We start from the raw sequence: 134,510 nt of genomic DNA on the forward strand, positions 1-134,510 counted from the left end.
CACACTATTGATCAGTGCAGACAGGGAAAGCTCTTGGGTGGCGAATCTCCTTTTTTGGGTTGCCAATCAGTATGAAAGGCATGTGGGTGGATGAAAGAATCCTGGCAATTGTTGGCCTCCCTGGGGCCATTGGGCCAAGACTTGGGAAACTCACTTCTGGGGTATCCTCCTTGTCTGTTCCCCACATACACGGGCCTCCTCGCAATCTGTGATGCCTACTAATAGAGGGGACTAGGATGCTCTCTGAGCTGTTCCCTTCATGCATCTGGTGAGGACCCTGCGAGCTCTGGAATGGAAGGGCTGCAGGCCCCTCCACCAGACTTATAAGGAAAGGAGACAGAGGCAGTGGGGGAAGGGCGGCTTTGATCAGTAGCCAAAAGAGTGGGGAGTGGGCAACACTTCTCCAGACAAGCTGTTCCTCACCAGCTGACTTTGGTAAAAAGAAATAAAAATCACTAACACCATCTGTTCCCAGAACGGGGCTGCTTTGGGGCCGGGGGGCTCCCCAGGCTCCTGTGGCCAGACCCAGTTTCAGAAGCTGAGACAGCTGCCCCTGGATTATTTTGGGAAGCGGCTCAACTCGGAGGCACCCCGGCCTTCGAGGCATTTCCCGTCACTCGTGAAGCTGTTTGCATGGCCGACCGGGGGCTGCCAGCTCCTTCTCCAGCTCCAGCTCTGAATGCCTTCCCATGCAGCCCCACTATAATTATCCTGCTTCTAACTTCATCTTCAACAGCAGTCGCAACTGGAGTCAGGAGGGGGGAGCAGCCGCTGGACAGTGGAGCAAGCATGAGAAGGGCTTTTATCCCCTTAGCCTCCGGTGGGACCACTTCCTCCATGCACCCCCCAAGTAGCCTCTCTCAAGCTCCGGGGACACCCTGCTCCTTCAGGGGATGATGTGTTTCTGTCTGGGTAGCGTGAGGCCACTTGAGCAGAAATGACATCAGGCTGGAGAGAGCCTGGGGAAGGCAGGCACTATGGAGCAAGCAAGGCAGGAGAGAGGCACAAGGGAGACTGGACTATGTGTCAGCAGCACACACACACACACACACACACACACACACACACACCACCCGTGCCCAGAGGCTAGACGACAGAGAGTTAGAGTAGCTTTCACAGAAGCCAGGATCCTGAAACAAGGTCACTGGGGCAGATGTAGGATTGAAGTTAGCAGAGATAAGGCAGAGAGACCAGTGACCCAGACTTCAGGGTGCAAGAAGAGAGAGTGTGGGATGAAGAGAAGAACGGGTTTTGGTGCCCAGGTTGGAAAGAACGGGTCACAGATCTCAAGTATGAGGGACCATGACATTAGGAGGGTAGATCAAAGAGAGCAAGGCAGGGAGGCTGGAGGCAGGGGGCAGGGACAGTAAGCCCTGACTTGGAGGTGAGGAATTTGAACAGCACCCCAACAGAAGCCAGGCTCTGGGGAGTGAAGACGAATTGAGTCAAGAGGAAGTAGCCTATTACCCAATAAGGATGGTTTCTATGTGGAAAGAATCTGGAGAGGGTGGCCATGGTCCTTCAGTGACATGAATGAACTCAGCACTGCTGAGTCACATAGTTAGAGATGGCCCAGCATGGAGACCAGAAGATGACCCACATGTTAAAGCCATGACCTCACAGGCATAAGAACCTGAGTTCAAACCAGCCTTACGTTTTCCATTGTTGTGGTAAAACACCGTGACCAAAAGCAACTTGAAGAGGAAAGGGTGTGTTTCAGCGTAGAGCTTATTATAGTCCATCCTTCAGGAAAGTCAAAGAACCCAAGAAGTGAAGCAGACACCATAGAGAATCACAGTTGACCTGCGTGTTGCCTGTGGCTTGCTCAGCCTGCTTTCTTATAGCACCCGGATATACCAGCCCAGAGGTGGCACTGCCCACAGTAGGTTGTGCCCCCCACATCAATCATCATTAAGAAAATGTTCCACGGGCTTGTCCATGGGCCACTCTGGTGGGTGTATTTTCTCAATGGTGGTTCCCTCTTCCTGGATGACTCTAGCTTGTGCCGAGCTGACAAAACTAACCAGCACAGAGCCCCAGGAATCTGCTTTCGAAGGCTGGTGTGGTGATGGGCATTTATAACACTGGCACTGAGGAGCAGAGGCAAGCATATCTCTAGGCTCACTGACCAGCCAGTGTAGCCTACCTGCTGAGACCTAGGCCAGTAAAAGACTGCCTAGCCATTGGTAATGGCGCATGCCTTCAATCCCAGCACTTGAGAGGCAGAAGCAGGTGGATCTCTGAGTTTGAGACCAACCTGGTCTACAGAGTGAGTTCCAGGACAGCCAGGGCTACACAGAGAAACCCTGTCTTGAAAGATAGACACACAAACAAAGGTAGCAATAATAACAAAAAAAGAGACTCTGTCTAAAAAAATAAAGTAAAAAGAAAAAAATAAAACAGCAACTGAAGAAAGGTACCCATGGATGTCCTTAGCCTCCATGTGCACAACACAGAGCTGAACTGGGTCGGTGGCCCTCGTAGGGGAGGGGTGGGAACTGTAGAAGACAGAGGACCCAACCAGCAACCCCTCCTCCAGGAAAGCAGAAGTGATGGAGTCTGCTGCAGGAGGTCAGGACCCAAATAGAGAAGTGGGGCTTAGAGATTGAAATCACCAAGTCCTCCCTATAACCTGTGCCTCCCCCCGCCCCCATAATCTGTGGGAACTGCAGGGAGAGGCCAAGGCCAGCAAACACTGCCCTTCACCACATGGGTCAGGGGAGAGATCTCCCTGGAGTGTTCAGCTGGGAAAAGAATGCAGGCAGAAACGGCCCAGCCTCAGAGCTCAGGCAAGGCTATTTATCACCCCACCCGCCTCCAACCACAGGGAGGGTGCTTGGGTCAGTGTTGCCTCAGTGGTGAGGCCAATGTGCTCTTGACCCATCAAACAGACTCCTAGTATGTTTCCAAAGACTAGATGAGGGAGGGGGAGGGTGTGACTCGATGGTGGGGTACTTCCCTGGCAAGTGCTGTGCTTGAGAGCAGCCCCCCACAGACCAGAGGCTGGCTGTCCACTGTGTTTTCTCACTGAGCCATCTCACAGGCCCCAAGAAATATTACAAAAGAAACTCAGTGCTCCGCGACATAAAATCCATGATGTACATTTTTGCTGGGCGTGCAATTTTGTTTGACAAGGCAGCCATAAATCATAATCAGAAGAATCAATCAAAGGGGAGAAGCCCAGAAACATCCCAGAGGACAGATCAGTAGATGGAAGTGTTTAAACACACGTATAAATAGGCCTCGGTGCATCGGAGGTAGAAGAAAGCGTGAGCGTGGTGAGAACCCGGGGATATTTTAAATGACCTAAATGGATTCCCAAGACGATAGAGCTCGACATCTCAGGTTGGATAAAAGTGGGGATAAAAGCAGTGGCGACTGCGCTGAGGAGCGATGGATCGATGGACTTGAAAACCGGAGACAGACTGAGACACAGCGAAGGCTGCATGGAGCCACAGCACAGATAAAGCACTGGCCCAGCGGTGTGTGCGAGCCCCTGCTTTTGATCCCCAGCACCGGAAGTAAAAGGAAAACCAAAAATACAGCATCCAACTGTGACAAAGATCCAAAGCCACTTGACCTGGCATTGAGAAAGAATCAGGGTGAAGGTGACAAAAAAAAAAAAAAAAAAAAAAAACACGGTTGTTTGCAGAAATCATGGCTAAAGCCCTCCCAGATTTTGTAAAAATCATATAACCCCACAGAACGAAAATTCTCCACAGACTCAAAACACAAGAGGAGTGTACAAACTCATGCCAAGACTCTTCAGGGCCACAGGGTCACATGACTAAAAAACAGGATAATTGAAAACCACAGAAAACAGGCAAATAGAAAAAGGCACAGCTGGCAAATCAGAGAGGAGGAATGGTCGCCTTCTCGCTGTGAAGTTTAAAAGTTGGAAGACACCATAAGAAAATCCCACAAAAGCAATTTAAAGAAAGAAAAGCAGCAAAGGATGATGAAGGGCAAAGAGGTGAAAATAAATACTAAACAAACGAACAAACAAACAAACAAACAAATGGAGAGACGCTCTTCTAGAGGGCCCAAGTTCTGTTCTCAGCATCTCCGTACGGCAGCTCACAACAGCCTGTGAATCCAGCTCCAGGGAGATCTGGCGCCCTCTTCTGGCTGCCACGGGCACTGCCCGCATGTGAACATACCCACACACAGACACACATAGCCATGGTTAAAAATAAAGCAAACCTTAAAAATAAATAAAAAGATAAAAAAGAAACACTGTCCATTTGGAATTTTACACCCAGCAATCTGTTTCTTTAAAGTGAATCCATTCCCAAAGGTACAGACTCCCTACAGCAGGCTGGCACTGTGATAAAGGCTGATAGCAGCTGCTCTGCTCTGGGCTGAGTTTGTCCCCGAAGCCAACAGACCAGAAACATAATCCACCCCCTCCCCATGCAGGCGTTGGAAGAGAAGCCTAAGAAGAAGCTTTAGGTCACTGGAGGTCCCCCCACCCCGAGTACATGCACCCCATTATAAAAGGGCTTGAGGCTGCCTCTTCAAGGTCCATCCCTCTCTTTACCCACCTGCCTTCCACCATGAGATAAGACCCAGGGGTGTAGACCCTTCATCCTGGATTCCCCAGCCTCCAGAACTCTAAGAAACAAACCTATGTTCTTGATAAATCTCACAACATCAAGTATTCTGTAATAGCAACAGAAAACTAACAGACACCACCACACTTGGCATTTTTATACAGGTCCTGGGAACTGAACTCAGGTCCTCGAAATTACAAAGCCTATACTTTATCAACTGTGTCATCTTCACATTTCCAAGTTAGGGAGTGTGACATGAAAGAGTTTCCGTGTGTTATAAATCCCATAGCAAGTGTTCTTATAGGAGACCCAAGAAGAGGGCCCAGAGAAAGAACTAGACGGTGAGAGTTGGGGGTATAAGCAGGCAGATCTCAGTGAGTTTGATGCCAGATTGGTCTATATTGTGAGTTCCACAACAGTCGGGACTAAATAGTGAGACTTGAGAGAGAGAGAGAGAGAGAGAGAGAGAGAGAAGCAGACAGGAAGCAAGAAGAAACAAATGGCTGTGGGCAGGTAGAAATGATGTGGCCACACACAAGCCTAGAGATGCAGGCAGCTACCAGGAGATGAAAAAGACAAGGGACAGATGTCTTCCCTGGTCACAGTCCTACTGGCACCTTAACTCCAGTCTTCCAGAACTTGGAACTGTGGGAGAGGGGAGTGGATTTACACCAGAGATGTCTCAAGATCAAGAAAGCTTCAAACTACCTATAGTTCCAGCTCCACAGGCTCGAACCCCTCAGCTGGACCTTGTGGGCACCTGCCCTCCCTCAGGCACTGTAAGGCGTGCACAGACTTAAAAATAAATCTTTTAAAAATGTAAATGGAGTAGACAGCACCATCAAAAGGCAGGGTGTTGAAATTCAGGCGTGATGGGGCACAGCCGTCATGCCAGCACACAGAGGTGGAATCAGGGCGATCAGCAATGCATGGTCTTTCTGGGCTACACGGTGAGGCCAGAGGCCAGCCTGGGATGCACACCATCTGTGGTGGATCTTTCCAGTTGTCAAATGGCTGGGCACTCCTGTGGAGGGAATTTTTTTTCTTAATTAAATCGTTTTAAGAGGGAAAACTTGGGCTGGCGAGATGGCTCAGTGGGTAAGAGCACCCGACTGCTCTTCCGAAGGTCCAGAGTTCAAATCCCAGCAACCACATGGTGGCTCACAACCATCCGTACTGAGATCTGACGCCCTCTTCTGGTGCATCTGAAGACAGCTACAGTGTACTTACATATAATAAATAAATAAAAAAAAAAAAAAAAAAAAAAAAAAAAAGAGGGAAAACTTGCTTCTAATTGGGATCTTTGAGGTGAGAAGTTATACCGTTAGTCCTGATCTATTGAGGCGAGAAGAGCCGCCTTGTAACCCAGACCACAGCTTCTGGGAGCGGCATATCCAGAGGATGCCGAAGAAGGAAGCTTTTGCTCTCTGCTTGCCTTTCCTTGCCCTTGTTCTCACTGGCAAGTTCATTCCTTGAGGCATTAGAACCTATTTCTTCAGGATTCCAGTATGTAATGAAGACCAGCTGAGCCATCCAGCCTTAGGGACCAAACAGCTACTGGGTTCTTAGGTGTTCCACGTGTAAGCAGCCATTGTTGGGTCTGGTTGGATCATGGCCTCTAAGCCATTCTAATAAATCCTCTTTATACACATACACATAGAGAGAGAGAGAGAGAGAGAGAGAGAGAGAGAGAGTAAAAGAGAGAGAGATAGACTACATACATATTTATGCATATGTAAATATATAGAGAGACTATATGTGTATATATACATATGTATGTATGTATGTATGGAGAGAGGGGGAGAGAGAGATTCATTTTATAGGTTCTGTTCCTCTAGAGAAGCCTGACTAATACAAGATCATGCCAGGAGGACATGAGAGTGCACGTGTTCATGGCCCACAAGGACCCGCCACCGTGATGTACATCCTTAATGCTAGGTCCGAGGACCTGATGAACACGCAGCACTGCAACCTTCTCTGCCTGCCCAAGAACCACCAGATGAAGTACTGTTTCTACCACGGCCTCTCTCAGATTTCTTACACTGCTGAGGATGAGAATGCCAAGATTGTGGGGTATGCCTTGGCCAAAAAAATGGAAGAGGACCCAGATGATGTGCCCCACGAACATATCACCTCACTGGCGCCTTGGTGTGCCTCAGATGCTGATGGACCCAGCCTCTCACGCTGCAATAGAGAACTTCAATGTCATATATGTCTCCCTGCATATCAGGAAGAGTCACTGGGCCACCCTGCATCCCTGTTCCAACACCCTCAATGTTCAGATCAGTGAAGAGGAGCCCAAATACTACAAATCTGGAAGATGCATACGCAATGAAGCGGGGCCTCACGCAGATGGCTGACGAGCCAGTCCCAGGGTCTGACTCCTCTTGTCTCCTGTCTGGACACTTGGGCCCTGTCTCTTTCTACCTGATTCCCTCTGGGCTCCCAGCAGGACCTGGAGCTGAAGGAAAAGGGCAGGCACACGGCACTGCAGCCATGGAGAACAAGAGCAACATGTGGCTAAGCTCAACTCTCCTGTCGTGAGAAGGGCCTGGCTGCTGAGGATAGTGGTGGGGACAGCAAAGACCTCAGTGAGGTCAGTGAGACCGTAGAGAGCTCACAGATGTCAAAGACAGCTCAGAGGCCCCTGACTCCGCCTCCTAGAACCTGCCCCATCTTGTCCCAGCCTCACCCCATGTGCTTTTATAATAAATGTCACCTAGTGACCTGGGAGGTGGGGAGCGGGGTGGACGGTGGACATTAAGTTGGAAGGTAAAGAGATAGTGGTGGATCTGGGAGGAGGTAAGGGAAGGAGTTGGGTGAACATGATCAAAATACATTGTATGAAATTCTCAAAGTATTAATAAAATATTTTAAATTACAATAGAAAAAAGGAAGAGGGAGTGAGACGAAGATGAAGAAGAGATGGAGGAAGAGTGGAGGGTGACAGGTGGGGGTGGAGAGGAGATGAAGGAGGAGTAGAGGATGACAGGTAGGGGAGGGGGGTCCCCAAGTTTGTAACCCAGATTCCCAGAGTTCTAAGCCATTGACTGATCCCCATTTGACTGAAAGGTCAGCACAACTCCAATCAAGATCTCAAAGGCTCTTTTAAAAGTACTGAGATCAAATGAATTCAAAGGGCTCTCGGGATCTAATGCTGCTTCTCAAAGAGCGAACAGGGCTGGGGATCCACCGCCTGGCTTCGTGACTTCCTGGACTCCCCAGTAGCAAGGACACTGGTGCTGGCACCGTGGTGCACACTGCACACAAGATGAGCACATCCCAGCCCTGGAGTGGAGGACGCGTGGCAAACTGATTTTGCACTGAAACACCGTGGAGATTTGGTGGGCAAAGTCTTTACAGCAGGTTGGGCTGAAAGGAGGAGGTACCACCAGGGAAAATTACAATTCAACCCTTGCCCTCTATGCAAAAATTAACTCAGAATGCATCCAACGCGACACATGAAGCTTAAAGTGCAATCATTTTTCTATACTAGGCGGTAAAAAAAGGCAAATGGGGCTGGGTAACTCTGTGGCTAAAAGTGCTTACTGCTCTTCCAGAGGGTCAGATTCCCCAGCAGCCCCAGGGGATCCAACGTGCAATTATTTTTTTTATGGCAAATTATTTAAACAGGCACTTCACCAAGGATGCTTGGGGGGTGAGAAAGAGAAGACACTGCCTGAGGTGCATGCCGTCCCTCCTCCACCCATGCTACGTAGAGGCAGGTTTACTGTGATTAAAGTCAGATGAAGCCATGAAAGTGGGCTCCCCAGAACAAGAAGGTGGGGCAATGGCAGAGCGGTGACCCCCCCTCCTCTCTCTTCTCTCTGACAGGCCCCACCCCACCCTACCCACACCCTCATGAAGACAGAAAGAGGAGCATCTCTGAGTCAGGAGAAGGATTCTTGCCATTCACCATAGGAGCACCTGCCAGCTCCTCCATCTCACAAGCCCCAGCCACCATAACTGTTGGACAGATTACCCATGATTTAAACCGCCTCCTCTGTTGGAATTTTGTTACGGTATCCAGAACTGACTAATAAGGATTCTCAAAAACATTAGTCACTAGAGGAATAACATTTAAAATCAAAACCACTGTGAGATACCACCACACCCTCTTGAATGGCTAACATTGAAAAGATAGATAACACCAAGTGCTCACAAGATGCAGAGTAACTGGAGCTCTTAAGGCAGTGTAGGTGGGACTGAAGACGGGATAGTTTACTTCTAAAAGCTGTTTTGTTTGGTTTCAGACCCTGGCACAGGGGGTCTAAGGTGCATAATTTACATACCAAAGCAGACCTGGCCTCTGGGTTCTCCCAGCATCTCTCAGTCCCTAACTGGCATATCCTGTCCCCAATCCTAAACTTTCCAGCCCAGAGGCTGGGTTGCCCTTCCCCCAGAGGCTCTTCCCTATATCATCTGGTCTCCCGCACACACACTCTCTCTCTCTCTCTCTCTCTCTCTCTCTCTCTCTCTCTCTCTCTCTCTCTCTCTCTCTCTCTTCTTCTTCTTCTTCTTCTTCTTCTCCTCCTCCTCCTCCTCCTCCTCCTCCTCCTCCTCCTCCTCCTCCTCCTTCTTCTTCTTCTTCTTCTTCTTCTTCTTCTTCTTCTCTTTTTTGCACACGCAATTTCTTTCTCTCTCTTCCCTGCTTCTCTCTTCCTTCCTATGGCGACTTCCTTGGCCCCTCCTTTGGGGGACCAGTGAACTTGCCTGCCTGAGAGCAACTTCTCAATAATAAACCTCTGTGTGTGTGTGTGTGTGTGTGTGTGTGTGTATGCGTATGCGCGCACGTGCACATGCGTGTATTGGCTCACTTCACCATTTCACCAGAGGAGAAAGAACTTACTATATTTCTCAGTATCTTACCAAATAAAACATACAATTACTGTATGAACCAGCCATGTCGGTCTTGTGCGTTCACCTAGGGAAAGTGATAGGAAGTGTTCACACAAAGACTTGAACATGCAAAGCGATCTGAGAAACATGAACAGCAATCCCTATAGACTACATAAAAACTAGAGAGCCCAGGAAGCCCTCAGGCTTTGGAGGCACCCACTGGGGGGGGGGTGGTGGCTGTCTTCAGCAAGCAGAGGGGTGGGCTGTAGGGTCACCATGGAGACAACAGAATTGCATCAGAGAAAGAAACCCCACACTGTTACTATAACTATTATTGGGGGGGGGTTCTACCCCACTTTAGATCACTCAATTCCCAAATAAAAGACATCAAACCTTTATATTTATAATAAGACTTAAAGCACTGGAGCTGGGCAAATATCAATCCTCTGTGCTGTTTTGTCTTCTCTCCAGTCAATAACCCTGATATAGTGTGTTCTCCTCAGCTGCTTCTACTCCAGCAGGTCAGCCCTCGCCATCATCTGCTCATGATCCACTTACCCCATGGCACCTTCTTCCTTCTTCCCTTCCCTCTCCTGGTTGTCTCTGCCTCAGACCCCCAGCCTGGGAACCAAAGGTCCACCGACCTCTCTTCTGCACCGCTACAGGCTGTGGGCATCTTTATTCAACCAATAGCTTAAAATTAAGGAGCAGAGTTTGCATAACAAAAGCTGAGAATTTCTTTGTCTTGAGGCAACTAGACTTGAGATACAGAACTTGGCATTACAATACTTACCAGTAGAGCAAACCTCTGCACCATGAGGAAGGCCTCTTGCTCTCTGATGCACTTTCTAAAAGATGCCCAAAAGAGCAGTAACAGAAAGTGGATCTCCCCCTATAAGGCCTGGGCTCTGCCAGGCAGGATATCAGGTGACCGGGCGTTTTAGGCCTTGAACCTTCTGTTTGGAGAGATGTGACTGCATCTGTTTGTTGGCTGTCATGTTTGTCGGCTGTCATTAAGTCATGCGTTTAAACTGGGAAATGTTATTTATTCCTCAATAAAGTTACAAAAAGTGATTCTCCTTATGATTCAAATCTCCTATGAGACAGGAGGTGAGGAGGTGGAGGTGAGGACATGGAGGGGCCAAGAGGGCAAGCAAGCAGGGAAGAAAGAGGGAGGGAGAGCCAAGAGCCTAGGAGGGGAGCGTGGACTCCGTCTTTGACCTGCCAAGCATCCAGTAAGGAGCAGAGAGGCTCAAGCTTGTATCATGGCTCAGGATGCTCCAGAGAGAAGAGATGGGGCACAGAGGAAGGTCTCTATGGAAGGATTACCTAAGCAGAAAGAGATAGCTGGACCCCAGCTACGATAAGGATGCCCCTGATACAGAAGAGGGACATGTCCCAGAGGTAACAGGACAGGAGATATCCCTCTAACACTTATGAGTGGCCTGCCTAGGGCCAAAAAGACAAGTGGAATGGAGCTGGGTAGAGAAAAGCCCCAGGCCTCCTCACATCAGACACCAGAGCCCCAGAACACATAGCTCCACCGACTGTGGTTGTAGGGGTGATCTGCCCTGGCCAGACTCTGCTCCAAAATCCCCCAAAGGCAAAGCTGTTCGGCTATATACCCCCCCCCCAACCTAAAAGACGTTCCTCGCAGGGTCCTAGAGCTGGGTAAGCAGGGAAAAGTCCAGAAGCGGAACAGCTAGGCTAACCTCCCTAAATCCCTGTACCCCTGAATCCCTACACCCCTATGTCTCTGTGCCCCTGAACCCCATGACTTGCATCTCCTCCCACAACTTCTTCTCCTCCCTGGACCCAGCTCAGTTATTCAGCTGTTTCTCTCTCTTTCCAGAAGACACCAAGTCTCACGGGACAGAATGTAGACCAGGGTTAACCTGAACCCAAGAACCAACTCCAGGTTCTCTTCCCTGGGGCTCAGGGCTGAGCTCAGGACAGCAGCTGTAGGGATAGCCTGGCCAGGGTCTTCTGAACTCTTTTCTCCCACATGGGGCTCTGGTGTTTGGGTGATAGTCCTGGCCTCATCACCCCAGTGGGGGGTGGGGGTAGATGGCCAGGAACTAAGTATACAGAGACCATGGCCTGAGACCATCAGCCTTAATCCCAAAGAGCCTCTAGCTAGGGATGGTCAGCTCTGTGGAGTCTGAGCAGCCACTAACTACCAAGGTATAGCCTTAGTAGACAGACCGGATGCTGATGAGGGCTGGTCTCCCCTGGGAACCAAACTCTTTTCCACCACAGTTAAAGGCTAACCCAGGACTTCACAGGCATGCAGGGCCCCTCATCCACTTAAATACAATTCATACACTGTCAAAATGCACGGAGCAAAGCAGGGGTGGGCGCAAAATAGGTCCCCATCTGGTAGAGTCAAAGGTAAGCAGGGGTCAAAGGTATAGGAAGGAAACATGTCACCAAGCCACAGTAACAAGGTTGGCATGGGAAGAGCTCTGATGGCTGGGTCCTTCAGAGATGGCAGCTCCTGAGAAACAGCTGGAGGAGGTAGAGGTGACTAGTTTGGGGTAGCGTGGTGTGCCCCTCCACCCTCCGCCCTCGGTGAATGCTTCTGGAATAGGCTGTAAAGTATCCTCAGTGTGCTCTTGGCGTCCTTGTTCACAATATCTGTGGGCAGAGGGAGCAAGGCAGTCTGTTAGGCCAGGACAGGGAAGAGCACTGGTTCCCAGGAATGTGGGGGTTGGGGGGGGGAGAGATCCATGCTACAAGAAAAATCCCCTGCAAACAGGGACAAGGAACTCAAAACCCAGTGCCAACCACATGACATATATTGGTGTGTCCTTCCTCTTGTTTGGGCTTCCCCTCCCTCAACAGTGACTGGGTGCTCTGAACACTCATCCTGAGGGACTTCAGTCCCTGTTGCAGGTGTGGTGGCTACAGCATCCCTCCTAGGATACCTAGGAAACAGTATCTCTTTATGGACCAGCAATCGGGGACCCGACTAACAATGTTTGTCTCTCCACTCTCCACAACTGCTCTCAATCGTGTCCAAGGTGGGTCCTCCAGCAAGGGGAGCTATGCACTCACCTTCAGGGTTGACAGGGTAGCTGAACAGGCCTTCATCCTTGAGCAGATCCAGGGCTAGGGTGACATTGTGCAGCTATGATGATAAAGCCAATCGGATGTCAGCCAATGAGACCCTGGGTCCAGGCACCAGGCCCTTCCTATCACCAATGGCATCTCTCTTTGTCCATCCATGGTTTGAATTCCCAAACTACCACAGCAATCAGGGGGCTACTCAGCCATTTCCATCTATGCCCTGTGAATAGAGAGCTCACTCCTTCATGCAGAGGCCCTCATCAGCACATAGCTCTTAGCAGATGCCACACATGGGACATGCATGATCATGCGTGACATCTTGATTGAAAGATCCTCACTGAGAGATTGGAGGGGAGGGATTGGTTGAGGTGACACCCTGCATGCGAGTCTGTCGGGTGAGGTAACAAGGGCTTGTAGGTGGTAGAGTCTCCTTAGAAAGTGGAAAGCAGTCTGTCTCTGCTTAGAGGGCCTCAGAGGAGCAGAACAACATAGAACAAATGAGGCAAGGCGAGAGCCATGATGCAGAACAAGAACCCGGGGAAGATGGATCTCTGGCTCACAGCTCTACAAAGGCTAGGCATCCTCAGTAAGTTCCAGGCCAAGGGGGAAGTAGTCTGAGCAAATGCAGACTAGAGCACACAGCTCAGTCCTCCATGTCCCCAAGTCCCTCCCTGAGGAATCTCCTGGGAAGGGGGACTCCCCATTATTGACAATTTCTCATCAGGAGTGTGGCTTGCAGGCTGGCCAGGAAGTAAACAACAGTAAGAGGGAAGTCCAGCCCTGCTCTGGCTTATACGCTCTTGACAAGCCAGTATCTCCAAAGAGTGATCCAGGATGTCAAGGGAGAGGGTATCTGTAGTCAACTGGTTTTTACAGAGGCTTAGGTCCTTCACTGCAGGACCTCTCGGAGCCTTGAATACATCCTTGTATGTCAAACCCTTCAAGGGTACTTCTATTTCCCTGAGGCCACAGTCTCCGTTTGTCACAACACCCCATGTGGCCAATTTTGAGAAATTCTTCATTCACGCACTTCTGGGGATGGGCTGCAGGGTCTCCCACACCCACTCTACTGCTATGTGCCCAGGTTTATGTCTACTTTGAGGCAGGGTCTCACTGAGTTATCCAAGCTGGGTTTGACCTCACTCTGTACCCCAGGCTAGCCCCAAACTTGCGATCCTTCTGCCTCAGCCTCTCCAACAGTTGGAGTTGCCAACATACATCAACCGTCAGGTCTCCTACTTCACCGTTTCTTCCACAAGTTCCCTCCTCTCCGGGCTCTGAGTGAAGCAGGTACCATGTTCCCCTCACTTATCCCCATGCAGGGTCTGAAGGCTGTGATATCATGGGTCGGGAGCTGACTGTGGTAGGAATGTTAGATGCCTACATGGCTGCCCTGGCCTGTCACTGCTCTTACTTTATTTTTGCATTTATTTATGTATTTACGGAGGGGAGGGTATGCCACAGCATGTGTGTGGAGGGCAGAAGACAACTTGCGCAAGTCCGCTCTCTCTTTCCACCACGTGGGTTCTGGAGATCAAACTCAGGTCGACAGGCTTGGCAGCAACTACACTGAGCCATCTGCCCAGGCCCATCAGCTCTCATAATTTAAAAATACTTGTTGACCCTCAACTCTGGGCAGGCTGTGCACAGAGCTCAGAATCAGAATAGCACTGTTCTCAGGGAGTCTGTGCTGAAGGATGGGTATAAGTGACTCAGAGAACATGGGGCTCCCCTTAGCACGCTCTCCCTCCTTCAAGCTCCTAAACCAAAGACCTGGCCAGGCTCCTGATAGGTGAAAGGCCTCCCTCACCCTTAAGCCCCATCTCTATCCCCCACCCCCACCCCAGCCTGTCCTTTGCTTCTGAGCAGTTTGAGATGATGAAGAGAGCTCGGTGCTCTGCAGAGCCACGGAAGGCCAGGACCCAGGACACGAATTCTCATCTTCCTGAGAGAGAAAACTGAACGTGGGAGGAAGCCAGCCAGAGCTTCCTGCCTCTGGTGTTTTGGTTTCTGCAGAGCAAATGACCACCTCTCTCTCCATCCCTAACTTTACTCTAAATTGAACACTGACTCCACACTGCAATCAAATGCCACCTGATAAAACATAAGTCCTGGGAGGCTGCTCTAAAGAGAAGCACCAGAGTCTAGCCTCCAGCCAAGGAGCTGTGGCTGTGGTCAGCCATGCTCCTGCCCTGAATCTCTTCCACACACCCCAACCTCCTCTTTTGGGCTCTGAGCTAATGCCATGTTTCTGCATTTATTCCCACACAGGGTCGGAAAAGGGTCTAATGGTAGATTCCCAAGTTAGCTGTGCCAGGAACCTTGGACCTTGGTCTGGCCTAGCCTGTATGGGGGTGCTGGGGCATAGCAAGCACAGGCCTCATGGCCCAGGAAGTCTGGCTGCTGAATGACATGGGATGGGCCCATGCTGCTGAGCCTGGGTTCCTGTAGTGCCTGCCTCCCTCCTCAGACTCATCTCACGGTTCATCCCTGATGTCCCATTGGATGGGTGCAGGTTTGTCCCACACTGTGAGCCTCCCATGAACTCACCCTGCTCATAAGCAGAGCTCTAGGATAGATTGTTCCTGAGGGGTGGACTTGCATCCATGACCTGTGTGGTCCCAGGGGAGCCTGTCAGACTTCCAAGGACTCAGTCTTACTCTGAGTAAAGTGGAGACACAATTCACCCTCAGCAGGGTACAGAAGGAAGGGCCATGGAGGTCAGACCTGGGAGGGCAATGCCAAGGGACTTGGGCGAAGCTTGATAGAGGCCTGCTAAGTGCCAGGGGACCTCTAAGAAAACAAGAATGGGGCAGATCTGGTAGCTATAGAAACAGCTAGACAGCAACACTAGGGCGGGTAAGGCCAAGATGCTCGAGGCTGAGCTCTGGGGACTAGCAAGGACCTTGCAATAGGACAAGACAGGCAGAGGGTACAGCAGACAGCAAGCAAAAGAGACCTGTCTACCACCACCCCAAAGAAAGTCACGGAGGAAGACTTTGGAAGCTTACCATTTCTGTGGGAGAGCTGGGAGTGAGATAGAATTCCTTTAGATGCAAGAAGAAGCCTTCCAGTTGTCCAATCAGCAGGAGCAGGATGACGCCATCTGCAAACTGCAGGTGTTGTGTTATCCCCATAGCACGCTGTGAACACTTGGGCCCCAGCTGGTGCATTGTTTGGGGTGCTTTATGGGGTAGGGCCTGGCTATAGGAAGTGGATTACTGGGGCACCGTACGTTAGTGGCTACAGTTCCCCCAGCTCCTTCCTGCTGGGCTCTTGGCTTCCTGTCCATCATGATGTGAACTGCTGCCTCCCACCAGACACCTACCTATCCCCATCATATTCTGCCTAAGCATGTGGGGCCAAGCAAAGAGACCAAATATGAACCTGTGAGCGAGAGAAACCCTCCCTCTTTGTTGTAGGTGCTTGTCACAGTGATATATAAGGGACTAACAAGAGAAATAAACCAGGGCTGTGGTGTGAGGGACCCTGACATTGGAGGGATTCCACTCTGCCTCTTACATGCTGTGTGAGCTGAAAGAAGTCATGCTAGCTCTTTGAGCCTCCAATTCCTTCTGAGAAGTGGGGTTCGCAGTTCGCATTCTCAGCTTGGAGTTACCAACATCTGCATGAAGCAGTTGTGGGCTCCCTGGCTCTCAGAATACACTCAATTAAAAAAGCTGTTTCCAAACTTACTATGGAATAGCCTCATGTTTTCTCTCTGTCTGACTCTGTCTCTGTCTCTGTCTCTGTCTCTGTCTCTCTCTTGTTCGTGTGTGTGTGTGTGTGTGTTCATGTATGGACAGGTATATGTAGAGGCCAAAGGACAATGTGGGGTACTATCCCTTAGAAATAGTCCAACTATTTGGGCGTGGGAAGAACAATCTCTCACTGGCTTGGAACTTGCCAAGTGGGCTAGCCTGGCTGGCCTGAAAGCCCCAGGGATCCTCCTGTCTTTGTCTCCCAGGTACCGGAATTAAAAATATATGCCAAGGCCTGGCGTGGTGGCTCAGTGGTTAGGACTGCTCTCTGCTCTTACACAGAACTTGGGTTTGATTCCCAGCACTCAAGAGGCAGCTCATAGCCATCCGTAACTCCAGTTCCAGGGCGTCCGAGACCTTCTGGCCCCTTTGGTAATCAAGCACACATGTTTTACATGCACGCATGCAGGCAAGCACTCAGACATATCAAAAAACGGCACATGTGCCCCCACACCCCAGGATTCCGGCTTGCCAGGAAAGCAGTACAGCAGCTGAAGCACCTTCCACCACCACCCCCATTGTGTCTATTTTTAAATGACAAGTTATTCCACGGACTACAGACACATGTGTGAAAACAGAGTTAGTATAAAACTCTCCCATCAGGAAAGGAAAAAGAGGAACACATGGGCCCATTAATATTTCTGTCTGTTCTGTCTGCACGGTCTGAGATAACACTGCGGTGAGCACGTCAGATGCTAATGTAATCCCCCTGAATCCCTTTGCTGGGGAAAGACGCTGTTCTGCCGTTAATGGAATTTCCCCTGATTAAGTCTGTGCTGATGTTATTAGTTTGGGTCTGAAAGCGTCTCTGCTGCTGTCCCCAAAACATAGCTGGGAAACCTAATTCCAAGGCCTCCTCTAGCATCCAACATGCCTACCATCCTTGCTTACTCACTCTTGTTTTACCGTAGACGTGGACTGTAAAGCTGAGCTATCGTGCTATGTCCACCTACAGAAAATAGTCAGAGATGGGTGTGTTGCTCAGGGAAAGTCCCAGTGAGTCAGGTGACATAAATGTTACTAAATAGCAAAGCTCCCCCAACCCCAATCCCATGAAGTACAATTGCTCCCACTTTATAAATCAAGGAGCCTTAAGTCCAGAGAAGTTCAATAAATCACCCAAGGTCACACAGCCAACGTGGACATACCCTCAGGGCCCAAGGGCACCAAGTGGCAGGCATAAGATGGAAACATATATGCATATGGCTCTGAAGACTGTGTGTTCACCCCACCATATAGCCAGAGCACTCACAAAGCTCACGTGGTCACCCACTATGTGCAGTTGCTATGAGTGTGTACTTGGGCCCCAACTGCCTCGGTCCAAATCCTAGGGCCACCACTTAATTGCTGTGTGACCTTTGGTAAGTTGCCTAACATCTCTGTGTCTTAATAGTGTCATCTATTAAATGGGGCTTTATGAGTTCTCGAATGGAGGGGGTGCTCGGAAAGGGGGAGTTTCAGAGCTGATAGCAGAGAATATTTTGCTCCAGACAGAGCAGGTACTAAGGACTTTCCTGTTTGGCCCCAAACTCGGGAATATGTGTGGCCTGGCCCTCTGTGATCGGGTTCTGCTTAGGCCTTGAGACATGGCTGATACCCACAGTCAAGGAAGGCCTGCCCAGGGTCCATCAGACCCTGTCACCACTCTGTTCAGGGTCCATCAGACCCTGTCAACACCCTGTCTGGCCAAGGCAATGTCAGATCTCTGCGTTTCTGTCACCTCGTGTTGTGGGAACACTGGGGACACAGAATCTCTGTGAAGGTCATGGCGAGTGAGAGGCTTTGGATCTGCAGGGTTCTGGTCCTACTTTAAGACAATTGGGTTTGTGTTGTCACAGTGGATTAAGCTCTGAGGGCTCCTCTAACTACCTCTAACTACCCTGGCACAAGTCTAGGAAACAGCCCCATTGTGAATCTCATTGCTATGTCTAATAAACATGATTACAGGGGCGGCCCCTCACTCCGGTGGTAGAATGTCCTCAAACAGCAGTTCTCAACCTGTAGGTTGTGACCCCTTTGGGAGTCGCCAATCAGATATCCTTGTATATCAGATAATTTACATTATAATTCGTAACACTAGCAAAATCACAATTACGAAGGATCAATGAAATAATTTTAGGGTTGGGGGTCACCACAAATGAAGAACTGTACTAAAGGGTCACAGCATTAGGAAGGTTGAGATCTAGAGTATCCCATGCCTTAGGAACCATTCTGATAAATGGGTAACAATGAAGCCTGCAGAAGAGGTGGCTCAGCCATCACGGCTTCCCGTAGCCCCCCTGCCCAGGGTCTCCCAGGGTTCCCTCGAGCAATGGTGCCTGCAGCAGCATACCCAACTAGGGAGAGCCCTGAGACCTCTGAAAGTGACACCTCACTTCCAGTCACACAAGTGAGTTTCTGGGGCCCAGGAGCCCTCAGGTGTCCATCCCTGCATGGAGACCCAGAAGTGTCCCTACCTGGGTATCCAGACTCTGCACAGACAGGCCCAGGCGCTCTAGCTTCTGGTTGACAAAGCTCACAATGGCCTAAGACAGAAGAGCAAGGGCCTCAGAACCACTTGGGACCCTCATGCCCCCTTCCAACCCGGAGTGACAGAAGGCCTCCCCCATCACCTAGCACCTAGCAGACATGGGGTGAGATCTGTGCCCTCCCTCATCACCCTGAGACACAGGCAGGTAGGTGATGGGGGTGGGGAGCTTTGATCTGCCCTACCTCTTTGACGGCGTGCACTTTCTCCGGAGCCAGCTTAAATAATTCATCAAAGGCGTCCTCTGCAGACCAGAGTGATAAACAGCTCATTATGATGCTGTTATCTTTGCGCCAAACAGAATGTTTTCACACAAAAGTTTCTCAGAACAACCAGTCCCACGGGAGCTACAGCTAGATCTTCGGGTTCCTGAATGAAACAGGCCTGGGTTTGGAACACACCAAACGCTCCCTGCCTGTGAGAGGCTTCCCTCCTTGTACCTCAATTTCTTCATCTTAAACACCTGATGAGTGATGCCTGCCTGGCTGGGTCACCTTAGAGATCAAAGTGGGGGGTGGGCACGCATCTCAGTGTCTGCAGTGGGATACAGGGGTGGGAAGATAGAGGGATGGATGGTTGGATAGATGTATATCTGACTGGCTTGTGTATAGATGGATGAATGGATAGATGGTTGGGGGGTGTGTGTGTGCGTGTATGAATGATGGGTGAAGATACACAGATACATACGTACATACATAGATACATACATACATGTGAATGATGGATATGTATGGCGGGTGGTTATATGTGTATTTATAAATGGATGAATGGTTATGTGGTTGGGGTATTTAGTACTTAGTACTATTCTTATGGGGACAGACCCACAGTCCACACAGTGAGGACAGAACGATGGTGATGGTGAATGCCACCAGCCTCCTTGCTCATAGCTCTGTAAGCTTGAGTAGGTAGGTGCCATAACCTGTCTGTGTTTGTGCCTCAGTTCCCCCCTCTTAAGCTGGTGGTGAGTGTGTGCTCAGCACACATGGCACTCTCAGTGGTATGTGTGCACTAGCATAGCTGATGCTGGTGTGACAAGCAGTTCACCAGTTGGTGCCCTGACCAGATGTTACTCCGTTCAGTTATCCCTTCCTCAGCCGGTTGATCAAGTCAACTATTCACCTACGCATTCATTACAATCCCTTCTTCCAATTATCCATTAATCTACCCACCCACTTGTCTCCCTACGATCCATCCATTCACCCATCTATATATCCACACAACCATCCATCCATTCTTTTATATACCATCCATTCACCCATGCATCCAGATATTTTTCTATTTAGCCATCTCTCCATCTAACTAGCCATCTACCCCATCCATCTATCTATACAAACATACATCTGGCTATTTATCTAGCCAACCATTTATCCATCCATCCAGTTATGTGTTTACCCAACAAGTTATCCATCCATCCATTCATAAATATACATATATCCACCCATCACACAAACATATTCATCATTCATATATGTATAAGTATATATTCACCATTCATACACATACACACACACACCCTATCCAACTATACATTCATCTATCTATCCATTCATCCATCTATACACAAGCCAATCAGATATATATCTACCCAAGCATCCATCATCCCTTTATCTGCCCATCCACTTATCCCACTACAGCCACTGAGATGCATGCCCATCCCCAACTTGGACCTGTAGAATGACCCAGGCTGGCAGGCATCATTCACCAGGTATTTGAGATGAGGAAATAACACCAAGTAGTAGTGAAAGGCCGGGCAAACAGAAGGAAGGACAAATTTATGAACAGATGCTGTCACAGAACATTAACAGACCACAGTGGAAAGAATCCCTCCACCACAGCTGCTTGGACCCCATCAGGAGGGAAAGGTTCCCTTCAGTTACTAAATTACTCACGTAAAGGCTGGTCCTTGTGTGACCTAGAGGAGAAATTGCAGGAGACAGAAAAGCAATCAAAGAGTTAGCAAAAAGACTGCAGCCCCCTCATCACCTAATGTAACAAGCTCCGTAGCAGCAGGAGGCAAGGAGATGGGCTCATTTTCCTGGGCAATCAAGGCAGGGGAAGTGCAGAGACCTCGCGGATGGAAAGCAAGGCTAAGAGGCTGGCCGCCTTGCCCTGTGTGCACACACTTCAGAGCACATGGATATTGTGTGGCTGAGGATGCCTAGGCTGGAGGTCCCTGCAGCCCACACGGGGCTGAAAGTCAGCAGGCACAAGAAGGGCTCCCCTGGCCCGGCACCCCTGCACCCGCATTTGGCCAAGGCCCGTCCCATCCTCACTTGCATTCTGTGAGCTGCTCCACCTGCTTGTCCGACTTCAGGCCGGTCTTGGTGCTCTACAGTGAGGAGAGGGGAAGAGCTGTGTGACCCTGAGAGCCCCAGATCCAAGTCCACAGGGCCAGAGCTGAGGAAAGGGATCTAGTATGGTCTGCTTTGCCCCCACCACAGATGCAGCTGTGAGGCAGCTTCACTGTCCATTTCCTCTGTGATCATTGAACCTGTGAGGATAGCACTATGGATGCCTCACTCCTAAGACATCCTAGAGTCTTCTGTGCGTGTGCATGAGTGTGTGTGTGTGTGTGTGTGTGTGTGTGTGTGTGTGTGTGTGTGAGTGTGTGTGTGTGTGTGAGTGTGTGTGTGTGAGTGTGAGTGTGTGTGTGTGTGTGTGAGTGTGTGTGTGTGTGTGAGTGAGTGTGTGTGTGTGTGTGTGTGTGTGTGTGTGTGTGTGTGTGTGTGTGAAGGAATATGTGTTGATATGAATGTGAATGGACAAATTAATGGTCACCTCTGATTTTTTTTTTCCACTTATTGTTTAGTGTGTGTGTGCACATAAGGTCACAAGCAAGTTTCAGGAGTCATTTCTCCTCTTTCTCCCATGTCAGTCTTAGGGGTTGAACTTGGGTTGTCTGACTTGACAGCAAACACCTTTACCTGCTGAGCTGCCTTCCAGCCTTACCCCTGATTTACAGAAGTTTGAGAAAGCCATGGAAAGACTCAGTACTGAACTTTCAGCAAAGGCTTGGGAAAGGTGGGAATGGGTTTGATCAGGCCCAACTGGACACAGCTAAGTATGTAAGGTGAGTAGAAGGAACACAGACACACATATATACACATATACACACATGCATGCACATACACACATACACATGCATATATACCAATGTACACACACATGCATGCACATATACACACATGAATACATACATATACATACACACATATATATACACATATACACACATACACACATATACACATATATACATGCATGTACTCATATACACATGCATACATACATATATACACATACATATACACATGTACACACATGCATATACACACACAACATAGAACACAAGCTATCATTGCCAGAGAGCAAAGGTTTCTCAGAAGAGGAGACAGGATGTGGTCATGGGTGACAAATGAAAGGCATTTACTAAGAGTGGCCATGGAGAGATGGTTACCTATGCCCCAGGAACTATGGTGGCACACTGACCTCCCTACTAGTGTTCCCATTCTTGCCTCTGCCAGGCAGAGCTGGCTGCTGGCCAGTGCCCTCCTCTTTCCCTCCTGGGTCTCTGCCAGCCCAGCCCCCAACTGCTGTCCTGATATGATATAACATTCCTCATAGCCCCCTGGAGTCACTCCCACACAATGGCCCCATGTAAACACAGTGCTGTGGAACAATATTCTCAGATGACCAGCCCCATTCCACCGCCTAGCAAGTACCTCAATGTGGATGACTTCCGCCTGGACGTTGTCTGGGAGGGGCAGGTCCGGCTGGAAGCGTTTGGCCAGGGCCACCAGGAGATGCAAGGTGGCCAGCAGGTCCTTGTTGAAGATGGCTAGAGAGGAGAGGACAGAGATTCAGAGCTGAGGGGCCACTAACACCTGTAGCCACCCTCAGAATTGTCCTGTGCAGGCCACTGAGGTCAGAACAGATCTCAATCTCCCTCTCTCTCTCTCTCTTTCTTTCTCTCTCTCTCTCTCTGTGTGTGTGTGTCTGTGTCTGTGTCTGTGTGTCTGTGATAGCACTCTCATTTGGGGTTTTTTTTGGTTGGTTGGTTGGTTTTGGGTTTTTTCTATTTATTTATTTATTTTGATTTTTCATTTTTTCGAGACAGGGTTTCTCTGTGTAGCCCTGGCTGTCCTGGAACTCACTCTGTAGACCAGGCTGGCCTTGAATTCAGAAATCTGCCTGCCTCTGCCTCCCAAATGCTGGGATTAAAGGCGTGTGCCACCATGCCCAGCGCTCTCTCATTTGTTAACAGGCACAAAATGAATGAGCCTGGTCTAAGTTCCATTCCAGCTGAGAAGTGTGGTGTTTTTAGATTCAGCAGAGGCTGTGTCTCTGGGAAGTCATTATCCTTGTGCTACATGGGCTGCAGTGGTCGCCCCAGGACCATGCTTGCACCCCAGTTTCTCTTCCACCAGACACCTGGCTTCATGTCCATCTGTGTTCTTTCTAGGTGCTGCTTGAGGACCCTGCGTCCTTACCAGCCCTGGATGGTTCAAAGGCAGATGAATGTGTCATTTATCAGTTACGTGAGCAGTCAGCAGAGATGGTCCCCCCCCCGACCCCCCACACCCCCCACACCCCAGGCCTGGCTCAGCCTCACATACTCTCCACGCTCCACTTGGCCTGCTTCTCTTCCACCTGCAGGTTCTGGTTGACGGCCTCCAGGATGACCCCCAGCTTGTGCCTCTGGCTGGCCGAGGTCAGAGAGATTTCCTCCACTTCCAGCTTGAGCGATGCCAGCTTCTCTGAGAGCAAAAGGACAGTCAGGGCTGAGAAGTGGGCCCAGCAGCTGTCATGGGGGCTATCTATGAGAATAGTCCCAGACTGCATTTAGAGTACATGGAGCTATGGGTATATGGTGCTAAGCCCTGGGCAACCCCAGAAGCCTCAATCAAACATACTCAGCATCCTAGGAACCCCCATTCACATAAGAAATGGGGGTTCCAACAGGGCACATGGACTATGTATGTGAGCAGGTTGCAACCCTTTGAGCGACCCCTTCTGGCCCACCTCACCTTGACTGTTCTGCCCACGCCTCAGTCTCTGCCCTGTGGTGGCCATGCCATTCTTACAGAGTAGCATGGTTATTAACACTACACGCCTGGACCATTGTGCCTCACCCATAGCCAGGGAGAGGAAGGAATAATAATGAGCTGTTTGGAAAGCTGACAGTGCCTGCTCCCTGAGAAGTACCCAGAAGCCTCAGGGAAAACCAGAGGATCACTCTGGAGCCTGTCTGCTAAGCTCTATAGAATCGTGTGGCTTGAGCAGGCTCTGAAAATATAGTTCTGGGCCCTACTGCTTCCAGAACCCCTTTCCTTACACATGACATCTGCAGACCAGACATGGGTAGGAAAACTAGCCACGGGCAGGAACTTAGCCTGACTTCAGATATCACTTCCAGGCACACTGGAGCCACCCCTGCCTCTGCAATGTCTCACCCAGGAGAGCCTGGGTCCTTCCAGCAGCACAGGACACTCTAAGGTCAGGGACAGACGATGCCCCAGCTCCTAACAACAGAGTTGCAGAAGGCGTGGCAGCACAGACAGTAGCCACTGGCTGGAACCACAGCTCTGCTCTGCCTCGGCCCAGGGTGGGCAGGGTCTCCACCTCCCCAGCTCTACAATCTTTGAAAGCCATGAGGGGTTTCCTTCCCTCCCAGGGCTGTGGTGGTGCAGGAAGCCACTTGTGGGGCCAAGGCAGGTACACTTGGCTTCAAATCCCCGGGAGCAGCTGCTTAGGAAACACCGGTGCGGTGGGGTGGGGCCTGGGCCTCTGCTTACGGAACAGGTGGTGCAGAATGAGTCCATCAAACATGTCTTCCTCCAGGCTGCGGACCACGATGTGCTCTGGGAGGAGTGTGGCGTTGATCCATTCCATCAGCACCTGCTGGTCACCAGGGACAGCTGACGGGATAGGACTCACTTGGCCAGGTCAGCAACTCCTACCCACTCTTCAAGGTCTAGTCAAGTTCCAGAAAGTTCTCCCTAGTCATTCAGAACTTGCTCTGAGCTCGAGTAGATCTTCCCCACCTCAAGATCTCCCAGACACCTGCCTGAGCCCGCGAGCCAGGAGCTATCATCCTGGTATGTGAGGTTTCCGTACCTGGGAGTTACCATTGCTGTGGCAAACATCTAAACCTGGAGGCATGGCTAGGGAATTGGGTGATGACAAGAGCTGCCAATGGGCACTTGGTTACAAGGCCTAGTTTGCCTCCAAGAGAGAGCTGTAGAAACAGAGGTTTCCGGAGGAAAGAAGGGGTATGTTCTTGGCATGAAAGAGAGAACTGTTGGGATAGGGTGTGGGCAGGGGTGTTGTGTCTATAAGTCAGGGGCACCAAGCCTGGCTCCAGAGACTTCAGGACTGGGGGGGGGGTGGTGGCGTACCTTCTGCAGTTCTTCAAACTTGGGGTTCCTCTTGGAATTGGGCGACAGATATTTCTTCTTTCCTCCTGGAAGCAGAGGTAGGTATGATATGTGTGAGAACCCTGAGGGCCCTTGGAAGCTATCTCCCTTCAGGTCACCCACTGATCCCAGGCTCCTGGTAGAGCCTAGCCCTGCCTGTCATTCACATTTCCTCATGAGGACTTCACACTGGAGGTACACACGTAAACTCAGAGGTCACCCCTTACTCTGAAGGTCATGAGTCAGATGTGTAGCATCTTTTAGAAACCCTGCCTACCTGCCTAGAGTAAAAAACAACCCAAGAGAGCAAGGGACATGCCAGGCAGAGGTAGGCATCACCTATGCTGCTAAGCACTTCTGGCCAGAGTGGATCACTGGGGTCCCTCTGTGCCCCCTTTGGCTTGGTCATTTCTTTTCCTGAGATCTTGGTCAGCAGGGTCTCCACATTTTAAATTTGTAAAACCAAGAAAGTATTAGGCCCATTGGGGCTTTTGTGGGTCAGCTGATCTCAATGAACATTGAAGAAACCGAGTCAGGGAATGGACTGACTTGCCCAAGCTCATAAAATATAACCTGCTATGTGACCTACTAGATGTTTGATCTCTCAAAACCAGGAGTATACCCACTCCTGGTGGGAGAAGACATGGAGCACTGCAGTCATGTGCTGGCCTGGGGTCAGCTCCTGATGACACAAGTGAGCTAATGAGTGAATATGGAGGGATGGAGGAAAGGAAAAAAGGAGGGAGGGATAAATGTGTGGATGGGTGTGTGGATGAAGGGATGGGTGATTCATGGATGAGTGAGTGGACAAGATGAATGGAGAATGGAAGGTGGATGGATGGATGGATGGATGATGGATGGAGAGTGAATGGATAGGTGGATGGATAGATGAATGAATGGTGGATGAATGTATAGTAGATGGATGGATGGATGGATGGATGGATGGATGGATGGATGGATGGTAGATGAATGGATGAATGGATGGATGGATAGATGGATGGTGGATGGATAGATGGTTGGTAGATGGGTGGGTGGATGGATGAAGAATGGATGGAAGGAAGGATGGATGGATGGATGGATGAATGGGTAGATGGATGGAAGGATCATGGATGGATGGATGGATGGGTGAATGGATACATGAGTGGTCACCAGATACAACCTGTCTCGTTCTAGTTAGCTGGTCACACATTCTCCCCCTCCCCTGATCCAACAACTCTGTCCCACTAGGACCAGGACCTCGTGGAAGCTCTTCCTCCATGGGCTGAGCTACATCCTTGGGGAGCTGCAACAGGTCGTAGAGGAACTCTGACTCCATCTTCTTCCTTGCCTTCCCTGGAAGAGACAGGAGAGTGCATCACTGTCTCTAAGGCCAAGACTCACCATGTGTTCATTCTTTCATTCAGCCTGGGAGAGATGGAGGATGGGAGTCGGACACTGAGTGGGCAAGACACTGAGGGCCAAGGGTGAGGAATGAAGCCTGGTGTGAGACACCTGAAGTCAACCAAACCTTGCAGGGGCAGACAAGTTACCAGGCTATGGTGATTTATCCTGATTTTCGCCTTGGTGGGATCCAGACTCACCTGATAGGCAAAGCTCTGGGCATGCCTAGATGCCCTTAGTGTAAGAAGGAAAGCACTGTCCCATAGGCTGGTCTTGGGCTGAATGAAACTGAAGAGAACAAGCTGAGAAACCTCATTTGTCTCTCCTCTTTCCGATGCAGCTTGGCCAGCGGCCTCCTGCTCCCTCTGAAGGGGCTGTGCTTTCAAAGTGGGAGCTAAAGCAAACCTCCCTTTCTTGAGTTCCTTTTGTCAAGGTATTTTCTCACGACAACAAGGAAGGTTAATAACGCACAGGCTGAGGGCACAGCTTGGGCAAAAGCTTGGGAAGCAAACAAGTTCCCTGTCATCCAGGCACATGGAAGCCTGCCCTTTACCCCTGGCCAGGAACCTCAACCCTCTCTCTACATCCAGGTCAGAACCCCAGTTTCCACAGAGCATCAGCCAAGTGTGGGAAGGGAGCTCTGGGTTAATCTGTATGAGGGTAAGCACCCACCAGTGGGGTGAAGTGGCCGTCCATCCATCCCTTCAGGGTCTCTGAATCCAAGACAGGTAGAAAAACAAACCAGACTCTCCCAGATGTAGATGGGGTGGACCAGGCTGAAGGCCAAAGCCACCCAGACATGTTCCCCAATTCATGTTAGCTTGCCTCACAGAGGGAGGCTGGCCCATCTAGCCTCCAGTTTTGAATGAGTCTTTCACCCATTGGCTTAGCACCCCCAGACTTGGGGTGTGGTCTGTCAGGGCTTTTGCTCATGAAGCCCAGAGCTCGTGCTCCTTGTGAAAGACCAGCAGTCCCTCCTCATCCTCGTGATGGGCCTGAGACCAACAGTGTGTCGTGTCTTCCCCGCCCCCCGTCTCAGCCTCACAATGCACAGTGTCAGGCCTGAGACTGAGACCAGCAGTCCCATCCCACCCCACCTCCCCATCCCCCACAGCCAACCTCGTGATGAGCACTGTCAGGCCTGCCCGTACCCAGAAAGGATCAGATTCAGAAGCTAATGGACCCCTTCTGGTTCCCTAACCTACTTCTGGTTCTTCCACCCACTTCCCCTCTGGAAGTTTCATTTGCCGCATGGCCACCTTTGACTCTTCCCGTATGTCCCTCGTTCAGCCTCTGCACGAGCCTGAGATTCCCAGGCTCACTCAGATATTGGAGGTCTGGGGTCAAACTGGAAGACATTCACAACAAGGAACCTGAGAGTTGTGCTGAAGAAGAGGCACTGGGGCGGAGGGGGGGGGGGCTGAGAGCCACCATCCTCAAACTGGCTATGGCCTGGGAACTTTGGGAAACTGAGTCCTACCCCAAAGCCAGGAGCAAAAGGCCAGAGCCCCCTGAGAATGAGTCCCAAACCCCACAAACTGAGCAAGAGAAAAGAGAGTTGGGCTGGGGTGGGGAGCCTGGGCCCCAGCTAGCTCCTCCTACTCAGACTGGGTGACTATAGACCAGCACGCTCTCTCTTTGGCTCTGATGCAACTCTACAGGGCGAAGCTAGACCCTGTGTCCAGCCAAGTACACATAGACCTGAAACTGCCTCTGGTGACCGGTCCCAGGTGGGTTCCTTCCCTGCCCCAAACGGCAGTTTCTTCATGGTGGGGAGCTCGGCTTTCTCTCATGCAGTAAAGCTCTGAGGGGCTCTGGTCTGTAAACTGCTCATCTGGCTGTGGGGGAGGTAGTCAGAGCTTTCCTGTGGGGACGGGACTCACAGCTCCTCAGTAAAATGATGCAATGGCCTCAGCAATGTGGCTGGATGCGGGGCTCCCCTTTGGCAGATCTCCCTGACTGTGAGCTCCCAGCTGAGATGTGCCTCTGGGTTTCTATTCAAGGAACCGCTCCACCTTCCTCTCTGAGGTCCACTACCTGGGCATGTGAACAGGTAGAAGATTCTAATAGCTCAGGGATCCCACAGGCCAAAGATTTGATGCACTCACCCGCTGCTTCTTTTCAAACCAGGAAATGGAGCCCACTAGCTTAGAGGGTGACCAGGTTCCCAACGCAGACAGGTTCCGCGTCCGGAGGTGGAAGGCAGGGCTTCTGTTCACTTCCTCTGCCACCCTGGTGGCTGCAGACAGCTTCCTCCTCTAAGTTGCTGATGAGCGAAGTACCCTAAATCCACTGAAAGACTGCCAGAACTCCTGCCCCTAGTCTTCCAAGACTCCATGGCATCATGGGGTCTCTCATACTTCCCTCCCTGCCCCCGCCTCTCCATCAATCCAGACAATCACTGTCTGAAACATAACACCAAGGATAGGACCCCAACAGCAAACTGTGTTCTCCACTGCCTTTTTCTCATGGTGTCCAGCCTGCACCTCTGCCTCCCTCTGAGCAGCCCTCCAACCAAGCTTGCTTGCTTCAACCAAGCTTGCTTGCTTTCTCGCTTGCTGTTCAAGACAGTCTCATGTAGCTCAGGCTGACCTCAAAGTCACCAAGCTGAGGTGGTCCTTCAACTCCTGATTCTCCTGCCTCCATCTCTCACGTATCTGGATTACAGGCCGGAGCCACTACACCCAGCCAAAGGCTCCTAAATAAAGCCAGTCTCCAGGTCTCAGCCCGAGTCTCTGCACCCACAAGCTACTTTCCCCAGCTTTCCCCAGCCCTCCCGTCCTCTCCCTATAGCACAATGCCTGCCTGTTCTCTGCCAGTGCCTCGGGCTTTTACTTTGATGTCACACTGCCTGTCCCCATGTCTTGTAAACTCTGCTCAGCTCTTCACATGGCTCACAACTTCTTCTTGGCATGAGTTTGGTACCTCCTCCTATAGGAAGTCTTCCACAACATCCTTATCTTATACAAGGGTCTTGGGCTTGCAGCCATGCTAAAACTATTCTTTTTTTTTTCTTCTTCTTCAAGACAGGGTTTCTCTGTGTAGCCCTGGCTGTCCTGGAACTCACTTTGTAGACCAGGCTAGCCTCGAACTCAGAAATCCGCCTGCCTCTGCCTCCCAAGTGCTGGGATTAAAGGCATGCGCCATCACACCCGGTGTGCAGCCATGCTAGATCAGATGATGACACAGGCTGGTGCCTAATAGCTGTCTCACCATCAAACCAGGAGCTCTGCAGGGTGGAACCCATCTTTCCCACTCACTACTAAAAGTCAGTGCCTACAATAGCACCAGGCACAAAATGGGCTCAATGAGCATATTTTGGTGGCTGTTATTGCTTAAAGGACTGTGTTGGTCCTATGACAAAATGACTGATGGAGGCTGGAGATAGAGCTCAATTGATAGAGTGTCTGTCTAACATGCAGGAAGCCTCGAGTTCAATCCCCGGCACCTCATAAACTAGGCATGGGAACGGACATGTGTAATCCAGCTCTCAGAAGCTGGAGGCAGGAGGATCAGAAGTTCAAGGCCGGCCTAGACTTCAAGAGTACATGAGACACTCTCTTTAAAAAAGAAAAAGAAACCCCCCCCTGGCATTGGGCAAAGAGACACCTTGTTGTTGGTGCTGTTCTTCTATCAGTCAGGGGCAGAGCAGATGGCAGTCCTTTGTGCACCCTAGCTTGATACCTGGCTTGGTGACCACAGCTGTTTTATGCCTAGGACATATAAATCAAATCATCAAATCAAACCAAATCCAGGCAGCACAGCATGGTAGAAGGAAGACAGACAGAGACCTGCATTCCACCATTCCACCCAGACATGACCTTTGCCCCACAGCATGGGTGGGCCATAGACACCCAGAGCCTGCCTACCACCATGGAGCCCAGTATGTGAGGGAGAAGACAGAGACCTGCAGAGCCATGCTGCCCACAGACCAGCTCCAGGGTGCACGGCACAAGCAGACTGTAGAGACCATCTTGCTACCATGCCACAAAGTATGGATGGACAATATCACCCAGGGGCCAGCCATTCACATGGCCAGTCTTCAGCAGGAGCCAACACAATGTGCGAATATGTGGTGGATAGATGGGAGAGAAGAAAAGGTGGAGGGTTTGGGCATTGTGAAAAGAGATGGAACTGGAGATTCAAGGGTGGCGAGGAATAGCCTGTTGTGTGTAAGTGGCCAGCCCTGCCACCTGGGGCCATGATGTGGTCCCAGCCTGAGATGCTGCTGAGGGTCATGTCTGGGTTCATGGCTACATAGTGACAGAGGTCAACGTTGATGTCCGTCACTCATATTACCACTATAGAACATTGGGACATCCCTAGTCAAGATAGCCCTCAGGGGCCACATAGATGTCCAGGGGCTGTGCAGAACTGGCCTTGCCACACATTGGCTGCTGCTCTGAAGAGCTTGCCCCACCTCTCACTGGGGATAGCACTTGGAAGAGCAGATCCTGTGCCTCTCCCAGGCAGCACAGGGGAGCTGGCCTTGGGGGTGGGGGTGGGGGTTGGGGATGAAGATGAAGGTGAGCAGGTCCCAAGGTGATGAATGTAGAAGAGCTGACCCTGCCACTGTCTGTCCTGATGCCCCCTACCCCTCACCACCTCCAGCAGTAGGGGAAACTGTCCACAGGGTCATGGGGGCAGGAGAGCTATCCCTGTCTCTCAGTAGCTGCAGCACATGGGAAGAGTGGGCCCTGCACCTCGACAGGACAGCGGAGACAACCCTGGTGGTGGGGGAGGGGACACAGGTGGGCCAGCCCTGAGGGTGAGAGCTCCGGAGAGCTGGCCCTGCCATTCATCTGCCTTGATGTGGTGGTTGGCATTCCTTCTAGGCTCCGCCCCACAGTTACTTGGCAACAGCTAGGTGTGCCTGAGTCACTATAAAAGGTAAAAGGGGCTGCTTGCCCCCTCCTCCCTCCTTCTCTTCTCTTACCCTCTTTCCCCTCTCTCCCCATTCCATTCCCCTCCCCCTCTCTCCCATGTGCTCATGGCCTCTCTCTCTCTCTCTCTCTCTCTCTCTCTCTCTCTCTCTCTCTCTCTCTCTCTCTTCCTCCCTCCCTCCCTCCCTCCCTCTCTCTCTCTTTCTTTGTCTCTACTAACCCCTCAACTCCACTCCCCATACCCTGAATAAACTCTATTCTATATGATACCATCATGTGGCTGATATGTCAGAGGGAAAAGATGCCTCAGCATGGGCCCACAGAGGCACCTCCATCCCCCACACCAAACATACCCCTGGCTTCTTTTTCTCTTTTATAAAACACAACAGTGGTGTGGGTTGCAGGGGTGATGCCCTCCTCCCCTTGCCCCTTGGCACCTGCTGCAGTTGGGAGAACTAGCTCTGCACCTCACCTGGGTAACACTGATGAGAGCTGGCCCTGATGGCAAAGATGTGGGTGAGCCAGCCCCCAAAGGTCTGAGAACATAAAAGCTGGCCCAGACCCTCCTAGGAAGTGAGAAGGCAGCCATGCTTAGGGATGTGTGATGCTGGGCGGCACAGTAGCTCTGCCCAGAACTCAGGTCTGATGTTCTGGGTGGTTTCTAAGCACTCTGGCCCTGCAGTCAGCACATTCTAGCATGGAAACTGGAGTGTGTGCCATGGTTTCATAAAGGAAACACAGCACAGATGGGCTCACCAGAAGGGATGACACTATCCAGTTTGGCAGTTGGGGGGTAGGGAGGTGAGGGGGATGGGGGATGGGAGGTGGGGGGATGACTCTGAAGCCCAGAAAGCAAGCGACCAATGGAAATCGCTGGAGAAAGGCTGAGCTAGGAAAATGACCACCCATGGTGATTGGTAGAGGGCACAGAAAGAGGAACATGCCCCCAACATCCACCACATACACTTCCCTGCCAACAGCCTCTCCCCCAAGAAAGCCCAGCAATGAGGTTCACAGGGGTCAGGACAGGGAACAGGAATAGGTACAAAGAGCCGGTGGGCAGGACAAACAGGAGCAGTGGCCATCATGGCTTCCTAGCCCTGGCAGCTCCTGTCTAGGAGCTGACTCTGCAGTTGGTGCCATTCGTTGACAGGAGCTACCAGCAGCCTGCCCTCTCCCCAGAGCCCCCCTCCCCCCAAGCCTTCCATGGCCACTACAGACTTCCTAGGACTGGACTGGGTCCTTAAAGAATAAAGAATATGCTGTCAATCTCACTTACAGGCTGTGTGTCTTTAGGAATAGACACGGGGGAGAGGGGAAAGCCGGGGAGGAGTCTTGCTTTGGGGGATTTAGAAGCATGAGAACCCAGTGGCCGTGAAAGAGAAGAATCTTGGGAGAAGCCCCACGGATGTGGTGACATAATCCCCAGGAATCACTTACAGTCAAGAGTGGTTAGTCCACAGCCTTGGCTCAACTGGGGCTTCTGCACAAAATACCACGGGTGGGGCTTATCCAACACTGTGGTGGGCCTGCTCTTGGGGGCACCTGGACATTTAACACATGGCAAGAACCAGTCCAGGCTTTACACCTTCAGCTGAGCTCTGGCCAGCACACCAAGGAGACGTACAATGGTGCTATAGGTATCCCTGTGTCAGGGTTGCTGGGTGGGTGCAGCTGAGAGACCAATGTAGAACCTCAATCTGTGAACCATGGGATTGTGACAGTCTAAAGTCGCAGTCCATGAAGTCCCCACGGGAAGGAAGGACATTGTGTACAGAGAGGATCCAAACATTCCGAATCCCAGGAAGGATCTTGTAACCGTGAGCCCCACCCCAGAACAACAGAAAAAGACCCTGCTCGCCCTGGAAAGCCCCAGCAACCATCTGAGGTGCCTGCCCTACAGAGAATGCCAATCTCCTCCCTCCAGACTCCGGAACCCCACATTTCCAGGAACTATCCAGTCTGGGAGCAGATGAAACTGTCTGGAGGTTCAACCCCATATCCCTCCTCTTTACTGTATGGTTTTGAGTAGGCTGAGCAGGGCTGGGCTGGATAGTGTGGCCCTGGCTGGCTCTCTGCACATCTGTAGCCAGTTGGCAGTTGATTATAACAGCTTCGCTTCCAGGCTCCTGTTAAGCAGGGTTTATGGCTGTTGACTGCATGACCTTCATCCCCAGCAGGGAAGACAGAGCCCAGAGACTCTTCAGATCTCCTCTAGTGTCACTTTTGTTATTGTCCCTTTGGGCAAAGCAAGCCAGACAGCCAATGCAAGAGTTGGCACAGGAAGGTGCTACCCGAGGGCATGGATGGGGGCAGGGCGTTGGGGGTAGGGGGTTGGAGATCACTGTAGGGACCTCACCAGGAGGACTCCAAGGACTTCACCTGCTTCTATACGATCTTACCAGAGCAGAGCTCCTCATCTGAAGCTCAGTCAGCAAGTGGGACTCTTGATCCAAATCGGCCCAGTAGTCAGGCGCTCTCGGACTGGGCAGGCAATACACACACACACACACACACACACACACACACACACACAGAGGCTGCAGCGGAGCTGGCATCATCCACAAGACACCTGGCTCTTCTCCCTTATGGCTGTACTATCAAGTCAACAGGACCCAGTGGGCAAGTCATAGCAGGTCAGCTTCCCACGCATGGCGTGTAGTGTACTGATGGATAGCTCCCCCTGATGCCCGGTGCAGTCAGCGTGTTCAGGCTCATCCTTGCTACCTAGGAGAGACTATCCATCCATCCAGTGTACCCTGAACACTCTATTTCCGTTTATAAATCCTCTGGCATGACAACAGTGGACAGCCCTTTCTAGATGTCTTTTGGGGACACCTGTATGCTAGTCCATGGCCCTCTGGAGATCTATTTGTCTAGAAATCTAAGGACAATCCCTCCCAAATGAAACTGTAGGGGTTGACCCTTCTCTTGCAGCTAAGGAGGAGGCCTCGAGTGCTTGGTGATAGAGGCTCTTTGGACGCCAAGGTCATGTATACCATGCCCAGATCTCAGTGCTTACAAGACTGTCTACTAGGGAGAGAAGATCTACACCTGACCCTAGCGGTAGTGCCCACAGCTCAGGCACCTGGTTCTTCTGAGCCAGTGGGTCCATAGAGGCTCCTTGTAGGCAAAATGCACCAGGATGTTGGGCAGTGGGCTATGGAGATGTCTCAGTCCTGACTTCAGAGCTGTGGCCACAATGGTGCCCAATTATATCACAACTCCCTCCTGTTGAGAACCTCGACCCCCAACCCCAAACAGCTTGCTAGCAGTCCTAGTATAGGCTAAAACCTGAACAGGCTGTGGTTTGAATGTGTCCCTTACCAAAAGTTCACAGGTTGAAACTGACCCCTAGTCACGTGCTAATGGTGTTTGGAGGCGGGGCTTGAGGGAGAGAAGTAGGATTGGATGAAATTCTGAAAGTGGGGTTTTCAGGCTCAGTGCTATAAGAAAAAGGGGGTCCCAAGCTAGAACTCTTATTTTGCATCTCTATAAATGTGCTCTGCCCTCTTGTCCTGGAAAGTCCATAACCGATGTCAATGCCGCTGGAGAATACGCTCCCCAACCTCAAGGACCAGGAGCCAAACCCACCTCGGTGTTTTATAAATTACTGTCTTAGACATTTTGTCATAGCAACAGAAAACAAAACCAAGACAGTACCCCCAAGCAACCATGGACTCTGAATTGTTCACCAGGCACTGTGGGTCATTTGATATGTCAGTCCACAAAGCCAGTGAATCAAAATGTTCCATGGTCAATGGGGAGAGATGCACACGGGGCCAGACTCCAACAATCCTTCATCACAGATGTGAAGTTCATGAGTAAGTGTGAGACTAAGTAGATGCTCAGTAAACAATTCCCTCTGTGTAGGGCCTACATAGGGGGTCCCCACACCTTGCCCAGTGCAAAAACCACCCTTGATGGTGTTGACAATAACTTCCTGAAGCTCAAAGATGGGGCCTCCACAACAGGCCTCACCTCAGCTCTAAGAGGTTGTCCCCGGGCTGCAGTGCCCCAGCTCTAGCCTGAGGAGGGTTGCACAGGTCCCAGCTTGTGGCTCCTTCCTTGTCTGAATTCCCTGTGGCCACAATCCCCAGATTGGCGACAAAGGAAGGAAGGACCCCACACAAGCCCTGAACTGGGGGGCTTCACCGGGGGCCTGACAACTGACAGTCAGCCCAGGATAATGGAACAAAACCTTTCTGGGAGAAATAAGGGGTACAGAGGCCTTGGCAGCCCATGGAGCCCTCAGCTCTGTGTCCTCCTCTGAGCTGGCTTTGAGCTCCTATACATGTTCAACCATACCCTGCTATGCCCTGTCACCCTAGTTTACCAGAAGTCTCCTGATCCAGAACTCAGCCACTCCATTGGCTCTGATCAATTAAGACCCACCTCCCAAACCCCAGAAAAAGACCCATTGGGAAGAACCAATCAGAAGGTCTCTGGAGGGACCACATGTCACAGCTGGTCTTAAAACACCAGTGTCTGGTATGTGTTAATTAAGGTGTTTTTTTGTTTTTGTTTTTGTTTTTCCCCAACTTGACACTTTCTTGAGTCAACTCGACACAAACTAGAGTCCTCTGGGAAGAGAGAGGCTCCACTCAGGAAACACCTCTACCAGATGGGCCTGTGGGACATTTTCTTGATTAATAATTGTTGTACCCACTGTGGGCAGTGTCACCCCTGGGCTGGTGGTCTCAGGTTCTATAAGAGGACTGAGCAAGCCATGAAGAGCAAGCCAGTAAGCAGTATTCTTCCGTAGCTTCTGCTTCCGTTCCTGCCTCCAGGTTCCTGCCTGGCTTTAGTACCTGCCTTCCATCGTTCAGTCAGTCAATGAGTGTCATGTAAAAGGATAAGCTGACATGAATCCTTTCCTCTCCACGTTGGCCCTGCTGTTTATCACAGCAATAGAAAGCAAACTAAAACATCACACACACACACACACACACACACACACACACATTTTTCCTCGACAGGGTCCCATGTAGCTCAGGCTACTGTATAGCAGAGGGTGATCTTGAATCCCTGATCCTCCTGACTCCATCCCCCCTGGTGCTGAGGCTATAGACCTATGCCACCATGTGTGATCTATGTAGTGCTGGGGTTTGATGTAGCACCCTGGTCCACTCTTCGGCTCAAGGCGCTCTTTCTATCTCAGCTTCCTTAAAAGACCTGGAGTATCTAGCCAAGAACTTTACCAACTGCTCTGTGGCCCTAGCTGCCGAGGAGAGATTTACTGACTGCCCCAGGAGCTGGTAGTTTACCTCAGGGTGTCCCAGACTGAGCACGGTAACATTTGGAGACACTCTTCCTTGTCTAGTGAGCTGTAGGATGTCAGTAGCAAGCCAAGCCTCCACAACAGGCTGGTAGCTCAGAGTGGTGAGAACCAATCCAGACATGACAACACATCGCCTAGGGACACGGTACTGAAGATGGCTGGTTTCTCTCCCTCTGAATTGGAAGGCTCTGGCAAATTAACCTACCAGCAGTCACTGACAAACCAAGCCGGGCTGGAGCCCATCCAATACCTAAATCCCTCTCAGCCACATTTTGTCCTTTTAAGCAAGCCATTAAAAAAAAAGTCTATGCGTATGCACACATGTTCTTTTGTTGTGAATCAGGGTACACGAATGTCATGGCATGTGTGTAGCAGTCAGAGGACAACTGGAGGTGCCAGCTCTCGAGGATGCTGACATTCCAATGCTGTGTTCCCCAGGATAGCTGGCCCCTGAGTTTCCAGAGATTGTCTCTACTTGGGATTATGGAGGCCTAGTACCACAGCCAGCAGACAGAGCTGGAGATTAAAACTCAGGTCTTCCCAATTACCCAACAAGCACCTTACCCAGGGGCCATCTCCTAACCCTAGTTTGTCTGTTTAAATAGCATCACTGAGTTCCTATCCAGGCCAGCTATGCATTCATGGGTAGGGGAAACTGTTTTGAGACAGGCTCTCACTCTATTGCTCAGGCTACCCTGAACTATGTAGCCCAGGCTGCCCTTGAACTCTTGGCTCTCACTCTGTAGAGAAAATGTACCAGAAGCGTGGCACTTCTTCAAGGGAGGGGGGCACAAAATGCCAAGTTGAGGTGGCCATCACAGACTGGCTTTGACTTCCTACTCCTTCCACAGAGAGAGCAGGGGAGCCCAGCCCCCAGGCCTTCTGCTCTTCACCAGTCTCTTCCTTCAGCCTCTGCCTGGTAGCATCAGAGGGGAGAGTTCAAGCCAGCCTGGCAATGTGAAATGATGCAGCCCCAGCTCGGTGCAGGGAGAACGGACAGGAAATGTGTGAGAAGCAGCCCCGCAAGGAGCCAGAGGCCAGCTGGTGTGTATCGGAGCTCATAACTAGAGTAAGTCAGAGCACATTGTGACACCCCCAGCTTCATCTCCCGCCTGAATGTCTGGCACAGGAAGCCATGAGTTTGAGCTGTTGCAAGCACGCTGTCCCTGCTGTCTGCCAGGAGGGTCTGATCAAAGCACAGCCGGGGGTTTAGTGGTTTTTATTTAATATCCAGAAATCCAAAGGACACATTACTTCAAACAATTAAAAAGACAATAAAGCGCGGCCGCACAGGGGGCGTAACGGATTCGGCTGCTTGGATATAAGATTCCCCTTGGTCGGCCGATGAGGAAGGATGCAGGGGGCCCTGAGCTCAGGACTTGCACAACTGAGTGTGAAGGTGGTACAAGAGCTGCCTGCAGGTCCACAGAAGGCTGGAGAGCTGGAGGGGATGTGCCAATCAGGGCAGGGCAGAAGGGAGGAACCCAGTCCTGGCTTGCAGACCTGGGGGCAGGGGGTGCAGACCTGCCTGTCCCTGATGACATTGCTAAGAGTTTTAGTGGCCAGACCTCTCAACAATATCAGGAGAGAATGAAGATCCAAGCAGTAGAAGGTTCCAGAATGGCCTCAAATTAACAGCTCAAAGAGAAGTGTTTGTATTCCAGCCCCTGCCCCGAAGAGAACTGTGGGAAAGTTTGGGGGTGGGCACTGATCACCTGAGGTCATCTGGGTGGGGGGTTCTCCCTTTTTTTCTACGAAGAAAGCCTTGCCTTATGCAGGTGGCCCTGAAGTTGGCCTAGACATCTTAGTTATTGGTGCCTTTGTCCAGGCTATGGTATGAATGCCAGCTCCGCAGTGAAGGGACAGTAAGGCCAGCCCTTCACTGGTGTGTGAGAACCACACCTCCGCGCTCAGTCAATGGGGGAAGTCGCGCCTTCATAGAACCCTGGCTTCCCAAGTTCTGCCCCAGGCAAAGGAGCCTGCTTACATTCCAAGCAGGACTTGTGTCCTCCAGATAGGGAACCCCAGGAAGCCACCGCCCTTCCCAGACCAATTCTTTCCCTCCCTTCAGCACGGTAGGTCTTTGCATCTAGGCTCCCTGCCCCAGACTGCCTGTGAGCAGAGCAAAGCGGTCCCAGCAGCTCCCAGATACTGCTGTGGTTCTGTGTCTGCGAGGAAGGCAGCACAGAACCTTCCAGTCCCGGGTATTTTGTCAGTGTGGCTCTTTAATGTCACCGCATCCCACAGGGAGACACGGTAATGCCATTTTAATTATCTCTCTCCCCTGCTGGGAAGCCTCCTCCACCGGAGCGGCTATTCCAAGCCCCATCCCCAGCTTAGCAGCAGTGGAACCAAGGGAAGATATTGAAATGCTTTCTGGAACATCATTGCTGGTGTTCAGTTCGGTAGCAACACCTCACCCCACAGCCCTGGGTCTTGTGGTAAGGTGGGAATCAGGAAAGGGAGGTTTCCCTGTAAGCTGCCGTGAACAGTGCTGCACGGCAGGTGAGAGGCAGGAGGAACGTGAGAAGGGGGTGGGGGTGGGGGTGAACCACAGAAGCAGGATTCCTGAGACAAGGAGCCAGACGGCCATGGCACCACCTCCAGAGTCAAGGGGAAGTGGGTGGTGAAGGGCTTGAGGGAGCAGCAGGATTTTCTCTTGTAGGTCATGCTGTAGGGGATACCAGCAGTGTCTAGGAGGGATGTGGACATCTCTTAGGTCCCACTGCCAGCTGAGACACAGCCCACAAACCAATTCCTGGCTGGTCAGAGGGAGGCTGCATTTGGAGACTGGGGGGGGGGGGAGGGAGGGGCGGCTTGCCAACATCATGGGGTCAGCGAGGTCATACAGGGGATGGTTCCACTACGGAATGAAGAGGAGATTAATAGAGGAGGAGGAGGAGGAGGAGGAACGGTGTGAAGGCAGAGAAAGGCAGCCCGCCAGCACTCTGCCTCCTACCCTCAGCCTCCAGAGCCGTCAGACACACAGCCTCTGTAATTCTGGCTGCTCGCTGGTAGGCTGTGGTCAGGCAGCCCGTGGTCAGGCAGCCCTTGTAATAGATCCCCACCTTCTTGTAAAGTCTCTAAAAATGTGTCCATTCCCTAACAGGGCCTCCGAGACGGGAGGTTCCGACTCCAAGCCGGCTCTCAAGCTGCACATTCGGAGCCAGCAAGAGACCCAGACATGCACCGTATGCACTACCCTGGGGCCCCAAGGCATTCTGGGTCCTGAGAGTTCATGTAAAAGGTCCATTAAAAGCAGCAAACCGCAAGACGGATGGGGAGGGGGTGTGTGGAGACACACGTCAGGAGTCAAAATCTTCTGAGACTCAGGAGTGAAAAACTGAGTGGATCTTTTTTTACTGAGACCCTTGCTTCCAAGGAGAGCCCAGACCGGGGGATTCCTGAGGACAAATGGGGCGGAGTCCCTGGAGCCAGGGCTGTTGCCGTAATTGCTCTGTGGGCTGGAGCACAGGTGGACAGCCCTCAACAGCCAAGGGCTAGGCTGGGCCTTTTTCATCTTTGGGGGGGGGGGGGGGAGGGGGAGGGAGGCAGAGAAAAAGAAGTGAGGCCTTAAACGGGAGAGGGTATTTGAAGCACCAAGTTCTCAATGACCTAACCAGCTAGGGAACCACAGGGCAGAAGCGGAAGGGGGGGTGGGGAGGGCGAGGGAGGGGGAGGGGTGTTAAAACCAAACCAGGCAGGGGGCAGGGAGCAGAGGCCTGGGAAACCTGAGGCCTCCCCGGGAAGGTGTTTCCTGGGAAAACAAGGACTGTGTGGATGGATGCACCCATTTTTCTGGCCTAGCACTTGTTCCTGGAGGATCAGTTGCTCTGTCACTCCACATCCTTGTACTTGGTGAACAGCGTGTAAAGGACCCGCAGAGTGGACTTGAGGTCCAAGTTCACCACATCTGCAAAAAGAAACAGAGTTGACTGAAGAGGCCAGACTCCAGGAACTACAGGCTCTATTGCCACCCACGTAGGAGAAAGATGCCTGCCACCTATCTATCCACAGGACATGTAGGTTGCCTGGGACTCTGACCCCTGCTGTCCCTCTCTTATGCTTGGAGCTGCTCTGGTGGGGTGTTACCTTCAGGGCGTGCCTTAGGCTTCTTGAGGCCTCCGTCCAGCATCAGTTCAAAGGCAAAGGCCACGTTGTGCACCTGTCAGGGACAAGACAGGAGCAGGGTCAGCGCCAGTAAGGTCCACGTCCCTAACACTCGGCCATGCCCACACAATCCTTTTTCCTGTATAGAAAGGACTGACTCTTCCTCTTTGTACAAAGCCCACTAGGACACAGGACAGGGCACAGGGAGTCGATGGGAACCACACAACAGTCCCTCTCTCCCTTGTCAGGGACCTGGAAGAATGATGTAAGAATGGCAGCTCCCAGCCCGCCCTCCTCCACACACGAGCCAGCATCTACTACATGGTGAGAAATGACAGATCGGGAAACTGAGTCTGAGGGAAGACAAGTCCCTTGCAAAGGCACTCAGCTGAGCACAGGGCAGCTTCATGCTACCTTGTCAGATAACCAAGGAGCTGGGCAAACTGGGCATTCCTGGACTGTGTCTCTGTGGGGTACACTGTCCTTCAGGCAATTGGGGGACCCTGTTGGAATTGAGGTTAGTTCAAGGGCCAGCATGGAGGTCCCTGGCCCTGTCCACTAACATCTGTCTACGTGACTGCCCTGCCCTGCCCTACCCTACCCATGGAATTGAGGCTTCCTTTCTGCTAACAGCTGGAGAAGCTCTGAGTGGGAGCCTCTTTGTCTTACTTAAAGTCTATAGGGGTCAAAACCAACCAAACCACGTGCAGCCTCCATCTGCCCTGAGCCAAGGAGGGTGGGGAGATGGACCATCAAACCAGCAAGGACATAGCAGGTGCCAGCTGGACAGGCCTTAGGGTTCATAGTGACCAACCGTCTCTCCAGCAGTACCACTGTCTGCCACTCCACTATGAGTGAGCCAGGAATGCCAGCGATAATCTCCCTTACAATGTCAATTATGAATTAACAGAAGGCAGGAATCCACAGGGTCTGGGCTGCCCAGTCCTGTGGCTCACCCCACCCCCACCACCCCCCACTCCCACCCCAGTGCTGAGAGTGAAGCCCTGTGCAGTTGGCACAAGCTCTGCCTCTGAGCTAGTCCTCCAACCTAATGCTGTTTGCTTTTGTCTTTATCTGAGACAGTCTCGTTTAGCCCAGGCTGTCCTCTAAGTATAGGGAGATAACTTTGACCTTCTAATCTTCCTGCCTCCACCAGTCAAGTGCTGGGATTACCGATGTCTATCATGTGCCTGTTTACACATTGCCAGGGACGGAGCCCAGAACGGGTGTTTTCGAGACAAGCACTCTACCAACTGAACAACACTCCCCAGCCTGATATCTTTGGTTAAAGATACCTGCTTCTGCTACGCTTGAGGGAGCACTCCCTTGTACAACTCCCTACTCTGCTTGCCAAATCTTTGCTCCTTCAGCACACTTGAGATGTCACCAAGATGCCTGGGACCAAAGCAAAGGACCCTCAGCTTCAGGCCACAGAGCTGATCAGAGGCACTGCCTGCTTCAGTGCAGGGCATGGTCCTCCCAGCCCTCACACAGGTCAGGGTTCATAGAGGCGTGGCAATCGCTGCTGTGACGACCCTCACCACTACCCCGAGGAGGAAGAGGTCAGAACAAATACGTAAATATGTAAGAAAGGGACCCAATTCCCATGCCCGCCTGAGGAGGGGGCCCCAGGTGCCTGCAGAGTCTAACACCCTGACCTCCCATCTCCCCGGAGAGTGGGAGGACCCTCTCGCTGTGTGCTCGTCACCAGAGGTGTCCTTGATTTGTAGGTCAGGGCAGTGGCCTGCATAGATGTCCATCCTGGTTTCAAAGAGAAAGTCAAGCTGAGGAATGGGCTTCTGCCATCTGTACAAAGCCTTGTTTGGACAAAGACCCAGTTCAACTGATTAAATCCACTGTTCTCACCAGCCTCCTTATTAGTTTAAAGAAAGACACGATTTCCTGGAGATAGTACAGCCACATAGGGGCCTGGATATGCACAAACCTGTCCACCAGACAGTCTAACCTCTGGTGTCTACAATTCCAGCAGCTCCATGGTCCTAACAAGCTCTGTACCGCTCATTCCTCACTGTATCCATTCTCCCTCCATCCCCAGTGTGGACTCCAACATGCCAAGACCTCTCTAATCTGTCCAATTCTATCTCTGCAGGCACGATAGGAACGACATTTGGCCACAAGCAGACAGACTGCTTGGTGCCAGAAACCGGCAGATTGATAAACACTAGCCCGTTCTCTGCTGTCACCCTGGCTCCCACCGCGGTTGCCACCGTCTGCCTCCGTGCCTCATGGGCCTCGCACTTTGGAAAAATAAAGTGGCAGGTGCCATGAGTCGCAAGCAACCCAGGCTAGTCTTTGCCAAGTCCCCAGAAGTGAGGCACTAACTCTTCAGTGACAGACCTAACTGCAGGGAGCCTGGGAAGGACCGAGAGCACAGGAAGAGCAGAGACGGGCACACACTCAAGAGCCGGCCCATAGGCTTCTGCGGAAGGAATGTTCTAGAAAACCAGGCACAGAAATAAAATATACATACATACACACATATATACAGACATGTATACACACAAACATATATATACATACACACATATACACACACCCACACACATATATATCTATATATACACACACACAGGCATATGAGGACACATACACACATACATGAATACATGAACACATATGCACACATACATAAACATATATATTTATATAAATGAATACACATACATGCTTATATGTGTACACTCATGAACATAGAGACATATATACATATACATACATGTATATATATATATACACACACACATATATATATATGTACACATACATACATATTTATATACAGGCATATAAATGTATATATATATATGTACACACATAAGTACACACACTGACAGTCATGTATGTATACACAGAGTGGGGCATACACATATACAGACATACATACAGACACATGCATACAGATAAACACACAAATGTGAGTGTGTATGCGCGAGCACGCGTGTGCCCACATGCATGCGCGTGCGCACACACACACACACACATACACACACAGAGCTTCAGATGATACCAACTCTGAATAGACAGTGTCTGGGGGTTCTGTAGCATACTGAACAAGCACCCTCCACTGTTGCTCCCTAACAATACAGAAAGCAGCTACTTTCCATATCATTTGCATATTTGCATTAAGTATCATAAGCCACCAGACAGGATTTCACATCTACAGGAGGAAATGCGTAGGCTTTGTGCTGTATACGACATTTCACATGTGGGACTTGAGCATCTGCCTGCTTCAGTCCCCAAGGGGGCCCTGGAACCCATCCCCAGCAGAGTCAGAAGGACTATTGTAAATATTTGAGAAAAAGCCCAATGTGCCAGGAAGAAAAATAGAAGCAAATTGACGTAGCCAGGCTCGGGAAGCAGGAGGCACACGCTGCAAAGCCACACGTGTGTCATACCGGGACATGACATTTAGTGGCTCCCAAAACAGAGAAACCCAGGGTGCTGCGACCAGCATCATTAAAAACAATATTAGCCTATGGGAAAGACATGTCGGGGGCATGACCAAGCAACACACTTGCCTCATACAGTGGCATGAATGCTACTAAGGGGTTTCTCAGTCTGTCTCCAAGGAGCTCAGACTGAATCCCAGATATTACTGAGGAGCTGAAGTTGCCCATTGGCACCAAGGGATGTTCCTTCTATCTCCCCCAGGGAGCATGGCTGGGCCCGCTCCCAGGAAATAAGTCACTTACCTTCTGGTCAAAGCTGTCAGGAGTCAGGTAGAAGTTGTGAAGGGGGACAAAGTAGTCTTCAAGGAGGCCCAGAAGTAGAACTAGGTACACACCATCTGCAAACTACAGAGAAAACTCAATGGCAATTCTGGAGCATGTGTGCAGTGGACAGACTCCCTCTGTGTGTGCAGTAGACTGACACTCTGTGTGTGTGTGCAGTGGACAGACCCCCTGCGTGTGTGCAGGAAAATGTGGGGCTGCTCTATTGGTTGCAGTGCCCATTCCAGGACCTCACCTTTATCCAGCACTCCCACCCTGTCCTGTGAACCCTTAGCAGAGCTCAAGAAAAGAAGAGGCCACGGGATGAGGGGAGGGTCGGGGGGGGGGGGACACCAATCCAGATGTAAAATGAATAAATAAATAAATAAATAAATCCATTGAAGAAAAAGAAAGGAAGAGGAGAGGAGAGGAGAGGAGAGGAGAGGAGAGGAGAGGAGAGGAGAGGAGAGGAGAGGAGAGGAGAGGAGAGGAGAGGAGAGGAGAGGAGAGGAGGCTGGTGCCCTAGTCACCCACAGGAGGGGATCAGGGGTATAGAACAAAGGACCCTCATTCTTGACACCTATTGTTTCTCCTTGAGCAAGCCAGGAAGAGGCAATAGCTTCATTTGCAGAGGTAGCAATGAGTGCCTGAAATATATTACACAAAATTTACCAACAACCCCCTTATTTTTTAGATTTATTTTATATGAATGTGTGTATATGTGTATGTGTACCACATGTACCCACAGAGGTCCGAAGAAGGTATTGAATACCCTGGAACTAGAGTTGCATACAGTTGTGAGCCGCTGTGTGGGTACTGGGAGTTGATAATAGGAATATACGCCATCAGCCTCTGTCTCTAGGGGTTTTATTCTTGGGGGGCCTCACACATGGGGGTCACATGGCACCTGCCCTCTCAATCCCAACCTCTGTTGACTTTGTCCCCTGTCTAACCATCTTAACTGTGGCGATTTATACGTCATCACCGCTCAAAGTAGACAGCGGTGTGATGGTTTGTATATGCTCGGCCCAGGAAATGGCCCTGTTGGAGGAGGTGTGGCCTTGTTGGAGTGGGTGTGTCACTGAGGATGTGGGCTTTAAGACCCTCATTCTAGTTGCCTGGAAGTCAGTATTCTGCTAGCAGCCTTCAGATGAAGATGTAGAACTCTCAACTCCTCCTGCACTACGCCTGCCTGGATGCTGCCATGCTCCCACCTTGATGATAATGGACTGAACCTCTGAACCTGTAAGCCAGCCCCAGTTAAATGTTATCCTTTTAAGAGTTGCCTTGGTCATGGTGTCTATTCACAGTAGTAAAACCCTGACTAAGACAGCTGATAACATCACTACTGTGCAAGTAATAGTCAAAAGTCTTGAGATTGAATATTTTTTAAAATTTTTTAGATGTTTTGTGTATGAATGTTCTATCTACAAGTATATATGTATGTATAAATGCATGTATGTACCTATGTATGTATGTGTGTACGTATATGCACAATGTACATGTCTAATGTCCATGGAAATCAGAAGAGTACATTGGATCCCCTGGAACTGGAGTTAAAGATGGTTGTGAGCTACCATGTGGGTGCAGGGAACCAAACCCAGGTCCTTCCTCTACAAGAGCAACAACTGCTCTCAATGGCTGAGTCATCTCTCCAGCCCCTTGATTCTCTTTTAATTACATTATTTATTTGTATACACACACACACACACACACACACACCATGCTGCACATCTGGATGTCAGAGAACACTTTGGGGGAGTCAGTTCTCTCCCTCGATCATGCAGTTCCCAGGATCATGTTTCAGGTTGTCAGGCTTGGAGACAAGCATCTTCATCCTCTGGACCATTTTGCTGGGCCCTGAATTTGGCCCTTGAAAAACCTACTAAAATACAAAAGGTAGCTTCCAATGGTACCAGACATATGTCAACCTCCATACACATGGTCAGTGGTGGCAGGAGTGAATGGCAAGTCCACAGAAGACCTCCACCAGTCTTCTGAGATTCCCAGGCAGGACTCCTGGAGAGGTAAGAGGGGATGGATGGGAAGCTTTGGAGGCCTTCAGCTTGCAGAGACTAGCAACTTCAAATATGTAAATGAACCCCAAGAAGGCCAGTCACCCCTTTGGAGACTTACATAGAAAAGGGAACATCAGAAATATCGGATTTTAAAAACCAGGATCTGGGGGGTGGGGGGTAGGGGAGATTGTCTCTAACAAGCAAAGGGCATCAGGTCATTTGTTAGCGGGTGGCAGGCCTTTTAAGGAGACCAGCCACCAAGCATAGATTTAATTGGATGCCAGCACCATCCAATTAAATTGTACGTTGTATGATAGCCCAGAAGAAAAAACAAAACAAAACAAGCAAAAATGCAGGTTTTCCCCTGATCTAAGGTGTGTATTTTGCAGGATCACATAAGAAAGGCAGGTGACAGCAGATACAGGTCACCTGCCCACATGGCTGGTGCCAGCTCCCATGATCAGACCTTCCCAGGCCGCATGGTGCATGCTGCTTTGTACTTACAACCTCATGTCTGATTTCATTTCTAGATGTCAACCCCCCCCCCCCAGGAAACGAATGGGGCACAAATAGCCACAGGCAGAGCACCTGCTAGGCAGCATATGAACAGGAAGGGGGTCCAATCACAGGGCCGCTTAACGCCAATGCAGCCTCACACCTGAAGGGAAGGGAATGATTTTAACAGTGCTGGGGAAGGGACCAAGGGCCTTGAGCATGCTCAGCAAATGGCTATGCTACTGAGCCGCACCTCCCAACCTAAGAAAGCTGTGGTTAACATAGTGGTACACGCCTATAACCCTGGCACTCAGGAGGCTGAGACAGGAGGATGACCAAAAGTTTAAGGCCAGCCTAAGCTACAAAGTGAATCTAAGGCAAAGGTGAATCCCCTGTCTGGAGGAGATGGGAGGAGGGAGGGAGTAAGGAAGAGAGGGAGGGAGGGAGGGAGGGAGGGAGGGAGGGAGGGAGGGAGGGAGGGAGGAAGGGAGGGAGGGAGACGCCCTCTGACAGACTGAAAAGCGAAATAGCTTCAGACAGAGATATCCATCTCTCTCAAGAAGATGCCCATGTATTTAGGGAGAAAAAAAAAATAACAACGAATTACACAACAGCTGTCCAGTGTAAACGACTGTTATTAAAGGGAGTGTGTTGTTTTATGCATGAGCACTTTGAAAGAGACCCAGGCGGAGTTGGGGGTGGGGGACATCAGGGAGTGAGAGAAGCAGCCTTTCACTTTAGCTTCCCGAGCTTCAGGAAATCGAAAGTGTCACACAGCAAGCGTGCTGCATGAACAAACAGCCAAGAATAAGAGATGCATTTGCAAATCACTCACACGTATGTGCACATAGACATTCTCTCTCTCTCTCTCTCTCTCTCTCTCTCTCTCTCTCTCTCTCTCTCTCTCACACACACACACACACACACACACACACACACACACACACACGCTTACACAAAATCCGCTCCATAAAGCAGACTATACTGCCTACACCCAGAATACCCAGTAGTACTTGGAACAAAGCCCAGGGTGCAGCGCCCTCAGGGTGCTAGATTAGGGCAACTTTTGTTTATTTTCCTTATCTTCATTTTCAGACATTTCTACGATGAACCTGAATTACTTTTTTTAATTAGAAAAGCAAATGAGAAGAAGTTAAAGAAAGAGAAAGCCATAGAAGAAAATGCCCAGGGGTTTAGGATGGATCAGCTGCGTATTAGGGATGTCTGCACCAAGGATTCCGGCCCAAAACTCAACCACACAACTAAGCCAGGGGAAAATTCAGTTGGGCCTTCAAGGCATGTTGTGTGCTTAGAGACTGTCACCACTACAAGGGCACTCTAGTTTGAGGAAGGAGTGTTTGAGGTACAGATGGCAAAAGAGTTTTGTCCCTAGTCCCCAAATGGATACTAATTTTATTACTATTCCTGTAATTTGTATGACGTGTAGGGTGGGCCATCAGGTTAGTGTTACAGTCCCTATGTAATCAGAGGACAGCTTGAAGGAGCCATTTGTCTCCTAAGATGTAGGTCTCCCGGGATCAAACTCGGGTCCTCAGGTTTTCTTGGCAGTCACTTTTACCAGCTGAGCCATCTTGCTGGCCCCAGGTTGGATGGGACATCGTCTCTATATTGCTATGGGATCAAATGTGAGGCTGCCATGTCTCCACCACTAAAGCAGAGGGCACAGAATGTTCTAGACCCAGAGACCCTCACAACAATGGGCCAGTGGCAGGGTCAGATGGAGTCTTGGGGGTGGGCACTAAAAGTTGAATTGTGTCTCTCCTAAATAAGCTAGAATCCTAACCCCTAGACCCTGTGCCTGTGCCTTCACTTGGACAAAGGGTCTCAGATGTCCTTGTGTCATCAGGGTGGGCTCTATTCCAGCGTGTCATTTCTTTGCTCTCAGGCATCCATTTCTAGACTCTAGCTCTGGGAAGCAGACGGGGCACAGAGAGCCTTGGGCAGCATACAGACATGCAGACTCAGATGCAGACACAGGAGGAGGCCACAGAAGATGGAAGTAATATATCTACAGATGCAAGAACACCGGAGCCTGCCTGCAGAAACGCAGCAGGAGCCACAGCAAGAGTGGGAAGGAGCCAGCCCGCCCACACTGTAACTCTGGACTCCCACCCTGCAGAGCTCCCTGGCTTCAGCCTTCCATCTCTGGCTGCCACAGTTACAGGAAACAGAGAGGAGGGTCTAAGCAGCCAGCTTGGTCGGGCTGGAGCAATACCACAAGCTACACTCTGGGAGCTTCTCCTGAGAGAACAAGGTGGTCCTGATTATTCCCACACCCCACCTGAGTTGAGAGCTGCAAGAAGCATTGGCCACAGAGAGCCTCCACCGAAGCCCTGCCTACCTGGGTCTCCAGGTCAGTCACCTCCAAGTTTAGCTTATTCAGGTGTTTGTTCACAAACGTGATGAGAGACTGTCAAGGCAGAGAGGTAAAGGCAACATTAGCATCACCAACCTTCTCCGGACCCCCCAGACCCGAGCCCCCAATATGGCAGGCTGGCATACTCCAAACCCTCCTCTGATGGCTATCGCCAAAAGGCTGTGTCAAACTCTATGCTCTAGTTAATGGCACAGTATTGTAAAAGAGCATCGCCACAGCACACATTGCTGGGAGAGGTCTCAATACACAAGGCACACTTTAGAATATTCCAAATGTCTCTCATCCCCATCTCAGCTTGCCTTGGGTCTGCAGAGAGTCTAGACAGAGTCTGAACAGGCACAGGGGGGCGGGGGGGGGGAGCAGGCTAGGGAGGGAAGGAGGGAGATAATCTACCTTCTTCACAAGGTTGAGCTTGTCCGGGGCGTGGTCGAAAAGAGTATCGAAGGCGTCCCGCTCTGCAGGACATGCAAGAGAGAACACAGAGAGTTCTAGAAAGGACTTGGTGGCCCTGATTCCCAACCTTTCAGCTCTCAGTTCTAGAAATAGCCCTCTCTGGTTGCTCTGCCTTGGGTTTCTGCTTGATCCCCCTGGTTTCTGCCAGAGCAGAGAAGCCTGCAGGTTGACACTGCCCCGTAGGAGTGGAGCAGGGGGCGTGAGGGTTGCCTTAATGAGCAACAGCTGCATGGGGCTTCCTTGGTACCAGTAGGCTTTGGGTATGGGATACCAGGTCGTACTTGGGTGCCTGCAAGTTTTGATTAAGCTATGAAGCATCCCTGACTCTCCTTCCCTAAGCGCTATCACTGACTGTGACTCCCCCTTCTTCTACTCTTGGCCAGCTCCGCTGCCCCCATGCCTGGCCCACCTCCTCTTACCTCTGGATGACCACAGCCTCTATCTAGCTCCACCGGCCTCCTCCCCCTCAGCATCCAGAATCTCTGAATGCGCAACTGGGCAACTTCTCACCACTGGCCCCTCAAACCCCTACCTCTCACAGCTCTTAGACCGTAGTCCATCCTCCCTCCCGTGGCTATGACGAGATAGCCACGCTTCTACACATCTCCCAGCCTTTACAAAATGGCCTCTCTGCACACTTGCATCCCTCAAGCACTAACAAGCCTTTGACAGAGCCTCACTGCACCCCCCCCAAGTCCCCCAGGTTGCTCTCCAAGGTCACCTCTTCTGAAGAGCCCAGGGTTGTGCATAACACATCTTGAAAATATAGTTTCTCCTTGCAGTACCATCTGCTGGACCTTCAGCTCCTAACTCTCCAGGAGAGATGGATGGTTCTCCTACTCCTGCCCTGCCTCTGACTCCAGCAACAGGGCAAGCTCAGCGGAGGAGCTCAGGGTAAAGGCACCTGAGCCTTTGGTGTCTTCGGCAGGATGCCTGAAGGCTGCTTATTTCAACCTGAGGTAGCCCATGACCTCCCTCTTCCCTGGTGAACCACCATGACCTGCTCACTTGAAAGCCTCTGCAAAATTAGCATCTGAAAGGAACAAGTTGGCCAAGAGGAAACTGGAACCCCCAGATCCCCTCCCTAACCACAATGGACACCTCCCAGCCCAACAGGGCTGACAAAGGAAAACAAATCCAAATATGAAAATGTGCCTGTGTCACTGGCTCAGGACACACATGCACTCCAAAGTGTCTGCGGGTGGCCTGGGACTCATGGTAACCGTGTGGCACACCCCTGGGGGCAGATTTAAGATGTTAATGAGACATGCTGACACATGAATTTGTGTGAACTACATGTGACAAATAGCACACACTCAGAAAAGCCTACTCTATGCAAATGAACCAGAATATCCTTGCTATGCAAAGGAAGGGAAAGCCAGGCTCTAAGGTAACAGGAAAGCCCAGCTCTGCACTTGGGGGCCGCACATTCTCCCTCAGAAGTGGATGTTCCTTAGTCTGCTCTGGCTGCGACTGTGTGTCTCTGCTCTGCTCTGCTCTTCGTTCAGGGACACAGGAACCTGGAATCCCTCCGGAGGTGCCCTCTGAACCCAAATGTCTGTTTACGTCTGTAAGAAGTGGGTGCACAGAAGTTGTTGAGATAGATGACTGTAGCCCAGGTCAAGTAAAGGCCTGGGGGCTCCGGGGCCAACAGTGCTGCAGAGGGAGGGGAGGCACTGAGAGGGACCCGGGCCCTGACTTCTGTCTTCTTGGTTCTAGGGGTAAGGCACAGGGGGGGCTTCCCCCACCTCAGGAGACAGGGGCTGCTGAGGAAGAGGAAGGAGGAGAGCAAAGAAGGCTGGGGTGAGCTGAGAGAGCCAGGGTTCTGGGGAGAAGAGCCAAACAGGATGATCTAAAGTTAGCCCCCTACCAACCTAGCCCCAAGATGAAGGTGCTAGAGATTCTAGCCAGGCTCTGGAGGCAGCTCCATCCAACCTGGGGCCTCTTCCTCAGCCTTGGGGAGGGTGAGAGGTTAAACAGAGAGAAGGGACCTTTTGCATCTGGGGGGGCGGGTAGGGAGGGAAGTGGGGAAGGCAGTGCCTCCCTCTAAGGGCTGGTGGGGACAAAAAGCCAACGTCAGTTAGCACCAGATGTCACTCACTTTCATAATCAGCTAAGTCAGATTATCCCCCCAGAAAACAATCTGTAAAGGGGCAAAAGGAGCTCACTCCTCTCGGAAGAAGTGCAGTCCTGCAAAGCGGCTTAGGCAAAGCCCCAAGAGCTCAGGCTCTTGACGTCACCGGTTTATTTAGCTGGGCCACTGCTCGGCTGGCAGAGTGCCGCGTGGGAGGCTGTTGGGCGCCTCCCACGCTGGCTGCTTACCTGGGGCCTAGAGAACACAAAATGTGGCTCCATAGCCAAGAGGAAGGACCAGGGATGGTGGGGACAGGGTAGAACTGGGTTCAAATCCTCACTGTGTGACTAGAAAGCCCACAGACTTTAGGTCCCTTCCCTAGCTAAAGGGAACCACATCTGTTCCCCACCGCCTCTGTGAGCACCAAGAATCAGGGTGGGGACACAGGGACAAGCCCAATTCCCACGCATGACTGGGGACCCCATCAATTTCCCTCCGGTAGTGGAGAAATCAGTAGTTTGGAAAGGCACAGACAGGAGGGTCCCAGGTCTGTACCTGGAGCCTAACTCAGCCTCATTTAGAATAGGAAGGTTTTCCCTAATCTACATTTCCGAATCCTCTTGAAAGCAGAAGCTGGGGCCACAGTGAGCTGCAGGGCACCTGGCATCAAGGTGCCGCCCCCAGGACAAGGATGGGGGGGGGCTCCTATTTTCCACAGTTCCCCTCCTATAACCTTCAGCTTCTGGGGTTTGACCAACTCTGTCCGGCTGGTCTCTGGCAGCACCCAAGTTCGCAGCCATGGACAAGAGGTTGGAAGAAAGAGGCTTGCCCTCTGAGCCAGGCTGGCTAGAGAGATGAGACGAGGAAGGGCATTGCAGCCAGAGTGAATAGAACATGCAAAGAGAAACACAGGGAGCCAGAGTGGATTCAAGAGCAGGGTGGGCTGGGAGGGAGGCTGACAGGAGCTGAGTCCTTTAGTGCAGTGGCCTGCGTGCTCAATGACCAGGGGTGTGAACGTCAGGTCAGAGTTTTAATTTAACACAGGCTCTGCTGGGAAGGCAAATGGGAGAGACTGGGTCCCAGCAAACTGAGCCTGGAACTAGGAGGGGGACTCCACCCTTGCCCACCCAATCCTGTCAGCACCAGAAAGGGCTCCTGAGTGGGGGGGGGGGGGAGGGGGAACTAGGGAGGAAGGGCCACTAGCTAGAGAAAAGGCAACTGGCAAAGGCGTTGCTATGGAGACCAGGCTCTAACCTCCCAGCTCCCAGGAGACTGGTTTCCAGGGAGAAAAAAAACCAGCTTGTACCTCAGGCAGGACAAGAAGCTGGCGGGAAGAGGCTGGGTACCCACTCCTCAACCTGCTGGCCTTAGGGAAGAATGACCAGAGAGGAGTCGCTCCACCTTTGCACAGCACTCGAAGGCCAAGGAGGCGAGGGAACTGATTCAAGTAAGACCCAGCCTAGGAGCCTCAGCCTGCTCGGGTCTTGGGACCTCCTCACACCTGACAGTGGTGCAGGGAGGGCTGCTGAGATCATACAGGCTTGGGGTGAGCGGCTGCCTCCAGGATACTTGGAGATCCCTGAACAAAGGAAAAGGCATGGGTGTGCCTACAAGCATAACACTTGCACCAGTGCTCCGGGTCAAGGGGAGCACACACACAAACCCTGAGGCTCCTGGGAGCAGGGCTGACTCCAGGTTTGTCAGATGGTTCTAGACATAACGAAGACAACCAGAGGGTAGTAGGGCAGGTGCATGCTGGTTTGTGACTGGAGATCCCTGGTGAGTGACCGTTGAGCCAATGCAGGAGGGAACCCTGTGTAATTTAGCAGGAGGGCGTCTTAGGCCGAGAGTAGTGGAAGTGGGGGGGGGGGGGGGCAGGGTTAGACCTGGACACTCAGGAGGTGAGAGATCAAGGCCACAGGGGATGTGATGTCTGGAGCATCCTGGACTGTGGACAGGAAACAGACGTGACAAGGGATTCTTTGACCTTCTTCCTCAGCAAAGCGTGTGCTAAAGCTGGAAAGTAGATGCTGGGTGGGAATCAGTGTGACCAGACCCTGGTGGGGCAGTGAGGTCAGAAATGACCAGAAATCCCGGGACAGCCATGTGCTGCTCCCCCAAGAGGATGCCTGGGAGCCCAGGAGCTCACTGCACCAAAACTAAGGCTGTCAGCCGAGTAACCAGGAGACCTCCTTGCGTCAGCAGAAGTGCGAGGCGGGGGCGGAACTAATTGCCTGTCACTAGCTAATAGCCTGTTTCATCTTACGCCAGAGCCTGCAAGAAGTGAAGTGAGTACAGCCTCAGAGGAGGTTTCTTGTGGCCTCAGATGTCCCCAGCACCGTGACTGAGTTCTGGTGCACCTGGCTCTCCCCTTGGGAGACACACCCTGTGTACCTGACCAGGTGTCCTTCCCAGCTGTCAGGGCTCCCAAGATACCAACCGAGCCCAGGATCACCTCCCTCCCCCCACACCCCCAGCCATGCCAACTCTTTTCAAATCCTCTGAACCTGAAACAGAGCCAACCCAAACACATAAGTTACAACGCCACACTCTCAGGTCCCCATTCGTCATCCTCCCGCCTCTGCGATCCCCAGGGGTTCAGAGCCTCCTCTATATGTAGGGGAGGTGACAGAGAGAGACATATCTCTAAACTAGCCTGCACCTGGACCCCAAGCAGGGGTCCCACATGACCCATATCTGCTACCCCATCTCCCCTGGGAATTTTCCCAGCAAGCATAACACCTGTCCATCAGAAGGGCTCAGGGGCTACATGGCCACAGCTTTCTCTCAAACTCAAGACCTTCCTGACTGTCAGAGCTGTTGCCTGCTCATCCTTCAGTCCTTCTTTACAACCTGCAGGTCAGAGAAGGGCACTGGGTTTTGGAGGTGACACTTGCCCCGCCCCCAAGGATTCCCCAGGGTCAGCCATGTATCTGGAAATGAGCTGGGAGCTCCTATCTGGCTTCCATTTTTCCTCAAACAGCCTTCTCCACTTCCTTCTGTTTTAAACTTCTGTCCACATCAGCCTCCCTCCCAGCCTGTGGCGGGAGCCAGAATCCCCTCTGAGAATTTAAAGGAAGCCGCAGGTTTTTGATCCCTTTGTCTGCCCTCTCTTGCCCAGGAGTCAGGTGAGAGAGTAATTCCCTCCTTTTCTCCCTCCCTCCCCTGCAGGTAAGCTAGAGGCGTTCTCCAGGCTGGCCCCTCTGTCCCTACAACCTCACTCCTCCTGCCCAAGTTCACAAGCTCACACGCATGACCTTGAGAACAGCAGAGCTTTCTGTGTTGGATGGTGCATACCCAGGGGTCTTACCTTGTCCCACCCCAAACCAGGGTACTTACCAAACCGGCCCATCATGAGCCTGTGAACAAGAAGAAAGGGTCAGATGGACACTTAGACCAAGTCTCAGAGCCAACCAGACCCTAGCACTCGGCCCTCTGGCCCCCAATAGGAATGGACACACACACACCCTGCTCTAGCCTAACAAAGGTGAGGGACACGTGCAGGCGACCAATCAGCACAAGAGTGACAGCAAACTACCCTCATTCCCAACACAGTGACCACCCTGGTGTATCATTTGGAGGGGACATCATTTGCATCGTGGGAACTGGGAGCCTGTTGATTCTGGCAGCCACGCCCAGCAGATAGAGCAGCATTGCTCAACCTGTGGGCTGAGATCCTTTTAGGGAATCACATGACCGCTTCCCCAGGATCACATATCAGATACCCTGCATCTGATATTTATATTATGATTCATGATAGTAGCAAAATTACAATCTTGAAGTAGCAACGAAAAATAGTTTTATGGTTGGGGGGTCACTACAACATGAGGAACTGTATTAAAGGGTCGCAGCATTAGTGCGGTTGAGAACCACTGAGATAGAGGGGCTAATGTGGAAGGAGTCTGGAACTTCCGGCTTGAAAAGCCATTTGAATGCTTAACGATAAATGAGCATTTGTGAGAACTTGGAAAACAGGCTGGAAAGAACCTGGCTGGTGAAGTTTCAGAGGGGATTTTAAAAGTCCTTCAAATACTCTATGGGGCTATTTATGCAATATTTTAAAAATAATCCGTGACTCTGGTCAGCTGGGACCGAAGGATCAGCTGTGATAAACAAGACACCAACACCATTAAGGTGAAATCTGGGAAAATGTCTCCTCAAGGCCACAGAAGCTGTGTTCCAGAGGCTGCCTTGGGGGCTGGCATCTGGCCTTGGTAATATTGTAAGACGCCGGCAAGCCCTCAGATGTACATATCACAGGACCAGGCACAGCAAGAACTGCCTGGCTGAGCCCATTCATAGCTGAGTGCGGGCTTGTGAGAAAAGGAAATGACTTAGGGGTGATGTCTCACGAGACAGACCACCAAGCCCCCACCAAGTCCTTACCCCACCCCACATTCCTTGAACTCGCCCTTCTGCAACCATAGGCCCACCGTGCTGTCACAACACACACCAGTCTGTCGTTCCTCCCAACGCCCCCAAACCTAACCCCCTCCCCAACTATCTGCCTTTCCCTGGGAACTACATGGAGCAGAACACACACACATCCCAGAGCACACTGCCATGTCTTCAGCTTATCTGTCAGCCCACTCTCCATGCCTGATGGATTCTGTTCCAGTCAGCTGTGGAAAGGCCATGCTGAATACACAGTCTTAGTGTCTCTGTGAACGGAACTGGTGAGCTAACTGACACCGTCCATGTTTTAAATATTGAAACCGGTTTCTTCAGAAGGAGCAGAGGTGTTGAGTTCCTCCGGTCCATCCTGGGGTACCGTGGGCCCTCACACATGGTACACTATCTGGTTGGCTATTAGGATCAAGTTTCTCTAGGCTTTTGAAAAGTATGGCTTGCTCAAAGAGACCAGAAGACTCAACAGTGTCCACCTTAGGACAGTTCTGACTGGTCAAACGGTAGCTCCCTCTAAGAGAGCAACTGTTGATAGACAAGGGGAGAGGAAAACTAGAAAACAAGCAGGACTTGACTGGCCTGTGTGAACGTGAGTCTCGGTGGCTATCCTGAGCTAACACACCTGGCACCCTGACATTAATTTTTTTTTAAATTGTGTATAATGTATATGGTGTGTGTGTGTGTATGTGTTGTATGTGTGTGTGTGTTGTATGTGTATGTTGTATGTATGTGTGTGTTGTATGTGTGTGTGTGTTGTATGTGTATACATGTAGAGGCCAGAGACTAACTCTGCTCCACCTTATTTTTGAGGCAGGGTCTCTCACTGAACCTGAGACACACTGATTTGGGTAGAAAGACTAACCAATGGGCTCCAGAGATCCCCCCGTCTCTGCCACCCCCATGATGGAGTTATAGATACATAACCCTGTCCCTGAATTGTGTGTGTGTGTGGTTTTTTGTTTGTTTGTTTGTTTGTTTTTAACATAGGTGCTGAGTATCAGGTCCCTCATGCTCACACAGCGAGCACTTCACTGACTAACCCATCCCTTCAGTTCACCTCCTAAAATAAGGAATGAGAGACTCTCTTTGAGGTGAGAGACTGACATGGAAAGCCCAAGAGGGACTGTGTGGAGAAAGAAGGCAGGCAAGTCACTCCACAAAAAAAGCACACACTAAGACTAAAGAGTATGGAGGAATGAACACAGGCTCCCCCAAGCTAGAGTCCCGGGCTGAAGCCAGGGCCTGGGGCCTGAGGCCTTGCATGAGGCATGGGTCCCTGAGGTACAGAACCCTGAGGAGGAGGAGCGGCTGCCATCCACTTACTCTGTGGTCGTGGTCAGCTCCTCTGAGATGTGGCTGGAGTGCAGCAAGCCTTCCCGCTTCTGAAAACCCCAAAGCAAACAAATCATCAAGACAGACAGACCACGGAGCAGGGGCCACACAGAGGACACACACTGATCTCATGGGAAATCCCTTCATGGTGACCCTGGGCAGGACACCAGCCTAGAAAGGGAGAACCACGTGCCCCAGTGTACACTTCACGCCTGGACGGGTATACTCCAGACGACACGAGGGAAACCCTTTCAGTGCCTGGGACTACCCTCACATTGTTCTCTGTGGTACCCTGGGATATGGTCACTAAGCAAAGCTTGGGAGAAACATTCCAGGCAAGAAACACCAACTAGAGACCATATTCTGTGGTTGAGGCAGGAGAGATGCGTAGTTCATGAGTCATGGGGGCTGGAGGACTCCAGAGAAAGAACATGTGGGCACTTGCTCAAACGGGATCCCCCAAACATGTCTACCCAGGACGTTGGAAACTGCTTTTCCTTCTCGGCTTCCAATACTAGGTAAGAATGGCCACATAGTGGTGAGCTCTGCAGCTGGGGTGAGTGGGATACCCCAAAAGGAAAAAGCAGAGAGAGGGCCATGGCAGTGCACGAACATGGACACTGAACACAGCCAGCCGTGGCAGAAACAGAACAGGGCAAAGAGGGCTGCTTTCCTAAAGTCCGGAAGTGCTGGGAGGAGAAATCCACCCGCCATTGGAAGCTCCAGTTTGTAGTGGTCCTTCATCCCGGCAACTCTGGCAGGCACACGGGGCAGCAGTAGGACAGCAGAGATGATGGCAGATAGCAGCCCGCATACACCGGAAGTTCCCAGAGGCCAGCCAAAATAGCCATAACCGCAGGTCCCTGCTTGAAGCTCCTGAGGGACAGGAACCTGAGTCCTATCCAGGCAGCCCTCTCACCCTTCCCTGAGCTGGCTCTAGGGATCTTGTAGACTGGTCCTTGTGAACAAGTAAATGCAACTGGGGACGTCACGTGGCTCATCCCAGTCTCATTCTGACTGGCACTCAACAGAGCCTGCCAAGGAAGACTCTGGGTATTGGGTTCGCTTATTTGCATAGGCATGAATGAGGTGCCTGTTGGTTGCTGGGCATTGGCGCAGAGTCATTGGTAAACTCGGAGCCGGATAATTGAAAGGTTAGCAACATCACTCTGAGTTTGTAGGCCGATCACCACAGCCATGAGAAATCAAGAGGTCTGCCCGCTCCTTCCATTGCTGGGGGGGGGGGGGGGGGGGGGGGTGGGCTAAGCAAGGCTTGGGGTGGGGGTGGGAGGGTAAGCAAGGCTTGGATCTCATGCCTTCCAGCCATGCCTCGCCTGGCCTCATTTCAAATAAGCTGGTGGGTCACCCGAGCGAGCGAGCACACAGACAGTCCGGAGGACCTCAGGAGAGGCAGAAGGAAGCTCTGAGTACACTGGGAGGCTGAGAGACTGCCATCCAGTTGGATCTCCTTGCCCAGTTTCTTTTCCTTTGGACTCAGTGCAGACAACCCGGGAATCCCAGTCAAGGCACAGCAAGCTGAAGGGGGCTTGCAAGGGCTGTCAGATTTTCCAAAAAACCCCTAGCTTGTCTTGGACCAGTGTGCAATACTGAAAGAAAATACCCAGATGGTGAGCCCGCTCAGTACTCTTGAGGCCTGGGCTGACGTAGGTAGGTTTAGGAACCGTTTTCCCATGTGTCCTTGGGAAGACTTTCCCGGCCCGCTGCCTAGGAGCCAGCAGCCAAGTCTAGGGCCGCAGGAATGGTCCCCCTGAGTTTGCGTCACTCTCACTGACCACAAATATCCTGATCGGGAAGGAAGCAGGGAGAAATGGCAGGTGACCTTCCGCTTAATGTCAGACACGGGGCTTTCCCGGCAGGGTACCACTAAGCTCCCAGGGCAGTAGAGAGGTCGGAATGGCTTCAGAAAACACAGGCTCAGCCAGGTCCCAGTGGACCACAGACCACAAAACAGATAAGTTAAAAATCCAGAGAACAAAGTGTAGCTGTGTGTCCCCAGACACATAAACACCCAAGTGTGACCTCAGCCCTTTGGCAGATAGGGTGGCTCTTCCAGGCCAAAACGGATTATCCTCACCCAGGGTCCCCAGCAGTTCAGGCAAATGTCTGGCACCCAGTAGGTGCTTAATACGTAGTTCCTGGTAAAATTGTGCACAGGAACCAAGCCAGGAACAGCACCTGTGTGCTTGAACACTAAAACACAAGACAGTCCTCACAGCAGATCCATGCCTGCCCCCCACTCCCCCGTTAGCAGGACCCCAGGTCCTGGCTCCCTTCTCTGAGTAAATCAAGAGAAATGAACCTAAAAAAAGAAATAATGGAGGATGATGGCTTATAATACAGAGCAAATGTGGAGAGCCTTTAATTTGGGCGTCTATTTCATTCTGCCGGTCACAGCCTCCTCCAGTGAGTAATAAGCACGTTCAAGGGGATTGAATTCCGACTCGGTGGCTTTGGAAAGAAATGAACGCTCTCTCCAGAAATCTGGGAAATTAAACCTCAACGCCCGTGTGCCGCTCTCGAAATCAACGCCATTGTCCCCGCTCCAATCATTTCTCCAAGAACCGGGGTGAGATATGCATTTTATCAAGAGGGAAAAATAAAAGGTAGGCTCTTGGGATGCAGGGGGGTAAAAAAGGCTGGAAAACTACAAGAAGAAGAAAACGTCAGCTTGCCTCGCCAGCCGAGATGGACAGAGAGACGATGGCCCTGCGTACTCACCCGAACGACGACCACCTGCACGGTGACATGCTCAGGAAGGTGAATGGGGGCCCTGAAGTGCATGGCCAGGGAGACAAGGAGATGCAGAATGGACACCAGGTTCTTCCCGTGGATAGCTTTGGGGTGGAGGGGGAAGCAAACAGAGGCCTCAGGTCAGACAGTGTAGCAAGTAAGGGACCCATCTCAAGGGTATGTCTTCTTCTTAAAGGTTTGTTTACTTTATGTATATGAGTACACTGTCACTGTCTTCCCTAAGGGGGCATCAGATCCCATTAAAGATGGCTGTGAGCCACCATGTGGTTGCTGGGAATTGAACTCAGGACCTTTGGAAGAGCAGTCAGTGCTCTTAACCGCTGAGCCACCTCTCTAAGCCCCTCAAGATTTATATATAATATATATATATATATATATATATATATATATATATATATATATATATATATTATATGAGTACACTGTAGTTGTACAGATGGTTGTGAGCCTTCATGTGGTTGTTGGGGATTGAATTTTAGGACCTCTGCTCACTCCAGTCAACCCCACTCGCTCAGTCCCTGCTCGCTCTTGCCCAAAGATTTATTTATTATACATAAGTACACTGTAGCTGTCTTCAGGCACACCAGAAGAGGATGTCAGATCTCATTACGGGTGGTTGTGAGCCACCATGTGGTTGCTGGGATTTGAATCAGGACCTTTGGAAGAGCAGTCAGTGCTCTTACCTGCTGAGCCATTTTGCCAGCCCTCGGGGGTATCTCTTAAGAAGACCTCTAGGGAAGGACAAAGAGACCTCAGATAGACAGGGATGCTAAGGTCCCAGGGGCCTTCTGCCTGCTGATGCCTGACCTCTCTCTATTCTTTCCCTGTTGCTCCAAGGCAACTTGACAACCATGGTTTTATGTTTTGGTCTGTTTGTTTGTTTTTAAGGCAGGGTCTCACTGTATAGCCCTGGCTGGCCTATACCAGCTGGCCTAAAACTCACAGTGATTCACCTGCCTCAGCCTCCTAAGGGCCAGGATTAAAAGTGTATGACACCATGCTGGGCCCTGGTAGCCACTTTTAAGAGCACTGTCTTTTAAAGAGGGGAATTGCAGGTTGCAGAGGAAAGGGCCTGTCACAGCCACATATCCACCATAATAACACATGCCATTATCATTGGCACTGGGCTAACTTCTTCTGACTTCTGCTCCTAGGCAATCGGCTGTCCCCATGGGGATGGGTGACAAGGAATGGGACTGCTCTAGGCTGCAGTCAGTCCTGGCTGCCTGCCCTGACGCTCTCTGAATGTAAAGTTTCAGTCTGAGTTGGAGCAAGTCTTTGCAGCTGGTGGGACATCTTCTACCCATAGGCCCAGCACCTGGGGAGGAAGGATGGGTCGATCTAAAGTTATGCCAAGAACCAGCCCCATCTCCACAGCCAACATCTGGGTTCTCTATGCAGGCCGCAGAGCCCTAGCCCTGAAGGGCAGTCTCGCGCACCAGACCACATCACAACTGCCTTGCAAAGAACCAGAGGAGGTAGGAACACGGGACAGAAGCCATCGGCTTTTTTAGTCAACTCATCCCTTCCTGCTCCCTCTGTGGTGACACAACCCCCTCAAGCCAGCTGGCAAGTAACATTCCTGAGCTATCATGGGTCCCTGGGCATCTGCCTCGGTGGGCCACCCACAATGGGCCAGATAGGTTCGCTTTGTACAACTGTACTGGGTGTCTGGTGGCAAGTCCCAACAAGAATTCCTTGGATTAGACATGCAATCTCAGCCTCCAGAAGGTGGAAACAGGAGAATCGGGAATTCAAGGTCAGCCTTGGCTACGTATCGAGTCCAAGGCTAGCCTGGGCTACATGAGACTCTCCAAAACAAAACAAGTCCTGGGAAGACGACTCAGGTTCCTAAAATGCCTGCCACACGAGCACGAGGACTCACGTTGGGGTTAAAACGAGCCAACTGTGATGCCACGGTCTAATAATCCCAGTACTGGAGAGTCAGCAGTGGAAGGATCCTAAGTTCGCTGGCCAGCCACACTGGTGAGCTACAGGTCTCAGTGAGAGATCCTGACTCAAAACAAACCAGGGGCAAGCTTCTCGGGGAATGCTGTCTGAGGTTGACCTCTGACCTTCCACGCATGCGCACTCGGACCCACACAAAACAAACAACTCCTAGAGTTGTGCCTCTGAAGGTGGGTGGGTGGGTGGGTGGGGAGCACTGAGCACTGGTGTGTGTTTGTGCCCTTAACTGGGTGCTCCCCACCCCAGCTTCCCCAGACCTCTCTTCTGTCACCTGGGCTCTGGTAGAACAGGTCAAGAGGATGCATTGGTTCTTAACCACCAGGCCACCCGGGACACAATGGCCACAGTGACAACCCCCAGGCAGAGGCCACTCACAGTCCACATTCCAACGCAGCGGCCAGCCGTGGGGTCGAAGCAGGTCTTGCACGGCTTCTAGAACCGTCTGCAACTTCTGCTTCTGCCCGATCTCGGACTGTGTCACCTCTGCCACATTCAGCTTGCAGTGCGCCAGCTTTTCTGTGGAGACAAGGACACATGTCATTAAGCAGAGTGTCAGAGCAGGAGGGGCTGGAGCCACCTGTACCCTGGCTGGAGCAGAGGCACTAGGAATCCAGCCTCTTAGCCCAAACTCATGGGCCCGTGGTGCTATGCTGAGCCAGGAAGCTGACTTGAGAGACCATTTCTACTGGGAGAAAGTTACCCTGCAATTGAAAGGGGACGATAAGGATGGAGGCTGGGAACAGCCTATGTGCAAGAAGTGGGAAAGAAACCTTCAAGATATATATGGGGACCAAGCGTGTTGACAGCCAGGCACCAGAAACCACAGTGGAAGGAGAGAGATGACTCAAAAGTTGTCCTCTGGCCTGCTGCTAGCTAAAACATTCTAGGTGTGCCTGAAAAGCTGGGCCCGGGAAACCTCAGCCTCATGACCCAACAATGACAGTGCCAGGTGACATGCCAACACAGACGGAGACATCTCAAAGCCCCACCCACCCCTAGATGAAGAACCATGGGCTGCTGAGAGAAGGAATACCAGTCTCCTCCAGGGAGGAGGATTCCCCCTAACTGATTATTCAGTACCGAGTGGTCAGCCCTACATGTGCACACACAGACACACACGAACAGCAGGAAATGGACTCATTAGGTTGTACAGAGAGACAGACAGACAGACAGACAGACAGACAGACAGACAGACAGACAGAGACCGGGGAGTAAAAATAATAAAGAAGCAGTCATGAACTTGAGAGGGACTGGGGGACATGGGAAGAGTTGGAAAGGTAGAAATGATGTTAAGACAGAACTCATGTGGGGGCTGGAGAGATGGCTCAGCAGTTAAGAGCACCGACTGCTCTTCCAGAGGTCCTGAGTTCAATTCCCAGCAACCACATGGTGGCTCACAACAATCTGTACCGGGATCGGATGCCCTCTTCTAGTGTGTGTCTGAAGACAGTGACAGTGTACTCATATAAGTGAAAAATAAATAAATCTTTTAAAAAGAAAGATAGTACTCATATATAAAATTCTCAAAAAACAAAACAAAACAATTTAGGCAAGTGGATTTCTGTGAGTTTAAGGTCAAACTCTGGGTGTGTCAGGGTTACACAGTGAAACCTTGTCTCAGAAGGTTGTCATCTGACCTCTACAGGTATACACACACACTCCCTCAATACACCATACAATAACACTACTACTGATAATAATTTTAAAACCAAAGCCAAGGTGCAGTGAGGGATGCAGAAGAGGAAGTTACTGGGTTGGCTGCAGAGGGTAGATCCTGAGGCTGGCGGGGGGGGGGGGGGGGGGAGGGGGGAAGTGTCCCAGTGAGGTCCCACACTGCAGATTTTCTTTGTTTTGTTTTGTTTTGTTTTTCCAGACAGGGTTTCTCTGTATAGCCCTGGCTGTCCTGGAACTCACTCTGTAGACCAGGCTGGCCTCGAACTCAGAAATCCATCTGCCTCTGCCTCCCGAGTGCTGGGATTAAAGGCGTGCACCACCACCGCCCTGACCCTGCTAACTGCAGGAGCCAGAATTCGGGAACAAGGACACTAAAGTCCTGGGCCCGGTTAACATGAGTTGAACAGAGCTTTGTGTGACCTCCGTGGGGTTCACAGTCTCAGTGACAATGGGGCTGATGGCAGGCGTGCATCCTCAACTATGGATGCGGTAATCACATTCTAGGAAATTGCCTCCAGTCACCCTGGGTCTGGGCCTTTGCTGGTTGGCAGAGGAGACCTGTCAGGAAACATCACATCTTGGAATTAAAGACTAGGAGGGAACAGGGCTCCTTGCTAGGAGCAGGAGCCCCAGGAGCGCTGGCTGCTGCGTCTTGGCTGCCTGCTCTCACTTGCTGCCTCCCCCATTCCCAAAGGAAATTGAAGGCGGCTGGGTCTCGTCCAGGTAATTGAATTCTGAAGTGAATGTGACAATTCTCACCAGAGTTCTTCCTGCTTGCTCTTAGAAATGACATAGTCACAAACTCAGCAAATCTCCAATCAAACTTCTTACGGTGTGGAAATGTTAGAGACGGGAGAAGGGGAGCTTGTGAGTGCAGGGAAGTAGTGCTAAGATTTTCTTTCTTTTTTTCTTTTTGGTTTTTCGAGACAGGGTTTCTCTGTGTAGCCCTGGCTGTCCTGGAACTCACTCTGTAGACCAGGCTGGCCTCGAACTCAGAAATCCACCTGCCTCTGCCTCCCGAGTACTGGGATTAAAGTCTCTAAATGCAGCCACATTCTAAGGTCTGAGGGTTTGGATGTTGCCTTAGTTAAGGCTATTATTGCTGTGGTAAAACCCAAAAGCAGCTTGAGAGGAGAAGGTTTATTCGTTACAAGAACAGGGCAAGAACCTGGAGACCTTACTTTCTAATTAAGAAGATGTCCTAAAGCAGGGGGTCTCAACCTCTCTGATGTGGCTACCCTTTTTATGCCGTGACTCCCAACCCCCAACCACAAAATTACTTTCACGGCTACCTCACAGCTGTGATTTTTGCCTTTTTTTGTTGTTGTTGTTGTTTTGTTTTTTTGTTTTGTTTTGTTTTTCAAGACAGGGTTTCTCTGTATAGCCCTGGCTGTCCTGGAACTCACTTTGTAGACCATACTAGCCTCGAACTCAGAAATCCACCTGCCTCTGCCTCCCGAGTGCTGGGATTAAAGGCGTGCGCCACCACACCCGGCTGATTTTTGCCATTGTTATGAATCACAATGTAAATACTTTTTGGAGCTAGAAGTTTGCTGTCGGGGTCACAAGGTACAGGTTGAGAGCCACTGCGCTGCAGGCTTGCCTACAGTCCAATCTTACAGAAACACCTCTGTTCAGATGATTCGACCCAGTGTCAAGCTGACATAAAAAGTAGCCAGCACTGGTGTCAATATACAAACGTGGGATTAGAGGATATGACCTAGCCCGCCCTAAAAGCCGGTCTTGCATCCCCATCATCTTGCCCTAGGTGTCCATGATGCCATAACTCCACAAGACAGGGCAGAGAGAGTTCTCTGCCTATCAACCACATAATGATGCGGTTGGGGTGGCAGATGTGCCACGGCCTCATCTTCCAACCCAGAAGAGACAGGGAAAGGTTAAGGTGACCCTCGAGCACAGCATGCAACTGAGGGCGATAATGTACCTCGAAAGGACTAAAGATGTCCCAGTGAGTACCAGCTGGCCCAGGAGCCCCTCAGCATCCTACAGGGACATCCCACCCAGCCTACGGCCTTGAGGTAAAACCCTAATACCTGGCCTGCCACAGGGCTTGTTGCTCCCAGCATTCCTTCTCAAGAATAGGGGCTCCTCTTGGTATCCTAGCGGCTCACCCTTGATGAGTGTCACACAGCCAAGAAGGAAGGAGAAATGACACCTGAGGTTGTCCTCCACACGTGCAACATGATACCCACATGCCCACACTCACATGTACACACCCATGCAAAAAATATATAATTCAAATAACTAAGGAGTATTCCCTCCTCCTCCTCCTCCTCCTCCTCCTCCTCCTCCCATGTGACACTCCTCAGGGTCCCTTCCCACAGGCTGATCTCACCGAACTTCTTTGCTGGCTACCCCCTCATCCTGACCAGGCCTGGCTCCACCACTGAAATCAGCCTTGTGGCCCTGCTGCTCGGCCAGCACCACTTTATTTGATCTAGCTCTGCTTTCAGAAAGCCCAAGACGCCACCACTTACATCAAGGTCACTTCTGGAATCTCTGGTCTCCGGGGGCTGTGTGAGTTATCACTGCATCCTATCAGAAAGAGTGCTGCCCACACAACCGTGCAAAGATGCACCAATGTCCTCTTCAGCCCTGAATACTCTTCCCATTGTCCTTTTCTCTGTCCAGCCCACTTGACATAAGAGGCTTGCAAGCTGCTTCTTTCAAGTACCGACTGGAGATATTCAAATGAGAGGGAATAACAACCACTTCACAATACAAGGACAGCAGAGCCTGGGCAAGCCTCGAGCCTCACTTTACAGGGCCCGGAGAAGCAACAGGGTGGGATTCACAGCCCCTTCAGCTTCAGGCCAGTACTGTATCTGCCAGGCAAGCAGAAGACTGAACCAAAAAAGATGTGCCCAAGAGGTGACCAACACCTGCTCTCAAAGATGGACCAGGGACACATCAATGCTGTTGATGCTCAACCATGGCCAGTAGTAGAGACACAAAGACAGAGCGTGCCCTGTGATGCTGAGATGCAGCACCAACTGGAGGATTGCTCCAATGAAAAGGCGTTGCCATGTGAGTTGGCAGCGGTGGGGTGGGGATGGAGATGGGGGTCAGAGGTTGAGAGTGCTTGCTGTTCAGTTATGAGGACCAAGTTCAGACTCCAGCACCCAAGTCGGGTGGCTCAAAAATACCTGAACTCAGCTCCAGGAGGAAAGTCTGCGTGTGGCAATGCCCGCCTGTAATCTTGGCACAGATGGGGGTGGCTGGGGAGGTGGAGACAGGAGGCTCCCTAGAGCCTCCTAGGGTCTAGATTAACCTAGGTCAGTTAATCTTGCCAAACTGGTGAACTTCAGGGTCAGTGAGAGACTGTGCCTTAAGAAATAAGGTGGGGAAGATATAAGAAATAACTGAGGAAGATATCTGGCACTGACCTCTGACCTTCACTCACACACACACACGCACACACACACACACACGCACACGCGCGCGCGCCTTGCCATCACCATCCCAATCACCAGGTACAAGAGTCAGAAGTTAAGTTGGTGCCATACTCCAAGCCCTGGAAAGGAGGCAGGTGGACTACCCAGGGTAGCCTCACCATCCACTGTGACCTTGTGGCACACCATTCAGAGCTCAGTGTGCAGCCTTAGCCTCAGCTGGGGGTCAGTCATCTCAGATGCTCGGTCTGAACATATGGTAAGCAGCTGGCAGCAGACAGAGCCAAGCATGAGTGTACCACGGTATCCAGCACACCAGTGCCTGTAGGAGAATACCGCAGAGCAAAACCGAGCTCTGATTTTTTCGTGATAAAACCTAGGTGTCTACAAAACCATCCTCACGGTCCAGACATATTCTTTAAATCAAATTATTAACTGGGCAATGGTGGCACACGCTTTTTTTTTTTTTTTTTTAAGATTTATTTATTATATGTAAGTACACTGTAGCTGTCTTCAGACACACCAGAAGAGGGAGTCAGATCTCGTTACAGATGGTTGTGAGCCACCATGTGGTTGCTGGGATTTGAACTAAGGACCTTTGGAAGAGCAGTCGGGTGCTCTTACCTGCTGAGCCATCTCACCAGCCCGGCACACGCTTTTAATCCCACCACTTGGGAGGCAGAGGCAGGCAGATCTTTGAGTTCGAGGCTAGTCTGGTGTAGAGAGCAAGTACCAGGACAGCCAGAGCTACAAAGAGAAACACTGTCTCAACCTCCCACCCCAAATTAACTAATTAATTAGGTGTGGGAGAGGCTGTGTTTGTAGGCATGTGTGCCACAGCATGCATGTAAAAGCCAAAGGACTGCTTTCAGAAGTCAGTTCCCCGCTTCCTCCCTGTAGGTCTCGGGCATCAAAGGCCGTCAGCTTAGGGCAAGCACCCTTCCAGCATCAGCTTCATTTTTAAACCACAGAACCTTATTCAAGGTCTGGGATTCTTAACCAAACATCCACATTCACTCTTGACTATTTGGTATTCAGCCCACTGAGGAGTTTGAAACCCCTCTCCAGGGAGCGGTTGGTCCCATGGTGCTAAATGCCAGCTCTAGGTGGCTGCTCCCCAGTGGGAGCACTCATACCCCAGCAACAGGCTCCACACAGGTAGACTCAACCCAAATCCTCACCCACCATTCACTAGCTGCCCAGTCCATATCTCTGGCCTCCACACTCCATTCCTGAGTCTACCTCTGCATTCCACTCTGGCCATTTCTGAAGCCTGGGGTTCGGCTAACAGCACTCACCCAGCTCCAACCCCAAACCCTTCATCCTACCCACTCTGCACCCAAAAGCCTAAGTGACCTTTGTAAACACAGGTCATAGGTTGGCTTTGCTCAAACCCCCAATGGCTCTTGTGACAGACTGGAAGGAAACCCTTTGTCTACCAGCCCAGCCAAATTCTAGATCCCATCTCCTTCCCTGCTTACAAACCTGCCTCAGCCTCTGGATCCTGCTTGCCTGGCCACAGACCCTCTGCCTCTGAGGTTGTACAAGGAACTCTGCTGGACCGTAAGCTTCTCGGATGGGTTACCATGGCCACCCAGATGTTCAGCACCTCTTTTGCCAGCCATGACCTTCCCCATCACCACTGATAACCTAGCACTTTAAGCAATGTAAAGCGATGGACTCTGCACCAGTCCTGGCACAACGGCGTATTTGGTAACACTAAGGAAAGCACCTCAGGGCTGGAGTGGTGACTCAGTGGTTAAGAGCACTGTGGTTAAGAGCACTGACTGCCTTTCAGATCTGAGTTTAATTCCCTGCATCCACAGGACAGCTCACAACCGGCCGTAAACTCCAGTTCTAGGGGATCTGTTGCCCTCTTGTGGCCTCCACAGACACTGCATGCAAGTGGTAGACACTCGTGCAGGCAAAACATTCATGACATAAAATCAAAACAAATAAACATTTAAAAAAAGAAAAATAGAAGAGTGATCATATGACTTACGTTGGTCAAGATGCCCAGGCCAAGAGGCAGAAGAGAAAAGAGGGTGGGGGGAGGGGTGTTGGAAGAAGGCAGAAAAGAACAGGGCAAAATGCCCTGGATAAAAAGGCATTTGGAGATGCTGAGTCCCTGGTCCCCGCCCTTGGGCTGCTAAGGTAAGGAAAAACAGGACCTGAACGAACAGGACTTGTGCCCAAGGCACCTGACAAACAGCTGAGAGAGAAAAGCCTTCGGAAGCCAGAGAGCCAATACCACACCACCTCCCTCGGCAACCGAGGTGGCCAGAGGTGACAGCATAGCCTACAAGACATGCTCACAACAGGGCCAGCCACCATCAGAGCTGGTCCTGAGACTGTCATCCATTGTGGGTGTTTTTGTTTTTGTTTTTGTTTTTGAGAGAGAGAAAGGCTTTTGATATGTAGGCTAGGCTAGCCTTAAACTAGCAATCCTCCTGCCTCAGCATCCCAGGTGTAGGATGACAGGCATGAATCACTGCCCCAGGGTGAGGCATCGTGAACATTGCTGCCCCTCACCCCCCGACTCTGTTCTTCTCCGTTCTCCTAGCCACTCTTCCCTCATCTCCCCCTGAGGCGCAGACCCCAGTGCTTTGTAAGGCCACCCACTTTAGCCATATGGCACCTGTATGGCCTTTAACTACCCTTGAGACCCACAGCATCTGTCACTGTCTGCTCAGACAGACTGCAGCTCCAGAAGGGTGGGGTAGATGGATGTCTGCTTCGTGACTCACTGACCTAGAAGCCAGTGTTCAGGGAGGCTCAGGATCATTTGATGGAGAGGCTGTCCACCTGACCATCTTTCCTTCCATCCATATCTCTGGAGAACACACTCAATCATCCTTAGCCAGAACTTGGGGGGACAATAAAGCCTGGAAGCACGAATGAGGACAATGACATGTTCTGAGTCAGGACAAGGACATGTCCTCTCAGATGGGTTTGTTGGAGACCAACCCTCTCTCCCACCCCATCCTAACAGTGTTTATAACTAGATGAAACACGGGTGGCCTGAGAGATGAGATAAGGGGCCTGAATCCTCACTGAACACTGTTTCTTTGGTCCATGACAGCATGAGCATCCGAGATGACCTGCTGCAGCCCTAAGGCTGGGTATGCACTGGCCAGCAGAAAAACCATGGAGACGGACAGCAGTGAAACCCCAGATGGGACCAGCAGGAGGTGTACACCAAGCTCTGGGTCTGTTCCCAAGAGCCCCAGGGCAGGAAAGATGGTGCTACATGGCGGGGTCCTGGCACTCACCCAGAAGTTTCTGTAGCACCTGGCCATCGTACAGGTCCTCCTCCAGCTGCTTCACAATGATGCGCTCCTCGGCCAGCACGTCGTTGATCCAGTCCAGAAGCACCTGGGGCAGGTGAGAGGCATTGTCACAGAGTTGCTAAATAAAGCCAGGGTCAGAGCAGGCTCGGGTGGGCAGCGGCCCAAATGCACACGGGCTACCAGACACCTGCCTGGTGACCACGGAAGACAACAGGTGTCTCTTGGTCCATGGCCAAGGTAGGAGTGGAGAACTAGATCCATGCATGAAGCTAGGACTTCCTAACAGCCCCCAGCAGAGCCTGGCAGGACCTGGGCAGGCTGGGAACCTGTAGAGAGCATGGGTAGAAAGGATGACACCTATCTCCTAGCAGAAGAACTCGCAGGTCCACCTTTGAGCAGTGGGCGCTTGAAGGCACCATATTCTTGTCCACTGGGTAGAGTTGACCCTTGGGTTATTCAAATGCTGATTTCTCTGCTCTCTGATCCCATTTCGTGGCATTGTAATGCTTACACCAAGCATCTCCTGTCTCAAGTTTGTGTAAACAATCCTTATCATTTATCCTCTGCCTTGTCAATAAATGCTGATCACCCCAGTGGGTGGGCAGAATTAAGAATAGGGTGGGATGTCCATCAATTAGAGGAAGGAGAGAAGAAGAGAGGGAGAGTCAGGTCAGCTAGGATGGAGGATTTGAAGCCATAAGGAAAAGGTCTGGAGAAAGACACCTGAAGCCCAAAGAGCCAGAACAATAATGATATGCAAGTACCATGGGATGGATCTAGGAAATAGCCAGATTAGCATAGAAGTTTCGGTCACACCATTTAACTGCTCAGCTATTGAGGTGCAGTTTTAAATAAATATTGGATTTTTCTGCATGATTATTGGGGAATAGTATGAGGTAAAGAAATACAGCTGCCAGATTCATTAACTGCTAATATTTATATTAAAGATATTCCATTTACAGGCGCTAAATGCGTAAGTGCTGGGGAAAGAGAGAAAAGGGGACCATGAGCCATTACCCCCCACTTGTCCCCTCCTAGCCTGACCTTTAGCAGCCCTGAGTCCAGCCAGGGTCCCGGGCTCATAAAAGAAGTCCCGGCATGGCTTCTGCTCAACACACCCTGTAGACTGTTTGGCCAATGTCAAGTCAACCTGTTGCACCCCTCAGATCCCAGAGCTGTGCGATGGTCGCCCCAATCCACTTAAGAATGTCTCCTGTCCCTGTAGAGAGTTCAGGCCTGTCCTCCCACAGTTCTGCTCCCCTCTGTCTCCTGTAGTCAATGAGATTACACAGCATGCAACTCCTCCCTCACGCCTGGCTGCTCCATTAGTGCAGTGTTTGAAACCCATCTCCACTGTAACCCTATCTCCCCCCAACTTCGGCCAGGATGCTTTACCACCGCATGACACAAACGTAGGTACATCTTATTTGCCTTCCCTACCGCCGGACCATTGGGGGTCCTGTCACTTTCTGTCCATCACACTGCTGTGAACACTGGGTCAAAGTGTCTGGTTCCATCTTTCCAGACCCACCACCGGAAGGCTTTTCTTAAGAGGTTTTTCCACTCGGTGCATTGGGAGTCATGCTGTGGAAGCAAGCCACCTGCACTGTCGAGTGTCTCTTGGACAGGGGCTTCCCAAGGACGCTACCCATTCACGGTCAACACCCAGAATACAGCAGATGCCTGCCCAGGGTGCCGCCGTGACTCAGACTGTGGCTTTTCCTTGCCAGCAAAATGAACTAAGCTACCTAATCAGACCCCTTAGCCCCTGAGCAGGGGGGGGGGGGGGGATCTGTGACCACACTCAGAAGGATCAAAGTGCACAAAATCCAAAAGCAGTGTCTCATGACTCCACGAAGCAGTAGTGACTGAAAAACTCGTCACAAAGTCCTGACCCATCAAGTCCTGACTAGCTTCCAAGTGACTACACAAGATTGGCCCAGACCAACACTCACAGGGAGTGCAGAGCCTATGACTCACCCGTGTCTGGGGTAAAGGGCCACCCTTGAAGCCCTAGTGTCCAAGCATAAGGGGCAGGGAGACAGAGTCAGAGCCCTCTCCAGCTCTCTGGCTGACTGGGCTCCAGTCTGGCTTGTGCTCTCTGGCCAGTGGGCGATGAAAGCCAGGATGTCAGGCCTGGCTGGAGAAAACAGGTTGCAAAGGGTCACATCCTGGATGCCTGCTTGTCCTCATGCTCAAGGGTCTAAGGTTTGTTCTCACACTGGGGGCTGCAAACCACAGCAAGGACTTCCAATTCACAAAACGGTAAGATCTCAACTTCACAAGGAATAAAAAAAATGATGGTGTGATGAGGTCGCCGTGGTTACTGTGGTGGCTGGACTTTCATCAGCTTACAGAGCCAGAGTCGCCTGGAAGAGGAACCGCAAGAGAGAAAATGGTTCCACTAGATTTGGCCTGTAAACCAGCCTGTGGTATGTTTACTTGATTGGTGATTGACATGGGAGGGCCCTGCCCATTATGAATAATGCCACGCCTGGGCAGGTGGCCCTGGGAATCAAGCTGAACAAGTCAGGGTGCAGCACCCCTCCACAGCCTCTGCATCAGCTCCTGCCTCCAGGTTCCTGCTTTGAGTCCCTGACCTGACTTTCCTAGATAATGACTACACGCTGTAAGCCTTTCCTCTCCAAAGCTGCTATTGGTCATGGTGTCCGTCACAGCAACAGAAACCCTCAGACAACGGGGAAGGATGAATCTTCTCTGCCTGTTGCCAAGATGGGGGGTGGGGGGGGGGTGGGGGGTAGGGCGTGTGCTTGACTTGCTGCCCCACCTCCAGCTGTGAATGCTGCTGAGCCTTCATTGCCAGGGTCTCCCCTGAGGATAAAACATGAATGAGTGTCCACACCAGGTGCCACGCTGGGCAGTGAGGATGAAGAGTGATGCAGTATAGTCCCTGCCCACAAGGGCAGTTACCCGTCATGGGTGTTAGGCTGAGAAGGGTGCAGATGTGGAAGGTACACACGTTGGACATCTATCACCGTGTCTCTGGTCACTCCCCCGCATGCTCGAGGCTCTTGTCACTCTGCCCATCTCAGTAATCACTAGAACATGCCAAGCATGTATGCCACAGGACCTTTGCACCTGCTGTTGGGCAGTTGGCTATGATATTTGCCTAGGTCCTGACTAGGTCTGCTTAAATGCTACCTCCCTGACTTCTCTGCAGGGAATGGCAGAAGGGCGTGAGGCTTGGAGAAACCTCCTTGCCACCTGATTACATTGCATATTCACTTGGCCCACTTCGTGCCTTTTTCCCAGGTACACTGTGTGAGCTGGTGAGTGAGTTGTTTGGCTCAGCACTTGTCCCCAGTGGCTACGACAAGAGCAGACTCAAGGTCTCAAACAAACCAAAGAACAGCCTGGGGAAATTCGCATCTGGAAAGGGCTTAGACCTTTCTATAGGACTTTGCTTCCGGATGCTTCCTTCTTCAAACACAGTCCTGCTAGGAAATCTCGAGAGAATGCTTCCTCTATGAGAATTCAAAACTTAGAGAAGAAAAACAAAATGAACAGCAACAACAAAAAAATCCCTAAAGCTAGATCTCTGACCTGCTCCAAGCAAGAACAGAAGGCCAAAAGCTCAAAGGAAAAAAAAAAAGTCTACACAATGGGCCAGGCTCTCAGGTCACCGCCAACCCCGAAGAGGTGGAGCGGACTTGGGGACACCACCCATCACCCCATCATTCTGCTCCCGGCCATCCTCCTTAATCTTCCATTTTACAAAAGAGCTTTTAAAGATAGCATCAGCCATTATTTTTAGGGACGCGCTCATCGGCAAGCTCCGAGTCCTGCGGGCGAATAAGGAGGACATATATTAATTACATCCTTACACGGCACTCCATCATGGCCAGCTCTGTGAGCTTGCTCTAACCAGAATAAAAAATTACTTTCCCCTTAGTTCCCTCTGAATTATAATCGGGTCTGCAGTCTGTCTTCCCCAGAGCCATGACAGTTACGGTTTAATCACTTCCAAACAGAGTCCTGGCTGTGTTGTCCCCAAGGGGATGGAGATGTGCCTTACTGAAGGGGGTGGGAGTCTGTGAGACCTGAGCAGGGCAGAGCCCCTCCAAAGGACCCAGACCCAAAGGGGAGAAAACAGTGTCAGGACAAGGGTAAGCCTTGCCCAGTAACTGAAGAGTGAGATGTGAGATCTGCTTTTGGAAGGAGACTCACCCCAGCATGAGGTATGAGACGCTTCTGGCCAGTTTGCTTCATTTAAGGGCTGTGTGGTTGTACTGAGTTTTCCTTTCCAACTCCAGAATACATCGCCCCAACAGCAACTCTCTGACCTCAGGGGTCTGTAGTCAGAGCGCTGTGACACTCACTGCCCAAAGTCGAGTACCCAGGTTACAAGCTCAGTCACTGGTGATCAGTGACTCCCAGAGATCAACAGTGTGGAGCCCTTGACCATGCATGGGTGGGTCCCCTTAGGATCCTCCTGCATTGGAAGATAACTGGGGGCTACCCAAATGCCCTCATTAGCTGTGACCCGGGTGTGGCCAAGAGTGTGCGTGCTGTAGAGGGGAATCTCACGCTCGGACAACTTTGAGAGTTTCAGAGCTCTGTGCCAGACCCTGGAGACAAGGTCCAAACGGCACTCCGCATCAGACACTGTGCACAGAGGCCTCTCCCTGGCAGAAAAGTGCAGGGCACTTTTAACAGACCAGTGAAGGTGAAGTATCTCAGCCATAAGCCTCCAATACACTGTCCATAGCGTCTGGTCGATTCCGGCAGACACTAGAGTAAATGGCCACAGGAAGAAACCCCAGCAAAGGAAACCAGGGTCTTGGAGGCTCCTGGGACTGCAGAATACAGGTCCACTTCTAAACTGATGCCCAACTGACCAATGTGCAGCTCCCCACCAGACCTGGTCCCTCTCTGTGCCCATCATCAGATAATGAATGGCCATGGTTTGAGGCACTCCACTTTCCTCTGAGTTGGGATTGGACCTTCGCCCCTTAATAGCCCAATAAGCATGACAGATGCTCAAAATAGTTTTTAATAGTCAACCTCATTCCAGTGCCTGCCCAGCCAGGGCCAGGGACTTCAGACAAAAGGCAGAGGGCAGCCCGCAGCACTGCAAAGATGATAATCGTAAAGTAGTGGACGACAGAAAAGGCCACTAAGACACCAGAGGGAAGTTGGGGAGGGCAGACACTGGGAAGGGGAGAAACAAGGTCAGCCAGGCTTCCTCAGAACCTCAGCCCTGGCCCCAAAGACTGGGAGAGTCTGTGAAGGACAGACACCACAATGACCGTGTACAGCAAGGCAAGATTGCCAGCCAGATCATCCTCTGACCTGCTCAGGCCAACATACCAGACAGGTTTAAGTTTTTAAATATCTCATTGGGGGTGGGGACAGGCATAAGGTTCGGCCATGGAGCCGAGTCCTGGGTGCCACCACCAGCTGTAGGAAATGGCAAGGGACAAAACACAAAACCTGCTCCTGAACAGCACCCCCACAGTGTATCCCCACGGGGGATCCTCACAGAGAACCTCTAGACGTTGGGTCACACTGGTCTGCAGCACAGACAATGTCCTGATACACTGGCACGCATAAGATGATCCTGGGCACTAAGGTTCTAGAACCATCTGCATAGAGGAGCAATTACCCAGAGCCCACCCTTTCTCCTCTTCTCCCACAATCCATTTCCTGGTCCCAAGCATGCCTTCCCCCCAGCCCCCATATAACTGTGACCTTAAGGACAACAGCTTCCTGTGGGGCCTGGTATCCTTTTGGTGAATTATCAACCCTAAGATAGCATGGGCCCCCTGAAGTTGCCTGGGGGTCTTTAGGAAACTGTCCCTTCTAACCTTATACCTAGGGGTATAACCCTATACCCACACGTGTCTCTCTCAGAACCCTCCCTGGCTGAGGAGTTTGACACTTTGTACAACCCCCAGTATAGCCACAAAATCAGCTGATGAGTCCCCTAAGTCCCCAGATTGCTCCCCCTGTCCATGGTATTTACATTCATATTTGAAAGTGCTAGATCAAGACCAGCCTGCTCTGAGATGAGATCTCAGGCTGGTTCGAGAAGTTTGGTCTCTGTGTGTATAGCTGCAGCTAACGGGATGGTTGTAGGAACTCAGGCGCTGCTGCGGGTGTGGAAACACTCTGCCTGGCCCGTATGGATGGTTTTTGGTGCCTTCTAAGAGAAGCTACAATGGGGAGGCTTCTCTTCCTATGGCTGCTCCAGGGACTTCCACAACTCTGGTGGCTTGCAACCACCCCATGGACTCTCTCATATGCTGGAGGCAAGAAGCCCTGTCCTGTTACACAGCTGAGCTCAAATGTCAGGAGAGGAGAGCTGGCCCCTCTGGAGACTCTAAAAGGACCCTGCCTGCTTCCCAACCTCCTCCAGCTTCTGGAAGCTCCCACAGACTTTGGCACACAGCTTTCATCCTTCATCCAATCCAGCAGCTGGGCCCTGCTTCCTCCTTCCTTGACGTCTCCGTTTGCAGAGAGCCTAGGCCCCTCTGCACAGGCACAACTGTTATTCTGTCTTTTCTTGCTTGTTTGACTTTTTTTTGTTTTTGTTTTTGCTTTGTTTTGTTCTGTCTTTTTTCTCTCTCTCTCTCTCTTGGTTGTTTTTGTTTTTGTTTGAGACAAGATTTCTCCATGTAGCTCTGGCTATCCTAGAACTTGCTCTAAAAACCAGGCTGGCCTCAAACTCAGAAATCTGCCTGCCTCTGCCTCCCATGTGCTGGGATTAAAGGCGTGCGCCACCATCGACCAGTGCACTGGTTAATCTTAATTATCAACTTGATACAATCGAGAATTAGTTGAAAGGAATGCTTACATTGGGTTGGCCTGTGGGCGTGTCTGTGAGGGTCTCATTGGTTGATGTGAAAAGACTGAGCCCACTATGGGTGGCACTAGCCCCTAGACCTATAGGGTTCCAAATAGGATAAGAGTGGAGAAAGCAGCTGCGCACATCAGGCAAGCAAGTAAGCATGCCTACATCCATTCTCTCTGCTCTCACTGTGGACAAGACTAGCTGCTTCAAGACCCTGCCACCTTGGCATGCCCACAGTGTTGGACTGTAACCAAGAACTTCAAACTAAATAAACTCCTTCTCTCCCTGTCAAAAAAAGAAAGAAAGAAAGGAAGGAAGGAAGGAAGGAAGGAAGGAAGGAAGGAAGGAAGGAAGGAAGAAGGAAGGAAGGAAGGAAGGAAGGAAGGAAGGAAGGAAGGAAGGAAGGAAGGAAGGAAGAGAAAAGAAGAAAGAAAGAAAGAAAGAAAGAAAGAAAGAAAGAAAGAAAGAAAGAAAGAAAGAAAGAAAGAAAGAAAAAGGAAAGAGGAAAAGAAGAAGAAGAAAAAGAAAAATGAATCTCTGTCTTTGGATGACTGCATCAGACATTTCCAGTACATGTTTCTACAAGGGCAGAGCTGGCAAGCAACCCTGATTCCCCTGAATCAGCCCTTATGAAAGCTTGGTCACAAGCGGGTGGCAGCAGGCTCTCTGCTGCAGTGAAGGTGGGACAGACAATAGAGAGCCATCTATTTCAGGACACTGTCTGTCACGTGCAGCATTTCAAAGCACCTAGGTCACCCAAGCCAATTCTGGGTCTCCAAGGCAGAATACCATCTGCCTGCCTCTGTCTCTGATGGGTGGCCTTCAGGAGCCCGACTGTGGCTTAGATCTGAGCAATCAAAGCCTCAGGCTGCCCCTGGGCAGGATCAGCCATGTGCTAAAGAGGAGACAGGTATCTTTGGCAGCCACTGAGTCACAAACCCACCTGCCTGTGACAGTGACCTTTGAGAACAAAGCCTTTTGCTTTCCTACCTGACTGATAGTCACATGGTCTTCAAGTGTTTTAGTTTCATTCTGTCACTGTGTGAAAACTTTCTTTTTTTTTTTTTTTTTTTTTTTTTTTTAAAGATTTATTTATTTATTATATGTAAGTACACTGTAGCTGTCTTCAGACACTCCAGAAGAGGGCACCAGATCTCGTTAAGGATGGTTGTGAGCCACCATGTGGTTGCTGGGATTTGAACTCTGGACCTTCGGAAGAGCAGTCGGGTGCTCTTACCCACTGAGCCATCTCACCAGCCCATGTGTGAAAACTTTCTGACCAAAGGCATTTTAAGGGAGGAAAGAGTTTATTGACTTACACTACCAGCTGAGTTCCATCCGAGGGAACTCAGGGCAGAAACTCATGAGGGAGCTTGAAGCAAAAACCTGGGAAGAACACTACTTGCTGGATCACTCACTGGCTTGAGCATAGCTAGCATTCTAATATAATCTAGGACTGCCTGCCAAGGGAATGGTGCCGCCCACAGTGGGACATGTCTACCTATATCAATTAACAATCAAGACCATCTCCCACCGACGTGTTACAGGTCAAGTCTGATCTTGGAAATCCCTCAATTGAGGCTCTCTTTTCAGGTAGCTCCAGAGCTGGGTCAAGCTGACAGTTACAGCTAACTAGGACACCAAAGGCTCTTCAGATGAGGCTATAATCGGGGGAAACAACAACCTGCTCCCCAAAACAACTTAAATCCACACCCCATGAAGCTACAGACAACCATGCATATAGGTAGGGTATATTGGCTCAAAACAGACCCAACACAGCTCTTGTGAAGACCATGTGAAGCCCATAAAGGCCTTGGGCAGCATGCCCTAGCACATGGAAGCACCTAGAAGACTCATGTTCCATCCATTCTTCAGCCCACTCTACCCCTCACCATTGCTTTCTAATGTAGCCTCACTGGCCCTTTCAGGAGCCTGGAGGCTCAGGTCCTCCTTGTGTCCACAGGAATCTTGCTTCCCCCCAGAAGAAGACCTGGAACCAACAGGGATGTTCCAACCACATCAGACTACCACTCACCTTGACCAACTCCTTGAACTTGGGGTCCTCTCTAGAGGTGGGATCGATCATGGTACGCTCCTCATTCTCCTCTGCCAAAGACAGAAAGGATCAGCGTGAGTGGGGGTTGGGGGAAGCCGACAGGGATGCTAGGAGTGGAGGACTCCCTGCTCTCTCACAAGAGTCAGGGAGCTGGTGGAAAAGCAGAGACCATCATGTTCTCTGTTGAGAACAGCTCACACAGCTTTGTCAGCCAGACACAAGATCAGAGATAAATCACACAGGGCAGCAGGAGGCGATGAAGCTAGACTCCAATTGCTCTAGCAGCAAGTCTAAGCCAAGATGGCGTGGGTAGAGGAAAGACACAGGGTTGCACCCACAGTGATCTCAAAAGTGCCCTGCCAGAACCAGAGGGCTGAAGAGAGCTTTGAGCATCTGAATCACACCGTTCACCAGACCACAGGAGGCTGTGCGGGGCCTCGGGACACACAAGGAAACAGATGGGCAGGCAGGGTCATAGACAAAACAGTATCTGCACGGAAGTACTAGAAATAGCCAAAACACACAGAGAGATGACATTTTACCCATCTCCCCTGTGTGTTTCCCCTCCATGTCTGGTTCTAACAGACAAGAGTCCAATGAAGTTCACAGGGAGAGTGGGACAGGAAGGTGGGGAGGGAATGAAGGCACAGGAGCCAGAACAGAAAAGACCAGTGGCCCACAGAAGCCAGGATGCCGTGGGCCCGCTGACCACGGTGGGGAGCTGGGAAGTCCAGCTTCCTAGGCAAAGAGTAGCCAGGAAGCACCTGCAGAAGCTGTGAGAGGGGCATGCCCTTCTGTGGGAAAAGACATCACGGACCAGTGGTCTTGGGTACCAAGCCATCTCTGGGCCACAGGTTGGGCCACTCCTGATTCTGCCCCGAGACCTTAATGGCCTTGTCATGGCAAATCGGAGTAGATAGGGATATCCCTCTGAACCAGGATTTGGAAATAAGCAGTGTCCCAAACATGCCTTCCACATTGACTTCTTCCACATTGGCTTGCTGCCAAAACACAGAGCCAGGAAAGAGTGAGTACCTTGGCGGACAGACACCCTATCATCAACCTGCAAGGAGCCAGGGGTCTTCCCCAACCACAGGTCCCACATGGCCAGCCGCAGGCCCAGCATGGATGGATCTTTGTGACAGCCAAGGAGATATACAGGGTGTGCCTAGTTTATTAATTTCTTCATACTTTGGGGCCTTAGGGCCCTGTATTCAACTTGACACAGGCTGGAGTTATCACAGAGAAAGGATCCTCCCTTGAGGAAATGCCTCCATGAGATCCAGCTGTAAGGCATTTTCTCAATTAGTGATCATTGGGGGAGGGCCCAGCCCACTGTGGGTGGTGGTCCTGGGTTCTATAAGAAAGCAAGCTGTGCCAGGCAGTGGTGTCACATGCCTTTAATTCCAGCACTCGGGAGGCAGAGTCAGGCAGATCTCTGAGTTCGAGGCCAGCCTGGTCTACAGAGTGAGTTCCAGGACAGCCAGGGCTACACAAAGAAACCCTGTCTCGAAAAACCAAAAAAAGAAAAAAAAAAGAAAGAAAGAAATAACTATAAAGAAAGCAGGCTGAGCAAGCTAGGGAAAGCAAGCCAGTAAGCAGCATCCCTCCATGGCCTCTGCATCAGCTCCTGCCTCCAGGTTCCTGCCCTGTGTAAGTTCCTGTCCTGACTTCCTTTGGTGATGAACAGCATTGTGGAAGTGTAAGCTGAATAAACCCTTTCCTCCCCAACTTGCTTCTTGGTCATGATGTTTTGTTCAGGAATAGAAACCCTGACTGAGACAGGCCCACTCGTCCCAGGGAGACTGTCCCTTAGCCTCCTCCTCTAGGGGACTACTGGGGTCCACACCCTGAGCCAATACTCGTCTTTCCTCTTCTTCTAGGCCAGCTATCAGCTATCTCAAGCCAGAGCCTTGTGCCTGGAGTCATCTATCCAGTCCTCAGCTCAGTAACCAAGCCAACTTTTCCTCCGTCTCCTCCACTGTTTGCTCAGCCCTGCTTAGCCACTCCCTGGATCTGTGACGATAACCAGCCACGTTCCCAATGCTAATCATCTATACCTGGATGCCAATCAAATCTGCACTGAAAGACTGGGGCGGAAGCTGGCTTCTCCCTAGAGATCTCGGAATAAGACTCCAGTTCTCAAACACCACCCACCCATGTGAGGTGCCACACCAGGAACAGACACCGTAGGATGCCAAGTGGCCACAGTACCTAGCTGGGTATCTTCAGGGTGAATGTCCACCAAAGCCGGGGCCATTGGAGAGTTGATGGCGCTCTTGCCTTCTTCCTGTAAGTCAGTCACTGTTGAGCAAAGAGAGACCAGGTCAGTATGCAGGGAGCCCAAGAGAAAAGTCCCGTGCGTCGAACATGTCACTTGCTTGGTATCCCTTCATGTTGGGCAGCCCAGAGAGGCTGGGGAAACACCTGCCATTTTTCTGACATCAAGCAGCTCTTGATGCCTCCCAATGCCTCGTGACCAGTCCATCCACACTGTTCTTTAGAACATGTGACTGAGACATGGAAGCTTCCAGAAGCTTCTGGTTGTTTCTAATGGTTTCCAGACCTGCCTGAGGCTGCTTTGGTAGACAAGGCTTAGACCCCAGAAGATGGATGGAAGTTCCATCTCTCTCAGGCAGAGCTGTCCCGGGGGTGGGGGGACATCTAGACTCAAGGTGTAAACAGGCCCACTTGCATACACGAGTGATCAGAATTTAAAGTGTGCCATGTCCTTTGGGACGGAAGTCTGATGAAGATTCGGTGAACTCTTACATCTTTCACTTTCCTCAAATCTATTTTTAAACAGGCTAGAGTCTCAGACCCGAAGCCACCTCAGCTGGACACGTGCCTCCTCCCAGCTGGGCACAACCCTTTCAGCTCTCTGCCCTGGGATTAGTTAACCTCCTAGAGGTCATCCATCCACAGGCAGCCTGGATGTCGCCTCTCACCTCACTTTCCACCTGGACACCACAGATTCATAACAACCAGCCTTCACTTGCTGAGACTTGGGCCTGCACGGAAGTCTGCTTGGACCATGACCTGAACCCAGCAAAGGCATGGTCCACAGCCCTCTTTCTCCCCAGATTCTCTACAAATTCTGCAGGTGTATACACACATGGGCTCCAGGTGATAAGTCATGAAATCTTTATTACCATCTCTGTCTCTCCTGGCCCCTGGACAGGCGCGCTTCCTCCTAAGATCTTAAATCTCTATAGAAGGTAACAGGACTGGGATCAGGGCCAGTAGGAAAAAGAACAGACTAAGGAAGCGAGCCCAGATTCCATGCTGACAGTCTATGGGCCCAGAGACTGCTAGCTGCACATGAGCAGTAGGTTTATAGGCTGGGGTAGGGAGTAGTTGTGGGGTTCAGTCAATGTGCACCCCAGTCCTATGGCACCACACAGGATCTCTTCATCTCTGCAGAAACTCTGATGGCCCTGGTCACAGTCATGGGGGGGGGGGCACCCAATGTGACACAAGAACCTGTACAGATGCAGGGCTTGGCTTTTTTCTGCTTACATAAATCTCTAGCGCGTGCGCGCGCACACACACACACACACACACACCACCTAATCTGAAGCCCCGAAACCAGAAATAGTGGCTTCTATACCACTGGACTTCAGTTTCTAAACTCTAGCCCCCAGATCCAGAGGTGACAGAGACAGGTCACCACCTGCCACTTTTTACAGCAGAGAGAGAGAGAGAGAGAGAGAGAGAGAGAGAGAGAGAGAGAAACACCACACATCCTGTCACGTGCTGACCACACATCTTGCCTGAGGAGATCTCTCCAGGGGCAAGTGTCCCACGACTTTGTAATTTCCCAGTGGAACTTATACAGAGACACCCCCTCTAAATTCTTCCCGGAATACCAGTCACCTCAATGCTTTAGCACCTTATGTGTTGGTCACCCAGCACCCACAACAGCAGGTGATAGGGACAGCGTCATGTATACCACAAAGGCTTCGGAACAGGAGCCCCTTCCCTGCTGCCTGGGAGACCCCAAGCCAGTCCTGTTAACCCCTCTGACCCGACAGCCTCAGGTGGTGTTTCCTGTTTGTTCTCTTAGGTCTCCAGACAGGCTGAAGAACACCAGTCCCCAGCTTGGAACAGGACACACAGCAGGCTCTTGGCACGACTGTGGATGCAACTCAGGGGATAGATATCCCGTCCTCTGCCTCCAAAGGACAGATGCTGACTCCTAACATCATCAAAGATGTAGATGTTCAGGGTTTTTTTTGGAAAAGGAGACCCTCTTGTAAACCCGTGTTCAAGGCCATGATATTCACAACAGCCAAAAGCGATAAACAACACAAATGTTCTGTGACAGCCACACCCGTGGGGATCCAGAAACGTGACTCAGTCTTGAAAAGGCTCTTAACCGCTGAGCCATTTCTTAATCCCCTAATCCTCACCACGTCTCTAGAAGGAAGCACACAAACACGAAACAGCTTCACGAGCCGGTAACCACCAAGGGCTTGTGGACTCCCTTTGTCCCACCTCCCAAAGATCCAACCTGGGGCACCAGGCTCCTTTAGAAAACGGACCAAATTCCAGCAAATCCTTGCATGTCGTAGGTGAGACGGAGAGTGTCCGAAAGGAAGGAGAAAAGAACTCTCCAGAGACGTCCGACTCCACACCAGCTGGGTGACCAGCTTTTCCCCAGTCCCATCGAGCTAACTTCTCAGAGTTACAGCGAGTCCACTATGCTGAGGCCATGTGTTCAGTGCTTAGGGCAACAGTCAAATAAGAATAAAAGACAGTTTCCATTGAGAATAAGGTCGTCCAGAGAGACGGCAGTGAGCCACACAGGAAAATCACATAAAGGAGTCCACCATTCCTCTCAGAAAGACCCTTGGAGATAGGGCTAGGGAGCTAGGGAGCTATCTTGGTGGGCAAAGTGTTTGCTGAGAAGCCATGAGGAGGGACTAAGCTCAACCTTAAAAACCAGGCATAGCTGGCAGTGGTAGCCTTTGACCCCAGCACTGAGGAGGCAGAGGCAAGCAAATCTCTGTGATCAAGTCCAGCCTTGTCTATAAAGTGAGGTCCAGACAGCCAGGGCTACACAGAGAAACCCTATCTCTGGGGGAAAACACACACACACTCAAAACCAGCCAGGCATGATGGCCCCCATAATCCTAGTCATAGAGAGGCAGAGACAGGTGGATCCCTGGAGCTCACAGGCCAGCCTACCCTAATCCACCATCCCCAGTCTCAGTGAGAGACCTCATCACAAAAAGCCCTCAAAGGCCGATGGACAGCCACTCCCACTGGGGAGTGGGGGTGCATGGGTGGGACTGTGATCCTGATTGGGAAATCACAGAGTTGGTGGGGTGCAATGGAGCGCCATTATCAAAGCACCAAAACTAGATCACAGAAAACAAAAATTTCCACACTGCCCTTGAACATCAAAAACAACACTAAACAGGGCCAGAGACTGCGTGCGTGACCTTAATAAACACTCCAGAGCCTGCCAGGCTGCGATACACACGCTCTCCTTGGGGTGGTCCTTCCTGTTCAAGGCCTTCGGGAAACACAGACTCAGAGTCCAGGAAAAGTACTGAGAACTTGGCCAAAACCACCAAGTCCCAGCTCAAACCTTACACTGCCACATACCAAGCCTCCTCGCCTCACTAAGCCTCAGTTTCCCCATCAGAACACAAAGGTGGGAGAAGTCCCTGCTCACAGAGTCTTTAGAGGGCTGGGCAGTGGTGGCGCATGCCTTTAATAATCCCTTAGGTTACAGACATGGTATAACCTGGAGGGTCAGCTGTGACTGATGGTGGGTATCCAAGGAGGCTCAGAAGAGCCACTGCTGTGGAAGAACAAGGAAGAGGTGCCCGCCTATCATGCAGGAGAACCATGGGAAACTCCCTGGGGAGGCATTCAATGAACCCAATGAATCCAATGAATGAAAGAAGGCCAGATGCAGGACAGCTTTAGGGACTACAGAGCAATGTGTGGTGGGAGGGACCCAGCCCAGGGACCCACCCACACCAAGGGTAGAAGGGTCCATTGCCCCAGCCTGTATCTTCCAGGTCTCCCGTGCTGCATTGAACAGTCTCCAGTGTTAAGCCAATGGACAGCTTCAGAGGACCCTCCAGGAGCCAGTGCCTTCTACCCCACCAGCAACCAGCCCAACAAGCTGGCGGGCTTCAGCGAATCCTGAGAAGGCTGAGATGTTTCAAGTTATGGTCCAGATGCCAGAAGGATTCACATTTCAAGGATGCGAGATGCTGCTGGCTGTGCCCAGGCCCAGTCCTGAGGTAGGCTAATGACGGCACTCACAGGAGCCTGCTGTCGTGGCTTTCCCAAGCATCCCCCCTGTTCTGAGGTGAACGTCCTGTCCATGAGCAACCCAGCAGCCAGAGCTGAGGAGTGGGTACCAACGTACTCCTTCTGGCCAAGGGACCCTCTTACTGCACCGAGTCTCCAGGGCCTGGAGAGAGCTGGTTGTACCAAAATACCAGCTGAGGACCAAAAGGAGGAACCTAGGAGGGAGATGGGGGCCAGAGAGGGATGGAGTTTGGAGGTCAGGGAAGGGAGAGGAGAGGACAGAGAAGAAACGAGAGTCTGGAGTGTGACTGAGACAAATCCCTTGTCTACCCACCGGTATCCAAAGACTTGGCAAGGCTGATAAAGCAAAAAGTTAGATGTGGGGGATGCACACCTTCAATTCTGCCATGGAGAAGATGGAGGCAGAAGGGTCAGCTCAAGGTCATTCTCAGACCCAGAATGAGTTGGGGGCTAGCCTGGGCTACTGAAGACCCTGTCTCAAATTTTTCTTAATTAAAACTTAAAAGAAAGCAACCTGGAGAAGAAAAGAAGAAGAAAAAAAGCCGCCTCTCCTGACTTGCAGTCACTGACGGAAGAGATGACTTCAGACACTCACCCAGGCGCCTCCTAAGAGCCTGCTATTTATACCTCAGGCCAAGTGCAGAGCTTACAGCTTTGATTTTATTTTTTTATTCTTCTCTTTGTGTGGCTCCATTTATTTATTTATTATTTATACCCAGGCTCTTAAGGAAAAAGAAAAAAGATTTTTTTGGGGGGTGCAGCCTTTTTTGTTTCCTTTTGACACTATTAGGAAAACAGGACTTTGAAAGAGGGCTGGTTGAGGAACAAGCCTCCCTCTAGGTGGAGGAGAAACGTCGGCAGGCTGGCACCTCAGCCGCTCTCAGCTTCCCACTCCAAGGGAGAAGTGGGTTACAAGACCCTCACAGTGGAAGGAAGTGTCTGCTAGGACACAAAAGCCTAAAGGGGGCTCGGGAATGCAGGGCCTGGGAACCAGAGCCATGGTGACTCCATTCACTGATGGCCACATAGCAACTTCATCGCACTGGGACCTTGTATACCCATATAAACACATCTTGGTGTCCACAGAGAACAAAGGACCATGGCAGGGAAAGTCTCAGCAAACCCACTCTAAACCAGGATCAAAGCAAAAAAAAAAAACAAAAAAACTCACAAAAAGGGCCATGCCACACCTGCCGCACATCAAAAGAAAAAATTGAAACCGGTAGCAAAGCTGCCTCAATTTGGGCCACTTAACCAGCCCGCCACAGGCTGGCGCCCAGCAATGCCCTGCACAGATCTGCTCAAAGACAGAGCACTCTACCGGAGCCTCAGAAGAATGGAGGGGACAAAAAGCCCATTATCCATCTCTGCTCTCAGCAAGGGGTGTGCAGTGCCCCCCCCCTTTGTGAGCCGGCAGCAGAGACCCCAGGACACCTCTGATAAACAAGCCCAGGAAACAAGAGTTTGCTGTGAATTTTCTAACTCTGGAGATGTTCTAATTCACCATCCAGGAAGTGCTTCTTCAAAGCGGTTCTGAAGAGCAATCAAACTGGGCTGCTCGTGAGGCTCCTCCAGCTCAGACAAGCCAAGGTCTGACCTAAATAAGATCTAAGTAAGAGTGAAAATACCATCAGGATGGGCAGCTGGGGCTGACGGCTGCTGGTGACCTTCCTGGCATCCACAGACACGCCAAGGGTGAGGGACGGAACTCCAGGAGGAGAATTGTTCCTGACAGTTGCACAGGAGAAGACCTTGATGCACGAGGCTGCTCTCTACCCACCAGGTTCAGCGCCAAGCATGAGGGCAACAGGCAGGATGGACAAGGCCACACCCAGCGTGAATTGGGGCAAGGCTAGGAGCCCAGGGAGAGCGTCTGACCCAGACACAGCAAAGAAGGAATGATGTTTAAACATTGTGTGATAAACATCAGAGAAATGGCCTCTTCGCCATCAAGAGGCCCAGCTGGACTGCTGCTGTTCATGAGAGATGGGTTCGGTCTTCTCACACAGATCATGACCACAGGATACTCCAGTGTGTTAACTCAGTAATTTCTAAGAGGGGGTAATTTCCACACTGCGTTGGCAAGGTCCAGGAAGAGGATGCAACGGGGACTTGAACCATTGATGTATGAGCTTGTTCTGCTGGGGCATAAGGTTCCATTCTACTTCACAAGAAAAAATAGGTTCAGACACTAAAAATAAAAGTGTGTGCATCTTAATGAGGTACATTGAAAAGGAGGCCAGTGGCCCCACATCAGGAGCCACTGCTGCAGATGTGCCCAGTTGAGACTGTCTAAGTAAGATCCCAAGAGCCTCTGGGATCCAGGAAGGCTGTTGGAGGGCGGAGGCTGCCTCCAGCTCACCTGCAGATGGCCACTCTCTGCCATCATACTCCAGCTCCAATAGCCAAGTTTGCACTGGCTCACTCCACAGGTACCAGTGTGATATAACTGTCTGTGAGAGCCATACCTAACACCGGAACACTCTGGGCCTTTCGGTCAACTATCATGTTAAACAGAGGGGATCCCATCAGACTCAGCCATCTTCTCAGCACCCCAAGCTGTCCCAGTCATTACCCAGGGTGGAGAGCTCCAGGGTAAAGCCCTTGGGGGTTCCCAAAGATTCCTGATGAAAGACTGGCCTCCCATAAATCTAGCGGTATCCTCTCCTTCCCCACCCCTGTACCTTCCTCAAAGCCGGTTGGAGCCAGGTCCTGTAGACCACACCCCAACACTTGCGGACCCTGGAAGAGGCCTTCTCTTATCTTACCTCTTTAGAAGTGCCTAGAATACCCTCTCAGTGTACCCACCACCCTGGAAGGAACTAGGGCCACTCTTCTAGGTTCCCATGATTCATCGTTCATGTGACAGCAGCAAACTCTTAGCCTGGGGACATACTCATACCCAGAACCAGGCCTCAGATCATCCCCGAGGTCATGCATCCAGCACAAAGCCAGGCCCAGGCTTTGTGTACAGAGGATGCATGGCAAGTAGAGAGAGCAAAGGGACTTCAGCCAGGGATAGCTACCCAGAGCACAGACAGTGGCTGTCACCTACAGATCACCTCTGGCCACTTCACTGATGGAAAAGAGGTCTCCCATTAAGGCTCACATTAGCCCAGCAGTCGTGGGTCACCAAGAACCCAATTACCACAACGCAGTCTTGAAGAGGCAAGGGGAAGGATGCTGCCTGGAGATTAGGGGTTGATTGGGGGCACGGGAGGCAGCCTTGAGCCACCCTCAGCCTCCTCTACTTTGAAGGGCAGACCAAGTATTCACACAGGTTTCCCTGACACAGAGACATCCCCCTCCCCCATGCCAGGCAGAATGCATCTGTCTCAGGAACTAGGTCTGAGGAGTGCACAATGCCTGATATCATGTGTGTGTCTGTGTGTGTGTGTGTGTGTGTGTGTGTGTGTGTGTGTGTGTAGCTGAAGCTCAGAGCTAGGGTTAAACAGACAATTCCTTCAGCCCTCAAACAGTCTTTTTCTTCCCCCTCTGTCCCCCAGGGTGATCAGGAAAATTTTAGAACTACAGAAAAAATAACTTGAATAGAAAGAAGGTTTCCGGGTTCACAATAAAATGTCAAGCTTTCCATATAGGCTCCCTGGGCAGGCTGAATCGAGGGTGGGAGAGCCAAGGCAGCCTCGCTCACAGAGAACATGGTCCTTGAAGGATAAAAGGCAGCCTAGCTGTCTCCTCACATGCTAAACCTCATGGGCTTCTTCAATCCACCCTCTATCCTGTAGGCTCTCAACCTGAGGATCGAGACCCCCTTTGGGGTTGCATTATCAGATATCCTGCATACCAGATATTTACATTATGATTCATAACAGGAGCGAAATTACAGTTATGAAGTAGCAACGAAATAATTTGATGGTTGCGGGGGTGGGGGGGTCACCACAACATGAGGAACCGTATTAAAGGGTCGCAGCATCAGGAAGGTTGAGAACCACTGCTCTAAACTCAACAGGGAGAATTCTGGAGGCGAGCCCATTGTCAGCCAGATGTGAGCTTTGACTGGTCTCTAACACCTTGGGTTTGCCCTCCTCTAACCCAAGCCAGTGTGCTCCCTAACCACTGACCCATCCAGTCCTTCCCCCAGCACAGTCCTCCTCTGCCTCCAGAATCCGGTCTACACCTGCCACAGTGTCCCCAGCCAACTGACTTTTCTAGCACCTCTGCCTCTGCCCCCTCTGGCAGAAACTGCCTCCCCTAAAGAGCTCAGATCACAGTGCCTTAACTCAGCCTGGGCATCCCCCCTGGCACAACGTCCTACAGCCACTGTTGGAACTGCATCCAGAATTTCCCATCTGCCTATGCATGCCCGGAAGTCATCTTCCAGTTCTGAAGGTTCCTACAATCCAGACAGAGAAACAGGGAGGAAAGCCTCACGGAACAGCTGTGGACACAGCATCTCTTACCACAGGGGACAGATAATAAAAGGCAGGCAGGATCACAGGGCCGTTGTAACAACTTTCCGCTACATGGAGAGTGGCTAAGGATAAGATTTAAGACTCTCTGCCTCCCTCCTCACCCCATCACATAGCTGGGCCACATTTGGGCACTTACTCACTCCACCTGAGCTCACCTGAAGAGAACTGAGTCAAATCCATGTACTGGAAGGCTCAGCTCTCTGCCAGTGCCAAGGGCAGAGGACCTCACCAAACAATGCTCAGGGGATTCAGAGAGCAGGTACCAACGTCACCAATTCTCAAAGGACCCAGATGTCAAACACCCACCCTAAAGACGAGGCTCAACCAATTTGGAAGATCCTGGAATCTCTGCCCAGGCACCTGAGGTATGGGTTGTAAGATCTCCAGCAGATGCACACCAAGGCTACGGTAATAAGCAGGGTGAAGCATGGCTCATCCCTGGTTGTAGACGACGCTGCAAAGGCGCAGGCCCTCCAAAGTCCCTGCAAAGAGCAGGTGTCAGACTCAAACCAGCACAGTGCCTATGGGAGGCTCAGGGCCACCTAAGCTCAAAGGACTGTGGTAAAGCTGAAAAGGCCCAGTCCAGGGGGGAAAGGAAGTGTGGACCACAGCTATGGAGCAGTGAGGGCCAGCAAACAGCACAGGCCACTGGGGAAGGTCAGAGACTGCTGGAACCTCAACTTCAGGTGCCCCAGGTCGCCGCTGGGGTCAAACCCAGGGACTCACACACACTAGGCAAGTGCTCTGCCATTGAATCACGTCCCTAGCCCTTCCTTTTGGACACTGTCTTAGTTAGGGTTACTTAGTTAGGGTTATTGCTATGATGAAAGGGTTAGTGTGGTTTATGTCTCCATATTATAGTCCCTCACTGACGGAAGTCAGGACAGGAACTCAGGCAGGGCAGGAACCTGGAGGCAGAAGCTGATGCAGAGGCCATGGAGGGGGGCTGCTTACTGGCTTGCTTCCCCTGCCTTGCTCAACCTGCTTTCTTATAGAACCCAGGACCACCAGCCTGGGGGATGGCCCTGCCCACGATGGGCTGGGCCCTCCCCCATCAATCACTAATTAAGAAAATGCTCTAATAGGCTTGCCCACAGCCCAACCTTATAGAGACCTTTTTTCCAATTGAGGTTCCCCTCCTCTCAGATGACTATAGCTTGTGTCAAGTTGCCATAAAACTAGCCAGCCCAGTGGCTCAGGCTGTCCCGGAACTCTCAATCCTCCTGCCTCAGCCTCCCAAAGTGGCTGGGACTACAGTATGTGACACCATGTCCAGCCAGGGTCACCACTGCAGAGTCACACAGCATATTGGCTAGTCTAGAGGATTTCAGCCCTATGACTTGATTCCCTGCCTTTGAAGCTGCACCCCGCACCCCAGCCCCGCACAGAAGGGCTCCCCTGATCATCATCTTGGCCCAGACCCTCAGCTCAGGTGCTGATGATCAATGAATATTTTTTTTGTTTGTTTTTTTGTTTTTTTCGAGACAGGGTTTCTCTGTGTAGCCCTGGCTGTCCTGGAACTCACTCTGTAGACCAGGCTGGACTCGAACTCAGAAATCCGCCTGCCTCTGCCTCCCGAGTGCTGGGATTAAAGGCATGCGCCACCGCGCTCCGCTATGATCATGATCAAAGAATCTTAACCCCAGGCCACAGCAGGTCTTTTGCCGCAAGCCTTGGAGTCCCCAACTTAGGAAGGGTTGCTTTTGACCCCACTTCCTTTCAATCAATTCCACTGCCTTTTCGACAAGTGATTTTAATCATGGTTGGGGGGAGGTGCAGAAGAATGCGGAGAGAGAAGAGCGTGCAACACCCCAGAAACAAACAAACAAATAAACAGCGAAAGAGCCGAATGCAGGTTTCCCTGCCCGTGGTGAACACAGATTGCACCATCCCTCTGAGAAAGCTATACAGGTTGCTTGCTCACCAAGGCAGGCTGGGAATGAAATCTGCTGGTCGCTCGAAGCGGCAGAACAAGCCTGGTCAAGCTCAACACAGATAGAGAAATGCACTGTGTAGAACAGGAATGAGAGCAGAAATGGCAGCAGGAGAGTCACTCCTCAGCGGAGCCGGCCAGGCCCGCTTCCCAGCTGTGGAACCAGCGGTAATTAATCTGATCGGTAATGTCCCCACATACCCAGAAGTCCAAAGCGGTTCTGCTGAGAAAATAAGAAGATTAAATCATTAAGCCATTAACAACAACAACAAAAGGGCTCTACTGTACACCTGCCACAGGGAGAACCACTCCCCCCCGCCCCCCAACTGAGCTGAGAGCAGGAACGCTATGTACATGGCGCCCTCTAGTGGTCATATTTACTATAGCTGTCTGACGAGACACGGTTTGGGGGGCAGGTCCAGTTTAATCTTCGTTGGCTGAGATAAAAAGCAATGACCTGGGTTGGGGGGCGGGGGCGGGGGCGGGGGAGGGGTGCTCAGAACACTAGCACTAGACTCTGCAAGCTTGGCAGATGAGGAGCCAGGGCTAAGAGCCTATGTAGACACGCTCCGTGCCCCTGACACTCTTGGGACCCACGGAACCCACGCACTTCCCCAACACATTGGGCTCCCTTGACAGCTCCTTTCTTCCGAGACATTGTCACAGTTTGGCACATCTGCGCCAAAGGTTTAGCTGCCATCACTTCTGTAAAGGGCAGGCGTGTCACCTGCTTGTCTCCTGGCTCCTCACGGCATCACGCAGAGAGCAAATTGCTCAGAGAACAGCTGGCTAATAACTCGGTGAGTTCAGGAGCAACTGGGCCGGCAATCTGCAGCTTTAACCAATCATTTATTTGCAGTTATTTTCCCTATTTTGGTCTTTGGAGACCAATCTTGATACGTAGCCCAGGCTAGCCTTAGACTCACAGGCCTTCTCCTGCCTCATTGGTCCAATTGCTGAGTGGGATTTCAGGCATCTGCCATCATTCCTGCCTGGGGATTCTCGCTGTAACTCCCTGGACCTCTTTTTCCTACCTCTTTTATGGTTGCATGGTACTTCCCCTTCTGTGATGAAAAAAAAATGAATGTATACTTAAGATAGCTTGGGTAGTACAAGCGACCCCATGGGGTCTCCAGGCAGGAAGAGAAGCCTGGAACAGAGACAGACTGGGAGATGCAGTGTGCTGATGGCTGGGGGGGATGGCAGGGACAGCACGGGTCCTCTCAGAACTGGAAGAGGTCAGAGATGAAAACTCATCAAAGCCTCCAGAATGCTGGAAAGCCCAGCCCTGATCCTGACTGATGATGTTCAGGGCTGTAAGGCAACACACAGACTCCCGTTCTAACTAATGAGGTTCTGGTGCCTCATTGTCACAGTCCTACAGAAACAAACAAGGGCATGGGGGCACGTTGCTTTGATCCCAGCACTCCGAAGGTAGGCGGATCTCTGTGAGTTCAAGGCCAGCCTGGTCTACACGGAAAATTTCAAGACAGCCAGAGCTACATAGAGAGACCCTGTCTCAAAAAGACGGAAAGGAAGAAAACAAACAAGGAGGGTGGCTACCAGAAGCCTTGCACATCCAGATAGACTCTCCCACTGGCCATTCGAGAGCTATTGAAACAGACAAGCCTGGGTCACTCAGCAGAAGAACTTTAGACAGAAAGGAAGAGCGGTTTGTCCTCACTGTAGATAACCCCGCCCCTCCCTGATCCTCACAGCAAGGCAGCCACTGGTCCTACTCCTTGACACAGAGGTCAAGGGAGGTTGATCTTCTAGAAAACAGATTTCCCAACAGGCATTGGCTTGTATGTGCAGACATCACAGGACGGCCACCCGCAGCACCTGAAGCCACCTCCCCTGAGCTAGCCTCTCAGAGCAGCCTTGGCCTGAAGGCGGTTGGGGACCAGGCTACCTCCAGCTTTCCACACTGCCTGGCCATTTAATAGTTTTCACAGGAGCAGTCGGAGGTGTGCTAATTGCTTGCCCTTTGCAGCCACAGCTGAGCCCCATAAGCCGCCCTCCTCCTGAAGCTTTGTCTTCTCTGCTTTGTCCCCAAGGCCACCTCCTTGGCCCCTGACCAACAGGGCAAGCATATTCTCTACTCTGCTCCATTCCCCGGGTAACAAGTTCTTGAGAACTGTGGACATTTTTGAATCCACACACAAGCCACCAGCTTCTGTGAGGCCCTGGAGGAGGTGGCCTAGGAGCCGTGTTTTGAAGGTGGCTGGCCTGCCAGGAAGATGAGATCCCATCCTTTTGTTTCTGACATGTGGGGGACTTATGAACAACCAGGCAAACATAGCCTTTGCTGTAAGGGCCTGTGGCCTGAGGGGCTGTTATAAGTCAGGGGCAGGAAGTGCTGCTCCTCCGTCGTCCCCATGAGAAAGCTAGCCCATCTGCATTCTCCCCTTTCTTCATCTGGTCCCATTCTGCATCCAGCTGGAAGTAAGTCCCCAGTCCAGAGAGATGCTGTGGGAGAGGCCAGAGACTTTGGGGACAGCTCCATGGAGCAGGAAGCAGACCTCTCTATCCAAGCCACCCACTTCCTCCCCCTTGTTGACTGCAGCAGGCTGGAAGGGTGTGGCCACTTGACAGGGAGCAGGGATGTGCCCAGGGAAGGCAGAGAAGTGCTGACTCTCATTTCAGCCAAGTCAGTTCTGAAGTCCCTTTGCACGCACACACGCTCACACACACACCCATACACTCACACACACACACACACACACACACGCATCCTAACAAGTAAGAGCTGAGTACTTCTCTCTGCTTCCTGCCTGTGGGTGCTTTCCTGCCATCATGGCCTGAACCCTCAAAATAACCCTTCCTTGAGTGGCTTTTATCGGGGACTCCGAAGCAGCAACAAGAACACCAAGCATTTCACAGGCCAAGCAGGCGTGCTGTCAGTCACAGTGGAAGGGGAGTTTGGAGCCCCTCCTGAGAGCCAGTTAGCTTAACCAGCACCTACCCCCCATCCCCACTTGAGGGGCCTGAGTCAGGTTGTTTAACCTTTCTGGGCTCCAGTTTCCTCTACTGTGAAAGAAAAACTGTTACAAGGTCTCAGAGTGCTCTGCACATCAACTGGGCCAACGCTCCCACATCCAAAAAAAAAACCACAAAAGCTGGGCCACCCTACAATGGGACGGGAGGCCAGGCTTCTCCTCAGGCCTGCACCCTTCCTAAATGCCTCCCACTGGTTACTCCAAAGACAAGATGGGACTGGAAAGATGGCTCTGCAGGGGAATGTGGTACTCAGGCAGGTGGATCTCTGTGAGTTCAAGGCCAGCCTGGTCTACAGAGAATTCCAAGACAGCCAGGGCTACATAGAGAGACCATGTCTCAAAAAGACAGAAAGGAAGAAAACAAACAAGGAGGGTGGCTACCAGAAGCCTTGCACATCCAGATAGACTCTCCCACTGGCCATTCAAGAGCTATTGAAACAGACAAGCCTGGGTCACTCAGCAGCAGAACTTTAGACAGAAAGGAAGAGCCTGAGTTCTGTCTATTGGACCTCTGTGGTAGAGAGAACAGAGTCCCCTCTGACTGCCACATGCACACACGCGCACACACACACACAGTCATCCTAACAATGACTTGTCCCTGACAATGTCCCAACTCCCAATCTTCTCACCCCAAAGACCCACATGGCCCACCGGAGTGACAAAAGCTTCAGCCAACAAGTCAGGTCCTCATCTCCCTTGGGTGCCACAAGAGACCACGGGTCCTCCTTCCCCATCACCCCGACCCTAGCATCCCACCAACTTCCCAGGAAAAAGTCAGCCCAGGGTCCATTCTTGCAAAGCAACTCCCACCAACCAGGGCCACAGCAGGGCTGGCTGAGGCTGAGGCCTCTGCTGAGGAGGAGGACAACTCACTGTCAGGATTGTGCAGCCAAGGGGATGTCAGTGCTCTCCGGACCCACAGCAAGCAGCTACTGGCACTGCCCAGGCACGGGGGATGCACATGTACCATATAAGGATCCCAGAGACATCACCATGACTTGCAATCGCGGAGCCCCTGAGGAAGCCACAGAGGCCAGGGCTGTTTGACAAGATAGCGAGGGCCACTGGCCACATCATGTGCAACTTCAGAACCACAGTGGTAATTCCACCCACCGGCCCCATAAGCTCACAGTGGCACTGAGAATGGAGAGGGCCAATCGCACTAATGGGGTGGCTTGAGACTCACCAAACTCTATAAGATAAGTGAACAGGAAAATCTCAACTCTGAGTGTCTCCTGGGGTCTGGGCTGCAAGCTGGGGAAGGGCAGAGGTCTGTCCTATCTCAGGGACGGCTCTATGAGCCCCAGTAGAAGGTGACATGGCACAAGCACGAAGAGCCAGGCAGCAAGCATCTTCTGGTTGTCAAGTACACAGAAGACCAAACTGGAGGGTGCTGAACGTCTGTCATTCGTTACCACGACAACAGAAATTAAATCTGAGCAGCAGTTTAAGCCAAGCAGAACTGCCTGTTTTGTGTTTTGCTTTTGTGGGGACAGATCGCTATATGAACTCCGAATGGCCCGAAACTCCTAATCCCCCTGCCTCAGCCTGGGATTACTGGTGTGTACCAGCAGTCCTGACTTCTTGGTTCTGCTTTTGTCTTTTGCAAAAGAAGGTTCTGGAAGTGGAGAAGAGGAAGCCACTGTAGAACTCTACAATCTTCACCTGCAATATATCCGCTTTTCTGCAGTCGCAGAGCACTCTGGGCTCTGAGCCCTTCCTGCCACTCTGCAGCCAACTGTAGAGTGAAGACGGTAACGCCCCCCCCCCCCGCCCCCGCACCTCTCGGGCGGTCTGTGACCGATGAACTCATATAATGCCTGGCATCTCAGAAGATCGCCAGCTGCTATTGCTTGTAAGTATAACTACAGCTGTATGTATTCCCTACCCTGGTGGACAGTTTCAGACTGAGGACCACGCTTAAGGAACACCTAGGCACCATGGATCCATTACTCCACATGATCTCCCAAAGCCGCCAAAGGATGCTAGACAAACACACTAGGCTGCTGTGTCGCCCCCAGAAGTTCACAGTCAGCCGTCCCTGATCAGCAGACACACTTGGCACTAATGACCCAAGTGCAGTATTGACAGAACTTCAATGACATCACACGTGACCACATGCTGTGTGGTTATCCCACTGGAAGAGCGGGAGTTGCTCACATGGGGTCTGCCCAGATGCCAAGGAGTGCCGCACTATGACACCATGAGGACCACAGTAACAGCCGCAGGGTCTTTCTGGCCTGTCAGCCTATAGCAGGCTATCAGGCTCCTCAGATGACCCACAGCCCAGATAGGTTCAGCAAGCAGAGGGGGAGCCACCCCTCAGGGAGGTCAACATCCTCTAGCTTTGGGACTGGCGGTCCAAATCAGCATCACAGCAGACCAGGGCCAAGGTGGGAGAGTCCACCAAGACATGCAAGGTAGCAACCTCCCTCATCCATGGACAAAATCCTCTGCCCCACAAGCCCACATAAACCTCTCCTGCCTTAGGCTGCCTGTCAGGGGTTTTGTTGATGGAATGAGAACATTTACACACAACATCCAAAGGAGAAATGCATGAGTTGGCGATGGGGGAGGGGGAGAAGGATAGGGAGGACGGTTACGGTGTCCTTAGCCTGTACAAGATCAAGGTTGGGAGCAGTAGCTCAGGCACTGCAGAGCCTGGAGGGCTGTGCCCTGATGCTGTGATAAAACCCCTTTTGCCTTAATACATAGTCTGTACCTGTTCCTGACCCAAGTTCCTAAAACCCTTGGCATTCCCTAAGCAACAGGAGCATTTTGTTATTGTTGTTGTTCTAAGGAGGCAACTTGTGGAGGTTCCTGGTCCTAGAAAGACCAGGGAAGCACTAGAAACTCGGAAACCCCAGCTCCCCGTGTCTTCTGGAGAGGAGAGGAACTGGGGCCTGAGGTCCTCACCTGTCCTGTCTTTGTGTGGCAGTTTGGGAGGGCTCCCTGGTTGACAAGACACAAGGCGCACCCTGATGCTGGAACACTGGCCTGTCTGAACTCCAGAAAAAAGGATGCTTAGTGACTCAGCAGGGCCTCCTCATCCCCTGGCTCATCCTGATCTTTCTTAAACAAAGAAGGGCTGGAGAGCTGGCTCAGCAGTTAAGAGCACTGACTGCTCTTCCTGAGGTCCTGAGTTCAATTCCCAGCAGCCACATGGTGGTGGCTCATAACCATCTGCATTGAGATCTGATGCCCTCTTTGGGTGTGTCTGAAGACAACGACAGTGTACTTATATACATAGACAAAAAAAAAAAATTTTTTTTAATCTTAATAGAAAAAAAGCAAAGAGAACCATTTCCCAGGGTTCCACAAATGAACCCAATCCAAGTGCCAGCAGTCCCGTCACAAGCTACAGCCTGCGCCTGTGCCTGAAGTGGAAGTGGGGTGGACTTGCAGGCTGAGCCTCAGCCCTCAGCTCTGATGCTCCCTGGGAACGCAGTGAGCTGGAGGATGGGCTGGTGGTGTCTCCAGAGAGCTGCTTGGTGTGGTAAGAGATCCACACACACACCTCCCCGTGGCAACAGAGACACAGAACCATGTGTAGCCATCTGTCCGTGCAGTGGCTTTCCTGAAGTTCCCATCAAACTGGCCAAATGCTGTCCAAATCATTCCGTGAGTTTTGAGTTTACAAACCCACTCGCTAAAAAAAAAAAAAAAATCCCTAAGGCTGAATGAAGAAGCATGCTCACGAAGTAATTAGTCAGTCACTGGGGAGCATGCAGTGAATCAGGAAGTTTAAATTCCTGGGGTACAAGCACCCCACTACAGTCAAATGGACACCCTCTGCCTCCTGGCTTTTCAGCCTTTACTTCTAAGAGAGTACCCACGTCACTGCCTCCTTAGTGCCGTGGTCTTTAAACATGTTGTGCTTTGAGTTGGTGACTGCTGGTTATAACAGACCTGGTGCAGTTCCTCTTAGCCTGATATTGACATGACACTCAGCCATGACGTCCTAACTCTGAGCTCTGTGTATCTCTGACCATTCTTCCCACCTCTATGACCCAGGGAAGAACAGAGCTTCCAACAGGATAAGCAGAGGAAGGCTAGAACGGAGGAAAGTATGTCATGGGATGTCATATCTACCCCTCCCCTCTGCTCAGTATGCATGCCACGGACAAGATGTCAAGCGCTATTTAAAGCCGCACGACAGCAGGTCTCGCCCATGTTTAATGACACACAGCCTGCGCCTGTCAAACAACCTCTCAGAAGTTCGGAGAGACTTCTGAGAGGAAGCTGTTTGCAAAGTCTTAAGCTGAGGCCATCCACGTGCAGTGCGTAGCACTCAGCCCTCAACAGGGAACACCCTCATGTCAGGGCTAGGGGTATCCCTGCATCCCTAAGAGCATACCTGGGTGCTGTGGCAGCTCCTTCAGATCCCCGAGGCTCGAGATGGATGCTCTTCATTTTAACATCGTGTATGTCAGATGCTGAAACCATATCACATGGAACAACACAGCAGTGGGAAGTTAACAGAACCCAACAGCATCTGTGGTTGGGCACTGTGAATGCAAACAGGGCCTCTGAGTCTTCCTCATTAGACAAGGGCAAGTCCCCTCTCCTTCCCCTTGGAGCCCAAGAGTCTGAAACGAACCACTGGGTGCAGAACCTAGATAATTATAAGCAGCTGTTTTGACTATCTCTATCTCCCACCGTTCCCTCGTCTGTGGATAATAATAGCAAGAAAACCGATAATAAGGTAGGGGCGTGACAATAGGTACCTGTCAACCTATGGAGCGGCAGAGAGGAGAAGGAGGTTACTCTTGGCTTTGTTGTGAGTTTAAGGCCATCCTGGCTACACTAGAGTTGGGAGTGTTTTGATTTAGTCACTAACAGAGCCCTGGTCATTGTGGGTTGAGTAAATGTCCTTTGGAACTCTCGTCCACTTGGGACCTGAAAATCTACTCTCATTTGAAAATAAGGCCTTTGGGGCTGGAGAGATGGCTCAGTGGTTAAGAGCACTGACTGCTCTTCCAGAGGTCCTGAGTTCAAATCCCAGCAACCACACGGTGGCTCACAGCCATGTGTAATGGTCATTTGATGTTGTCTTCTGCTATGTCTGAAGACAGTGACAGTGTACCCACATATATGAAGTAAATATGGCCGGGACCAGAGGGAGCAGGGCCAGGGTGGGGCTGAAAGAAATACTCCCCCCAAAAAGAAAGTTGTTGTCTGTCACAGTCAAAAGACACACAGACACATCATGACAGAGGCAGAGGTACACAGGGAAGACATGTCACAAAAAGGCAGACTTCAGGCAACGGCTGCAGCTGGAAGAGACAGGAAGAATTCTCCCTGGATGGCTGGGCTGTGGTCACCGCAGAAGGGGGATGGAGCGAGCCCCACTCTTCAAGCCAGATAGCAGTGCTGGGTGCTAATGCAGAGCTAATAATGTCTTGTTATTTTTCTAATTATTGTTATTTCTCTTGTGGATTTTTTTAAAGAGGTGTTTCTCGACCTTCCTAATGCTGTGACCCTTTAATACAGTTCCTCGTGGTGTCGCGAGGTGACCCCAACTATAAAATTATATTCATTGCTACCTCAAAACTGTGATTTTTTTTTTTTTGCTACTGTTATGGATTGCAATGTAAATATTGGGGGAGGGGGGGAGGAAGAAGTTTGTCAAAGGAGTCTCAACTCCACAGGTTGTGAAACACTGTTTTAAAGACCTGTTTTATTTTTAATTATGTGGATGTGGGAGAGGGGTGTGCACTCATGAGTATCAGTACCTGCAGAAACCAGAGCCCTTGATCCCTCTGGAACTAGAAGCAAAGGAGGCTGTGAGCCACCTGACATGGATGCTGGAAACTGAACCCAGGTCCTCTTAAAACCTCTGAGCCTGCTCTCCAGCCTGTGCATCCGTGGGTTTTTTTAGACAAAGTCTCACTGCCCAGTCCAGACTGAATTGGAAATCACTACGTAGACAAGGCTGACTTTGAACTGTCTCTAATTCTCCTGTCTCTGCCTCCCTCCTGAGAGCTAGAATTATAGGTATGTGCAACCCCCCCCCCCCAGGCTGGTTTTGTGGTTGCTGTTGGATTTCTCACTGTGTAGATCAGACGGCCTCAGCACTCACTGTGTAGTGCAGGCTGACTTTGACTTGTGATGACCCTCGGGCCTCAGTCCCCTTCACTGGGATTGACTAAACTTATTATTTTCAAGATTCCAGTTAGCTGAAAGATAGTGGCCTTAACCTCACTATATAGCCAAGAATGACCCCTATCCTAGACAAGGGGGCAATAGGGAGACTGGACAGAAGGGTCACCATTCTGGGTCCTACCTCACACCACACATCTGACTGCACTGTGACTCCCTAGAACCTAAACTTATGGTCTTAGGGATCGCAAGCCCCAACCCCAGGCTCTCTGGCCCGGGACCTCCCTCCTCTACTAGACAGGTCTTGATTCTGAATGGCTCTGTCCCATATCTGAACTATCACACAGTTTTAACTACCTCCTTTTTCCAGAGCACCAGTTTTAGCCACCAGCTCTGTCCCTGCGTGGCCAAGGGAGACCCATTGCCGGGCTAAGTCTGCTCATAGTACTGACAAATAAATGCTCAAGGACCGCAAGGACAGCCCCAACCAAGGTCACAAAGCCGCTCAGATGACACACGGGCTCTGTGTGTCAGCTGTCCCCAGACTTCTCCCTTGGCCAAGATCCAGCATGGAGCACTCTGTCTTTGGAGGCTTTATAAACACACGGGGTATTTTTAGTAGCCGTTACTGCCCCTCAGCTATCCCATTAGTTTCAGAGGGAAATAATTCCCTCCAGTGCAACTTGATAGGCTCATGCTACGATCGCTCCCACCAACAAATACTTATTGAGCATGCCACGGCACGCTGTACCCTGCCTGGCTCATTACTTAAAAAAAAATAAATAATTTACTTAGCTAATGATCATGAATCCTCTAATTTAATTTGCTCTTAAATGTGTTTAATTTTCTCATAATAGAACCACACACTCTGAAACCAGACATTGCTGCTGTGCTGAGACAGGCAGCAAAGAAATGAAAAGAGATAATGTTGGAGGGAAAGCCTCTGACCCTAGCACTCAGAGGCAGAAGCTAGAGGGTTGTGAGTTCAAGGCCAGCCTGGGCTACATGGTAAGGCTGTCTCCAGACACAACAAATAAAGATGCACCAAGGGCTAGGGAGGTGGAATGAGACTGAGACCCACCTAGATCACTGAGCCACCAGGCTGGAATACGTGAGGCCTCAGAGAACAGTGTGAGGGATAGAGCTGTCGGAACTTATTTTTAAAAACTAGGTGAGCAGAATAGAGGTGACTGGGAAGTGGGTCAGAGGATTATGTGCCACAGTGGTACCTGACTTTTACCTGGGTGCTGGAGATTCGAACTCAGGTCCTCATGCTTGCATGCCATGCCCTGCACGGTTTGAACTTCTAACCAAGGATCATGCTTACCATGCTTGCAGCAGGCAGGGGGACTCACACAGAAGCCTTGGAATTACTGAAGACAATCCACAGAAAGTACCCACACTCTGGGAGGATGCTCAGTTGATAAAAGGCTTGCTGTCAAGCTCATAGACCCGAGTTCAGATCTCCAGTACCCGAATGAAAGCCGGTGTTGGCTCACACACACTACTTCATTGCTGGGGGAAGAGACGGGAAGATCTTGGGTTTTCAATGGTCGACCAGCCCAGCCTAAACACCCAGGCCCAGATTCAGTGAAAGACTGTCTCAAAAAATAAGGTGGAGGGCTGGGGAGATGACCATGAGTTGAGAACATTAACTGTTCTGCCAAAGGAGTCAGGTTCGACTCCCAGCACCTGTAACTTCAGTCCCAGGGAATCAGAGGCTTTTTTTCTGACATCCACAAGCACCGGGGCACACGTGTGTTGCAAAGATATACATGCAGGCAATACACACATTCGTTTAAAAATTAATTAATTAATTAATTAATTAATACTGTGGAAAGCAGTAGAGGAAGAAGATTGAAATTGATCTCTGGCCACACACAGGTAGGAGTATTACACACACACACATGCACACAGAGAAAGAAGGAAAGAGAGAGACACACACAGAGAAACACAGACAGACAGACAGAGAGACAGACAGATGGACACACACACACACTGAAAAAGAGAGGGGACTAACTAGAGCCTCTGATCTATGGCATCAAAACTATGGCTCAGACCAAGACTCAGCCGACGATGCTTCAGGGCAGCTGGCCCTCAGCCGGTGTTTGTCAATAAAGCTTTATTGAAACAAAGCCAGACTCCTCGGTTTCCACACCATCTATGGTTGCCACAGCACAGTTCAGTGGTGGCAAGAGACCCAGCATGCATTTTGAAGATTGCATCTTTTACAGAAGACCCCAGCTGTAGATAAAGACTAAAGAATGAAGAAGCTGAGCTAAAAAAGACAGGCCAATATCTACAGCAACATAAACTTAAGAAGGCATGGCCTTGAGACCACCTCTTGATTAGTCCCACCCTGGCCAGAGGCAAATCCAGTGAGATTGACGGTCCTCACACTGATAACTACACACATCGAGAATCAGGGAGTCCAGAAGCTGACAGGTTCCTGGGGCCTTGTATGTAACCTAGAAGTCAAAGCAGACATGAAATAGAACCCCAAAGGTCCAATGGGGTGGTTCTTGGTGGAACAGATGGAAAGGCGAACTTCCTAACTGTTCTGCCCACACCCCCTCAGATCAGGAGGTGTGTACACACCTGCGATCCCAGCATACATACAGGAGGCTGAGGAAGAGGACAGGGACGTTCAAGGACAGCCCGGACTACCTTGAATGAGGTGAGATCCTATCTCAAAATAAATTACAAGAGACAGCCAGCTCAGTGGTACAGATGCTCACCTAACTTGCACGAGAGCCTTGTGCATGATCTCTAGAGTAGGAAAAACAACAACAACAACAACAACAACAACAGCACCCATTCTTGTGCACGGCTAAGCCCCTGATGAGCCACCTCCCAGGCAGCCACCTGTCTCCACTCACAGATTCAAGGGGCCACTTTGGGTTTGATTTCCAGTTCTTTTTCTAGGGCTGTTGTGGGCCCCTTGGGCTCCCTACAAGGTGCTCTGAAACGGTTTTTAAAATTAGATCACTCCAACGCAAGGAAATAATAACCAGCAAACAGGGTTGACCGTTCAGGGACACGGCCTCAGAGGGCTCTTTACTGCTAGAAGAATCCAATCTCTCCCATCAACCTCAGCACACGCTCACCCTGTGTGGCCTTCAACACCATCATGCAGTGGGTAAATATGCCTGTTAAAAAGTAGAACCCGGGCTGGTGAGATGGCTCAGTGGTTAAGAGCGCCAACTGCTCTTCCAAAGGTCCTGAGTTCAAATCTCAGCAACCACATGGTGGCTCACAACCATCCGCAACGAAATCTGATGCCCTCTTCTGGAGTGTCTGAAGACAGCTACAGTGTACTTACATATAATAAGTAAATAAATAAATAAATAAATAAATAAATATTTTTTAAAAAAAGTAGAACCCATGGAATGGGCACACAGCTCAGTGTCCTGGTGCTTGGCTGGCCTGTGTGACAGCCCCCATCCAGTTCTCAGCCATCCCCTCCAAAGTGTCAATTTATCAGACAGAGGCTGAACTTGGGCTCAGACTGAGTGCCCATGCTCCCTGAGGTCACAGTTGCTTATCCTTCACTGTCACCGCTGACCCCTCACAGAAGTCTCCGTTGAGAACAAGACTCTGTGAGATCACTCAACCAGAGACCGGGCTCCTTGCCTCTCTCAAGGCCTCAGTTTCCCTATCTGTCAAATGAGATTCATTTCAGGCTGAAGAAGGCAGCAAAGAACTTGGACCAGAGGCCTAGACTGGCAGCTGGGCTCCACAGCAGGCAGTAGTGGAGAGGAGGGAAAAGAGGGGGAAGTGAGGGTAGGCGTGCTTAAGATTCCCAAGACCCCTTAAATATGTCATTGGTTCTCTGAAAGTTTCAAATAGCTGGACTCCTATTCAGATAGGAGTTAGCATCCTATAGAAAGTGAAGGCCAAGGGGTCATGGGAGGTCATGAGTTAGTCACATAGCACATGTGACCCCATCCCCAGTGGGGGCACCACTCCGGTTGGTCTCAGAGAGCATGCACAGGACACATGGACGCCTCACTCACTCAGCCTGTGATGTGCTCCAAAATGACTAATCTCAATAAAGACCTGAAGACAATCAATCCACAGTCCAATCCCCGCGGCAAACCTTTAAAAGACATGCATGGTCCGGGCAGTCCCTCAGCAGTCCTCCCTAAGGCCCCTCCTACTCCTGGAGACTTCTTACTTTAATAAATCTCACTCTAATCGCTGATCACTCTTTAACCCTGCTGAGTTGTTTTTTGAGCATCAGGCAAACCAGGACACCACTGGCTTGGAGCATCTTTGGTGACCATCAATGTCCACTACCTAGCTCTCTGGGTGGAGGGCACCAAAACCAAGAAAGGCTCCATTGCCTCCCCACCTCACCTCAAAAAAAAAATCCCACAGCAGTGGCTGGAGAGATGGCTCCATGGCTAAGAGCAATGGCTGCTCTTCCCTAGGACCTGAGTTCAAATCCTAGCACCCGTATGGCACCTCACAAATGTTTGTGACTTCGGTCTCTGAGGATGCGGTGCCCTCTTATGGCCTCCACAGGTACTACACACACACACACACACACACACACACACACACACACACAAACACACACACAAGGCAAACAGACATACAGAGAGACAAAACACCCATACACATAAAAAATTAAATGTCCAGAGGAACAAGAGAGCTGGAATGGCCACCCAGGAAGGCCATGCTGCCTCGTTCTACCCACTAAGAGACAGGCCTTTCTGGCTCATTCCTCAGAGAATTGGATACCCTGTCCAGTGAAGAAAGTGTCTCTGTCTCCCTCTCTGGTCAGCCTCTCCTGAGGCTAATTCCATATTCTCTGTGACTCCTATCCATCTAATGAGCATGACCTGTACCCACTGCAGCTGGGGCACAATCGCCACCCTCCCCTGGCCTGAGGGAAGCTTCCAGACCCAGCTTGCTGCCTTCTGAATACTGGGATTAAAGGTACGTACATACCTCTGTACTTGGCCAGGCTCCGCAGACAGACCTAGATAAATATTTGATAGGAAAAGATTTTTTCTTTGTTTGAGATTTATTATATTTTGGAAAAGAAAAGAGAAAAAAAGAAAAAAGCTAGGTCCCTGGGTGGGGACGCAGCTCAGGGCCTGGTGTTTGCCTCGAGGGCAAACTCTGCTGTGCTCCAGCAGAAGCTCTGGAGCCAGCAGGGAAGGAGGGTGACAGCCACTGTCTGTATTTGATGGAGTGCTGAAGCTACAGTTTCTAACCACCAACACAGAGTTGAAGAAGCAGGTCATGTCTGGGGTTTCCCTGTCCTGAGACCCCAGAGAGAACATCACGTCTGCTTAAAGCCACACACTAAGTGAATATTGTCATCCACTCTCAGCATCAAGGCTAGCCTCTGGCTAGTGTGAAACAGCCGCCAGCTGGGGGATGGGGTGGGGGTGGGGGGTGGAGACAGCAGGATCCATGGGGCTTGCCTAGTGCCATCAGTGGATTCCAGAGGGACTGTCCGTGTCTCAAAACAAACAAACACACACACATACACACACACACACACACACACACACACAGTGTACAACATCTGAAAGACACCTCTGACCTCTGTACACATGTGCCTATGTGCACACACACACACACACACACACACACACACACAGAGCTGAAGAAAGATGCTAGCAAGCCAGAACTCTGCGTCTTTGTTCTGCATTTTAATTGCTCAACAGTGACAGGATTCACACCACTCTGTATAATTCCACTATTTGAAGACCCAAGTCAGTGACTTTCAGAATATTCAGAGTGCCTGACCATTACCACCTTCAACTTAAAAACATCCTCCTCACCCCCCCACCCCGAGCGAGCACTCACTCTCCAACCCCCAGCCTCTAGCGACCACTTGTCCGCCTTTGGGAGACCCATGAATTTGACTACTCTGGATTTTTTTTTTTTTTTTTTTTTTTTTTTGGTTTTTGGTTTTTGGTTTTTTCAAGACAGGGTTTCTCTGTATAGCCCTGGCTGTCCTGGAGCTCACTTTGTAGACCAGGCTGGCCTCGAACTCAGAAATCCGCCTGCCTCCGCCTCCCGAGTGCTGGGATTAAAGGCGTGCGCCACCACGCCCGGCTTGGATTTTTTTCCATCACACAATATTCATCCTTTTGTGAACAGATTCTTAGCATCTTCCAGGTCCATCCATGCTTTTCACTGCTATAGACTATTTCATTTTGTGATTATACCACATTTTGTTTCCCCACAATCAGTTAATGGCCCTGGGGTTGTTTCTACTCTGTGGCAATTATGAATAAGGAACAGAAATTGAAACCCTCACATCTCAGTTCAGGTCAAACCAGCCCCCAGCTTTAAAAAGACTATATGTAATTTTATATATGTTTTATATATAACATAAATACATTTATTATATATATACACAATTTTAAAGTATATATTCTCCTCCCCCCACCAAGACTCTCTCAACATGAACATTAAGAGCAGCATAAAAGCAGATCTCTGTGAGAGCAAACTAAATAATAATTGTAGAAACGCATCCTCACAATGAGGCCCAAGCAAACAAATAAAACAAAACCACCAGCAGCTGCCTACAACAAGATTAGAATTCCATGTGTGCTGCTCCAACAAAAATCTCAAATCATTAAAATCTCATTATACTAATAACAAGTCTCTTGCATACATTTCAGGACAACACTCTCTCCCCCCTGGCAAAGGGCTTTCAAACAGCAACACAGGAAGTTGAAGGACGTCCTCATGTCCCCAAGAGAGACACATCTTCCCCTTGTCTCTGTGGAAGCCGTACATGCCTGGAGACGGTTATCCCGGGAAGGAGAAAGCAGAGAGAGATGAGCCCTGGGCACCCAGCTCCTGCTCTCTGTCCTCAGCCCTCACACTCAAGCCTTCCCACAGGAAAGCAGCCACCCAAATGCGCCATGCCAGGTGGTTCCATTGTATCTTTATGACTTCCCTCCAAAGACTTCTGCTCAGCCTTTCCTCTCTCCTGGCATCTCTTCTCTGTTGGATGGGGAGGGGTGGCACTGGACTGACTGAGGGTGAAATGCTAACACAAAGATGTTGGCACCTGGGTGACTCATGTGACATTCCCCGCTCCATGCAAAGCCTTATGTTAAAATCCACAGCCTGTAGGAACACAGAAAGACTCCCTCGCCCTCTGCAGGAGGCCACGGTTGACATACCCCCCTCCCCCCGCCGCTCCCATCCCTGGATCCACCCATCAGTCTGTCAGCAGTCACGGGTGTCCAGTGACTATGTTGAGAAATGATCAGACTTAAAACCACAAAAACCTGCAAACCTGGAGTTCTGCGGCTGGAGAGATGGCTCAGCAGTTGAGCACTGACTACTCTTCTGAAGGTCCTGAGTTCAAATCCCAGCAACCACATAGTGGCTTACAACCATCCGTAATAAGATCTGACGCCCTCTTCTGGTGTGTCTAAGGACAGCTACAGTGTACTTACATATAATAAACAAACAAACAAACACCAAAAACCTGGAGTTCTGGATGTCAGAAGACTAAACACTACTTGTCTACAGAGCTGAAGCCTTCCAGGCTGGGAGCAGGGGGAGGTTGAGATAGGGGATGGAACAGGCATGGGACACCACTAGGTACTCTGGCTTCTGGCTTCCTCATTCAGCTCCCGGGCACCTTCCATAGCCCCCTCTCCGCTTGTCACCTCTCACTCTCCTCCAACAAGAACCTTCTTGTGGGCCTTCTCTAGAGACCTAACCAACAAAGACAACTTGCTCCACAGAACCTTTCTCCAAACCTAGATCCGGGTACTGGGGATGGAGTCAGGGCTGGGTCATGCTAAGCCCTTGCAGTACCACAGAGCTGAGCCCCAACCCTTTTCTTCCCTGATGATCATTAAGGAGGCCATCTTGCTGGGAAGCAGGAGGCAGCTCCTGCTTCATGAAGGAAGGTCCAGTTAGGTGAACCAGGAACCAGGCTCTCACGCCTGTGCCCTCAGGCACTCTAGCCATCCCTTTGCTGAGCTGAAGTCCCCAGTACACAGCCAGTGCTATCTGTCACCTGATTTCCTGATGCTGTCAGGTCCAGGAGTACTGCTGCCCCTGGTGTTTGGGCATCTCCCGAGAGGACACGAGGGGTGGGGGGTTATGGGGGCTGTGTGTGTGGCTTCATCAATTTTCTCGTCATTATTTTTCTGACCGTAACATCAAACCTAGGCATTTCTTCAAGTGTCCTGGTAAGTTCTGTGGTCCCCAGGGAGCATCTAGATCTGTAGTTGGTGCTTTTCTTGGCCACCTCCTGAGATAAGTACAAATGATGGATGAGTACATCCCATCATGGCCTCCTGGTGACATAGATGACCTCAGCTAGTGGGAATATAGGTCTCAAGCCAACCCCTCATGAAGGCAGACATTGTCAGGATGCTATTATAGTGTCCCATGTTATAGAAGGTGTGACATAAAAATGACAAGACAGAAAGTTCTGGAGAGAGGGCAGGACAGTCAGGGTTCTGAGACCAGGAAGACTGTGGGGCCTGCAGGACCGAACCAGGCCCTCTCGGGCAGCAGCCCGTAGCAGAATGAAACCACCAGGGTCCAGTCCTCCACATCACTCAGCACAGAATGCAGTCAATTGGGCTGGTGATATGGCTCAGAGGTTAAGAGCCCTGTCTGCTCTTCCAGAGGTCCTGAGTTCAATTCCCAGCAACTACATGCTGGCTCACAACCATCTGTAATGGGATCTGATGCCCTCTTCTGACTTGTAGGCATACATGCAGACAGAAAGATATATACATAATAAATAAATAAATCTTTTTAAAAGAAAAAATGCAGTCAAGCAGTCAGTCTCCTCCACAGCATCTTTCTGACTCTGGGGCTAAGTGTCACCCAAATAGAGGGCTGGATCAAGTAAAAGAGAAGGTACATTCCCAGCTAGCCATGCTGAGGAGAGATGAGAGACCTTCACCTCAGCCAGCCTCTGCTCTCCCACAAGACAGGAATCACTACGCAGTATCACTTTCCAGACATGTAGAATAACCCAAGGCACCATGGACAAGGTGAGCATGGACCATGAATGTCAGGGGACCCAGAGTCTCAGTGGCCCTGTCACTGTGACTGCCCACTGCACACGTGGCTTCTGGTCCGGCTTGCTTTGCTTTTGAATTCATGTGTTGTTCCTCTCATGGTTTAGGTTCTTCTATCAAGAATAAACATAAGCCAGGTGGTGGTAGCACACGCCTTTGATCCCAGTACTTGAGAGACATAGTCAGGTGGATCTGTGAGTTGGGGCCAGCCTGGTCTACAGAGTGAGTTCTAGGACAGTCAAGGCTACAGAGAAAAACTCTGTCGTCTCCATATATAAATGAATTAGTAAAAAAAAAAATAAAAAATAAGCACACACACACATGCATACATTTATACATATAAGCATAAATACACAAGCTTATATACATGCACATTGTGACAGTGGTTTGTAATGGCCGACGTAAGGAGACAAAGTCCACTGTGAGTGGTACCATGCCCTAGAATTAGGTCCTGCACTGTATGAGAAAGAATAAAGAAATTGAGCTGAACGCTAAGTGCACATGCATTTGTTCTCTCTCTGCGCTTGACTGTGGATGTGATGTGATGTGATGTGATGTGATGTGATGTGATGTGATGTGATGTGATGTGGCCAGTTATCCTGGCTGCCACACAATTAGAAAACTTTCTAGAATTATAAGTCAAATAAACCTTTGAAGCCAGGCGTGGTGGCGCACACCTTTAATCACAGCACTTGGGAGGCAGAGGCAGGCGGATTTCTGAGTTCGAGGCCAGCCTGGTCTACAGAGTGAGTTCCAGGACAGCCAGGGCTACACAGAGAAACCCTGTCTCCAAAAAACAAAAACAAAAACAACAAATAAACCTTTGAATTGTTTTGTTTCTGGTCATGGTATTTATATCACAGTGACAGAAATGAAACTAAAACACATACATACATACATACATACATACATACATACACACATACACAAATATACAGACACACACACTCACACTTCAAATATGGACACCTATAATCCTCACTTTGAAGGACAATGTTGAAAAGGAGGAGGAGAGGGAGGAGGAAGAAGAAGAAGTACAAATTAAGCTTTGGGCAAGATGTCCCTGAAATCCCATTGATACTAAAACAGTTAACCCACACCACATGGGCTGAGCTGGAGGCCGCTCCATCCGTATATTTAGAGCTTAGGCCTGGGGGTTCCAGCTCCCTGTAGTAACCTGAGCCTAGGCAACCAAGCAGGCAGCTCTGGGTCACTGAACCAAACAGCTGCTTGCAGAAGCCTCTAGACTTAAGCATGTCATACACACAAGCCCTAGGAGATATAAAAAAGTTTTTGTGGCCTCTTTAACTTTTCGATAACTTGACATTAAAGCCTAGATTCTTGGGATTTGTAAGTTTTTAAATGAGAAGAAGTGTAAAAAAAGACCTAACTTTTCCTAAAGAGCAACACTTTTTAAAAAGAATTAACTCCCAAGGTGGCACTGCCTGGGGAAACCCATATGAAGGATGTGTGCTAGTCAGCCAACAAGGAAGAGTTCAAATAACAAGCCAAGCCAAGGTCAGTATTTCAGAAGAGCGAAGCTTGAGGACCCCTGGTCCACAACCAACACACAAGCCCAGGAAATGACCCCGAGTCTGCTAAGGCTCCCTGACCCTCTGGCTGGGCTGACCCCAGTGGAGAGCCAGGCTGGAGCAAATGCCTCCAGCTTTCCTGGCACCAGCCAGAAGTTGTGGTACCCAGCACAGGGTTTGGGTATCTGCTGCTTGCAGCACACATCAAAGGCACTGAGCAAGGGCTTCCAAGAAGAGAGTGCTTCTGGGTCAGAGTGCCTGGGGGCCATATGCTTAGGGTTCATTGTCAATTTGACACACTCTAAATTGCCTGGTTAGAGTATCAGTGAGGAATTCTCTAGAGGACATTGGCCTGTGGGTATGTCTGTAGGGGACTGTCTTTGGAGGGGGGCGTGCAAGGGATACTGCATGTTTATAAGTGTGTTGGTGCCCATGGATATCAGAAGAGGGTGTCAGATCCCCTGGAACTGGTGTTACTGGTGGTTAGGAGCTGCTGACAAGGACAATGAGAACCCAGTCCTCTTTGAGAGCAGCTGATGCTCTTAACCACTGAGCCATCACACTAGTCCCATGGAACAGCGGCTCTCAACCTGTGGGTTGCTCAACCCCTTCCACAGGAGTCGGTCCTCTAAGACCACTGGGAAAACACAGACATTGACATCATGGCTCATACCAGTAGCAAAATTACAGTTATGAAGTAGCAACGAAAATAATTTTATAATTGGAGGGCACCACAGCATGAGGAACTGTATTAAAGGGTTGAGAACCACTGGTGTAAGGGATTGTCTTGGTGGCCTTAATTGATGTGGGAAGACCCGGCCTGTAAGTGGGCAATACCATCACTCCCTGGTTGGAGCCATTAACAAGAGAAAGCTGAAGACCAAGTGTACTGGCTAGTTTTGTGTCAACTTGACACAGGCTGGAGTTATCACAGAGAAAGGAGCTTCAGTTGGGGAAATGCCTCCACGAGATCCAGCTGTAAGGCATTTTCTCAATTAGTGATCAAGTGGGGAGGTCCCCTTGTGGGTGAGACCATCTCTGGGCTGGTAGTCTTGGTTCTAGAAGAAAGCAGGCTGAGCAAGCCAGTAAGTAACATCCCTCCATGGCCTCTGCATCAGCTCCTGCTTTCTGACCTGCTTGAGTTCCAGTCCTGACTTCCCTTAGTGATGAACAGCAGTATGGAAGTGTAAGCTGAATAAACCCTTTCCTCCCCAACTTGCTACTTGGTCATGATGTTTTGTCCAGGAATAGAAACCCTGACTAAGACACCAAGCCTGCTGGTGTTGCGTTTCTGCCCTTAATTGGCTGTGGCTAGCTGCTTTAAGTCCCTGCCTTGACTCCCAACAGTGAGGGCTGTAACTTAATTGTGACCTAGAATGGATCCTTCTGTTGTATTTGCCAGGGTGTTTCCCAGAGCAACAGAAATGTGACTAGAATAGAGTAAGGGTCCCGGGCACTCCTTGAGGCAGAGATTTTAGCAACTCAGCATCCAGCCCCCTGCAGCTGGGTGGAGCTCTGAAGGACAGCGCTGCCAGGGTTACTGAGTTGATCTGAGCCCAGGAAGGTTTCTGCTCCAGCAACGCCACTCACACAGGTAGGGAGACCCTGGGTTCCCAGCATCCTTTTCTCATAGGCTCTGACACACCCTCAGAATTCTGTTATGAGCCAAGTTTGCTCCCAAGCGGAAGTCCACTTGACCCCTTGCTCCACCACCAAACCAAAGCACCACTTATCCGTATCCATCAGTAAATAACACCTCTCAGCCGCCACCCCATGTTGACAAGGCTTGGTGGCTCCTTCCTCAAACCCTAAGGAAGAGGCTGCTGTGTTCAGGATGACAGACACGGAATCTCCTCGAGATGAAGTCACGGATCTCTGCAGCCAGGCTGTAAACTGTGTACCCCCCACAGTGCTACCCTGGAGGTCCAACAGCTGCACCTCTACAAACCAACTAGAACCAACTCAGCAGGGCAGTAATTCTACCTCTGCCATTTCATTTACCTCCACCGGCCTCGCCGCCCCGCCCCCACCCGGTAAGAATGAAGATCCCATAGCATGGAGTGTGGGTCCCCACGACACAGTGCTTGGTCTGGGCTTGGTCTGGGCACATGGCTGATGCTACGTGCTCGAGATGCAAACTCAGCCTGTATTTACTTCTAACCAGAAGCCCCTCTTTTGAGGATGTGTTACTAAGAATGAATGACGCAGATGCCAGCAATGGGTTGCTCACGTCTGCACTCTCTTACCCCAACAGCCATTTGCATAGACAAGATTAACACCATTAAGCCAAGCTGAGTTTATATTCCACTTCATACGACTGGGATGTTTTCCAGCCCAAACGCACTCATTAGACACTTGCTTTCCTAAAAAGTGAAACACGCAGCCAATGCAAAGAGAAGAAAAATGTGTTTTCTTCGAGTGCGGGTTTTTTTTTTTTCCTGTGATGAATCACGTATTTGCCAAGAAGAAAATAGCTAGGTGCATGGAGTTGACCTCGGCCAGGCACGGCAGGGTGGAATCAATCAAAGGAGCACTTTAGAACCAGCGCTCGGCAGGTGCGGGACCATTACATTGTCTAAACACCCGTTAATTATTCTGAGGACTGGATGAGAGCAACCGGGTGAGCAGCTTCGGAGTGTTCAGTAAACACTAATTCCAGAGAGGTGAGATGGGAATTCAAAGCAGGGTGCTTCTAAGGATCATTGGATGTGATGGCTGGTTGACTTCTGGGGAAACCCGGGACCAGTAGGCAGCAGAATCGTGGTATTAGAATAAAAGAAAAGGCCTAGGTCAGAGAGGTAGAGATGGAAAGAGGCGAACTTCTCAGGGCCAAGAGGCACCTTTTTTTTTTTTTTAGCTGAAGCCTGGTTTTTTGAAGTCTTAAGAGGCGGCCAAGAAAAGCACCCACTACCGATCCAGATGCTTCTCGGGGACCACAGAACTCACCAGGACACTTAAAGCAATCCCTGGGTTTGATGTTATGGTCAGAAAAATAACGACGAGAAAATTGATGAAGCCACACACACAGCCCCCATACAAACCCCGCCTCGTGTCCTCTCGGGAGATGCCCAAACACCAGGGGCAGCAGTGCTCCTGGACCTGACAGCATCAGGAAATCAGGTGACAGATAGCACTGGCTGTGTACTGGGGACTTCAACTCAGCAAAGGGATGGCTAGAGTGCCTGAGGGCACAGGCGTGAGAGCCTGGTTCCTGGTTCACCTAACTGGACCTTCCTTCATGAAGCAGGAGCTGCCTCCTGCTTCCCAGCAAGATGGCCTCCTTAATGATCATCAGGGAAGAAAAGGGTTGGGGCTCAGCTCTGTGGTACTGCAAGGGCTTAGCATGACCCAGCCCTGACTCCATCCCCAGTACCCGGATCTAGGTTTGGAGAAAGGCTCTGTGGAGCAGGTTCTCTATGTTGCCTAGGTCTCTAGAGCCTTGCAGCTCCCTGTTCCCCCTTTCCACCAGAACATTCTAGAAACCATAGCGCACATGCCCCCCCCCATTCCTCACCTGCTGACCTCCACCTGCTCCCTCCTCTCCATCCCCCCCTACTGAGGCTACAGCGGTGAATCAGACTTCTCCTCCATCCACATCAGTTGGCCTCCAAACTGTGGCCTTCGAGGCCTCTAATGGGTGTCATCCAAATAGGTCATTCTTGCTGTACCCCCCCAGGGATCTCCCTCTGTGGCTGACTGTGGCCCCACATGCTAAACCACAGCCCAGACACAAGACACCCCCTTACACATCCCCTAACAGACCTTCTTAAAGGGCCTTCTCCGGGCACTCTCCCCTTCCTCTGCCTAATTACAGCTGTCTTTTATTCTCAACCAAAGTCATGTCCTGGTTAGGTTTCATTGTCAACCTTGGCACACCCGGGCAGAGAGAGCCTTAACTGAAGAACTAACTGCCTTGATCAGATTGACTTGTCAATGTGTCTGTGAGAGGTCTGGGTTGATGATTGGTGCAGGAGGGCTTGAGCCACTGTGGCAGGCGGGCCTGGTCTCTAGGAGCTGTCCTGAGTAGGAGGCCTGAGCCAGGTTGGCTCCTGAGGTCCCCAGTACACAGCCAGCTGTCTGCCACCTGTTTCCTGATGCCCTCAGATCTAGAAGCAACCCTTCTCCTCAGGGGACACTAGCTTCCCCTCCCCCTCTCCTACTAGTACCCCCCTCCCCCTACCTTCCCCCCCCCCGCCCCCGACATCTGACAAGTTGGTTGCATTATATTTTCTTCTTTCACAGCACTGAGTAAATTTCAGAAATTCAGGGTTCGGGGCTGGGGATGTAGCTCAGTGGGTAGAGCGCTCACCTAGCATACACTAGGTGCAGGATTGGACTCTCAGCACTGCATGAGCCAGGCGAAGTGGCCCATGGACACAGGGAGGAGACTTAGCTGGGCAGTGAGTGAAGGAGGCCAGTATGAAAAGCCTCACATCAAGCACTAGGATTCCAGTTCATGATTCTAGGAAAAGGCAAAACTGTGGAGATTGTTTAAAAAAAAAAAAAAAAATCCAAGCGTTACCAGCCAGGGGTGGCTCCCAACACTCTGGGAGGCAGAGGCAGTCAGATCTCTGTGAGTTTGACCAATTTGATCTGCGGAGTTGAGTTCCAGGATGGCCAAGACTACACAGTGAAACCCTGTCTCAAAAAACCAAAACCAGGGCGGAGAGATGGCTCAGCAGTTAAGAGGACTGACTGCTCTTCCAGAGGTCCTGAGTTCAATTCCCACAACCACATGGTGGCTCAGAACCATCTGTATTGAGATCTGGTGCCCTGTTCTGGTGTGTCTGAAGACAGCAACAGTGTGCTCATCTAAAGAAATAAATGAAATCCAAGAGTTTGGGGGTCTTGGGAATGGGAGAGCCAGACAGGCAGTGGAGCAGGGACCCTTCATTATACACCGTGAGAGTAGCCCTACTGTCTGCTATAGGAGACAAAAACTTCTTAAGCTGGTTTAGAACTGAAATGAAGTTCCACAGTGCCTGGAAGAATGGAGGTAGGGAGGGAAAACTCCAGTCTTCACTCCATTTTGCTAGGAAACAAAAGTACATGCGGATGGATGGATGGATGGATGGATGGAAAGACGGATGGATGGATGGATGGATGGATAGATGGACAGACAATTGATAGAGTAGATACATAGATGATACATACATACACAATTGATAGAACAGATAGATGATAGATCTCAATAGCTAGTACACACACACACACACACACACACACACACACACCCTGACCTCCAGAGGTTTAAGCTGGCTCCTGATCTCACAGGGCCCGGGCTCAGACTCCCCATAGGGAGGCCTGAGTGTTGTAGGCGTTCCCTTCCGTTTTCCAATGTGCACAGTTAGTCACACTTCCCTTTTCTGACCAGGCCACCCCGTGACACCACAATGTCTCCGCTGGGCTGAATCACGCCCTATTCATTCTTAGACACTTCCTGTGCTGGGTATCCTAGCTCACCCTACAGCCTACCCCCACCTCCTAGAATGGGACAAAGCATTTGTCCCAGCTGGTCCCTCCCCTCTTTGCCACTCTGCAGGCAGGGTGGGGTCAAATGCCCATAGGTCCCCAAACCTTGAATTTCACCAGCCATCCCCCCCCTCCCCTCCTGGTGTCCTCAGCTCAGGAAATGTCCGGAGTCCACCCTGGACTTTCTAACAAAGGAGGAAACACAGCAAAGTGTTCCGACGGGCAGGCAGGGAAACCCCATACCCTCCCACTGGTCATTCCCTAGTAGGCATCGGTACTTAAGCTCCCATGGCCCAAAGTCAAGGCCAAGAGCAGTCAGGAGGGCCAGTTTCCAAGGCAACAGGTCTGCAGAAATACTGGCAGCTCTCAGCGCTCAATTATTCAAGACCTCATTACACAGTATTCATATTAGCCCCTCCACTCCCCAGAGGACCACAAGGAAGCAACTCAGCCCTTCCCAGCCTAAGCCTTCCCTCCATCCCTGCCTCAGAGACCAATTAGGGTTTGTGGCTTTCTGGTTATAGGGGTGACAGGTTCTCTAACCTTGGGAACTTGAGGCAGAGGGCCAAGCTAACTCACAGGATGGCAATACCAGCAGAAGCAACAGGCAGGGGGAAGGTGTTGCTTGGGTTTCCAGGTGCCTTTAAACTGGGCCAGCCCATCCCTCCATCTCCTGGTCATATAAGATCTCATAAAAGGCCGGGCGTGGTGGCGCACGCCTTTAATCCCAGCACTCGGGAGGCAGAGGCAGGCGGATTTCTGAGTTCGAGGCCAGCCTGGTCTACAAAGTGAGTTCCAGGACAGCCAGGGCTACACAGAGAAACCCTGTCTCAAAAAAAAAAAAAAAAAAAAAAAAAAAAAAAGATCTCATAAAAGCAAAGCAGAGAAGCACTAACAATTGGAAACTGAGGCCAGCTCATTACCTCACTGGTGCTGCCCTTGTGTTCCAATAGTGTAAGTACCACCTCAGAAAAGCTGTAACAGGGGCAGCTTGGGGAGGCAGCTCAGTTGGCAAAGTGCGACCAGAGTTCCATCCCCAGCACTGGTGATTTAAAAAAAAAAGAGTCAAAAGCCAAGCTTTTGACTGTTGCTCTCCTGTAATCTCAAGTCTGGGGAGGTGACGACAGAGGACCCCAGGGCTTGCTGATTGCAGTCAAAGAGCTCCAGTCAGTGAGTGACTTTGCCTCAAAAAACAAGAAGGAACCCAGTGTAGAAGTACACACTTTTAATACCATCACACAGAAGGCAAAACCAGGCAGGTCTCTTAAGTGCCAATCCAGCCTGATCGTTCCAGGTCAGCTGGGGTAGGTAGGTAGAAAGATGAGATAGATAGATAGATAGATAGATAGATAGATAGATAGATAGATAGATAGATAATAGATAGATAGTAGATAGATACATACATAGATGATAGATAGTAGATACATACATACATAGATGACATATAGGCAGATAATAGATAGATAGATAGATAGATAGATAGATAGATAGATAGATAGATACATACATACATACATACATACATACATACATATATACATACATAGACAGACACATAGATTATAGATACATAGATAGGTACATAGATGCATAGATACATAGATGGTAGATACATAGATGATGGATTCATAGATAATAGTGAGAAACTGAGGAAGACACCCAGCACTGACCTCTGGCCTGTACACGCGTGTACACACACATGAAACACACAGCAGCTGTAACCATTCATACTCTTACACATGCTTTTCTATGAAAGATTTTCTTTCTTAGGTTTTTATCTCCAACATCGTCACCCCCCATTCCCGGACCCTCTTGACAGCTACAGCTTAGGATCATGGGGATTCCCATAGGCTTCCACACTATGGCGCCCATTCCCAGGGCCCTGAAAGACTGAGCCTCTCCCCTCCTTTCCAAGGCCTTGACGTATCCACACCACATCACATTCACACATACGGTAAGCCACAAAAGGGTGGCACACACCTGCAGTTCCTGATACAGGCAAGACTGAAGCAGGAGGATCACTTGAACCCAGGGCTGAGTCCAGACTTGGGGGACACAGCAAAAACGCCAGCTCAAAAACAAAAACTGTCGGGCAGTGGTGGTGCACGCCTTTAATCCCAGCACTTGGGAGGCAGAGGCAGGCGGATTTCTGAGTTCGAGGCCAGCCTAGTCTAAAGAGTGAGTTCCAGGACAGCCAGGACTACACAGAGAAACCCTGTCTCAAAAAAAACAAAAATAAAAACAAAGAAACATCCCAGCACTCGGGAGGCAGAGGCAGGCGGATTTCTGAGTTCGAGGCCAGCCTGGTCTACAAAGTGAGCTCCAGGACAGCCAGGGCTATACAGAGAAACCCTGTCTCGAAAAACAAAAAAAAAAACAAAAACAAAAACAAAAAAAAAACAAAGAAACAAAAACAAAATTTAAAAAAACAAAAACAAAACAAAACAGGTGATGGAAAGAACTCAGGTCTGCCACTGTCCTAACTCCTGAAAAGAAAATAGATTTCTAGGCAGGATGGCAACGTCAGCACTGAGAAACCAAAGGCAGCAGTGGGTGACCAAGGGAGACAAGGACTTCAGTCTCATTTAGGATACTGATGGAGATGCAGGCCAACCTGAAGGGTCTGCAATGGAAGACTTGAGAGGGGAAGAGCCCATTTGATTAGCAATAAACCCTAGGACATATCCTAGGAAAGAAGACCAGGCCTGCCTGCCCTCAGGGAACTGGACAATCTAGGTTGGTAAAGGGCATTCTGGGGTTGAAGGCCTGGGAAGGCAAGTCTGGGCAGAATGTGGGAGCCACAGTGTCTTCACGGATTCTATCAAAGAAGTTCTGCATTTCCCCACATGCCCTGCCTTTCAAGACACCTTGAAAGGCCAGAATGAGTCTGCCCATAATTTAAGACCTGGAGGTCCCTTTAAGAGTAAATACCTCACAGCGGTCCTTTGGGCCCACGCGGTGATTATCAGTCACCTCCTAGGCAAGGCTTGCCCTGGAGGCCCAGGCTTTCTGGGAGTCAGTGTGGCTCCAGTGGCTGGAGGAGACCCTCAGCACACCCTAACTTGGGGGTCCCCAGGAATTGTTGTCTCTGAAGCTTCTTTCTACCTGTCCTTTCTCAGAAAGCCCCTCCCATTCCTCGTGAGCTGCGGGAATCTCAGCCCAAGGGCAAGAGCCTCCAGGACAAAAACAATAGAAAATTCAGGAATGTTTCTGCGAGGGGAGGGGAGGGAACTGGGTACCTTAGGGCTCTGGCCAGAGGCGGAGAAGTTACATCCCTTGCAGTTTTGTTTTTTTAAAGTTTTGAAAGTAAAAAGTCGTTTTAAAATTACTTTCCTGCGCAGGGGGCATGACCTCCCCCCGCCCCCCACCCCCTGCCCTTGCACTGGTTCCAGGCTTCCCCAGGCTCCTGGCCTGTGTGTCCTGTGCCCTTTCATTGACTCCCAGTTTAGGGACCGAGCCATGCTTGCAGGCATCACGCAAACAGGAGCCGGTCCTCTCTACCAGCATGTGTCCAATCACTGTGACGAGAGTGTCACACGACAAGGATGAGCACAGGAACAGTAGCTTGCTAGGCCTGTGTCCAGAGCAGAACGCACGTCCTAGGTACTGGGCCAGCACCGCAAAGGTCGTAGGGACAGGGACTGGCCTGTCCCAAAGGTCGCGTAGCCTGAGCGCGACAGGAGGGCTCATTGGCGCCGCCGAGGCGGGCAGGGAGCGGACACACGGGGGGACACCGCTGGCACCCGGCTGGCGCCAAAGGGCCGCGGGGGCACACTCACCCTCCCTGGTCTTCTTCTTCCTTGCCAGTGTGCCGCCCAACTTGCCCAAGAAAGACTCGTCCTTCTTCATCTTGGGGGCCCGCGGGGTGGGCGATCGTGGTGGCGCGGAGGACATAAGCGAGTGCGCGCCACCCACCGCCGGCCGGGGAGTGGCCAGGAGGGCGCGGCCGCGGCTTCCCCGCCCCTGCCTACTGACCCCGAGGCCCCGGTGCTGCAGCTGAGCTCCCCGCCCGCAATACAGCGGGACCCTGCGCGTAGTGCCAGGCACGACCGGCCCCCTTTTGTGCAGCCTCACCGTGCTGGAAGCCCAGAATCAATTAGTCCCACAAACATGTACGGTCAGATGTTGAGTCTCTGCCAGAATCATGGCGCAGGACTAGGGCATCCCTTGAGTCGATGCTTTGGGTGTAGTGGGTGCCTTTGTGGGACAGTAGCCTCATACACAGTGACCCTTCCCCCAAGGCAAGCCCAGCCAAAGAGTTCCATGGGAGCCACGGGCTGGAAGAATCAGGGCAGCATGGGCACCCGGAGGAAGAGCGCAGGCCCCAGGGAAGGATGCTAGGCTAACAGACATGGCCAGGTTTGTGTTGCACAAAATTGATTGTTGCTGATTTGGCAACAGTAGATGATGAACAAGGATGGCACCAGGCAGGGAGGTTTACTAGAAGCGAAATGAACGTGTTTCTAGAGACGCTGCGGGGTAGAGGCAGCATGAGAACTGAGGCGTAGGCAGAGGGAAAACCAAATGGCCTGTGGCTCCAGCAGAAGGGTGGATGCGTGGCTCAGCAGAGATAGGAGCTATCAGGACCGGGGCGGGGCGCAAGCAGCACCTAATCTGCTGGGAGGGGGTGTGTGTGAGGGGGAGGTGTTTCTTCCTTCTCCCTTGGTACTGGCTCAGAGCCTTACTCCTTCTGGCGAGCGGTTTCAGTTCAGTGCAGGAAATATTGACGCTGGCAGGAGGGGGGGGGGGTAGCCAAGCTGGCCGTTCAGCTAGGATGTGCCTGGACTCTCCTTGGGATTTGTCATGGAGAATGGGGTGCCCAGTATCTAAAGAGTTACAAGCAAGGGTGGGATGGACGCAGTGGGGATCCCCGTAGGAGGAGAAGGATCAGAGGGCCAGGATTTAGGAAGAAATAGGGAAGAGAGAGTTGCTAGGGAAGGATGGTTTCCAAAGACCAAGATAAAAGTGTTGCCTCCCTCCACTATGATAGGAAGAAAACTCACAGGCCTGGGCCAGGCATCTCTCACCCTGGCCCAGTTCCTGACTGCTCTTATCTCTACTAAAGCATACCCATCTTGGCAGCACAGGCCATTTATTTGGCTTTCCCTGGCCTACTCAGTGCTAAGGCTGACTTCCCTCTCTTAACTGTCAGGGAGCCTGAGACCCCAGGATCCCGGAAATCTCAGAAATGCAAACTCCCTGAATCCCACTTGACAGTGGTTAATCTGATTGTCAACCGGAGGAGAACTCTGATCACCTTGGAAACAAAGCTCTGGATGTACCCAGAGGATTATCTATCTCCTTTGGGTTGAGGAGGGACAGACAACACCAGGTCTCAATCGTGGGCAGCACCCCACCCCCACCCCCAGTCCCAGGAGCTGGGCTCCAAACTGAATAAAAAGGTGCGAGGACTATTCCTGGTTGTTAACTTGACTACGCCTAGAGTTAACTAAAACCTAACTGACAGCTGGGCACACCTGGGAAGGGTTTTTCTTAATTGAATCATTTGAGGGGGGAAGACCCATCCTAAATTCAGATCTTTTGTGGTGGGAAGATCCACCTTTAATCTGGGTCACATTTTCTGTCAGCAGCTATATAATAGACATAAAAGGACACACACACAGGCACACACACAGGAGAAAATGACCTGAGTAGAATCCTGCCTTCCCCAGTCTGACAGTCTGTACCCTCAAATTGCAAGGCAAAATGAACCCTTCCTTAAGTTGCATTTGTAACAGGCAAAGCAACTAATAGACATGACAAAGGCATGTCAGAGGGAAGGGGGACAGAGGGAAGAGAACTTTCAGGTAATATTGGCAAACTCCTGGTATGCCAGGGTTAGGGACAGAAAGGCCCAAAGGGGTCTTGAAAGCATCTCCATCCTAAGACAGAATTTGCTAACAAGCTGGGAGGACACTGAAAGATCATAAATGTAGGTCCTGACACCCTTGTGAGATGGGGACACAGCTGATGAGGACAGAGACGGTGGGACCTGAGAGCTGGACGCAAGCTGTCCATCATTCATCTCCAGCTCCCATGGCTTCTTGGAACCCACTAGAGGAATTCCCACCCACAAGACATGCATACTGTTTTGGGAGGCCCCAGCGTACTCTAGATGGAGGATCACTGACCAGGATGGAGCAAAGGAGAAGGGCCCAGGAACCAGAAAGAAAATGGAAGAGAGCTGTCTTGGTCCTGGTAGGGTACAGAACGGCCAAGGTTTGAGACGCAGGCTTCAGATGCTGTTCTGGGCATAGGGAGGGGCCATTGACTCAAAAATTGATGTGACTATTTTATCGGACACCAGCAAGCTCACAGAAGACTCAAATTCCTTTGTTAGTTTCTACTTTGGATACTGTAAAGACAGATCAAATCCTACCTCTAAAAAAAAAATTTATTCTACTCTTAATTATGTATATATGAGAGTGTCCATGTAGGTTTGTACACATGAGGGCAGGTGCCTCAGAACCCAAAAGAAAAGTATGGATTCCCTGGAGCTGGAGTTAATACTGGTGTGAGTACTGGGACCCAAACTCAGGTCTCTATAACAGCAGCATGGTAGTTCAAATAAAAATGGCCCCCACAGACTCATATAGTGAAATGCTTGGACCCCAGTTGGTGGAACTGTTTGGGAAGGATGAGGAGGCGTGGCCTTTTGGCAGAAGTGTGTCACTGGGATATGACTTTGAGGCCTCAAAATCCCATGCCATTCCATGTAATCCTCTTTCTCTCTCTTTCTCTGTGTGTGTGTGTGATGATCGCACATCAGATGCCTCAACATCACGCCTGTCTGCATGCTACCATGCTCCTCTGAACTATATAAGCCCTAAATTATGTTTTCTTTTATTATTAGTTGCCTTGGTCAGAGGCTGGAGAAATGGCTCTGCAGTTAAGAGCATTGGCTGCTCTTCCAGAAGACCCAGGTTCAATTCCCAGCACCCACAAGATAGCTCACAGCTGTCTGTAACTCCAGTTCTAGGGGATCCAACATCCTCACACAGACACACACGCAGGCAAAACACTGAAGCACATAAACTATAAGTAAATCAATAAGTTGCCTTGGTCATAGTGTTTTCTTTCAGCAATAGAAAAGTAACTAAGGGGCTGGTGAGATGGCTCAGTAGGTAAGAGCACCCGACTGCTCTTCTGAAGGTCGGAAGTTCAAATCCCAGCAACCACATGGTGGCTCACAACCACCCATAATGAGTAATGAGATCTGATGTCCTCTTCTGGTGTGTCTGAAGACAGCTACAGGGTACTTACATATAATAAATAAATAAATCTTTTTAAAAAAAAAAAAGAAAAGAAAAGTAATTAAGACAAGCAGTCTGCACTCTTAGCAGCTAAGCCGTGTCTCCAACCCTATTCCCACTTTCTAAAATGCCATACATCGCAAAGGAGCTTCAGACTCCCAGCTCCTGACAGGGGCCCCTGTGTTTCAAGAAGAGAAACCCACAGACGGGATATTTGTTGTCAGGAAAATTGACACGTGCTCTACAGGACAGTGGGGTCCTGGCAAGTGAGTTGCAGAAACCAGAATCCAATGTTAAACACAAGTCTATTACACAATAGTTGCTTCTTGGTGACGTTTGTAGCATCCTTCCCTGGTGAGGGCTGAGAGCCGCATGCTCACCCTATTCTTCATGCTCCGCTTGCTGCAGGATGAGGTGGTTTTCTAGCCACTGCAGTTTGGACGATGATTTGAGACTCTTGCCATAGTTAGAAATGGATTTTCAGCCCATAAATGCCGCTGACAGCAACTGAGAGCAGCCTCAGAGGCTGAGAAGATGGCTTGCTACACAGCTGCGGGACCTGAGTTCAACCCCTGCCCCCGCATCCATATCTAGAGCTGTGTGTGGAGGTGCACGCTTGTTATCCCAGCACCGAGGAGGCAAAGATACTCCAATTCTAGAGACTCGCTGTCCAGCCTGTCTAGATTACTCGGCAAGCCCCCATCCCAGTGGGAGATCCTCCTTTAAACAAACAAACAAACAAAAGACAGACGGGTGGGCTGCAGAGACAGCTCAGAGGTTAAGAGCACTGGCTATATCCAGGTGGTGGTGGCACATGCCTTTAATCCCAGCACTTGGAAGGCAGAGGCAGATGGATCTCTAGGAGTTCAAGGCCAGCCTGGTCTACAGAGTAACTTCAAGGACAGACAGGGCAAATCAGAGAAACCCTATCTCAAAAACAAAACAAACAAAAGCAAACAACAATACAAAAAAAAAAAAAAAAGAGCACCTTGGGGCTGGAGAGATGGCTCAGTGGTTAAGAGCACTGACTGTTCTTCCAGAGGTCCTGAGTTCAATTCCTAGCAACCACATGGTGGCTTGCAACCATTTGTCATGGGAATCCTGTGCCTTCTTCTGGTGTGGCTGAAGACAGCAACAATGTACTCACATACATGAAATAAATAAATAGATCTTTAAAAAAGAAAAGAAAAGAAAAGAAAAGAAAAGAAAAGAAAAGAAAAAGCACTTTGCAGAAGACCTGAGTTGGTTCCCAGCATCCAGAAGGCAGTTAGTTCACAACTTACTAAGACTCCATCTCTAGGCGATCTGGCAGAAACTTCTGGCCTCCAAAAGAGGATATATATATATATATATATATATATATATATATGCATGTATATATACATGTAAAGAAAAAATTAATGTTTTAAAAGATGGATGGGCCCTGAGGAATGGTACCTGAGGTTGACCTCTGACCTCCACATGCACTTGCACACACACACACATACATACATACACACTCATGCGTGCATGCACACTTTGATGACTATAGTTTAATCTGCCTTTTCTTTACAGAGAGAAAGAAAAAATGCTGGCCTAACTGCCCCCCTCTTGGCCCTTAAGCTCTCCTTCCCGGCTGGCTTGTGTATCTGTGCGGCATGGCCCAAGAAAGGCTTTCCAAAATGCCAGACTTCAGTGAACATAAACACTAATCTTGCCTAAAGAGAGGACCTCACGGGATGCATAAATGAGAACCTCGCTCCCATCTCCGAAGACATGATCTGCTGCCTCTTAGTATGCAGCACACATAGCCAGCGTGGCTCCGAGGATGCATCCCATTTAGAGGATAATTAGGAAAATCGGGTTAGGCACAGCTGCTCCTGTCATAGAATCCACTTGACTGACTTTTGATCTGTGGCTTCCAGAGACACCGGGTCCCTATAAGCTAAGCGAAGGATGTGAACACACACTTTAAGAGCTCTTACTGCACGGTGGCCCCCGCACCGGGCTCCACACTGTGTGGTCTCCACCAAACCTCAGTTACCTACCTTCCTGTCACCTTCTCCATAAACCCAGAGTCACAGGGCAATACACACAGATGGCCCTCAGTCTGGAGGGCCCTCTCTGGGGCCAGAAGAGAGCTATGTTATGAGAACAAGAATCCCCGGATGGCAGTGTTTCAAACGCTAGCACCTCTCACCTGGCCCCAAACCTCAGCATAACAGAACAGAGATTAGAGGTATGAAGGAGGATGAGCAGCCAGCCAACGCAGCCCGCCAATGTTTGCATACCATGCTAGCTCACTGAATGAATATGCCATGCCTCTGCTGGAGCTGGGGCTCAGGGACAGTATATATTAGCTGCTTTTCTACTGCTGTGAAAAACACCATGACCAAGGCAACTTAGAAAAGAGTTTATTCAGGCTACGGTTCCAGAGGGTTAGAGTCCACAATGGTGGAGCCCACCCCCAGTACTGTACTTCTTCCATCAAGGCCATATCTGTACCCTGATGGACAACAAGAAGCCAGCACACAAAAGAGCTCTGCCTGTACAAACATCCTCACTAGCAGTTAAGAGTGGATCATCCCCATTCTCCACTGAGGTGGTGGGGGAGGGGGGACGGTTGGTGCAGGGGCGCCAGAGAGCTCTGCTGAACATACATTCCCTAGCCCGACCCAGGAGAGAATCTCACAGGTGTATACACTCAAAGGGAGAAGTTACCCAGGTATGCCCCACTGTGTTAGTCTTTCCACACTCATAAACTAACCTCCATAATGTCTTGCTGAAAATAGCTCAGTGGGTGGCATCCCTGTACCAGATAACCTGCAGGGTGTGGCTGGACGGATGTCTTCACTCTGCGAGTGCCAGCTCAACACAGCTACTGTTCGCTTCCCTCACGTTTGGGCCCTTTGTTTACTGACCTGTGTCATCAGTTTCCCACCTTCCACGTGGCTGCCACAAAATACCTGACAGAAACAGCTTAAAGAGGGAAGGTTTATTTGTGGGTTCCTTTACTTGATTCACTTGTGTATCTGATGTATATGAATGCTCTCTCTGCATGGACACCTGCAAGCCAGGAGGGCATCAGATCCCATTCCAGATGGTTGAGAACCACATGTGCTCACTGCGAATTGAACTCAGGACCTCTGGAAGTGCTCTTAACCGCTGAGCCATCTCTCTAGGCCCATGGGAGGTGGCTTAAGGCCCACCATTCTACCTATAGGATTTCTAACCTTTTGCTGGCAGGGAAGGTGTTCTGTCTATGTTGAAAAGAACACAAGGTCACATCACTGAAGCCAACTAGAAAAAAGGGAGCCGACCCAGACCTGGAAATTCACACAAAGCGCCAGGCAGCGGTGGCGCACACCTTTAATCCCAGCACTCGGGAGGCAGAGACAGGCGGATTTCTGAGTTCGAAGCCAGCCTGGATTACAGAGTGAGTTCCAGGACAGCCAGGGCTACACAGAGAAACCCTGTCTCCAAAAAAAAAAAAACAAAAAACAAAAAACAAAAAACACATAAACCTGCCCCCATGAGCCATCTCCACCATCTAGACCCAACTTCTCAAAGGACTTCTCAAGTAGGGCCACCAACTCGGGACCGAGTGTGCAAACACATGTGCCTGTGGGAAGATTTCACATCCAAACCAAAACACTCCACCATACCTGCAAAGTTCATCTCCTTTCTTTTTCCTATGACTAAAAAGTTCCATATATATATATATATACACACACATACACATTTTATACAAACAGCTTTTAAAGGTTTGGGGAGAGGAGAGGAGCCTCTAGCGGCAGAAATCTGACACCCTGAGACATTCACGTTGCTCACCTCCAAACCTCCAAGCAATTTTGGCAGCGCTAGAAGTGTGTCGAGAAGGGGCAGGCAGAGCTAATGGATTTGCTAGTGGAGAAAACGCTTGATTCCCCAGATTACACTGTGGAAGCAATCTTACTGCACTTCGGGGTGGCGTTCCGGAGCCTCCCGTAATCAGAACCTCTAAACTAGCGTTCAGAGCCATGTTATTTAATCAGTTTGCTAATTTAGTGATTTGGCAGGAGAGTCATCTGTGATTTTCACTGGAAAGGCTAAGTGCACGGAGAAGACAACCAAGACAGACTGGAATCTTAAAACTGCCTTAACACTCTCCCTCACCATGAGTGAGCCGTGGGGGGAACTTCTCAAGAGCAAGTGGTAGAGACCTACAGCCTTCCATCCAAAGGACTCTAGAAGCATCAGCGGGCTGCATGCATTTGCATTTAGCAGCAAAGCCCTCTGCGTTTTCCTCTTGCGAACCAGGCAATTGAAGCCACAGATGCACTTCATGCTCTTAAATATTTTATAGATGAGCAATGAGTGACTAACTTGACACCCAGTCTTCCATGGCAATCCCTGAAGAGACTTTCCCTGGCTTTTAAAGGATAGACGAGCAAGCCCCTTTAAATGTGCCTCCCTTACTCTCAGGACCCCCTTCACCAATAAAGAAAATGAAAATGACAAATGCCTTTTATGCAGGTAGGAAGACAAGTACCCTGCCTGATAAATATTCTCACCTTAGTCTGAATTTATTTTGCCCCTCATCTGCCACATCCATATCGCTTGCCCATAAAATCAGAGGCTCTGCTCTCCCCTCCCACCTCTCTCGAGAACAGTGTTTAGGTGGATGATGAAAGGTTATGGGGAGAACTGAGGGGTGGTGAGTTTTGGGGTGTGAGCTTGCTCCGGACTGCTGGAGATCAGGCAACCAAAGCACCTGGGAAACCATCCCTGGGGGCTGGAGGTGGGTGTGGTCTAGGGCAGGGCCTATGAGAATAGCCTAGGGCAGTCTGGTACAACATTCCTCTTCACAATGATAAATGGGAGACCTGAGCACATACATACACAGATGCACACACACGGGGCTGTGTACAGAGAAACTACTCCTGAAGAAAGAAAAGGAGATCATTTGAGCTTCCTGCATCATCGACACTTTCCTTGTGTTTGTCCCAAAGGTTAGAAATAGGAACATGTGGGCAGGGCCGTGGTGGCGACACATTAAATCCCAGCACTCAAAAGGCAGAAGCAGGGGGACGGAGAGATGGCTCAGCGGTTAAGAACACTGACTGCTGAGGACCCTGGAGCAGCTCCATCCATAAGGCTGGTTATCTCAGGCGTAGCAGTCTGTTGCTAAAACACCCGGAGGCAGTAGATGGCAGAGCAGAGCTCCATCAGTGATGCTCTAGCCAGCCGCGAGGCTCAGTGAGTGTCCTGCAAGCTTTACATGTGACTTCAGCAGTGACCAACTCCAACAGGACCTGCTGTGGGGGAGCTGAGGGTGCTGGGCCACACTTGCACACCAGTGGTCGGAGGCAGGAGAATCATGGAAGGCTCCAGGTCAGTTAGAGCTACAGGCAGGCAAGCAGGCAGGCAGGCAGGCAGAAACAGGCAGGCAGGCAGAGACAGGTAGGCAGGCAGGCAGGCAGAGACAGGCAGACAGGCAGACTCACAGATAGGGAGAGGGGGAGCAGGAGGGGCAGAGAGTAATAGCTTGCTGTGGAGTTGACTGTGACATCAAGAAAAGTTTGTGTCTGTTTTCAGACACATTCGAGATATGTGTATGTGTGTGTGTGTGTGTCTGTGTTGTATACCTGTGTGTGTGTGTGTGTGTGTGTGTGTGTAGTTGCCAGATGGCCCTGCAGGTAAAGACTGACCTCCAGAATCCTGAAAAGTTCCCTTTGACCTCTACAGGCTGACTGGTACATGCGCACCCCCAATAATAACAATTTTTAAAAATATTTATTTATGTGTAAGGGTGTTTTGTATGCATGTGTGCCTGTGTGCTACATGTATGCTTGATGTCCTCAGAGGTCAGAAGAGGGCATTCAGTTCCTGGAGTTACAGATGGTTGTGAGCTGCCATGTGGGTGCTGGAGATCAAACCTGGGTCCTCTGACAGAGCAGCCAGTGCTCTGAACCACTGAGGCATCTCTCCAGCTTGTACCAACAGGTTTTAAACACAAATGTGTATTTTGATGGAAACCTGACTTCCGGAGGGGCTGCCAGGGGTGAAGTACAGGGCACCCTGCATGCTAAGTTCCCCCTGGGTCTGAAAGCTCTATCTTTAACCTTGAAATAGTTTGTCTAGGTGACACAGCTGGTTTGAGCCCTTTTCATCTGCTGATGCAAAAAAAGAACTCTAAGAAACACATTTATGAAGAGTAAACAGGCCTGATTTCAAAACCAATTAGAATGCATCTTGATTGGGAAAATGAATACCCAGATAAGCACAGCCCGATCATGACTGAAAGCACAGCCTGACTGAAGGGATGCTTCATCCCTGGTGTCAGCGTCTCCTCCGCAGACACTTTCTCTCTCTCTCTCTCAGAGAGAGACACACACACAGACATACAACACAGACACACACACACACATACAACACAGATACACACACAGACATACAACACAGACACACACACAGATATACAGACACACACACTCATGCAGACACATACACACACACATGGACACACAGACACACACAAACACACAACACACACTCATAAACACACAGACATACAACACAGACACACAAAAACATACACACTCACACACACGGGGACACACAGACACCACAGTGGACCATTGGTAGAGGCCGACTGCCGAACAGCTGTGTGAGCAGGACACACTCTTGAATGACAAGTGTGTGACATAGCCCAACTTGGTGCCAAGAATTCTCCCAGTGCTGTCACCGTATCAGATTCCCAAGGCAATCAGTAAAATGCAAGGGTTAGGAAGACTATTCAAACACCAGTGGGTTTTGAATATTCATTCTCTAGCACTTGACATATGAAACTTAGTGTTTTCTTCATGGAACAGTGGACAGAGTAGCTTTAGGGAAGCAGATTGTGCAAATCTCAGCAGTATCATTCCCAGCTGTGTGGTTGAAGACGACCAAAGCCGTGCCACAGTGCAAACCACCTCCCGACAGAAGGTGTGCTTTGACCTAGAGTAAGAAAGCCAAGGCGAGACTGCTCAGAGCTTTGTGGCTCGATCAATGTCGGGATGCAGGTACATCTGACACATCACGAAAAGTGCCTGAGGGACGGGGAACTCAAACATCCTAGCACATGGAGGGACAAACCAGATGTGGCACCCACATCTTATGCATAAGAGATTCTGACCCAGGCTGGGTGACTTGGGATCCGTTTGTTTATAGTTTGTTTAGGGTTTTTGTTGTCTTGTGCCCAAATGGCTGTGTAGCATATACCTGCAGTGCTCTCTGGGACCAGAGGAGGGCATCAGCTTGCCAGAGACTGAAGTTACGGCCGGTTTTAAGCTGTCATGTGGGTACTAAGAATCAAACTGAGGCCCACTGGGGGTTGGAGAGTGCTAGCGGAGGGGATATGTCAAGACAATTTCTCTGCATAGCCCTGGCTGTGCTGGAACTCACTCTGTAGACCAGACTGGTCTCAAACTTGAGATCTGCCTGCCTCTACCTCTCAAGTACTGGGATTAAGGGTGTAGCTACCACACTCTTAGCCAGAGATCTTAACTACTGAGTGGAACTCAGTTGTTTTTTTTTTTAAACAAGAACAAAAAAGTTGTCACCAAAAGACAAATTGCTACTTGATATATGACAGGAAAGAGAAAGTCGCAAGTGGAGGTATCTGGGGCTGTTGTTCAAGGAGTGTGAGTTTATGGAGGTGGGGGCTTGAGAGATGCTGGAGTGGCTAAGAGCACCTGCTGTTCTTCCAGAGGACCAGAGTTCAGTACCCAGCTCCATGTCAGGTGGTTCACAACTACCTGTAAATGCAGCTCCAGGGAATCTGACTCTCATTTCTGGCTCCCTGAAGACACTTGCACACACATATACAGTCACATAAAAAGTTCTAAAGGAGGGGGGCAGTATTTAAGACCCCCAAATGGAAGGCTGCTGGGTGAACTCTGAGAAGTACTCACTAGGCTGTGAGCAACAAGAGCTAGAGAGGGAGGAAGACAGCGGTCATCATTCACAGGACTCAGACTCAAACATCCTCAGATCAAAAGCATCTTTTAAAATCCAGTCTTGGTGGCACAGCCTATAAATCCTTAGATATCAGAAACAGACAGATGAGTACCTTTTGATTCCTCGGATTTTATTAAATAACAATCAATTGCACAGCTACACCAGTAGCAATTTACCAACTTAGTCCCAAGTTCCCTCGACAGTTGGCCATTGGCAGTCTCAGCTAGTAATGCTGGCAGAGCATGTGTTACATGGTACATGGTAATGCACACTTGTGACAGAATGACAACAGAGTTAAAGATGCCCTCCAGGCAGGAGGATGCAGAGTCCTGAAGTAGGCAGGTAAGATATTGACAACCCAGATGTGGCTGTGCTCAGAGCTGTTGTGGGGTCAGTGTCAAGCTGGGCTGCAGAAGTTCAGGACCATTGAGATGAGGTGAAGGAGTAGGTCAAGACAAACGGATGGATGACGGATGGGTGATGGATGAGTAAAGGAATGACGAATGGATGATGGATGGATTGATGAAGAGTGGATGGATGGATGGATGGATGAGCAAATGGATGAATGATGAATGGATGATGGATGATCCAAAGATAGATCGATGGACAGATGACCAATAGATAATAGATGAATAGATGGACAGATGGATGGACAGGTGATGGAAAGATGGATGGATGGCAGCTGTAGTTGGAGCATCAGCAGATCTTGCCACGCTTTACTGAAGCCCCTAGGACAGTAGAGAGTTCCCTGCCTATCAGTCCCTTCACACAGGTTGTGAGCTGACAGTTTGCTGGGGAAATCACCACTAGCGTAGTGTTCAGTGTCTTCATTAAGGAAGGCTGGGGATGAACACTGCCCAGTTGGTAGGATTTGTCTAGCATGCATGGGGTTGATGCCCAGCACATAAACCAGGTGTGGTGATACATATCTGTAATCCTAGCACTCTGGAGTGGGAGGCTGAAGGGTCAGAACTTCAAGCCATCCTCTGCTATATAGTGAGTTACAGAGTAGCCTGAGACCCTGTCTTAAACACACACACACACACACACACAGAATAACAACAACAACAACTCTAAGGAAATTGGAATAAACTGTGCTCTTCGGGTAATACCAGTGTTCTCAGATTATAAATGCACACACACCAACTCTTTTCAGAGCTGGGACTTGGATGCAGAGCTTGTTTATGCTAGGAAAATCCTGTATCCCTAGGCCACACCCCAACTGCCCCATTGAGAATCACTGCAGAGAGGGGCACTGGGGTAAGCAAAGATGTGCACAGGGTCTTTGTGCTACAGGAGGGAGGCCCCTCTGCTCTGGAATTAGGGAGGAAGCCACACACACAACTTCCCTTGGCCAGTGCCTGGTCTGTGTGGAATGGAAATGTTAACAAACAAAGACCGCTCAAGTTCAGTAGCTCCGGTGCCCAAGCACCTGATTGTCCCCTTCCATATGGCTTCCATTTCCTGCCCCAGAAGAGCTGTGAGAGAGCTTTTGCAGACAGACAGGAAACACTGAGGGCCCTGGCTGGGGACGGTGGAAATTCACAGCAAGGGTCAAATTTGAGGTGACACAGCTCTGGTGTGGCTGCCTAAAGCCGTGGGTTAATCTTTCTGCTTTAGTATCAGGTGGCGATGGGTCCACCCAGCCAGGCAGATGTCATGTCAGACTCTGCCCCGTTGGGTTTCACTTCTTCCGAGTCAGGCAACACATCTATTTTCAGGCCCACCTTCCAAATCAAGGCCACAGCGTCACTACGTTGTGTTCTAATGTGTCCAGCAGTCAC

At 50.6% G+C, this 134,510-nt stretch overlaps 2 protein-coding genes, 1 non-coding gene and 1 pseudogene across 6 annotated transcripts; 2 read left to right on the plus strand and 2 right to left on the minus strand.

Annotated features, from left to right (window-relative positions):
- The first annotated feature begins 6,471 nt into the window (after window positions 1–6,471).
- On the plus strand, window positions 6,472–7,217 carry LOC110310982 (N-alpha-acetyltransferase 10-like; annotated as a pseudogene).
- A 3,237-nt stretch (window positions 7,218–10,454) lies between these two features.
- Window positions 10,455–28,828, minus strand: Parvg (parvin gamma). 2 transcript variants are annotated; one of them, XM_021183763.2, is made up of 13 exons: window positions 28,654–28,828; window positions 26,402–26,497; window positions 25,148–25,212; window positions 24,545–24,647; window positions 23,366–23,506; window positions 22,472–22,587; window positions 21,023–21,078; window positions 20,639–20,661; window positions 18,935–18,993; window positions 18,679–18,747; window positions 15,473–15,574; window positions 12,450–12,522; window positions 10,455–12,029 (listed from the first exon to the last, which is right to left on the minus strand). In XM_021183763.2, the coding sequence occupies exons 2-13, from the start codon at window positions 26,478–26,480 to the stop codon at window positions 11,920–11,922; spliced, it is 996 nt and encodes a 331-aa protein (XP_021039422.1). In that variant the 5' UTR covers window positions 26,481–26,497; window positions 28,654–28,828; the 3' UTR covers window positions 10,455–11,919. The 2 variants fall into 2 exon arrangements, with proteins under 2 accessions (XP_021039422.1, XP_029325750.1); XM_029469890.2 differs by having other exon boundaries at window positions 24,545–24,650.
- Window positions 28,829–30,127: 1,299 nt separating this feature from the next.
- Window positions 30,128–30,271, plus strand: LOC115029460 (small nucleolar RNA SNORA48). The gene has a single exon (XR_003835036.1). It is a non-coding gene; the product is annotated as a small nucleolar RNA SNORA48 (small nucleolar RNA).
- Window positions 30,272–40,245: 9,974 nt separating this feature from the next.
- Parvb (parvin beta) lies at window positions 40,246–121,448 on the minus strand. 3 transcript variants are annotated; one of them, XM_029470070.2, is made up of 14 exons: window positions 121,291–121,432; window positions 92,366–92,594; window positions 81,929–82,018; window positions 79,694–79,764; window positions 70,827–70,929; window positions 62,843–62,983; window positions 60,467–60,582; window positions 57,719–57,777; window positions 55,328–55,347; window positions 49,855–49,916; window positions 49,426–49,494; window positions 44,533–44,634; window positions 40,802–40,874; window positions 40,246–40,622 (listed from the first exon to the last, which is right to left on the minus strand). In XM_029470070.2, exons 3-14 carry the CDS (start codon window positions 81,972–81,974, stop codon window positions 40,546–40,548), a joined length of 939 nt encoding a protein of 312 aa, XP_029325930.1. In that variant the 5' UTR covers window positions 81,975–82,018; window positions 92,366–92,594; window positions 121,291–121,432; the 3' UTR covers window positions 40,246–40,545. The 3 variants fall into 3 exon arrangements, with proteins under 3 accessions (XP_029325930.1, XP_021038729.1, XP_085687570.1); XM_021183070.3 differs by lacking the exon at window positions 92,366–92,594 and having other exon boundaries at window positions 121,291–121,448; XM_085831444.1 differs by lacking the exons at window positions 92,366–92,594; window positions 121,291–121,432 and adding an exon at window positions 99,731–99,862.
- Window positions 121,449–134,510: the final 13,062 nt, after the last annotated feature.

This window comes from Mus caroli, unplaced genomic scaffold (genome assembly GCF_978045245.1).
Source record: "Mus caroli unplaced genomic scaffold, Mus_caroli_1 scaffold_16, whole genome shotgun sequence".
NCBI classification, from domain to species: domain Eukaryota; kingdom Metazoa; phylum Chordata; class Mammalia; order Rodentia; family Muridae; genus Mus; species Mus caroli.

Bases quoted from the DNA above. Each gene is read 5' to 3' on its own strand.
- Parvg (XM_029469890.2), bottom strand. From the start codon at position 26,480: ATGGAGTCAGAGTTCCTCTACGACCTGTTGCAGCTCCCCAAGGATGTA. The intron at 22,588-23,365 runs GTATGTGAGGCT...TCTCCTCTCTAG, and splicing joins GGCCAAGTGGAGCGTGGAGA to CCATCTTCAACAAGGACCTG. The intron at 18,748-18,934 runs GTAGGGCAGATC...CTTCTGTCTTAG, and splicing joins AAGTGCACGCCGTCAAAGAG to GCCATTGTGAGCTTTGTCAA.
- Parvb (XM_021183070.3), bottom strand. From the start codon at position 121,405: ATGTCCTCCGCGCCACCACGATCGCCCACCCCGCGGGCCCCCAAGATG. The intron at 49,495-49,854 runs GTAGATTATCTC...CTGCCTTGACAG, and splicing joins AGCTCAACCTTGTGAAGAAG to TCTCTCATCACGTTTGTGAA. The intron at 40,875-44,532 runs GTAAGTGACTTA...TGTCCCTGACAG, and splicing joins CTGACAGCTTTGACCAGAAG to GTGCACAACGTGGCCTTTGC.